The 117,132-nt window shown below is 40.2% G+C and overlaps 14 protein-coding genes and 2 long non-coding RNA genes across 39 annotated transcripts; 8 read left to right on the top strand and 8 right to left on the bottom strand.

The window, feature by feature from the left end:
• Positions 1 to 2,082: 2,082 nt before the first annotated feature.
• On the bottom strand, positions 2,083 to 5,940 carry LOC100121527 (pro-resilin). Its single transcript, XM_001605087.6, has 4 exons — positions 5,395 to 5,940; positions 3,497 to 3,952; positions 2,716 to 3,415; positions 2,083 to 2,627 (listed from the first exon to the last, which is right to left on the bottom strand). The coding sequence occupies exons 1-4, from the start codon at positions 5,468 to 5,470 to the stop codon at positions 2,534 to 2,536; spliced, it is 1,326 nt and encodes a 441-aa protein (XP_001605137.1). The 5' UTR covers positions 5,471 to 5,940; the 3' UTR covers positions 2,083 to 2,533.
• Positions 5,941 to 21,401: 15,461 nt separating this feature from the next.
• On the top strand, positions 21,402 to 30,017 carry LOC116415675 (vesicular acetylcholine transporter). Its single transcript, XM_016988366.2, has 3 exons — positions 21,402 to 21,528; positions 22,984 to 23,184; positions 23,775 to 30,017. The coding sequence occupies exon 3, from the start codon at positions 24,108 to 24,110 to the stop codon at positions 25,872 to 25,874; it is 1,767 nt and encodes a 588-aa protein (XP_016843855.1). The 5' UTR covers positions 21,402 to 21,528; positions 22,984 to 23,184; positions 23,775 to 24,107; the 3' UTR covers positions 25,875 to 30,017.
• Positions 30,018 to 38,360: 8,343 nt separating this feature from the next.
• On the top strand, positions 38,361 to 73,213 carry LOC100121638 (choline O-acetyltransferase). 2 transcript variants are annotated; one of them, XM_008211782.4, is made up of 12 exons: positions 38,361 to 38,721; positions 39,562 to 39,653; positions 45,098 to 45,289; positions 66,515 to 66,687; positions 67,596 to 67,776; positions 68,096 to 68,270; positions 68,349 to 68,578; positions 68,981 to 69,192; positions 69,287 to 69,409; positions 69,630 to 69,831; positions 70,111 to 70,311; positions 70,398 to 73,213. In XM_008211782.4, the coding sequence occupies exons 1-12, from the start codon at positions 38,679 to 38,681 to the stop codon at positions 70,605 to 70,607; spliced, it is 2,034 nt and encodes a 677-aa protein (XP_008210004.1). In that variant the 5' UTR covers positions 38,361 to 38,678; the 3' UTR covers positions 70,608 to 73,213. The 2 variants fall into 2 exon arrangements, with proteins under 2 accessions (XP_008210004.1, XP_001605246.2); XM_001605196.5 differs by having other exon boundaries at positions 38,368 to 38,721; positions 69,630 to 69,810.
• On the bottom strand, positions 47,821 to 54,206 carry LOC103316702. Of its 2 annotated transcripts, none has more exons than XR_004344895.1 (8): positions 54,031 to 54,206; positions 53,813 to 53,936; positions 52,550 to 52,802; positions 52,131 to 52,344; positions 48,460 to 48,494; positions 48,253 to 48,364; positions 48,076 to 48,117; positions 47,821 to 47,968 (listed from the first exon to the last, which is right to left on the bottom strand). It is a non-coding gene; the product is annotated as an uncharacterized LOC103316702 (long non-coding RNA). The 2 variants fall into 2 exon arrangements; XR_004344896.1 differs by having other exon boundaries at positions 53,813 to 53,917; positions 54,031 to 54,118.
• On the bottom strand, positions 54,291 to 56,797 carry LOC116415677 (ankyrin-1-like). Of its 2 annotated transcripts, XM_031930619.1 has the most exons (3): positions 56,705 to 56,797; positions 55,889 to 56,638; positions 54,291 to 55,806 (listed from the first exon to the last, which is right to left on the bottom strand). In XM_031930619.1, the coding sequence occupies exons 2-3, from the start codon at positions 56,622 to 56,624 to the stop codon at positions 54,326 to 54,328; spliced, it is 2,217 nt and encodes a 738-aa protein (XP_031786479.1). In that variant the 5' UTR covers positions 56,625 to 56,638; positions 56,705 to 56,797; the 3' UTR covers positions 54,291 to 54,325. The 2 variants fall into 2 exon arrangements, with proteins under 2 accessions (XP_031786479.1, XP_031786480.1); XM_031930620.1 differs by having other exon boundaries at positions 55,889 to 56,732.
• Positions 60,392 to 62,179, bottom strand: LOC100677993. The gene is made up of 4 exons (XM_031930621.1): positions 61,926 to 62,179; positions 61,311 to 61,867; positions 61,188 to 61,238; positions 60,392 to 61,124 (listed from the first exon to the last, which is right to left on the bottom strand). Exons 2-4 carry the CDS (start codon positions 61,420 to 61,422, stop codon positions 60,943 to 60,945), a joined length of 345 nt encoding a protein of 114 aa, XP_031786481.1. The 5' UTR covers positions 61,423 to 61,867; positions 61,926 to 62,179; the 3' UTR covers positions 60,392 to 60,942.
• LOC116417456 lies at positions 68,449 to 69,727 on the bottom strand. Its single transcript, XR_004227706.1, has 2 exons — positions 69,612 to 69,727; positions 68,449 to 69,452 (listed from the first exon to the last, which is right to left on the bottom strand). It is a non-coding gene; the product is annotated as an uncharacterized LOC116417456 (long non-coding RNA).
• A 208-nt stretch (positions 73,214 to 73,421) lies between the features above and the next one.
• On the top strand, positions 73,422 to 75,618 carry LOC100678018. Its single transcript, XM_003427220.4, has 2 exons — positions 73,422 to 74,135; positions 74,202 to 75,618. The coding sequence occupies exons 1-2, from the start codon at positions 73,722 to 73,724 to the stop codon at positions 74,925 to 74,927; spliced, it is 1,140 nt and encodes a 379-aa protein (XP_003427268.1). The 5' UTR covers positions 73,422 to 73,721; the 3' UTR covers positions 74,928 to 75,618.
• A 385-nt stretch (positions 75,619 to 76,003) lies between these two features.
• On the top strand, positions 76,004 to 79,408 carry LOC100121671 (BTB/POZ domain-containing protein 9). The gene is made up of 11 exons (XM_001605231.6): positions 76,004 to 76,362; positions 76,614 to 76,988; positions 77,074 to 77,226; positions 77,303 to 77,492; positions 77,561 to 77,816; positions 77,896 to 78,028; positions 78,099 to 78,236; positions 78,315 to 78,445; positions 78,584 to 78,712; positions 78,787 to 78,976; positions 79,085 to 79,408. The coding sequence occupies exons 2-11, from the start codon at positions 76,674 to 76,676 to the stop codon at positions 79,301 to 79,303; spliced, it is 1,854 nt and encodes a 617-aa protein (XP_001605281.2). The 5' UTR covers positions 76,004 to 76,362; positions 76,614 to 76,673; the 3' UTR covers positions 79,304 to 79,408.
• A 4,322-nt stretch (positions 79,409 to 83,730) lies between these two features.
• On the top strand, positions 83,731 to 87,343 carry LOC100120788. The gene is made up of 5 exons (XM_032599418.1): positions 83,731 to 84,392; positions 84,551 to 84,854; positions 84,938 to 85,217; positions 85,291 to 85,439; positions 86,851 to 87,343. The coding sequence occupies exons 1-4, from the start codon at positions 84,376 to 84,378 to the stop codon at positions 85,386 to 85,388; spliced, it is 699 nt and encodes a 232-aa protein (XP_032455309.1). The 5' UTR covers positions 83,731 to 84,375; the 3' UTR covers positions 85,389 to 85,439; positions 86,851 to 87,343.
• On the bottom strand, positions 85,427 to 99,812 carry LOC100121704 (mitochondrial 2-oxodicarboxylate carrier). 12 transcript variants are annotated; one of them, XM_032599413.1, is made up of 8 exons: positions 99,637 to 99,812; positions 87,925 to 88,042; positions 86,808 to 87,254; positions 86,560 to 86,666; positions 86,422 to 86,484; positions 86,020 to 86,319; positions 85,784 to 85,926; positions 85,427 to 85,707 (listed from the first exon to the last, which is right to left on the bottom strand). In XM_032599413.1, the coding sequence occupies exons 3-8, from the start codon at positions 86,989 to 86,991 to the stop codon at positions 85,590 to 85,592; spliced, it is 915 nt and encodes a 304-aa protein (XP_032455304.1). In that variant the 5' UTR covers positions 86,992 to 87,254; positions 87,925 to 88,042; positions 99,637 to 99,812; the 3' UTR covers positions 85,427 to 85,589. The 12 variants fall into 12 exon arrangements, with proteins under 12 accessions (XP_032455304.1, XP_032455305.1, XP_032455306.1 ...); XM_032599414.1 differs by lacking the exon at positions 99,637 to 99,812 and adding an exon at positions 98,814 to 99,098; XM_032599415.1 differs by lacking the exon at positions 99,637 to 99,812 and adding an exon at positions 89,958 to 90,030.
• LOC100678150 (ectonucleoside triphosphate diphosphohydrolase 5) lies at positions 88,691 to 92,618 on the top strand. Of its 4 annotated transcripts, none has more exons than XM_032599405.1 (4): positions 88,691 to 88,816; positions 90,209 to 91,450; positions 91,539 to 91,715; positions 91,788 to 92,618. In XM_032599405.1, exons 2-4 carry the CDS (start codon positions 90,284 to 90,286, stop codon positions 91,863 to 91,865), a joined length of 1,422 nt encoding a protein of 473 aa, XP_032455296.1. In that variant the 5' UTR covers positions 88,691 to 88,816; positions 90,209 to 90,283; the 3' UTR covers positions 91,866 to 92,618. The 4 variants fall into 4 exon arrangements, with proteins under 4 accessions (XP_032455296.1, XP_003427269.1, XP_016843880.1 ...); XM_003427221.5 differs by lacking the exon at positions 88,691 to 88,816 and adding an exon at positions 89,277 to 89,750; XM_016988391.2 differs by lacking the exon at positions 88,691 to 88,816 and adding an exon at positions 89,748 to 89,806.
• Positions 93,942 to 97,349, top strand: LOC103316704 (protein angel). Of its 7 annotated transcripts, none has more exons than XM_008211799.4 (7): positions 94,018 to 94,205; positions 94,535 to 94,810; positions 95,221 to 95,521; positions 95,731 to 95,909; positions 95,981 to 96,354; positions 96,424 to 96,670; positions 96,805 to 97,349. In XM_008211799.4, exons 2-7 carry the CDS (start codon positions 94,739 to 94,741, stop codon positions 97,201 to 97,203), a joined length of 1,572 nt encoding a protein of 523 aa, XP_008210021.1. In that variant the 5' UTR covers positions 94,018 to 94,205; positions 94,535 to 94,738; the 3' UTR covers positions 97,204 to 97,349. The 7 variants fall into 7 exon arrangements, with proteins under 7 accessions (XP_008210022.1, XP_008210021.1, XP_008210018.1 ...); XM_008211796.4 differs by having other exon boundaries at positions 94,022 to 94,205; positions 94,535 to 95,071; XM_032599397.1 differs by lacking the exon at positions 94,018 to 94,205 and adding an exon at positions 94,220 to 94,339.
• LOC103316703 (beta-1,3-galactosyltransferase 5) lies at positions 97,141 to 99,134 on the bottom strand. Its single transcript, XM_008211792.4, has one exon. It carries the CDS (start codon positions 98,606 to 98,608, stop codon positions 97,400 to 97,402), a length of 1,209 nt encoding a protein of 402 aa, XP_008210014.1. The 5' UTR covers positions 98,609 to 99,134; the 3' UTR covers positions 97,141 to 97,399.
• On the top strand, positions 99,363 to 104,338 carry LOC100121760. Its single transcript, XM_016988387.3, has 11 exons — positions 99,363 to 99,602; positions 100,211 to 100,305; positions 100,383 to 100,537; positions 100,628 to 100,758; positions 100,827 to 100,962; positions 101,047 to 101,449; positions 101,521 to 102,059; positions 102,156 to 102,528; positions 102,599 to 102,936; positions 103,007 to 103,235; positions 103,310 to 104,338. The coding sequence occupies exons 1-11, from the start codon at positions 99,386 to 99,388 to the stop codon at positions 103,670 to 103,672; spliced, it is 2,979 nt and encodes a 992-aa protein (XP_016843876.1). The 5' UTR covers positions 99,363 to 99,385; the 3' UTR covers positions 103,673 to 104,338.
• LOC100121774 (carbonic anhydrase 2) lies at positions 104,331 to 114,919 on the bottom strand. Its single transcript, XM_001605331.6, has 6 exons — positions 114,354 to 114,919; positions 108,636 to 108,695; positions 107,839 to 108,000; positions 107,392 to 107,639; positions 106,224 to 106,475; positions 104,331 to 105,782 (listed from the first exon to the last, which is right to left on the bottom strand). Exons 1-6 carry the CDS (start codon positions 114,439 to 114,441, stop codon positions 105,540 to 105,542), a joined length of 1,053 nt encoding a protein of 350 aa, XP_001605381.1. The 5' UTR covers positions 114,442 to 114,919; the 3' UTR covers positions 104,331 to 105,539.
• Positions 114,920 to 117,132: the final 2,213 nt, after the last annotated feature.

Raw genomic sequence — 117,132 nt, 5'->3', positions numbered from 1 at the left:
TTTTATCATAGAATCAAGAAGTATAACTCATATTGTGCTTTGTCGATCATTTTCACTTCATTGTTTACGGTTACTATATGGTAGTGTCGATCTCGTTACTAACGACTATAAGTAATAACTGTTGATTATTGAAATATAACGAAAAATGTAATGAAATACAAAGTAATATGAGTCGTCAAGTCATCGAACACACGGATATATATTATAAATCGTTTGTTTATTATTGCCGTTATATAATTGAAAAAGAAGACAAAGTTGCCACTGTACAGATCTATCCAAACCTACAAATAAACTAATATGTGTATATATAAACAAATTCGTATATCACTCGTCGTCCATAATCTGGGGAGTATAATTGTAGCCCAGAGAGATATATATATAATTGAGCTCATCGTTTTATTTATGTCTCTGCAGATAAATGTTTGCGAGTAAGCGATGCAAAAAGTAAGTATTACTTGTATACAATATACGGTGTCATTTCCTTTAGTTGTCACCAATCTCTATTCGAACGACTTATCGGTAATTTTTAGACGATCAAAAGACGCATTCGATACGAAGAAATTAAAAATTTTACTGACATTTTTACTCAATCCGAAGTAAGTATAAGAGATGAGGGATAAAAATTCGTGTAAGAAACAACAAATGTCTTTTAAACAAATTCTCGTAATTGTCGTGGAAATCGATATATCAATTTATATAAATATACAAATTTAAAAAAGCTGTGTAAATCAAATTCTTCAGTGGGCACGACGATGACGAGCTTACGCTCAATCGACGTGCGCGCATTTGTCGTAAATGTATCTTCGAGGAGGAGTTTATGAATGAGACGCTTGATTAATCGTGCTCACCTTTTTTTATCCTACATATATAAACATATCGTGTGTATTGCGCGTCATTTTAGCGTGTAATCTCCAGACGATCAACGCAGAAAACTAAACATATCATGAGAAGTGTGAATTGTTGTTACTATATATAGGATATAAGCTTTGACAAAACAACAAAATATACATATCATATGTCGAGGAGAAACAAAGCAAATACATGAAAGTACGTATATTATTCAAACGGTTAATTTGTTATTCCATCGATTGACTACATTCCTTTCAAATTTATACGCTCGAAAAATCCGATGAACTAGATTCTTCAAAGTCAATCGAACGCCTCGATCTCGAAGTGTTGGCTCTGCTTTGACTATGATTTTGCAGTGTGAAACGCAAAAGATCCGCAATAATAACCGTGTTCGTTCAGTCAATCGGTCAAATAAGCGATTAAGTAATAATTAGAGATGTCCTTATAAAAGTGAATAACGTGAATTTACTGGATTATAAAAGAAATGTTATATCGTATTAATGAAATGTACCATATTATAATATAAATATATATACAAATATAAATATATACATACGACATTATAACTGTATAATTGCGCAAATGAAGTCGAAATATGTTGATTGTCAATGTTAAAAATAAACAGTGTACAAAAAGAATAACTTTAATTTTCTTCATTTTTCCACGCACACTTTAAAAGTTTTATTTAAATTTTTGCTAAAAAAATATGCTAATGCATTTCAAAATTACGGTCTACTCCTTGTTTGCCGGAGAAAATCAAATATAGATTCGCAGGCTATTTTCGTGGTTGTGCAACTGTAGGTTAAATTGCAGGGGTTTACGTGTACAGAGAAGGCAAGAATAGAAAGACTCTACTTGTTTATTCATGAATTCTTGGTAGCTGAGTCAAGTGAATCAATAAATTGCGTAACTAGCCAAGTACTCGCCTTCCTGGGTGTCTAAAACGATAACATTCGCAATTAGGAGCTATTTATAACTTCCTCTCGATGCTGTAGTTAAATTCGTTAAAAAATCTTACTTTTCTTTTATTATTAATAATCCGTTTTACCCAGTACAAGGAGTAACGAGTACTTCGACCTGAAAATAAAATAAGGAACGTTCCCTCGAATTGGTGAGTAAACTATTAATATTTTATTCACTCATGCATGCGTAATAATTGTATCATTCTGTTTGAAAAATGGTTTCTTAGAGTGTGATGGAATGATAGAAAGTGGAAATAATAAGACGAGCGAGTTATAAAAAGGAACATTTTTTTATTTTTTTTTTCGTTTCTTATGTCATTATATTTATCATCGGTACAAAAAGACGCTCTTACATAATAAATAAATTATACACTGAGAAAAAAGCTGATTTAATAATAATAAAGATTCAAAATCCTTAAACTTGAAAAAATTTGTACAAAGCATAGCATTCTTAATAAAAAACGCTAAAATTTAAACTAAAAGGGCAAAATGAATCACTCCCCTTAAAAACCTCCGATACGGCAGCACAGTCATTGCTAACTTTAACAATAGAGAATCTTTACAGACATAAAATAAAAATACGAGTATGCGCGCTATAACCGAAGTAAAAAAAGTCGTTTTTAAAGAAATGATTGATTCTGACCTGCAAACGCAAGTTTTCTTAGATCTTCGGATTAAACGCCTCAATATTCGTGAACTTTGAACTTGGCTTATCTCTTAACTTAATATTGGTAACCTCCGTTGCTGGCATAGCTTTGTCCACCTCCGCTGCTGGGAGCACCGTAGCTCGACGATGGTCGGCTCACTGCGTTCGAGCTTTAGACAAATTGAAATAAAAGTTATAACTTCAAGAACTAAATTCACGCTAAGATTAGAAGATATTGAAAGAAAAACGCATTCTCACCTGCCACCAAAGCTAGGAGCGCCATAGCTGGAAGAAGGGGCGCCACCTCCGAATCCACCGCTGCCTCCGCTGGATGGGGCACCGTAGCTGGATGAAGGAGGTCCGTAGTTGGACGAGGGACGGCTGGGTGCTGGGGCACCGTAGGAAGAGGATGGGGCACCACCTCCGAATCCACCACCGAAGCTGCCGCTGGATGGAGCACCGTAGCTGGAGGATGGACGTCCACCACCGAATCCGCTGCCACCTCCGAATCCAGATCCACCGGAGGATGGAGCACCGTAGTTAGAGGATGGGCGGCTGGGAGCACCGTAGTTCGAAGATGGGCGGCTTGGGGCACCATAGCTGGAGGAGGGACGGCTGGGTGCTGGGGCACCGTAGTTAGACGAGGGACGGCTGGGTGCTGGGGCACCGTAGTTGGACGAGGGACGGCTGGGTGCTGGGGCACCGTAGGAAGAGGATGGAGCACCACCTCCGAATCCACCACCGAAGCTGCCGCTGGAAGGAGCACCGTAGCTGGAGGATGGCCTGCCACCTCCGAATCCGCTACCACCTCCGAATCCAGATCCACCGGATGATGGAGCTCCGTAGTTCGAGGATGGACGGCTTGGGGCACCGTAGTTGGAAGAAGGACGGCTGGGAGCTGGGGCACCGTACGAGGAGGAAGGTGCACCACCTCCGAAGCTTCCGCCGAAGCTGCCACCTACAGATTGTTCGGAGTGTTTAGCAGCATCCATTGAAAGAGATCGATGCAAAAATCGGTAAAAAACCATCGACAACTTACCGCTGCTACCTCCGAAAGATCCACCAGCAGAGGGAGCACCGTAGCTGGACGAAGGAGGTCCGTAGGAGTTAGAGGGGGCGCCACCTCCGAAGGATCCACCAGCTGATGGAGCACCGTAGGACGACGAAGGTGCGTTTCCACCGAAGGATGGAGCTCCGTACGATGAGGAAGGAGCACCACCACCGAAAGATCCACCAAAGCTTCCACCGGAAGAGGGAGCTCCGTAGGAGGACGAGGGGGCGCCACCTCCGAAGGATCCTCCAGTCGAGGGAGCACCGTACGAGGACGATGGAGCACCGCCACCGAAGCTACCGCCGAATCCACCTCCTGAGGAAGGTGCTCCGTAGCTGGACGAGGGGGCGCCACCACCGAAGCCGCCACCGCCGCCACCACCTCCACCAAGATTTGGTGTGCCGTAGCTCGTGGACGGTGGGAGGTAGTTTCCGGAGATCGGGGCTGGAAACAGAAAAACGTTCAAGTAGTACCTCGTCGTATTCATTTTTAAATATTTTATGGACATCCAAATTCTTCACAAAAAGAGAGCATTTACGAAAGCGAAATTATACGGGTCATTTTAAACTAAAATCACACTATTGCAATGCGGTATTTGAGTAGAGATAATCAATCACTTGCACTTTTGCATCTCACGCTGTACATCGCATCCTTACGCTGATGACTTTATATTAAGCACGCAAGCTAATCAAGCATCGAATCCGTCGCTTCACTTTTGTCGATTGCAAATTCACACGCTTTTTATTATTGAAAATAAAAATTGGGAAAACCGTCGAAAACAGCATTAGTTAATTGAGAAGCGGTTGCGAAGCCGGACTAAATTGGAAGAAAAATTATATTCCGAATAATTATGTTAAGCACTTGAACTTTCTACTCCCGATGCTTTTCCTGCCATTAATGACCGCAGTTGTTATCATCAACGCGCGCGCATTGCAACGACTTGCACCGAGTAATATTTCGTACATGCAAAAAAAAAAAAAAGAGGAAGTCCGGGTACTTTGTTTCCGTAATTCTGCAATTTCATCTCGCGTTAGGAGATAATCGATTGACGATGTATTACGACGTTTGCGGTGGGGAAGGAAAATTGTACACCGCATGGAAACACTAATTGAAATAGACTCGCAACATCCCGGCGATGATATTGGGAAATCGAATTAAAACAAGCGGTCTTTAGTTCGGAGGGAAAATTCAAATCTTATATTTCCTATAATTGAGCCCGGCGCACATTGCGACGCTAATTACGCTCTTGTTGAGAGTGAATCTCCCACACTTTCACTGTATATACTCGACGCGACAAAACTCGCGCATACGCACATACGCAACGAGATAGAAAGGCAGTAATTTGCGAACAGGGCGATATTAATTATATTTAACAACCCTGACGCGAATTATTTTTCTTTTTTCACTCCTTTGAATTTTTGCACGTACAGGTGATTATCGATGTAGTAAGGATAGTTGCGAGTCTGAGGTAATAAAGTGAAGGAATTATTTTTCTATTTAGATGGTTACGCTTTTAATTAGTTTTAATGGTATATAGATAAGAACGAATCGGCGCCAATTAATGTTTACAGAAAGCGGGCGCAAATTATTATAAAATTTAATTGGCGTGTATATAATGAGTGAAAAAACACACTTATGTTACAATTTGTAATTTAATATCCTTCGCTATAATTTTGTATTTTATAACGATTTAATATCGAACTTTTCATTGAAAAATTATGACACTAAAATTTGATTTGTAAAAAAACGATGGCTCTGCGCATTCTCAAAATTATTCAATAAAACTGGTAAATTTGTTCTCTCAAAACACACAAGCTCGCTCGAATTCTCCCTAATACCCCTATGATGAAAAGCCAATAGAACTTAATAAACTTGTCAATAATCACCCTCAGCGCGGAAGGCCGGCAGCGCAGTGGCGAGCAGCAGCGCCATCGGCAGCCAACAAGTCTTGAAGCTTCTCATGTTGCTGGTGGCAAGTATCACACTCGAAATAAAAAAAGATTTAATCGCGAGACGAAGGAAAAAAAAAAAAAGAAGTGCACACACTCGCGAACAGCAACGGAGCCGATGTGAGAGCTCGTCGTCGCTTAGCTGCGATTCCGTTTCTAACACGCTTTAAACACGGCGAATCTCGCTTTTATAGCCGTAGCTGCTCTTTCGGAGAAAGTACAAGAGCCGCGCTGTGTATAGGTAGGGAACCATAACAGACGCGAGTGGGGAAACCTCGCGCTATACACTCCTGCAGCGCTCTCGAGCTGGAGAGGAGCGAAAAAGATGCGTCTCTTTTTCTTTCGACTCTCCGTCTACGTATACCGTGTTTATACGCGTGCTGTTGTCTTGTATGCATACGTTGGAGAAGAAGAAAAAAAGGAAAAACGTGTAGACTCGTAGATGGGAGATATAGGCTTATGGATTGTTTTTTTTTTTTTTTTCTTTTGCGAGGAACACGTTTCCTCCTCGTAGAGGTGTATGCGTTTCCGCTCTTATGCCTGCAGGAGCTGCAGTTTATATCTGTTTACTCCGATATGTTTCCGCTGTTATGCCGGCGTTTTGACTTTGCATACGCGGATGTGTAATTGTTTCTGCGATAGATGAGCGATTCGCCGGATGAGTTTAATGTATAGGGATCGGTCTTTTTCCACTTGAAAATTAAAGACTGATTTTTAATAATTCAAACACGCAAACAAATAAATTGCAGATTACGATAGACGTTATTCGCAGTTAAAAAAGTATAAGGTGTTTAAAAATAGATTTAGCGTAGTTACGCCAGTGCATATGAATAGCCTGGGGGCACCTTAGTTAATTGCAATGGAAGAAGAAGGTGCGACACGAAATGGAGTTAGCGACAGAAAAATCCAGAGTTAGACACGCGGATGACGTATATGCTCTCTTCGCGTTTAAGGTCAAAGCTCTAGTGCTGAAACGCGTGGGTGTACTTAAATGAGGTTTTGCAAAATCCATATCTCGTAATTTTTGTTTACTACTGATAAGCAATAACCGCGTGTAATTGGAAAAGTCGCACTGTCAAGATGAATGTACCATAGACAAGCTCTACTCAAGCTTGTAGGTTTAAAAATAATCGGGTATCGATCAAGTTGATCGCAATTGAACTCGATTATCCTCCCCACCATAAACGCTTTTAAAAGGCGCGAGCCTATGCTCTGTACGACCGGGGACAATAACGTATGTATAAACGTGTTATGTCACGGTAATTTCGTTGTAAAAAAAAAAAAAGAAAAGGAGAAAAAAAATTACTCATAGAGGCACGGCCGCGATCGTAAAGTCTGCCATATTTGCGCAGAGTCTGCGGCGGCGCGCACGGTCAAGCGACAAGTGCATGAAATATGATTTTATTTCCACATAACTCGCACGCAACATCGACCTCATCTCTCTCTCTCTCTCTCTCTGTGTCTCTTGGAATGAAAAAAGAAAAAAAAAATGATCTCGGTGGATCGTCTTCTCGAATTATATTATCTTTGCACGCGCGCGCTTATTATTACGCTCTCCGGCGAGCGCGCGGCGAGCTTGACAATAACAGAGCGCGCTTACGAAATCTCATTAGCATGAAAATTCGATTAAATCATCCCGTCGAGCCGCGCGGGCCGCTTATACAATTAGAGCGAATCTTCGCATTTGCGGCCGAAGCGTGTCAAAATATACATGTAACGAGGGGCTCGTCCTTACTCTCAATCCGTTTTCTCGCGTCATCCCTCTGCGTATATTCGTGATGCGCGTCCTTTTCTAGGCCGAGGACGTGTACACGTGCGCGAAAATGAGATGCGAATGGAGAAGGTGTGCAAATATACGCGAAAAAAAAAATGAAAGAAAAAGAAGAAGGAGCGCTGTATGCCCTTGCGATTTACGAGGGGGGAACGTGTCGGCGGGTCGAAAAATGACTTTGCACTTGCGCGAGAGCCGTAAATGGGTTGAGAGAGGATTTCTTCTGATGCAGACGCTGAAGCCGGATGGGATACGCGCTCAGTGATATCCACACGCGCCGGCGGTAAGTTTACGATCTTGCGTTAATCGAAATCCTTTCGTCCGCGGAGTTACGTAAACGGCGGCGGTGATGATGATGATGATGATGAGTCTGATGGAGAAGAACAAACATCTGCGGGCTAGTGGGACGTCGATATTGGTGTAGTGTGCTGTCATCGATATACTGCACTGGAATTTTCACTTTTTTTGGGGAGGGAGAGGAGAGAAATTTTTGATTTATGTATAAGACGAATTGAACATTTCTCCGGTGTCTTTTTTTTTTTTTTTTTTTTGTGAGAGAGTTGAGAAACTTTTGGTTTCTGTATTTTTGGAAATGCGAGTACGATTTTTTGAAGTCGAGCGATGAATTTTCAAAAATGTTTTTTGATTATGCATTATTGGCTTTTCATCCAATAAAGAATATTTTCACGTAAAAATTAATAAATTTTCAATGCCCTATCCTCTACAAGACATCCCATTCAAATCAAAATTACAGGGATTCACCACAACAAAACGGCTTTGGACGTTCCAACTTCCGAAGACAGATGGCGCAAAGCCTTTCTTTCATTTCCCCCTATCGAAATCTGCAAACCCAATGTATACATAGCAGCTTGTCACCCATTCCCAAACCACCTCTCGTTCGGCCTATTCTGCATGGGCCGCCCACGCTATAACTGGAACACGACTTAATTATTTCAAAAATAGTCCATAAAACTTTTGAAACCGAGCATCATCAGCCTTCTATACGCGCATATAGTTCATCGGTTCGCACGCATTCGATCACGTGTGCGATGCGCTGCATGATGAGCGAGATCCGCACAATTCTCTGTCTGTCGGCTCTGATATTGCGGCTCAGTTTCTTCGTCCCGCTTGCCTCACACAGGCCAATAATAAATTGTCGATTTAGCAAGAAAGATGCTGCAGCAGCGCCAAGGCTCTCGTTTAAGCAATCCCTGCAGCAGACGGACTTGTGTGTGTGTGTGTGTGTGTGTGTGGCTTCAATGGATGTTCGATGTCCATTACACGCGCTTCTATCTCGAAAAAAAAAAAAATAAGAACCGACTCTGATTCTTCCTTCACTTTTACCCTCTTGTGTGTACTCGAGTTTCAAAACTGATACAGCATAAATTCCAAGTATGATCCGCGTCGAGATATGGAATACCCGGTGAATCGCTTATTATAATATCAAAACTGAGATCATTTTGCAAACGGTCGGGTGCGTGAAACTTTGAATTATCGGTATAGCTAACTGTACAGGGCTATGGGAACTTGGTTACAATTTAAAAGTTTACGAAATAGCTTCTGCATTATATATATACCGCTTGATAATGATCTTGAAAACGAGCGTAACTGTTCTCTCGTTTATGCGCAGATCGAGTAAGTATTTTGCAAGTGAGAAATGAAAAAATTCGGATATACCAGTGAAATATATACTAATACCACAGACGTATGCAGCGTAGTTACGCCACGAGCGTATTACGAGCAAAACGAAAGCAGTAAAGTTTGAAAATTTGAAATTTCACGCTGTAATCATTCCGATTAATAAGCATAAAGCTCTTAAAAGCTACTGCAAGATAAATCGTACTCGCGTTGATTACATCTCTCTCTCTCTCTCTTTCGTACAGAAACAAAACCGCCACAACTTCATCCGTTGAATATTTCATTATTCACTCGCGTTCAACTCCTTTTTTTTCCTTTAACGACTAATAACCCCGCATAGTTTCTCCGCAATAAAAAGGAGCCACAATGCACTTTATCCTCTCTCTCTTTATTCAAATATTCTCGCTATGGGCTCGTCCGCCGTCGTAAATCGCGATATTTCATCCTCCGCATTTCCCTCTCGAGTCTGGACTATCCAAGGACGGAAGCTTGTCCAGTGTATACTCACCAGGTAATGATCCTTTTCTTTATATTCCCATAGTGAAAGAAGCCCCGGAAGAGCGCGCAGGTGGTCCTCGCGCGATGACATTTCGTAAGAGACGCTAATTACGCCGGAGGTGTGCTAATTAATTCGGATACAGCTGATGCGAGAAGAAGAAGCCTTGGATGTACCAGCTTCTTTGGAGTTTCTCCCTTCGTTTCAGCCTCGATCTCCTCTGTAGGACACGAGTTACGACATAAAAGAGCTGCGCATTCGTATAATAAATTTTGGCTATTATACGCGCGTTTTTTCTCGCTCCAGTATTTTACGAACAAAAGTCACGGAGAGATCCGCTCTCGCGAGCCGTATAAAATGTGGGACGAAATCGCCGCTTGACTAATCGTATAACAGTTCCTCTCACGCGCGCTGCTCCGCATGTGTATTGAATTCGCGGATTTATGCAATCGTCCGGCGCGAAATTCAAATTTTCTTCTCAAGAGGAAAATCACGTCGATGTATTGCGTAAGGAAATTCGCACCGAAAGTGTTACTCCGCAGGCGACACAATGAGCTGCTCGACAAGAGAGAAAATTATGCAAATTAAGCATTTTCACTGGAAGAGCCGTTTCGTTTATTCGTCAACCACATGGCTCTTCCTCGTTCTCTAATTGTTTCCTCGCGAAGAAGCTCTCGTCGCGGTACCACACCCTCGTGTAATCCATTGATTTATCGACTAATCAAAATCGGGAAGAGAAAGAGCGATCATCGGTATTTCAGCGCTGTAGTAGCTCGCGGAAACAAAGAATCGAAAGTGGCGTCAAGGATTGCCTCACTATATAGCCGAGCTACTGCGTTTATGCGGGTCGCGATTGTTATTCTCTGCATTTCTGCGAATCGAGTGTACATTACACTGAAGCGCTTCGCTCGAAGGTAAAGCAGATCGCTTAGAATTACCTTGGCGAAATTGAAATCTTGATTGTGCGCCGCGAGTGTGATGCAGGCGTTTTTTTGGATCATCGGTTTTTCAATCTCGACGCGCCAAATGGGAACGTCGAAAATTGAGCTATTTTATTAGTTCCTTTGTTAGGATTCTTCGAACGAAGATTTGTCAAGTAGAATTTGAATTAGATTTTAAATAATCGTTTAGTTCTCGACGTCCCTTGGAGGAATACACTGGGACGTCGGGGAGAATCGATGGCGGATCGATAATTAATTATTGCAGCAGAGAGAGAGAGAGAGAGAGAGAGAGAGAGAGAGAGAGAGAGAGAGACTCCCCACTCGGCGTATGAGCAGCTATACACGGCGGGTAAACGAGGTGTCGTAACTGTAATTGCATGTGCTGCAGACATCTGCCACATTCACGCGAGTATCTGCAGCTAGATCGACATCATCGCGGGACGATATTTAGATATGACTTCGTCTGCAGAACCAGTGCGATTTTTTTTTAGCGTTCCGCGAACTATGTACGTAATGTAACAATGAAACTTTTAGATAACAACGTGCTTTTAAGAAGTTACGTACAGCAAATAGTGCAACTTCATCAACAAACCTTTTAAACTTATTGCATTAATGTTTTAAGCCGCTTCGTAAATTGTATATATCTACTGTAGCGTGCAAAGTGTGTTTCTTTGCAATAAGTAATAGAAAGTTCTTTACGATACGGTAAAACTCTGTGTATAACTGAATAATGGAGAGAAAAAAAAATTGCCTTATGGGCTTGTCACACGAAGCATCGATCGTGTCTCTCGACTCGGTAATGACTATAATATAATAACTATATCAAAAGAGCCTCTGGATAAACACAATTAAAAAGAAGAGAAACAACGCACGTCAGCGATAAACCAGAGTTAAACTCGTGTAAACAAACGCCAAGGGACTTGAATTACAGCCCAGGCGCTTTTCCACACCTCGAAGCCTTTGAACGCGCGCGTATACATTCGAGAGCTTCAACTCCGACACGTAGGCCCGAGTGACCATCGGAATAGAAAACACAATCCTTTTCTACGACTGCACATAGTCATTGTCTCCGGAGATTCTCCTGACACTTGCGCTCAGCCACACACATATATACACACACACACACACACACACATAATCGCGGCGCGCAATTACCATAGGCTTTCTCTGATCGATCGTGTGCTGATCTTTCCTCGCCGCCACCGAAGTGAAAGTGCCGGAGCTAAACAGACGAGTATAAGCCCGGGAGTGTGTGTATAGAAAATAAAAGTAGCCGCGCGAGCGGTGCATCTTTCTCCGGGAGAGAGAGAGAGAGAGATGCCCTTCGCCTTCAGCGTGGCAGGTTTCTGGGAGAGATGGAGATATACCGGGGATCATTAAAAACGAGACTCGCTCTGCGGATGGATTTTGAAAGCGATGTTCTCGGCCTTGTATAGTTACGTTTATCGCTGTTGAGATTTGAATTTCGCGCCCTTTTTCAAAATTTAATGATAACTATATTCATATACGAAACTAGCCATACACAATGGATTCTTTGATCTCTACCGTCAGTTTAAACGCCCGTGACACACAGACTCGTTGTTTGGCTCCGCCGGCATATCGTATACACTGGCACGACACGAGCCGTAAATCAAAGGTCCCATAAATTTAGCCGCTCGCGGAGGACGTTTTAAGTGAAAATGATCAATGATTCAGATAAAAGTGTATACGCGCAGCATGGAAAGCGAGGAGAAAATCACGTAAGGCTAGTCTCTGCATTTTTCGACGTTACGTGTGGCTGTATCAGAAGTGTTTCAGTTTTTTTATAATTAATCAATATCTACCTCTTAATGGGATACAGATGCTTTGTACAAGCGACGGTTTCGGTTACCGAACGCTGTGATCTCGGATTATAGAAAGTGACACCGAGTCGCGGTCGTTGATTATTGTGATGGACGATTCAATTATCGTCGAAATTTTTGACGAGTAAAATAAAAGCCTTTCAATTCGGTCCTCCTCTAACGAGATGTGACACGCACCGACTAATGGCTTTGCATTAGTAGTTAATTAAAGCGTTTTTAAGGAAAGTCTCAGTATAACAAATCCGTTAAGAAATTGATCATCTTGCGAAAATTTATGTAAAGTCCGGATTTTCTCACGAATTCATTAGCGATACATCGCGTTTGGTAATCGATAACAGGCGTATGCATTTTGCAATTCGGGATTATTTATCTACTCGTTTTAGTGCCTCACTACAGCTCGAATGTTTTATTGCCGCTCGTGTATAATGCAGATATTCACTCAGTCGGTTTAAATCATACCGTTTGAAATCTCATGTTAAAACAAAATACTCGAATATAGTCGTTGTAAGGCAGGAGTCTATACATTGTATAACGAGGCGATTAAGCGCATTCCGCGCAAATTGTCGAGTGTCTTCTTCCTCCCGAGCGTCGATCGCGTGTCGCAAAGCCAATTAAACGCAGCGTTCGGTACTTATTTACATAGGCAAGCTGCAGTGTGTAATAAAGGCCGTTTACAAAGGTCGATACTGAACGATTATATTCATCCGAGATAGAGAAAATCCGCGACAATCGGACGTGCAAAAATTTTATACTCTATTCGGACGGATAAATCACTCGAATTGAATAACGCAGTCCGCTATCGACACCACCTCTTGTTGCGCAAAGAGCCGCATAAATTAAAGGCGGAGCTCTTCAAACGAAGCAAAAGTGTCGCGCGCTCGTCGGAAGAAAGGGATCGAATATATATGTGAAAAAAAAAAAAAAAATTAGAAAGCCGTCGATATTCGCGCACGCGTGTAGCGGTCGTTGAACGGCTGCGACGTCGCTCCGGGCAATATGGCGGATTATGTTTCGGATTTTTCCTCGAAATGTACAATCGAGTTCGGCATACCTGCAAAGAAATAAAACAATTAATTCATGCCTCATAAGTAGCTTATTTCCGTATCGCGGATCGTCGTATTATTATCGGCGGATATAGATTCATCAATAAAAAGCCTCGAGCGTCATCGGGAGCTTCGCTTCCATACACCCCCGCGATTTTTCGATCTCGTAAAAATCGCCATTCGCCAGGACGTTTATACACAGCCCAGAGTATTATACAGAAGGAACCAGGGGACGCGCGCAGCTCCGGAGGAATATTTTTCTCTCCTTTGAAATCAGCCAGATACCGACCGAGAGAGAGAGAGAGACAGAAAGCGGGGGCGTAGCTTTTGGGTCGCGGAGGGCGTGGCTTTGGCCGATCAATAAAACCACCTACTACTCAGCGCGCGCAAGCTCTCTCTCTCTCTCCCTCTCATTCACTCTGCTCTACGTGTGTTAAGCACGGCCGAAAGCTCGAGCGTGCGTATATATAGTACACCAGGGGAATTTCGAGCCCGGCAGAGCAGACGTCGAACTCGCGCCGGTCCTCGCATCGATTTGACCTTTTGTCTCTATTCCGCTCACGTAACTCGCTATCTATAAATGTATATAGAGAATACAACTGCGGATGGATCGCGAGTAGTGGGTGTATAGTATTCGCATGTGTATTTGTGCTTTTTTAACTTGGATGGGACGGAGCGAAGTGCTGATTTCTTGGATATTCGAGGCGAGGATGTGAGAAATTTATTAGCGAATTAGCAGGTCAGATTAATCGGATTGAACGGGCCCACGGCTCGATACGTTATTTAATTCATTTTGACCCGAGGGATCGACGGGAGTAATTTTAGAATCGAGTATATTGTCATTCTCTCTTTGCGAAAGCACTTGGATTGCGAATTTAACGGCCTTGCGATAAGATGTAGTTTTTCGAAAACGTCTCTGTTCCGGAACTATTACAAAATCGACGAGCCGATGCTCCTTCGAAAGTGTGTATACACGTTCGACACAGCAAATACCGTACACACGAAAAAATCCAGTAGTAGTAGTAAATATTGAAGGTACATTAGGCCGACGCGCTGTATATGTAAATCGAGGTGGATGTATGTACAGGTATTTCAACAAGACCTAGAGAGATATGCGTGAAAAAAGGTAATGCGTTACAAAATCACGACAAACAGAAGGTAAAAGTTTTCCACGGCTGCACATTATAGTGATCTCAAAACGTGCAAGTTCGCAAAGGTCCGAAATTGCTGTGTTATTGCACAAGTACCGAATCGTTAAATTTCAGCCGTAAAACCAAATACAAGCAGTGCTACGTTGCGTCGGAGTATAAAACGTCTCTATACACTGTACCAGAACTCGATATCGGTGGAATATTAAAAATACGATTTCCAAGCCGGCGTACACCACCGAACGGAACGGGAACCTTTCGTAAGAGAAGCTGGATTGCGACACCTACGAAGGAGTATATGCTTTAATTCACCGTGTCCGAAATCACTTTCCTTCGGATGTAGAGAAGTGTATAGGTGTGTGTTCGGATGTGAAAAGATGTGCCCGAGGCATCGATTTTCTAATTCGAAAGGGAAATTAATCAGTCTTTTACACGCTTTTCCCGTTTTCGGCATATAATAATGACGCGTCGTTGGCTTGTAAATTGCCGTTTATTGATTTTGCGCGAAATGCGAAGTCGGTTGCGTAAGTTTGTTGACTTTAATATTTTTTTCAAGTGTATTTTTGTTAATCTTAAAACTGATATCGAAGCGTTGCGGCGACTGCAGGAAAATAAAGATGCTAATACGAGAAAGTTATACCCGAATCAATATTCACAATACATGTGCTTTTGATCGGCCATCTAATTCATACACATTTCCAAAAAAAACTCTCTCTTTTAAAAGTTCTCTCTAATATTCCACAACACACCGAGAGCTACACGGGATTTATTTATAAATCGAGACGATGATTCATCTCTCCTATACATGCCTTATTATTTATTTTCTTTTACCTCGGACAAATGAGTTTCACTTAACTCTCTCAAACACACGTAGTCGTACAATTTTTCTCTCTGAGCTTATACGCGACGATCCAACAATTCGTAGCGATTATATATTGAATAAGCCGATGCACACGATCTCGTTACTGAAATGCTAAAATTTTAAAAGCCCAGTCGTTAGACAATAAACACTGACCCGTATAACGTTCGATCGAGAAAAGTGTGGCCGGAGCCAATCTAAAAGTTCGGTGTGTGCGCTGTCACTGCTGAAATATTGAAGACGAACGTTAGCCCCAATTTCGCAATCACGACGAATCTTTTATCTACATCCAAATTTACGGAAAATGAGAAGTATCGAGGTCGTGTACTTATTTTCAAGATGAAGAAAAAACTCCGATGTATCAGCTATATATCGAAGTTTTATCAAAAGCTCGAATTCATTCGCAACTTCAATTATTCATGACCGCCTGCGCCGACTTATATCTCGACGAGAGCCTGTGCGTATGAATATGCATGAATATTCTGCAAGAGGAAGATATTTATACACGTCCGACGGTAATTATTCAACATGAAAACTGCCGACGAATATACACGATGGGTATATTTTCAAAAATTGAAGCTCGACTTAGTTTCGCCGTAAACCAGCTTCGATCCTCGCGCAATTTTCTCCCGCACATAACAGTACTTCCAATCGCATAAATTCGAGGCTACAGTGGAACAAGAAAACAACGCCAGTAGGTAAAAAGAATAAGGTAAAAATAACGATCGATCACACATCCAAGGGGGGGACCAGACCAAATGCTCGCAGCGGCGATAAACACCCAAGTATATAACACACGCTATACGGAGAGAACAGGTAACTTTACGTATAGAGCTGACCATGGCCTGTATCAAATCGATCCGCGGCTGTACACACGTACAGCGCAACCCCCTCCGCGACCTTAACGGTTAAAATGCTGACCTGCTTCTCTGCCGGCGTCTTCGGCCTGCGGGAAAAGAAAGGAATATAGAGACAATGGGACGGGCCCTTTTGTGCGCTGTATTCGTACCGGAGCGAAGACGTTTGAATTTGTTTGAAGCCAGAAAGAAAAATATTGTTACGGCACACACGACACGAGCATTGCATAAAAATAGATGTAATCTTCGTTTTTTTTTTTTGTTTTGTTCGCATCGTGCGCCGGAAAGATGATTGCCAGCTTTGTGTCCGAGTTTATTCAACCGTTCATTAGCTGATTTTTTTTTCCTCTTCTCCTACGCGTCGCTATTACGAAACGATGTAGTTCGAAAGCGAGCGATGAGCGCCGGAAATATCAATTATATATATATACTACACGCACGATCTCTTTCTTTCGTGTCTGATCGATCGTGTCTATCTGAGCTGTAGATCGAGTTACGTAAAGATGAAACGATTTCTTTTAAAAAAATCAGGCATCAGCCAAGGATCGAATCGCAGAAACAACAAAGAAAGGTAAAAGCCCCGCGACGACGACTCATCGCGCTGAAATCTCGATAAAAAAGAAACGTCCTTGAGAGATTTCGCTGAATTTCGCTCATACACATCCATTACCCGCAAACACGGAACTGCGTCGCGCAATTATGCGCATAAAAAGCAGAAGGAGAAAGAAGATTTAAGGTAAGGGCCTAGCGCGCGGCGCGCATTGAATTTTTCGGCTCTCTCTCTCGGCGCTTAAAAACCAGCGCATGCACGCGTGCTATGATTCGAGAGATTCGCTCGCGGATCAACGACGGCGTAACTACTTACGCACTCGAGCGGCATGTTTAACGAGTTACGAAAGTCCCTCGACGCGTATACGGCTCCTCGGACGAGCTCTACATTTTAAGGTATCTCAAACACAGACACACGAGAGCCGATCAATTTAAATGTCAAATTGTTTCTACGTTGCGAGCGGTTGCTTTTATCTTCGGAGAGACGTTGTTGTATTGTAGCTTCGCGCCTACGCGACATGATGTTTCAGAGAATAGGATATGGATAAGCATCGCTGATGAGTTATCGCTTTTGGGAGAAAGTGAATCACACGGAGCTAATCGACCTTATATTATATTCGCGTAACTTTTAACTTTCGGAACGATCGACGTATTTCGCGCGACCTACCCGAAATACACATCGCATACGCACATCGTCCTCGTAATTAGATCAAAACGATATACCCGAACGCGAAGAGAAAGCCTTTTAAACGTGCCAGAGATGTAGCTCGACGTAATTCGTTTAGCTCATTCATACATCTCTTACTCAGCGTCATTGTGTCTAAGAGTGTCGTAAGTGTGCAACGGTATTATGGCTATATTTACCTTCGTTAACTCGACGCGCGCGTGTGTGTATGTACTTATCCTTGTTTTTGTTTACGCGGATTTTGCAACGCCTTTCCTAACGCCTATTATAATTACGATTAATCCGCTCGAAATTATACCGTCTAAATCCGCCGAGATCATCGTTCACCACACTACACGTATTCTTTAATTGCGGCGCATTTAAACGAGCGCGTAATCCATGTGATTATCCTTTTAAAGCGTGTATTCAATCTGCTTCTTACAAGATTCACACGTGAGAAAAAGTTTGCTCGTTAAAATCACGACTATATGTGTGTTTTGTTTAATGAACTCCTGATTAGCGAAAATTCCGTTAGTTTGCAGAATATCACAAAACGCTTTCCAACCTTAACTTGTCATATCCAGCAGCAACGTATACATAATACATGCAGCGGGTGTGTGTCGCTCTGGAGGGTAACGTCCCCCCCGAATATTCCGTCTAATACAATATTCGAGGTAATTACGGTATTTGCGGATCAAACACAGGGCCGCCGCTAGATTTTTCGTTGCATTTCCAATGGACGCAGACGAAGGGAAAACGAGAGGAGCGCGCGCACTACCCTGGGGGCATTTCCAATTCATGGCTAAGGGACGTGTCTGTCTGCGTAGGGGGCCGAGTGTGTGTGTGTGTGGCAAAGTGCATAGGAGCTTGAATAAACAGAGCCCGTTCTTTTGCAAAATTCTTTGTTTTTTTTTGTCTTAGACTGTGTACAAGGGCCGATTGGTATTCACGAGGAGTGCAAGCGGTCGCTTTTTCCGGCTTAGTTGAGAGGCGTCATAAAATAGTGATGAGCTCCAATAAATTCAGTTTTATACAGCCTGAGAGGTATAGTCAGCGGAGCGTTTTCTTCATCGCTAGAAGCTTTTGTGTTGTGGGAAAACAATCGATTTATAGCTGAGTCCGATGAAAAAATATTGTTTTTTCGTTTGATCTATCCGGCAAGGATGAGACGAGGTTTTATGCAAATAGTTATGGTCTATTATTGTTTCAATCAGTTCCAGACAGTTTGACTGACGGGACACGTAATGCGCCACTGCCGAAAAAGAGCGTTACATCACACCGATTCAATATTACAGTATATTATAATTTATGCAGCCGTATCCGTAAAGATAAATCCTATACAACGAGCTGCATAATATATTCGCACACATCAAAGGAGCCAATTCAAAAAGCGATGATGCGCACAATGCAGTCCTATCACACCGCAAAAGTCTATCCCACTCTCGATTAGAGCTGAAAAGAGCGAGACAAGAAAGACACGAGGCTAGAAGCTCGTCGTCATTAATAATGTCGACACCCAGGCTTAGAAACATGTGTCGTCGCTTGGCTCTCGTCGCGCAATCTAATGAGATCATACGCGCGCGCGCGCACCTGCGGCGTCGTTTCGCGATTAGCATATACGTATACACAGACTCTTACGCGAGCGCGTATACGTCTTGGAAATTGCAAGAGCTAGTGGGAACCTGAGGGGAGAAAGAGCGACAATTAGAAGCTACTCTTGTTGGCGCTGAGGATGCGAGTGGGTCGATGCTTTGAAGTGGCGCGAAATTTGAAATTGCTGTTATTAAGTTCGATCTTCGAATTTTGATCTAAAAGAACGTCACTGTACAAGCAGACGCTTCGCAATAAAGAAAAATGTTAAAAGTGAGAGGAACAAGAGCCGAAGATGTACAACGCGTACAAATCGCTTCCTCGAATCACGGAGGCGCGGTTATAAGAACTAGAACATCGCGCGTGGACGCTCGCTTCTGATTTCGCAAAACTCGGTGAAAAGGAGAGCCGCCGCGTGCGCGTCGTTGATTCAACCTCGCGAGAGCGCGGGTGTCTTGCTAAGCAGCGTTTCGACATATTACTTTCAGACAATATACATCGCGCGTATATGGACTTTGCCACTCGAATTGCTCGCCTAGTGTGTATATACATACACCAATTGGCTACGGGATCGTTCCTCCAAATGGACGACGTTCTCGGCTCTCGAATTACCCGGGACCATGTAGCTCACGCTGCAATTAGGCCGTCGCTGCTGCTCTGGGATCAACATTGTGTGTGCGTGTGTGTGTGCCTCTTCTGGTTTCGAAATTGGGATTTTTTTTTCAAGTTCTCACACGTTAAATGTTACCCAAATGTGTATTATGTACACCTGCGAGAGTGTAGTAGAGTCGTCCTTTCTCTCTGATGCCGCACAGGTGTGATATCTGGAGCAGAGGATTTCGCGCACGTATGCGATTGTACGACTTTTGTATTTATAAATACGCGATGCATCATCTACACCCACATTCTTTTACCGCGCATAGAATCCTCAAAAAACAACGTCACCAAGGTCGCTCCAAAAATTCACGCGACGGTCAGCGTATATTGTCCCAGAGGAAACAGTACGAGTGTAAATTATGCATCGCGTCATAATTCTATTTTCAACGCTTCGCCATACGACGTTAGCCGTTATAGGGTTGGGACAAGAGGCAATTTGTTACATGACATGACATTTCTTATCGACCTCAGCGTGATATACAGTGTGTCCGCCAACACTTTCTTTCGTTTTTTTTTTCTTCACCTCCTTTGACGTCACGCGCGGCAAACAATGGCCGCGTCGTCCCCTTAGAACTTTTGCGAAACTTTAAACTGCAGTAAGCTCAATGCTGTGCGTCGCTGCTTCGATCCTCCGAGTGTGTACTCCCTTGCGCGGGAACATCAACGAGGATCGCTGCGGACGACGTTGTGGCCAATCGACCCAAAATTCTATTTCTGGGTGGTACACGAAATAGCGTATAAAGTGTCATCGTCGCTGATTAGACTCCGTGGAAACGGTTGGGCTCTTATGAAAATTAGTCCGAAAATTACAGTGTTCTAATTCACCGGAAAATTAAAGCTATTGACCGTAAAAAGCTTCGCGCGAAACGTACTGAATTTCCTCTAATTCAAGAATATTATTAAATTTTCAATAGCCTTTATACGCGCGTTTATGTTTTTGTGTGTGTACGTGACGCAAATATACAGCTCTTGATAAAAGTCAGCCAGTCAAAGGCTATATGCTTTCGAAAAATTGCAACTAGAGAAAAAGAAGCTTCCCAAAGAAGGCCGTGCTTGCAAGCTCACGTCGCGTCTTTATGCGCTTCCGTCATGCGATTATCCGAACGAGTCATTAATAATACCAGCTGCTCTCTACTACTACTACTACTACTATTCTCTGCCCTATTCGTCGTCGTAAAAATAGTCGTCGAGTTTAATTTTACCCCAGAACAGTCGCGCATGAATGTTTAACCCGGATTCTACCACTATTCACGTACACTTCCTACCCAGTCGATAACCGGCTAAACGTGAATTTTCGGAATTCAATTAAACCCCTCGGCGAAATGCGTCACGTACACAGTGTCTCTCGGCGTACGAGGTGGTCACCACCCTCGGAAGAACAAAAATAAAAAAAAAGCGACACACGCGTCATTGCAACAACGACGCGAAATCCAAGAAAAAAAAATCCATAGCATCTATATATAAAGCACGGGTGCGTCGGTCTAAATTTCGTCGAAAGTTAAAAAAAATCGCATCCGCAGTGCCGTAGCTCGAACAAGCCCCCTACATACGTCAGAGAGAGAGAGAGAGAGAGAGAGAGAGAGAGTCGCGCAGCCGAAAAGCGCAGCCGAGGTCGCGAGTGTACGCATACGTGCTCGCAGCGCGCGCGCAGGTGAGCTATCGACCTGGTGCCAGAAATACCGTGCAGCATCGACCGCGTACCTGGTCTCTCTCTCTCTCTCACTCTAGCGAGTCGAGAGGACCGCCGCCGCCGCTGCCGCGCCCCCACCCCCGCTTCAGAGCTTCACGGATCCTGGGGATGTGCGCGCGCGCGCGCGCGTTAGGGGGTGACTCTCATCCCCCTCTCAAGATAGAGAGAGAGCTGTGGGGGTAGGGGGTGCGGTGGTAGTGGGGAGGCTTCCTGGGGCAGTGGCGGGGAGGACTGCGAGGGCAGACGCTCGAAAGCAACCCCGAAGGTGAGACACACACGTCCAGCCTAAGCGAGACGCCCCTGCTCAACGAGAGCCCTTCGGTCTGCGTGAGTATTATTTTTCTTCATCCCTTGTATTCCGTTGTTATTTTATTCACCGCTGATTATTCTCCGTTCGCTCACTGTGTCGATTCATTTTTTACGTCAATTTTTACCGATTTCTTTCTCGCTTACTCGTCGTCGTTCTCCGGTCAGTGTTTTAGACGGTTTCGCCGATCAACCGGGACGGCTCGTATTATAGCGATGGAAAGGGCTAGAGTCTAGGGGTGAACTGTCGGGATTTCAACGCTCGGAATAACGGCGCTCCTCCGCGAGAAACGAGGACGACGATCGATTTCTTAGCGATCTCGCGCGGCGACTGTTGCCAAGCGCGAGATTTCCAGCGGTGAAAAGCTCGAAAAAGCTCGCTGAGCTCGGCTCTAACAAAGAGAGAAGGAAGAAAAACACACACACACACACAACGGGTATAACAACCGGCCATTAGCTACGCTCCGTGTCTGTCTGTGCGTGTTTGTCGAAGCTTGCACCCCCCAATCTTCGATGTACAAATTCGTACGTATATACCGTGTCTCTCCGCTATATACATTTCTCCTCGTCGCTCTCCTTATCATTTCTATTTTCATTAGCTGTCGGCCCGTTTTTTTTCGCCACTATCTCGCTCATTATCTTACCGTCTCTTGCACACACGCGAATGTAAAAGTTAAGGCGCTCTCAGCCCACTCTGCGTGTGTGTGTGTGTGTGTGTGTGTGTCTAGTGCCACGTATATTTATAGCAGCCAAAGTTCTATATATACGTATACGTGTGTGTATCGTTTCGTATTTTTCGCGAGTTTTTCGACAAGGTCGCGAGGGAGATTCGGATACATCCGTCCCGTGCGAAACGGGAACGTTCGAGCGCGCTTTTTGAATGTTTAATGGAGGCCAGAGTTAAAATCGTCCGGCTCGATCCGTCGCGCGCGCGCAACCGAGATGTCGAGGAGAGAAAATGTTTTCCGATCGATTCGATTCTCTTCTTGTGAAATTTTTTCCTTTGCTCTGCCTCAGACTCGAGATCGTGTGCTAATTACCGCAAGCTCGAGCTCTTTCGCGGCAGTATCGATCGCGCGCGAAATGCGCTTTTCTTACGCTCTTCCTGACGTAGAAGGAAGCGACTACGGGCATTTCGTAATCGAGGATCTAAAAATAGAAGCTCGCGACCTCGTTATAATCCCGATAACGATCGTTTCTTCGAAGAAAATCCGTCGGCGAGCTTTCTCGTTAAAAATTCACAATTCCCCGCCGGAATTAGTCCTGTGACAGTAGTATATAATACACGAGAGAGAAAATGGCGCCAGCTCGCACACGGCGCATGAATGGCCGCCATTTTCTATTTTAGATATCGCTCTCGTACGTTATATGGATCCACACACGTTACCTGCGTTTTCGGCCGATCAATACTCGGAGCTTGATTTCGACTGTTTTGACGAACGTTCGCGTTCGATTTTTTTTTTTTTTTGATTTCAGGCTCGGTAGAGGACTCGACTGAAAAGGTGGAGGGCCCGGGCTCGAGAGACGCAACGGAGTCGGTGAACGACTCGAGGGACGAAGAGCCGCAACCACCGGACGTGGCTGCCACTCTGAGCGGCCTTCTTGCGGGACTTCCAACCCTCGCGGGTCCCCAGCGCCTCGCCACTTCCCTCAGGCAGAAGTTTGTTAACAATTCTGGTGAGTCTTTTTATGCTTTTCTTTTTTCCAACGTTTTACACGCCTGTACATAGCTGTTTTGCGCAAACAATTTGTTTAAAAAACTGGGGGTCCTCCGTACACGTAGAATCGTAAAAGCATACGAGAATTGGTAAGTGCGTAGATTACAAGGGGAGCCCGCATCCGGCACTGCATAATTTAAACTTTGACCTACTCCTCGCTCTCTCATCGATATCTGCGAACGCGCCGATCCGTCGAACAGGATGTCCAAGTAAAATATGCTTTATTATACTCTGAGCAAACTAGTATACTCTCTTTTTTTATTCCTCTCTCCGTTCAATCTGCCATACGCATACATAAGAGTCTGTGTGTGTGTGTGTGTGTGTGTACTCTGATAGTGAAACTTTTGTGTAAAACATATTGTGCAAAAAAAAAAAAAAAACGTTAAGGCAACCGAGGCGGTTGCGCTATTCAGGCCGGGCTAGGGCTCCCCCTTTGATCGAAACTTACTTACGAAAAAAATCGTCGTTGTAGGCATAGTTTCTCCAAACATTCTTCCACGATCGAGAGATAAAAAGCCATGTTTTTTTTTTTATAATCTGCTGTTGTAGGTTTCCCCTGGCTCGGCCTGATGCGCGTCGTCTCGTTCGCTGTAGACACAACACCGAGCAGCAGCAGCGTAACATCGGCCGTCAACTCTGAGCGTCAGCAGCTGCGGGCAATGCTTCTATCGACGAAATTCGCCTCGTCGACATAAGCCACGATGCAGAGCAGACTGAAGCCTTAAAAAAAGAAAACGATCGAAAGTTCAAATTTTCACATACCACTGTGTAGCATCCGCTGGCATGAACCGCGCAGAGCTTTGAAGAAGTCGACATCGAATCTCCGAGAATCTCCGAGGAAGAAGATCAGCGAGGAGCAGTAAGCAACTTCAAGCGATAACCATGTCTTCGATAAAGATACCCGTGTTGAACCTCGAGGTGGGCGAGGTGAAGGAGATCGTCTGGACGAAGCTGCAGGAGCCTGTGGCCCAGCGTAGGCTGATCCTGGTGATCGTGTGCATAGCTCTCCTGCTGGACAACATGCTGTACATGGTGATCGTTCCCATCATCCCCGACTACCTCAAGTACATCGGCGCGTTCGCCGACGAGTCGTTGCCTCCCAACACCACAGCTGCACCGGGTCATCACGGCCAGGACTCGGCCACGGGTGTACTGTTCGCCTCGAAGGCCATCGTTCAGCTGATGGTCAATCCGTTCTCGGGAGCTCTGATCGACAGGATAGGCTACGACATCCCCATGATGATAGGCCTGACGATCATGTTCCTCTCGACGGCCGTCTTCGCCTGCGGCCGCAGCTACGGCGTTCTCTTCTTCGCTCGGAGTCTCCAGGGTGTGGGCTCGGCGTTCGCCGACACCTCCGGACTGGCCATGATCGCCGATCGCTTCACCGAAGAGAACGAACGGTCCAAGGCGCTCGGCATAGCTCTGGCCTTCATCAGCTTCGGATGTCTCGTGGCGCCGCCTTTCGGCGGTGCTCTCTACCAGTTCGCTGGCAAGGAGATGCCTTTCCTCATCCTGGCCTTCGTCAGCCTGGCCGACGGTCTGATGCTGCTCCTGGTGATGAAACCTTTTAAGGAGCAGCTGAAGGAGAGCCGCAAGGAGAGCGGACCGACGATCCCCATCTGGCGGCTGTTCATCGACCCTTACATCGCCGTGTGCGCTGGTGCCCTCATGATGTCGAACGTGGCGCTGGCCTTCCTGGAGCCGACTCTCTCGCTCTGGATGGAGGACAACATAACGCACGACAACTGGAAGATGGGTATGGTCTGGCTTCCCGCTTTCTTCCCCCACGTCTTTGGTGTGGCGATCACGGTGAAGATGGCCAAGAAATATCCGCAGCATCAGTGGCTCATGGCCGCCGGTGGACTGGCCCTCGAGGGCTTCTGCTGCTTCATCATTCCCTTCTCGACCTCGTACACGTTCCTCATGATCCCCATCTGTGGTATCTGCTTCGGCATCGCTCTCATCGACACGGCCCTGCTTCCGACCCTAGGTTACTTGGTGGACGTGAGATACGTGTCGGTCTACGGCAGTATCTACGCCATCGCCGACATCAGCTACAGTCTGGCTTACGCGATCGGTCCGATCATCGCAGGTGGGGTTGTGGAGGCCATCGGCTTTACGGCTCTCAACTTCGGGATAGCCTTCAGTAATCTCCTGTACGCGCCGGTACTCATGTATCTCAGGCACATCTACGACTTCAAGCCGTTCCAGGACGAGGCCAACATCCTCATGCAAGATCCTCCGGACAAGGAGTACCAGACCTACGTGCTTCAGGAGCAGAGACCGGTTTCCGGCGAAGTCGGCAACCACCTCACCTCCCAGACGAGAATGGAGACCAACGTGGACCAGGACGTGGGCCAGAACTATCAGAACTACGGCGATCAGAGTTACGGCTATCAGGGCCAAGCCCAGCCGAACCAGAGCTACGGCTACAACGAGCAGCAAAGCCAACAGGGCTATCAGCAAAGTGTCGGATCTGGTTACGAGATGCAGCAGAACGTACCGCAGCAAGACGCTTACTACGCGCAGTCGGGCTATCAACAGCAACAAAATGTCAGGCCAGGTAATCCTAATCCGTTTAGGAGCGAACCGACGGATCAACGATCTGCTGGAGATAGTAATCCTTTCAGGCAAGGGATGTTTTAAAGTATATGAAGGAACTGAAGACAAAATCGTATAAGTTATTAGAAAGAAAGTAAAAAGAAAAAAATGCAAAATGGTGAAATACTAGTTATGTAATTAAGTTGATATGACTGTGATTGGTTGAAGTTGCAGACTGTTGTCTTCATGGCAGGCTTCCAGTGATGAAGAATTATAAGAGATAAATAATGAATTGTTAACGATGGTAAAACGAACAAAGCTGAGCGGATCGAACGAAGATGCGAGCGACGGCGTGAGAAGATATAACGCAGGCAAGTTTTGAGAAAGAGGGAAAAAAATAATGAAAAAAATAATAGTATAATTATACCGAAGTCAAGCAATTGTGAACTATACCTTCGCTTCCAAAAAAGATCATCGTTAGGGTCGAATACTGATTCATTCTTCATAAATAAATATTGTGTGCTTTTGGCATTTGATCTCACTCTCTCTCTCTCTCTCTCTCTCTCTCTCTCTCTCTCTCTCTCTCTCTCTCTCTCTCTCTCTCTCTCTCTCTCGTGGATCATGACGTATAGTATCTCCTTTTTTTGAAAAGGGAACGACCGGAGAGTCAGATGAAATGTGTGTGCCCGATGAATAAAAAAAAGTGCGATTGTCGTGATTAGTAAGAGATCGAGTAATAAAAAATATACATTATACGAAATAATTGAGTGGATGTCAAGAATAATTGTGTGGCTGTAAGCTCGTTCGTGTTCGTTTTGTGGATCATTGTCGCTCTCCTAATGGGATTTCTAGGTTTCAAAGTCGCGAGTGTATCAGGTACTTATCTTCTGTAGATTACACGATATTTTTTTTCTTCGAAATTTAACAAGATTTTTGTCGTTAGTGAGAAATTAATCGATTGCACACTTCGTATTATTTCAATTTCACCTATATAAGCATTTGCCAAAGTGCAAACGTTCGATTGATATTCAATCATTTTAAACTCTCGAGCTCTAAAACCGAAAAATTCATTAAGAGTTAGTTACTCCAATCAGCACAAAAGTCGCATAAAAAGTCGAGTAGAAAACAGTTTAACTACGACGTAACATTGATATTATAAGGAGTGCATTGCTACTGACCGATTTCATTGACCTGGATCTGAATGTGTACGACATGCAAGTCGTCTCTTAGAAATTATTTATCGCGTTATTTCTTCATTTCAATGACCAAGAATCTCGATTTTTAACATTTTTTTCGGCGTTTGACGACATTAGGAGTTCCACATGATCGCACAATCGAGGAACAAAGATATACTAATGAAAGTGCAAGTCGATTAGTAAAGAAGCGTAATTCTAAGTATAGATGATAAAAAAAACGCGTGATAATATCTGCCGACGGGTTCCACTCAGCAAGGCACCCCGGCGCACAAATCGCGCGTTTATAGCTATTTTAGTTGAAAGTTATTGAATTTTTAGTTGAAATCATTCGTTGCTGAACCAAGATAACATATCAGGAATCGCGTCTCGTGATATCCAAAAAAGTAGATTTTAAGAGGAAAAAAAATATGTTTAGGAAAAAAGTTAGGGAAATACGTAAGCTTGTCTTAGAGGTGGATCGATCAACATCGAGTCGGTGCATTAGTCTCATTCTATCGTACTATATAAAATACAAAGTGTTACAGCTAATCGCATCAAATCAACTGGTTTTCATTATATAATATCAGCGTTGTAACTTTTAGGCATTTTAATGCGGATCAAGTGTTCAACGTGTGCAATTTAATTATATCGTGCCTCTCTGACTCTATATCGTAGGTTAGAGATCACATATAAACAAAAAAAATGAATATATATATACAATATTTATGTATTAAAATCGTTTGTTAGAATGGTTGACTAAACAAAGAAAAAAAAATTTCGAAGTTGATTTTTCTGCCCTAGCACGACTCATTGTAAGCATATCGTAGATATACATGTATAAATATAATGCATATACAATATATCATATACATATTAAAAGAAATATATAGCTGTATTTTTATGAGCGTTCTAAAGCTTTTTCACTGTGGAAAAGGTTCTTAAGAGATAAATGATCAGGGCATATTTTACATGACACGGTATATTGTATCTCTGTGTTCATTTAGAATGCGATTTATTGAGAGCTGGCCTCTGATAATTTAATGATTTATAATTGAATTTATCGATGAGTATTAATAAAGTACCGATTTGTTGAAAGTTTTTGCAAAGCTTGTTTGCATGGATAATTTTATAAAAAACGAAATGAAAGTATATAACTATAACGTCACCATATAATATAGAAGCTTATCAAAATTCCGAAAAGCAAATAAATTCTTGTCCGGCGCATTGGTACTGAGTTGATGATTCGATTTATTGATTAATGCTTCTAACAATTATCAAGAATAAACGAGTGTAAAATTATATAAGAGACTGTAAGTTAAATATAAAATTATATCGATATATATATATATATATATATATATATATATATATATTTGAAGCAATTATAAACACACGAGTGATCATACATGAAAGTTGGCCGATTGAAACATTCCGATCGATCGAACACTAAGTTGTAAGAACCTATGAAAGTAAAACCGAGACCTCTGATAAGATTAATTTTACTTTATATTTGTATATATAACGCCGATGAGTAAATTGATTACCGTCGCATGATATGAAAATTTGAAATTAAATGAAAGCTACATTGGTTAATTCGAAATTTCAACCCCTTTTTATATGAGAAAAATTATAAGTAAACTATTCTGTCGGAGAAACGCGGTAAAAAATGTTTCGCTAAGGAAAAAAAAATTTTTTTTTAACGATATTCTTAAGAAAGCGAACTATAAAGTCGCTTAAAAGCCCTGAATGCTCACCATCATAGTCGCGAAAAATCATAAAAAATTCATCATTTATCGACGAAGCGCGAGCGTTTGGAATATACATTGCAAGGCTAAATAAGCGATGATTGTTCCAGTTTCTTCTATTCTCTTGTAAATAAATAACTTAAAAAATATAAAAAACTGTAAGAATATAAATATATATATATATATTTAGAGAATTATTCTACGTCGCAAATTTTGAATTGGAATCGAAATCTACGATTCGCCTAAAGTGTATTATAGTAATATAATTATGTTTTAATTGTATTGAACCCTAGAACTTACACAAATCGAATAACCAATATTGTAAATAACAATTATCGTAGAATAGAATTTTTTAATTTATTATTCGTTACGTATATAATTCATTAATTAGGTCGTTTTTTTATTAATTATGATCATATTCACACGTTTAGGTTTTAAGTGAAATTTACATTTGCATTAGAATTATGACGTTTTAATTTCAAAGTTTTTTTATCTGAATATGAGGTATTCATAATTTGTAATTTACCAATAGTCATGTAACGTACCTGTTTCCGAGTATAACCTCTTCTCTAAGCGTCTCGCCAGAATAAAAGTTAAAAAAATGTCTTTAAAGATGTATACTATGTTGTGAACTTTGATTTCTAGTAAGTTTGAAATTCTGTACTCGTAAATAAAATGTTTTGGCATGCGTTTTTTTTATTAAAAAAATTGTTAAATACTTCGATGAATCGTCGAGTTCTGTGTTTACTTACAGTAAAAAAAGAAACTTGGCCACGATGGCTATATGTGCAATAGATCCTATACAAGTCGGTGTGAGCAAGACCTAATGTACTATCATATCGGAATTTCTTTTTAGTTTTACGAAAAATATAAAGTTATTGAAAATTTGTGAAAACTAATTCTTAAACCAAATATATCAATTATATACAAGCAAACGCAAACACGCTTAGCCAGTGTTCGAGTCGAATATCCGGAGTATAATTTACAGTTAAATTATCTAGTTATTTACTTAGTTTTAGATGACAGAGGAAAGTAAGTTTTCAAAAGTTGATTTCATTTATAATTATTGAATCACTTTGACTTTAGACCGGCTAATCGATTCCGAAAAAACTGGCTAATGAAAGCTCTAAAACACGCATAATGTATGTATGTATGATAAATAACAATATTGCTTAAACTGAAAAACCAGATGTTGAAGTGTAATTTCGCATGCAACTGATCATATACTAATACGAAAAAAAAAATTATGATTTATCAGTTTATAACATGTATGACGCTGTAACATTGTTGAAACGGTTATTAAATACGTCATTGTTACCGAACTATAACGATTTCTTTCATTGCTCACACACCTCCTTTTCAGAGACAATATACAGCATAATTTCTAGAAGATTGAATTTTTCTCCTCGTTCGACAACATCTGGAAAAAAGAAATTTCCCCGGTAATATTCACGGAGAGAGAGAGAGAGAGAGAGAGAGAGAGAGAGAGAGAGAGAGAGAGAGAGAGAGAGCTAGAGATCCCCGAGTAAAAAATACCACGTCGGTAGAGCAAAGTAAACTCTGGTTGTGTCATGAATTCTACCCTTCGATGGCATAAACCCATCCCCCAATCGTTTGGATCGTTCCCCCCCTCGCGCGTACGCGCGCACAAGCGTTAGCCGTCGCCGACCCTCCATAGGGCTGCGCCCTAATATAAATATTATTACACTTTGATAGGGTTAGGTTGACACTTGTTCGAGTCCTATGGCTAGAGAGCCGTTATATAGGAGAAAGAGAATGTATGCGAGTTAAATACGCTTTGGCGCACATTGTCGTCGTTCCAAGAGCCGTCTTTCGATCTCGAGATGAGAGACGAGGCCACTCGCTTCCTTTTTTTCATTAAGCCACTAGCCGAACGAGTATATGTACATATCGATGAACAATAACTGCGCAGCTCGTTGTTCGCTGCTTTTGTTCCTGCAGCCCTTCACGGTATTATTCGCGTAATTGCATACCTCGCTGGATGGCTTATTTCCATCTCGTCCCATGCTCGTTGCTGACTATGTTTGATGGATTACGTCAAGTGTGGCTCTGTTGACAATATGCGTCCGTTGAGCCACTCTTGTGTTTATGGATTCGGTCTGCAATCCCTTTGGAATTCGACGGTCGAAATTAAATTTTTTAGCTTCGACTGGTCTATGTTTGTTACAAACCGTTTCGTTTGACGGCTGTTATTTACGTAAGTTAATCAACAAAAAATAATAAATTACCAACCAAGAGTCCGGTACGACTTTGATTAAACTAACGCAATTTTACTCCGCCATCGGTCAAGCCTCTCGCCAATCGATAATACCCAAGGTGCGAAGATGAAAAAAGAAGAAAGAATCATAAAAGCTCGTTTGAAGTGGACAGCGTGTGGAAAGTGTCGGAAGCGTAATAGAAAAAAAAAGGAAGCAAAGGCAGGTACATAAAGCGTGCCAAGCGCAAGGCAGGCAAGTATCCGCAGTGTTGAGCCTCTCTCGAAGGGTGGCCGCTCTTGTTGTTGTCTGCCGATGAGGCGAATAATCGGATTTGGAGATTACGAGGCTCTTTGCGCCAACCGCGACACGCGGAACGGCAAAGCGGATCATTGCCAACCTTTGACATTATACGCCGTGTGCACTTATTTTAATGACCATTTGACAAACTGCTAATATTCCAGCTTTTCGCGCTTCCACGAGCTATTGTCACGGCTCTGTTATCCCGCGATTGTAGGTCGTGTGTGTGTGTCTGTGTGTCTGACTGACGAGGATCGATTGTCGCGTTTGAGGGTAGTGGGAAGTCGCGGGGCTTTCTCATTCTGAATTTTGGAAAATTAAACAGTACTTAAGTGAATTATGTCAAGTATACTTCAAAGCTTCTGCGACGACGTCAGGGTATTAATTACTCCGAAGCTCCTGACGTTATTACATCAAACTTTGGAACATCCTATTTGAACAGTTTAAAAACCCAGAATTACGCGAAGCGATCCATCAGGCTAATTAAAATTAACAAACGACGTCCACTTCATATACATCATCCAAAACAGAGGCGTCGAAGCAAGAGTTGAAAATGAAAGTGGACACATGCGGCCGAGCCGATAGAGAGAAGGTAATGAAAACGACGTTGACAAATAAGATTACATTCGGCTTTATGTCCCCTATATACCCGCGTCTTTCATTTCTCTCTACTCTCTCTTACTTTTCGGGCCAAGAACTCGGCAAATTGACCAGGCGCGATTAATTGACGTTATGCCCTTCGAGAGTTTGCCTGTGGAGATTCGAACCGACAGCTTCGGATTTCGCGAGGGTCTCAACACCCGCATCTCATCTCCTTCTTCGACAAGCTAATGCCTACAAATCTGACCGCGAGATATGTCATTGATCCTTTCTTTATCAACTTTTATATTACATCTTCCAACCGAACAAAAAGAATCATCGTAAATTACCTTAACGAGCCCACAGGGGCCCCAGAAAATTTTTTTCACATCCCCGTGTCGATGCTTGCGCATCATCCAGATCCGATGGAATCGATACACAGCCCAGCCCTCGATAATGACTTTTATGAAATACACGCATCGTGATACTCATCGAGCGAAGTATGGCAGCCCCGACGTCGCACACCCACACATACATACACACCTCGAGCCCCTCCTGTATACACACAGAGGCACCTACGAAAGCCCAGAGGCGAATCGCCGTGAATAAATAACTATTTCGTGCCGCGTCTCCATGACGACGACGACGACGACGAGCTGCTGGCGCTGCTCTGCACGAAAAGGATGGATTCGGAGCGCGTCGACTCGAAGGATTTAGCGAGATATCGCGTGACTCGCCGAGGAGAACCTTCAAATCCGTTCACGCGTGTTTCGTATACTTTATTTTCCTTCTGTGTGTATATATCTAAGGCAAGAGAGCTCGTGTATATGGATACAGATGTGTTGCCCCATAAAGACCCTTTCCATAACTAATGCCGAGAGAGACGAGCTATTGCACGAACGCGAACGATATAATGGCCCGTAAAAATCGTCCTCTATTGCTGTGCGCCATTTCGCACGCTATGTGTGTGTGTGTAGACACGCAAGAATAATCAATTTCTTTTCGCTCTTTACGAGCATCTTTCGAAAACCTTGTGTTATTGTAAAAAATCTATCGGCTTGTGAAACGCGAAGCTTGAAAAAACCGTACTTTAATCGGTATGACAAAGGTTGGTTTATTAATTTTTTTTTTCGTAAAAATTTATTCGGTTGTTTACAGTGTGTTAACGTCCGCTTACATAATTATATCGGGTACTTAAAAACTCATAAATCCGGAGGTATAAAAACAGCGCGAGTTTATTATGCTTAAAGCCAAATACAGAACCCACGCTATATCGTAATTACCTCGAATACAACATCCCGTTACGACACGTCTGCTCTCTTCCACCTAGTTTTCCCGCGTAAAAACTGTACGAATTAGCTTCTCGTTTTGTAATTGATCGCTCTTTAATTCGATCCAATTTTCCTCCTCTCTTTTTTTAATACACACGCTTTTATAATTGCGTTACGCACAAACAAAAGTCGTGTAATACCGTCAGCGTGACACTTTACAACCTGCAACTGACCTAAATATTCATCCCACGTATAATAAACGAACAAAACCATCGTCCTTGCGGCGTTGCGACTAGAAACGGCAATTCTCAGCCCTTCTTAAAAACGAGCCACGCGCACGACGTGTAAACCTCGCAGATCAATCATGAGGACATACGTACAGCTAATCCCAAGGCGGGCGGACGCAAACGACGAGGAAAACAAGTGTGCTCGCGTATATACGTGTGGGGGTAATAATGGCTGCACATCCATCGCATGATTTATCAAAACGACACATCTCGCACGTGAGTCTGCTTATCGTCCAACTCGGAGAGAGAGAGAGAGAGAGAGATGTTTTCGGGGCGAAGATGAGGGCGTCTCGCGGAGGTGCGACTTGACAAATTGTCGAGGGGCGCAGATATACGAAACCCCGTTCTGTGTGTGTGTGTGTGAGTTCTTCCATTACGGGATGCTGTGTCTTCGAATTACAGGGGGGAAACGAGATGCTGTGTGAACTGCTTCGTTTTTTGCGTTTTTTTTTTTTCGTAGAGGTGTGCGATGGCATTAAGATCTTATTATTATCATCGTGTATGGGGGTATGGGCGATTTATCGATACTTTGCTGTAGGAGAGCTTTTCGCTCGTATGTGTGCGTACGGGACTGATCGATGGCGAACGATAATTGTAATGCGCGTTAGGGGAGATAGCGTCGATTTCTCTCAGGAGGGTGCGTTATGCTTTTTCCTTATCCCGCTTCAGATCTACGCGTTGCGCGGTAATTTTGTGAGTGTACGCAGGGATGTTTCGATGGAGGTGTTCTTACGGAAAATTTGCTTTTTAATTGTATACTGAGTGGAGTAGGTTACAACAAGGTATCTTGCTTTTTTAAATTTTATAATATTCGTTTAACAATACTTCAATGTTCACCATCGCAAAGCGATAATAATCGATGAGCGTAAAGGACAGTCGCTTGAAAGAAGAAAAGATAATAATAAAATAGAAGGGAATAGAGCGCCACGAGAAATTATAAAACAACAGCATCGAGAGCTTGCTGACGGCTAGTTATAGTACACACAACAGCCGCTCTCTCTCTCTCTCTCTCTCTCTCTCTCTCTTCTCTTGCACGCAAGCTCCGCAGCGTGCTCTATCTGCGCGGTCGGTCTTCTCTCCTCAGCCGCCCGAGGGCAGAGTCTCTTTCTCCACTTACTTCCCTCATTCTTTCTCTCTCTCTCTACCTCAGCCGAGCAGTCGGCTCCATCCCCTTTAGCCATCAGCCTCGTAGTCGTCGTAGTCGTAGTCGGCGGGAACAAACTCGGCATCGTGTAAGGGGTCGAGGAGATAAAATGAGATCGTGTTCTTGGCCGAGGCATAGGAGCCGAAGAAGGAAGGGTCCGGCGCGGAGAGAAAGGAATTGCTACATCGTCCACAAAAGCGGCGAGAATTATCTCGTAAAAAGAATGCAGAGCCTGCGCGGACTGATTGACCTCTACCCGCTACTTTTTCTTCTCTTCGTTTCGATCTTCCCTCGATGATTAATCGGCTTACAAGCTGTATGTGATTCGCGAAGCTTCGGAAATCCCAATTGCCAGGCAATCCCGCCAGTTTAACTCGAGCCTTTGTGCCAATCGACGCTAGACGACAAAAGGACAAACAATGCCCGAGACTGAAAAACTAAAGGAGCAGGAAGTTGCAGCGCGAAACCAGGAGAGAGAGAGAGAGAGAAAAAAAGCTCAAAGGAAGAGTCGGGGGGGAGGGACGAAGAAACGGGAACAAAAGCCAGGCCTGAAGTGGTAGTTGCTAGTGCCATTGTCACCCCTCCCTCTGCAGGCATAGCAGAGCTATATGCGCGAGGGGTAGATCTCGTGCTCGAGGTCACCGCAAAAGGGAGGACTGTGCGTTCAGGCGCGCAGAAACACTCGAGTACAGCCGTTCGCGCTGCCGGAAGTTCATAAATTTGACACTTCCGAGATAGGCTTGCGCGAATCGGATTTGGTGACACAAAGAGACGAGTAGAGCGGCCTATTGTCTGGCTGACTCTCTCTCTCTCTCTATGTGAACCCGGACATGTGAGATGAGTATTTATGAGGACTTTTCCTTCCTCTGCGGTCATTTGCATGAGCTTTATTAACTTTCGTTGCGTTGGCGCTAGGAAGGCGAGTCGCTTTCAATTTTAATTAACCATTTTGTGGCTTGTTGGGATGCTCGTTGATTATTCGACCGCAAATATACGTGAATCTCGTTTGAAAGTTTCTTAATTGATTACGTCATTTTTTTTTTTTTTTAACTCGACGTAAGTAGAAAGCTCACGAAGTATATAAAAAAAAAGTAACGCGTATACGTTTATCAACATATACAAAAAAAAGAGCATAAACTACCGTAATAGCGCATTCATATCGGCCGACGCGAGACAAATTTATCTCCCGGCGAAATCGCTATTCTCATCACGTGCGCGCGCGTGCGAGAGAGAAAGATCCTCCACTCTTTCGTCAGATGCAAGCACAGCCCACCTCTAACAACACGTACACCTCATACATATATACGTCCATACATCCGCGAGTAATTGGAGTCGCGACTATATATATGTATACAGCGTTGCAGAAGAGGTTTCATTAAGACCTGCCTCGGAAGACATCTGCGGAGGAAGAAAAAGGAATCAATCCTTCCCGGGCGAACATTAAAGCGGGAGGGGTGTCCGTAACGACGCGTCGTCAGTTAATCAAGTCATTTCGTTCCTACGGGACCGGAATGGCTATTTGCCGTTTTCCACCACGACGACGAAGACTTCTTATCCCCAGATGTGTGTCTGTATAGGTATATAAGGCTGCTGCTGGAACGTCATCGATTTTCCCACCGGAGAATACGACTTTCCCGCGCTTTCCCTCAAGACTTGCGCGATCCCCTGCAGCTCTCGCGTGCGTCCGAAGGAGCCAATGAGGGAATGTATAGGGACGAGAGTAGCGCGCGTGATGTATGTCCGATGCGGGCAAACTTTGACCTGGCGGAACCTGTCGCCGAAAATCCCTTGAATTCTTTATTGGCGCTGGATTTTCGAATAATGATTTTTCTTGGAGCGAGTTATCCTTGAAAAAATCAAAATATTACGTGGAAACGTTTTTTGTTTATTGTAATTTCCGCACTGGCACAAGTATTAAGGAATTAATGCTTAATATTTGTGCTTCTGCTTCTTAAAATTTGTCCGACGAAATAAAATGTTAATTTAAACTTTTAATCGAAGAAGCTTAATTTTATAATATTTTTTGTATGTCTACTACACGTGCTGAAACTCACCAACACCCACTTCTTGACTGTTAAGCTTGTTTAAATCATTAATAATTACCGAGGTGAAACTTTTAAATTTCACGGACTAATAAACTACGATCGAACGTTCGTTCGTCATCAGTACCCATCGAAATCTGGGCGCATCGCGTCGTCGCTAAGTAAAATCCCTGTGCGAAAATTTCGCCAGCGGGCCAGACGCTCTCATTTGCGCGTCGGAATAAGCCGAAATAAATCATAAATATTAAATGAGGAGGATTCCGAGTCAGGGATTACGAGGGTCGTACGTCGCGGCGGAAATTGTAAAGTCCCCTCCCTCCGCAACACGCGGGCGCAGTTGCCACCGTAGCTTCACGCATATACATATAGATATAGTATGTATACACAGAGAGAGAGAGAGAGAGCCGAGTCTACGCTTCGTCGGAGTCGGGAATTTCAATGACAATACGCCCGACTTGCCATCCGCCTCGATTCTAAATCCAATTGGCGCCCTCGAGAGAGAGAGAGCGAAAAAAAACTTTTTAAATGCCCTCGATGAAAGGAAACATTTATTTATGTTTCGCCGAGCTTCGCAGCCCGGCGCTTATACAAATAAAGGAACCGTGTATAATACATAGGTATGGCTGATGTGTATGTACGCCTCGTCCCCGCGTGTTTACAGAGGATTTTTCGCGGGAGCAAACGTCGGGCATGTGGATTGGCGAGTCGAGTATTTTCATCGACGTTTTTGAATTTCGTTCGATTCGAGCAAGCTTAACGAGTATAGCAAAAAATCAAATTGATCCTACATGGCATCGGGTCCTTTGCTCTCGAGGTAGTTTACTTTCCATCAGTGACAAAGCAGAACGGGCTAATCGAATAGGGAATTGAAGCATCGATCTGCGAGCCGACACACGTATCGCCGGTATCCCCCCTGGGCCAACGGAAATACGCAACTGTGTATATATACACGTCGATGGCAGAAATGCATCGGATTTTCAAGTTATTGATTCACAGACACAATAATAACCAAAATATATAGATTTTAAATTTAAATAGATACGGAATAGAAAAGCTCCGACGAAAATTCAAGTACGAGTCATCTCGTATATATTCCAACGATTTACCCTCGCACCCAGCGACAAGTTACACGCAAAACAAAGGCCGATTTGCGCGTTCGCTCGGATGTAACCTGTCGCCTATAATACATGTATTCGCAAACCACACACACACACGCGCGCGCAGTCGGCGAGAACTGCCCTCCTTTTTATTTTCCTTCCGGCGGCGCACGTGGATAGCGCATTGTGTCGAACAATGCGCTCTCTCGCTCGGCGCACTTCCCTTCGACGTGCCAAATCTCCCCAGGACTCGCGTGCTATATATATATATATATATATATATATAAAGCTCTACCCTCACGAGCCCCCTGTATATACCGGCGGCGCAACGCAACGTATTAAGTCGCGTAATTGAGATTTATTAATATCGAGGCTAGCCGCGCACCGCCTGGCGGTACTGCACTTTTCGCCTCGTCTCTATATACCGCGGAAGCTCGTTAACCGACGCGATGATCCTTACGCTATATATAGCTATATAATAATGGTATGAATGTTGCATGGCGTTTTGCGGTTAGGCGCGATCGACGTATAGAGCGAGAGGCTATATATTGCAGATTTTGTTTATACACACATAGGGAGCCGCGTTCGGACGAGATTAGAGAATTTAGTGTCGTGCGTATAGACAGGCTTTCATTAAAGTTAGCAGGTCGTCGTAGGGCCGGAGTAAACAGCCGTTAATAAAACCAAGAACGATCAGTCATAGCTTAGCATTTAATGAAAGCTTTCTGCTGCTCTGCCGCCGCAGCCCGTAAGCTCGGGCTTATTCCTTAGGCTTAAGCAGATCGTCGTCGAATATTGTGCCAGGGTATCTCTGGTGGCCGTGAAAAATGTTATTGGCAGAGCTGTCCCCAAAGTTAAAGGGAATTTCGTGAAGAAATGCAGAGAGTTGACGTGTAGGAATAGTTTGCTCGGTGTCTCTGGCGACGAAGGTTCTATGCGAGGATTGTTTGTTTACATCAGTGTGTTCCTCAAGCTCGGCCATGTAGCAAGTGTCTGTAAAGTGCCGGTATTTCATATCTCAAAAGTGTTGTACTGTGACCACCAAAAACCGGCATGTACTTCTGCAAAGTCTGCCTCGTTTCCAGCCCCCTGGGAAGTAAGCACACGTCACCTATAGAACACCCACCCACACACACACACACACACACACCTGTACATAAAACTCTCGCAGCGACGACTCTCCTCTCTCCTCCATATCAAACGTCATCAATCATTCAACATGTGTACTTTCCCATAACTTTTAATTCGCCGGCCGTAGGATAAACAGAAAAGTTGCTAATAACATTAGCGAAGCCGAGGGCTGCAGTAGTGCTGAAGAAAAAGAGAGCTCGGCGATTGAAGTCTTTAGCCCGACGAGCTATCTGCAGCAGTGTGTATATATCGGGAATATCAAAGTTAAAGCGGCCAAGTTGCTATCGTTACTGCTGCTATACGAAACTTTCTCCCCCGTGTATATATATATATATATATACATATATATGCAGCAGCCTTATCCCCTACCGCGCGGGTGTAACGAACCCCTTTCGTCGCGGCTCGTAAATTCGCCGGTCGTTAAGACGATTAAAAATCGTAAAAATCCCGTAAAATCGTCGCGCACGTCTCCATCCAATCGGGCGTAATTCAACTTTTCTTTCTTATGTATACATAATTCACGCCGTTACATACATTTAGAAATAAAAAGATTGACAAAGTATAGCAGCCGGGGCAGTATTTCGAGGCGTATAATCGCGAGTTACGCGCTCGCTCATGAATAGTTAAAGCCGTGTATTACACGCGGCCGAAGAAGACGGTATCTCTTATTTACCGTATATATGTGCGGCGATTCCTCCGTATTACACGATGTGTTTACGTTGAAGTAGAGAAGAAAATACTGCGAGGCACAACTTTCCGTGTATGTGTGTATTATACCTATATGTATATTTATTTGCTTTTGCAGAGGGATGGCGAGACTCGGTGCTCGGGACTTCGCGGCGGTTGCTGTCCAGCATAGGCAGTCTCTCAAGGGACAGCTCGTCCTGCCCTTCCACAGTGAGTATTTATCTATAGCTCTATATATGTGTATATAAACAGAGAGAGAGAGAGAGAGAGAGAGAGAGAAGACGGATCGAGCCAATGACGATTTCGTGTGTGTTGTACTGCTGCAACCCGCTCTGGGCTACCTCTAGTCCAATTACGAGATTACTAGCTCTCGCTTTATTTACCCCCCCCCCCCCTATATGTGTTCCTCTGTCTTTTTCTTCCTAATTGATTTACGAGTGTTTGCAAGTTTGTGCATATTTGGATAATAAAGCTGCATATCGGGGCGTCGAACTCGTGATTAAAGTAACGACTCGGTCGGTAAAAATGTTCGCGCAAGTTCGCAGCCGCAGCACTCCGGCTAATAAGCACGATTCCGAGGGAGGCTGTATACGCAGGCAGAAAAGGCAGTTGGACTTCAAAGCGGCCCGAGTGTGTCGCTAACTAAACTCGGTCCATTTCGTGATTAAGAGCAAACTTTCTCCCTACACCGGAATACTGCACACTGCACACGTCCTCTCGATATAAAGCTTGAGACGCGTTACGCATTAGCGTCGATTATCGTCTCGAATCCCGGCGATTTTCAATTATGCAACTCGGAAATCCGCGGGAGCGAAATAGCCTTCCGATCGTTCGTCTTCCGCGCGAGAGAGTAGAGGAAAAAGCGCCGGGGGATAAACGTAGCGTAGCCGCGTTAACCGCATTCGGGGGTGCGAGCGAGCGATGATGAAGTGCGGAACCGGTATTCTATAGTGTGTGTGTGTAGATATATATATATATGTGTGTGTATATATAGAGCTTCAGCGCACGGGAAAATTGCTCGTGTCATAATAGAACGGCAGATGGCACGTGACTCATGCCGAACGACTCTACTTGCCCTCCGGCTCCCTTCGCGTCCGATTCGTAAATAAATTAGCCCTTATCAGCTGGGAGAGAGAGAGCGAGCGTGTGTGTATAGGAGGTAGGCCTGTGCGCGCGCGGGGCGATCGAAGGTGAGCGTATATATAAATGCTCTATACGCTGTATACTGTATGATTTTCTATTTTCCATTCAGGAGCTTTTACGGGGGCGAGCTTGCGACGGATATTATATATCATCGGCGGACTTTCCATTATCAGTCTGTATGTGCAGTGTGTTTGAACGTCGATCAATTTTCATTTTGCGCTTTCTGCAGCCCTCGCGCGCGCGTCACGGAAGGTTTTTGTTAAGCTTCCCCGGACAGAAATTTTTAGGGGTCCTAAATTTCTCGCTCGCCGGTAAAGCAGTTTCGTCGACCGATACCCCTTTATTAGAAAACGCGATAATGCATCCAAAACAACGAAATATAAGCCAAAGGTAAATAATTTTCTCATACCCAGCTTACGGTCGGTAAAGCAGAGCACCCCCCTATTAGAAACAGCAATTATCCGTCCAAAGCAAGCGAAATAACCCCCAAGAACAAAGAAAAGCCAGTACACAGCATCGCTGCAGGCTACGCTCTCTCGGATCGAAAAAAAGCACGCAGCAGCTAGCAGCCGCAGGAACATAAACCGCGTAGTACAGCCGAAGGTAAACGCAGAAAAGCGACGCAGCCCCCGCTTGCGAGTCTATATTTGCCCAGCAGGAAACATTCTGGCAGTGACAGTACAGGCCTCGGGGCGGACTAGCACTACTACAAAGATAGGCCGGGGTGTTACTAATTGGAGGGGCGCCGAGTGGGGGGGGGGGGGGGCAAAACCTTGTTATCTCTTAATTGCTACGACCCTACGCGCTGTTTTGCATTGATGAGAGCGAGCGAGAGAGGAGAAAGAAAAGGGAAAACGCACGCGCGTATATACAATCTTCGGCTGCGATCGCTCGACTTTACGATTATCGCTGGATTCTCTCAAGGATCTCGAGTTCCGCAACGTCCTCTCTTTCATTGTTTTCTCGTGCGGCTTTTTGCATAAGACGCTCTACCGCGTGACGACACTTTTTAGTTTTTAATTAATCAGCCATTACAGAGACGAGGTTTATAAAAACGTATACAAGCCTGTGCTTCGAGTTCGTCGCTCGTTGGGAAAATCGATACGGGAGAGAAGAAACGTACACCGAATATTGACCAGGCCTTAAGAAGTAGGTCGCTGTATAACGACCTAAAAAATAACTCAGGCTGCTAATTAAGCCGGCCACGCGCGTGCGACGAGTTTGTATTATACATTTATAGCTTCGGAATCAAAATAGTCGGGAAGTTCGCAGATTAAAAAGTATGTTTCGGAATTTATAATTATGACGATCTCATCGCACATTTCGAAAGACCGCGTCCACGCCTGCGCGACACGAGTGCACACTTAGCCAGAAAAAGAAACTCGAGTGCCACAAGTTGAGCCCATCGGAATAACGCAAAACACACACACACACACGTGTACAGATAAATCGGCCGATTAGGCACGCGCTACCGGTATGACGGTGACAAAAAAGCGCATTGTTCGTGTAGTTGCGGCAGCATCGTTTCGAATTCAGTAAGTCCGACTTGGCGCGCGTCCGATTGATTATTATCGCGAACCGTCAAACGAGGGTGCTTCAGCCTGCTTATCGACGCGTGTACGCGTGGACACGAGCCAGCACTCGAATATACAGGGGAAAATTGTAGCGTCGCCTCTGTCGTTTTTTTTTTCCTCCTCCTCGAGCCTTCTCTGTCCGTATACACTAATGACCGGATATTATATGTACGAGTGGGAGAATTAATTTCTCGATTACAGTATACTAAATCACGTCCGCTGCGGTTCTATAGACGCCCATGAAGAATTCATAGCACTGGCAAACGGTGTATATAATTTTTTTTTTTTCTTTTTTCTCAATATCGCTGCTATTCTCCCCGAGGAAATCGATGTCGAGCAGCGAAGAATAGTCATTCCAAATAATTTCAATCGCATATCGATCTTCGTGACTGAGCCGTTAATTATTCAAAGAGTACGCGGCGCTTGACGTCAGCCAATCGATAGTGCTCGGAATGTCAGTGTGCGGCGTACAACAATAATATAGCGTAGATTTTTACGCCGAAATCATTACGCTCTGCGTCAGACTCGACTGTATAAAGACGCGCCACTGGCTTTATTTATTCAAACCTGCGGAATTCGGATCACACGCGGGAATTTCGAAAGATTGCAAAATCGTGGCGCTCGAGTCCGAGAAAGAGAGAGAGAGAGAGAGAGAGAGAGAGAGAGAGAGAGAGAAAGTCCCAAGGTCTATACGCGGAGAAAGTATATACACCGCACCTTCTGTCGTCTAACCCTCGTTGAAGAGAGAGAGAGAGAGAGAGAGAGAGAGAGAGAGAGAGAGAGAGAGAGAGAGAGGAAAAAAGAATCCGAAATCCAATCGTCGAAGCAAGGAATTCACATCACGAAGCGAATCTGGGGAAGGAGTCGTAACGAGTTCCATTATCGTACAGGGGCGTCATGAGTCAGTCGGTTCTACACTGCATGCACACTGCGACAGACACTCGTCGATTTTCCAGACGTACATGTGTGTGCTCGTGAGCTATGCTACTACTACCAGTCCACGGTTATATCTTGACTCCCAGGAGCATTGCAGCTCATTGTTATGCACCGCTGCGACGGCGCGCTAACGACTTTGCCGCTGGCCCTAGGCTTAGAGCAAGAGAGACGCCCTCTGTAATCTCACCTCGATCTCTCTCTCTCTCTCTCTCTCTCTTCCCTTTATTTCCCTGTCAATCTATGTACATATTTCCATTCTCTACACCCCAAATGTCTCTCTCTCCTCCTTTTTCTCCGACTCTAAAGAGCTTTGTCTATCTACCTGTCTGTTTGCGGATCTTCATTGCGCTTTAAAACTCCGTCGCGAGTCGTTTTTACGACCTGTCGCTTCTTCTCTTTCTCAAGCCTACTCTCTCGCGGAGACTCGACGTGAATTCTTTATTCGAAACGCGACTGATAAAAATAACGGGTTACGCGAACATCGATATACGTGCAGTGATTAAAGCGTATTCATCGTGGATTATCGCACGGAGTGCAAAAAAAGCTCGAGCTCTCCCCTTTACGCACACGAGCGTCATCGACAAACACGCGGTGCAAACCCAGGCAAATTGGCAAACAACACAGAGAAGCGGAAGGGCGCGTGTCTAGTCGGGCGAAGCAATTACGGATTTTGCGTGAGCGCACTCGCACACGTGCGCTCGTAGACGCTCGAGTGTCTTTGCAGCCTCGACAAAGACGCTCTGGCTGACTTACTCAAGAGAGAGAGTGACCCACGTGTCTCCTGCTCGCGTGGATGATATATATATATATATATATATATATATATATATATATATATGTAGAGGCACGAGAGAGAGAGAGAGAGAGAGAGAGAAAGAAGAAAAGAGCTTGCAGGGGGGCCTCCTAATTGGAGGGCGATTCGCTTACGCGCCTGCAGCACGCGATTTATGGACGGTTTTACAATTCTTTATTTTACATAAGTATAAGCTAGCTGCTTCGTTAATAATTCAGCCGTCTAGTCGCGTATACACTGGCGTTACCTACTTGAGCGGAATACTTTATAGAACTCAGCGAAGCACGATAACGAGCGTCTCTCGATACGAAAAAAGAGCATAAAAAGGCTACACGCACGCGTACATAGACATTCCTTCCCCTTAACTTCGACGCACTTATACAAGCGGTGGCATGTGTTTTCTTTTTCTATAACTCGCTCGCCATGTCCTCGCCCCCCAGTAGCTGCCGTCAACTGTAAAATAAAGAATCAATCGCGTAACGAAGCGTATGGCCGCCTCTCGTCCGAGCGAGCAAGGGGGTATGGCAGAGAGAGAGAGAGAGAGCTCTATATATCCACGCTCGACTGATCTTCATCCCCCTTTTTGCGAGTTCCGATGCGGCGGCTAACAAGGGAGAGAGAAAAGACGATGTGTTTCCGGCGAGCTGCTAATGGACTACCGCAGTAGTGGAGAATTTTTCAGCTCATTTCCAAATTGATGCCAGTGCGAGAAGACCCTCTCTGTATTTAGCAGTGTCAAAGACAGTCCATTGAAATGACCGGTAGCTCGTGATGATGGATACGTGCACACCCCTGTATTTTCTATTTCGCTGGTCACACCATTATCTCACTCTCTCTCTCTCTCTCTCTCTCTCTCTCTCTCGGCAACGACTGCTTATTATATGACTCGATTATTTTCTGGCTGTCGGACTTTATACGACGCGTGCATCCCTGATTTGATTAAAAGTCTGTCCCTCGTTGAAAATCGATGCGGCGCGTTATCTTCAAAGGATGAATTTTTAAAGCCAGACTTTTTTCTCTCTCCTCTGCAGAAAGTATACACTGAAACACGAGGATTCCGCATAAACGTGCGATTAAATTTTGATTGAACGATTGCTGTCGCTACGCTTATACTAGAATATTCATCAGACAGCACGCGATTCAGTCGCAAACAAAACTTTTCAGCCGAGCTATAGCCTCATTTCATATAAACTATATCGTCATTGCAGAGAGACGAGCCTCTACCGAGTCTACCAGTACCGAACCTGGAATGCACGATGCAGAAGTACCTGGCCCAGGTTGAGGCAGTGGCCCCGAACCACCTGGACAGAACTCGCAACTTAGTCAGAGCTTTCCTTGCTGGGCCAGGGCCTAAACTGCAGCAGCGTCTCTTGGAACGAAGGCAGAAGGTCGACAACTGGGTAAGTCGAAGAGAACAATATACATATAGATACGGACATATGGTTCGACTGGATGCTTGACTTTTGAATTACGGCGCGTGGCGCGTATACCGCGCAGTCGTAAAAAGATAAATAACGCTCCGAAGAAGCGGCAAAGGGAGCGTCTAAAGGAAGAGCGAAAGTTTTGCCTGCTGTGCGTGTGTACTTATTAAAAATTCGCCGGGGGAATATGCCTCTGCTCTCTCTCTCTCTCTCTCTCTCTCTCTCTCTCTCTCGAAATAAAGAGACAGCGCCGCAGGGGATTCCCCGGCTAAGTGGCCCAACAGCATTTCGGTTTCAAGCTGCAGGCTGTGATGTCTGCGCGCCCTCCAGAGAGCCGTCCACGACTCCTCCGTGAGCGCGTGTGTGTATGTGTAGTCGCTCGATACGCTGCATCGTACACGAGACTTTCGCTACGCTTTAGATTCACTTATGCATAGATTAATCTAAAAAAAATTCGGGGATTAGAGTTTCTTTTAAAAAATATACAGCTATATGTATATCCCAAAGCTAATCTGATTTTAGATTAAACCTCGAAGTCTCGAGCAAGTGTGCGTACGCATAGTCCTCCGCGAAAACCTATAAAATCCCTGGAAGCCTGCGTACTCCCGACGTTTAAAGGCTTTCACGTGCGCTGCCCTTGTAAAACCACGTCCTTATCGCTCGCGAGCCTCGGGCTCTCCCTCATTTACCGTCTACTTCAATACATATACAGCCCAGAAGTAAGCATAGGCGAAGGAACACGGCACAAAAAAGGAGCATATATTTCGAAGAAAAAAAAACGGAGAGAGAGAGAGAGAGAGAGTCGTATCCCCCGGATTCACGCAATTCCCATGGGATAGGGTCAGGCGGAACGCACCCCTCGCTGCGCTCATAAATAAATAAATAAATGGATTTTCAGGACCACCGGCTGATTCTTACCGTCATCTGTGTGTGTGTGTGTGTGCGTTTTCCGATCGTCAATTTTTTATTGCTTATGGCGCGCTATGAATGTTATAGCCACGCGCGGCTTTTAAACTTTCAGCAGGTGCGAAAGTAGGTTTTTGAGTGTATTATAGTAAGCTTTCGGCTCGAAGATTACAGTTTCATAAGATCACGGGATGAATATTTGATCCGGCTCGAGCGCAAGTGTACACGCTTATACGCGCGTTTCCGCGAGAGAAGAACGAGAAGAAGCGTAGGTATATAAAGAAGTTTATTTTCCAATTCGATTAAGCTCGCCGCGCACTCTCGGCGTCAAAGGCGTCGCGCGAAAAGCCTAATAATTCAAGAAAAGCCCTGGGCGCGACGAAAAAAAAAGGAGGAAAATAGCAAAAGAAACTCGCGGAAGATGAAAGGCGCAGTCTATCGCGAGATTGCTTTTCGCCTTTCACGCGCCCGCCGAGTAAGAGAGGGAAAAAGAACGAGGAGAGTCGCGAAAATGTACTTCCGAATGTGTACCGGCAAATCGAACGCCGCAGCCGCGACGATTGTGCGTTTCGCGGAGACGTCCTTGGGGAATTGCTCTTAAAAGCACGAGAGAGAGAGAGAGAGAGAGAGAGAGGAAAGGGAGACTCGACTCGTTAACCTATGGAGATGTATACGTATATATAGAGGCTGTGTACACACGAGATCGTGACGCGGATGCCGAATTCGCAGGCCTTAAACGATGCAAATTCGGAATTTCGCGAAGGGAGATTCATTGTTTTGCTTGGAGGAAAAAACAGCAACGAGACGAGACAACTCGATAATGTAAATTTCGTTATACTCCAGAACGACCTGGAAAAAAGGGTATGATTTCGTCCCAAAATAGCCGAGCAGGAAGAAGCTCTCTCGACAATCGCTCTTAATTTCGCTGAAAGCTTCGCGCACTGCACTGCTGCAGTCACTTCGTCGAGGCGAATATTCGACGGGTGTGTTAATTCGGCCGCTTGTCGCGCGAATTAACTCGAAAGCCGCGGCAGCGAGCGGCCGACCGGATGAATAATGGAAGTTTGAATGAAATTTTCCAGTTCGCCGCGGGGCATCGCAATATTAGCTTACGCTCTCTGTGCTCTGGCCTCCGCGGGACAGCCCTTGGTCCTTTTGAATCGCAGAAAGAAATTTCAATTTCGCGCAGTCCCTCTGCCCACGCCGTTCGCGTCTCGTGTCGATAAGCGTATATAAACTCGCTTTACTGCGTGTATATACCACCCGTCGTCGAGCTTCATGGCTTTTAATAACTGTAGAAACACCCTTCGTGCATCTATAGCACGATTTTTCGAATCTTTTTCATGGGATCTGCCCCTTGATGGATATTATGAAACTTGCTTTCAAAAATATTGCACTTGCCTTCTTTACTGAGCATCTGGATTACCAAACGGAGAAAAAACTGCTGCCGAAGCAATACTTCCCTTGCGAATAACTTGATTTTTTTTTGCTTTTTTTCTTAATCTTCTCACTGAGTTGAGAGTATGGTACATTATCGGCATAAAAATGTTAAGCATGAAGTGCATGTTTGGGATCACGAATTCCTTCTATATACCGTAGATATATATGATGCTTACTCGATAGAGCAAAGTCGCTGAGCTTTATTTTTTCACTGACAGACTCCGCATTCATTTGCATTATCTTCTCGATTGTTCTGCGATATACTCCCCTTTCTGGGTTGAACCCGGCGACCGCTTCGTAGTCTTTTTAACCCTGTACACAAAATCATAATGCATGAAATTTCGTAAAATATGGCTGAATTCATCTCTGTGTTTGATGTTTATTTTCAGATTCTATGTATGATTTAAAAAATGTATTACCTTTACCATACTCTTCAGTTAATAACGTTGAGTAGTTTTCACCTACAAAAAGTACAACACTTATTTTCATTGAGTTATTGAGCTCCTAAGAAGTTAATGCAGCGTCACAAGTGCAAAAAGTCTGTACATTGATTTCGAGATCTAAGAATAATACATCGTTTTCAGTTATCTATTTACCGAAATTACTCCTGACTGATTTTTTTTATTTGGGTCTGCAGATCTTTCATTAGTTCTTTGAAATTTCCGCCTCAATTTGCTGATTGGCATTTTGGTTTTCCTTCTTTATCTCCTTACCAAAATATAATATATTTTTGACTATTAATTAAATATTACCGAGTAATTGAATGAAGAATAGGGTTCTTTAAAAGTAGATAGTTTTTTTACCTTTAAGAATCCATTATTAGCTTCAGCCATGATAACTGTAAAACAAATAAATAACGATTTAGCAGGCGAATTAAATTGACACATAGATTGAAAGAAAAACAAGAGTAGAAAATTTAAGCTACACCTTAAAAACTGAACCAACCATTTCTACATCTCTTTACTAAACTCAGTACAAGTTTAAAGCTTTCTACGATATTTTCTTTCGTCTTTTGCATAATCCATCGATCAAACTCCCAACCGTATTGTTTAAAAAATTCTACTCCGTCAAACTTTTACCAAACAAATCTTTCCTATCCTATACACTTCCCTCCCGACGACACATAATCTAAAGTCCCTTCCCCACGACTTACTCGAATTTACCTACACACAACATCTAATCTCTCAGTAAACTAGCGGTTCGCGCAAGCTCAACTTCACCTTCTACCCGCCCGAAGAAACTTCATAATGTGTTACTTGTAAAAGTAGTGTAAACTTACTGCCGTACACCGACGGCTTCTCCCTCTCGGAGACGCTGACGGACGCAGTAAAGCCGTCAAGGATAGATCGAGAAATGCACGTAACACACGCGGCAACTTCTCGTTTCCCTCGGCAGTAGCTGTATATACTCTCATGGGGGAAAAAGAAGAAAGTAAAAGTAGCTAATCCCATAACGGAGCTAGAGAGAGAGAGAGAGAGAGAGAGAGAGAGAGAGACGCTGGGATGGCGGCAGGAAAAAGGCGGAAAGGAAGCCTGGCCTGGCTTACTAACTTTTCCCTGATTTTCTATGAAGAAGAAGGAAAAACTGAAAAAAAAAAGATTAACGGTTGCTCTTCCTCTCTTCTCTGACATTTAATTTAGTGGCAAATTATTCCGCGTAAACCAGAGCGCGCAACATCTCTCGTCACGGAAAACTTTACGCGGAATAAACTTTTTCGAGTTTGTTATTGAACCGAAACGTTATTATAATTTTGATACAACGAGAAGCTATCCCCATAGCAACTATAATGAGGCTCCATCGATGCTCCTCAGAGGAACAACACAAGCTACAATTACAACTTAATTCGAGCAATCCCTCGCTAATGTAATTACAAAAGCCGCGACGGAGAGAGAGAGAGCACAAGCCTCTCGATGTGCACAGAGTCGTCGTTCGCGAGCGATTAGCATCGCGCTCGGAGTTTCGACTTTCATCAATCTACGACTCCCCGGGGATTCCCCGGCGCATATAACCAGCCAACCGGTCGGCATCAAACGACGTCTCCTAAGACACAACGCGCCGTGCCTTTGATGTGCGGCTTCGTAGAATCGTATTTGTCCTGACGCCTGACGTATATTATATTCCGTACTTTTTGGACGAGAGGACTTGAAAATCGACAGTCGCGATAATGATAGTATGCATAATTCATGCGCGACTTCGCTCTGATTTTTTCGATATCGAACGATGTATTGTATATGCTTTCATTTTGCATGACGTCGGGGGGAGACTCGAGGCTTACTTTGCGCTGGGTTATTGTTCGAGAGGGTGTGTGTGTGTGTGTGTGTAGGTGTCGGGTTGCGCGATGGGATGATATAGAGCGGGTAACGCGATACTTGAGTCTATGGCAACTCGTCTCTTTGGATTTAGCAATTGGGCGCAAATCGCGTTTCTACATAACTGTGTACTCTATTACAATACAAATTTAAAAGCGTCAATCACACAAAGCTCACTTTTACACGATAGCGACATAAGTCGAATATAAGAAAAGCCGACAAGCAAATATCTCGACTTCTCTCTCCTCAACAATCATATACGCAAACATATCTCGTCAATCCGCACACACATTTCTTGAAATCTCGAATCTCTCTAATCCCATCCCCTCAACCTTCTCCGCGATGTATCTCTCCGCGACAAAGGCGCGCAATAAAACAGCAACGCGTATAAAAAGACGAAAAGCCCAGCACACAGAGGGAGAATTGTCTGCCGACCGCTTGTGTGTGTATACGTGTATAGATATAACGACACACGGGTGCGTGTAATCCCTTGTTGAAACAGTACTAAGCCTCGGGATTTTCCGCGGGATTGCGGCGCGATACGGAAAACAAGCCTCGGCCTTTTTCGTTCTGGCTATTCTTGCACCCCCCCCTCGTCTTTTCTTCAAAGTGTAGAAGGGGTCGAAGAGGGAGAGAAGCGGTGTGCGGGTGACACGAACGACTGGCACGAATCTACGTTGAGACATAAGTACACGTCGCATCGGCCTCTGCTTACGGATTCTCAGACAGGGCCGAGGCAATTAGGGACTTTAAATTACTTTATGATTGTCGAGTAACGATTTTCGTTTCCTCGCAAGCTCCCCCGTTCATCTTGAAAAGCTCTCGATGAGTTTTTCTTTTCAACGCGGAAAGTTTCGCCGACACTTCTCCTCTGTATACTTTAGATGTGAACTGATAGCGAAACACGTTATATATAAGCCATTACACGTGGGAAGAGAAAATCACTCTCTAAACGAGCTAAACAAATTCGGCAAAGCGAGCGGAATAATCGCGGGCCCGTGTAACGTATAAATCCAACGCGCGGACGTATACCCATATATATATATACTTGCTATGAAAGGTACGTAGATGGAAAAAGGCGCGTCTATACATACAGGAAGGGGATGCGAGCGAATGCGGAGGGTGTGCCAAGCTGCAGGGGGGGGGGGAGAGAATCCTCCAGGGGATAGGGAAAAAACGAGCCTGGCCAATTTTCCCCCGGAGACACACACGCACACATGGGATGAACGAGAGAAGAGAGAGGGGCTCGATAAAGGTGAGAGTCCTCGAGAGCGTTCTGGTGTTTTGTCGAAAAACAACGGCGTCTTCGACTCGGAAATGGCTTTGCGCGGATAATTTTGTAACTCGATTGCTAATAGTTCTGACGAGAGATAACAAACCGAGATGATAGATTCTAGCTGTTAGAAGCATTAACGAGCGAAATTAAATTACTCCTATAGTACCCGGGATGTCTTGAGAGATTATTTCACTCAAGAATTAATTAATTAAGTCGAAGCGCGACGCTGCAGCTGCGGAGCCTCGAGGTGATGGATCACTATTGCGATATTGTCTAATACGACGTGTACACTGTCTCCGTTAATTATAACCTTCGCTCTCGCATTCAAATCTGATTGACGCTTACACGATTGTATAATACCACGAGGTAGAGAGAGAGAGAGAGAGAGAGACAGAGCGAAATCAATCCTCTAAAACGAGACGATTAAAAGAAAAGCGCAATTTTCCTCGGCGCGCAGAACTTGAAACCGAGCTCTCCTTATTCCAGCTCTTCGCGCGCGCTCGCGCACTTAAGAGGACAAATATTTATGGTGTCGTGTATACGCCTCGCCTAAAAACAAAGAGCCTCATCCCACGGATCTCTCGCTTTTCTTATACCTACTCTCACTACTCCAAAGGCGAAGCTTCGCTCTCGAGTGGAAAGAAGAAGAAGAGAGAGAGAGAGGCTGTACAAACCCCGCGGGATTAACCTTTAATTCTATCCTCGTGCGAACGCCGGGGATACACCCCGTGCTCTTATCAACTTTCCCTTTTCTTCCTTCAGACGCTCTAGGTACGTGCGCCTCGATGAAGAAGGTGCGAGCGCGAAAAAAAGGAACAGCCGCATGGCAGGATAGAAAGCTTTTTTTGCGATGCCTCTTTTCGACGAAGATATAGATCACACGATCTACCCTGGACGTTTCCGGAATTTTGCAGCAGTAGCAATTCTCCGAACGGATGAATGTCGAATATTTTCTCCCTCCGAATACGACAAGAGCTGCTTTCCGATGCAGAGGAATAAAAGTTGGACGACTAATTCGGAGCGACGTTTTAGCGGGCTGGGAATAGCCGAATTCGTCGGGTGAAAAATGCACTGCGAGTTTCTTTCATATCCGTGAGTGAATCCTAAAATGAAAAAATTGTACGTTTCAGTGTCACGCCTCGGTGATGTTGAAAAAGCGTGAAAAAAGTACAATAACTCAATCGAATCCAAGAGTGACGAGAAACAAAACGACGAGAGTTTTTAAAATAAAGTTACACAGCGGAGACAGCACAGGTAGAGTAGAACAAGAGGCTGATTCGGCCGTGTGCCAGACACACACACACATACACAGAGGGAGAGTGGTCTGGTGCGCAGAATCCTGGTTAACGATTGCAGCCCGCGAGCACAGAGGCTGACGGCGCGCTGCTGCACAGGTGAGGCGAGGTGAGAGAACCAACTGCGATGGATCTGGGTCAGGCCGACCTCAAAGGGGGCGAAAAGCTTCCGGACGAGGACCGCACCGTGTGACCTATCGAGCCTTACGTATTTTAAGCCAGTGCTGCTTGAACGTCGCCGCCGGCCGGCTTCGAGGAAATATTTTCTGTAAAAAAAAAAGAAATATCTCGCTATAAGAGAAACTCGATACACATCACCAAGAGAGCGAGAAACTCGAGCCTCTTCTCGCCTTTTGCTCGTTTCTTCCGTCTGCTGTAGAAACGATCGAATTTCTGACTCTCCCCCCCGCGCGTCTGTGCAGCAAACTCGCAACAACTCTCGTTCCTCGAAAACGCGATTAGAAGACGCCGTTCTCTCGGAAAAGGGAGCGCACGACGTCGAAATAATAATCGCAAGTTCGGAGCAAGTAAACAACGCCGCCGCCGCCGCGCTTTTTCTTCTCTCTCATACACCCAAGGAGGTGATACATGGCTCGAGGCGAAACGAGCATCAGCGTAAGATACACAGAGCGTCGCGCGAGGAGAATTAATTTGAGATTTCGCAAAGCCACCGCCGGCCGGCGAAGGAAGCCCGCGCGAGATTGAACGCGCACGCTTAGTTAATCCCGCGGTTATATCCTATATGTATACAGCACGTGCAGCGATATCGAACTCCTGGATACCGCACTGGCTTCTTCTTCCTCTTATGATAGGTGTACGGGGGAGCCGCCGCCCGATGAAGCCGAGATTCTCGGGGATGTAGGCGTCACTGGGTCAGGAAAATTGAGGGTGTAATTCAGCGAGAGAAGCTTAGGTATAAGTACTTAGATATTGGAGATGGATGCGCGAGCGAAAGATTTGGGATGCAGCGGTGAAAAACGACGCGGTCGCGGTTTCTCGAGTAGCGAAATCCCTTGTGGATTCTGTAGGGTAGAGAGAGAGAGAGAGGCGACTTTGCGTTTATCCTATGCTGCACTTTCGGCTTGTGTAGAGAGACGATCTTTTAAAATCAGGATATCTAGATTCTAGACGCGGTCATGATGTCGCTGATTGATGACGGTTTTTATTAGTAGAGTTTGGTTAGTTTAAGGTTATATTTTTTAGGAACTTTTGTTTTAGCATAATATAAACGTTGAATAGATGAATACTTGATTGTTTATAACAGGAGGTGGCATACCTTTGTTGTCCAAGCCGGGCAGCAAACTTCGAGTCTCCGTGTTTTTCGACTAAGTAACGGCACAAAGAAGACTGCCGCGCGTACTGTCGGTCTGCTCAATGAACCCTAGGGAGTAGTTTGTTCGCTAAGAAGTATAGATTATGCTATATAAACGGTTATAAGCAGATCATGATTAAAGGACGAATTCATTTACTTATATGTCACAACTTTATACTTACCTTTCAGTCTACGCGTTTAGGTCTCGCTAAGTCGCAATAGGTATTAGGTATAGGGTCAGGGGAATGCGAACGAAGACCAATCACATCACGTGATCAGAAACAGTAATGACAACGTGACGATCGTGAAGTTCCTTTTACGTAGGTATAGGTGCAGGTAACATACCTAGATTATAAGGAAGGATTTTTGACGGATATATATAGGATTACGTTAGGACTTACGATTCGAATATGTGAGAAACATATTATTAAAAAATAATAAATGAGTATGACAAATGTTTCGTTCATGTTTATTAATTTAGTCCCTCATTGATTTTATATCATTGTCCACCTCACACTTCATACCTGCAGTATCATATTTCTCGAGTATTTGTCGGAAATCGCAACTCTTATTGGTGATTCGAATTACAGACTTTAAATCATCGTCACTTAGATAACTTAATACTTCTTCTGCACAAAAATCGAGCAATTCTCTTCTCAAAATTAATTTCAATGCTTTTTTGGCAGGTTCCAGAATAGCCTTTCGTTTGTTTCCTTTCTTCAATTGTAATTTGAGCAAATACCCATAAGAAGGAAACTGATCGTCGAAATCATTTAACTTCACTATGTCTAAAAATGATTGATTATTAGAATGAAAAGCCATTCGATTAGCATCAGCAAATAAAATGTCATAAAGCGACGAATAGTTAGTTAGTTTGATCTGCTTCATTTTTTCTATCTCTTTTTCATATTGATGTTGTAAGACAGAATAATATTCTACTTCATGGTAACTTTTACCTTGATCAATTTCTATGAATCTATTCTTTTCACTCACGTAAAATCCAATCGTTTTCAACTTTTTTATATGGCTTAAGAACACTTTGTATACATAAGGTAAACCCATATTAAAGAAATGCCAATATTCTGATAACATTTCTCTCTTTATCACCATAAGCGGCGTTTCGCCTTTTATGTTTTCAATGTTTATGTCAGCCCCTATATCTAATACAGCTTTAATATTTGAAATAGAAGCAAAATATGCGTTATGAAGTGGTGTATCCCCAGTATAGGACTGTCTATTAACATTGCATCCTTTTTCATATAAAATATTTATGAAACGTTGACAGTCATGACCTCCATAATCTTTTAAAAGAATATGAAATGGATTTTCTCCAGTATATATTTTCACACTACTGAGATTTGATACACCTTCTAAAATTATTTCTATGATTTCATTATCCTCAAAGGATATTGCGCATTCAAGAGGAGTCTCATCACCTCTTGTAATATCTACACCATATTGTAAGAGTAGTTTTACTGTTTCAGGATGATGATTCTGTATTGCAAAATGTAAAGGGGTATAACCTTCACATCCTATCCGATCCCAACCATCAGAAACATAATTAATTGAACTATCCACCTCAACATCTTTTTTCAAAAGATATTCAATTAACTCATTGTTGCCTTGGGAACATATGATATGAAAAAAGGATAATCTATTATCGTCAGATAGATTGTCCATATCTTTAAAATTATAAGCTGAATATAGGACTTTGAAAACTCTTTCCTGAAAATCACTTATTGACTCCATATAAAATGCAACATGCAGTGGAGTCATATCCCAATTATTAGTACTATGTATGTCTGCATTATACTTTAGTAATAATTTAACTGTTTCCGCAGATCCACTCCTTGCAGCACAGTGAAGTGGTTTATCAAGTTCATATATACAGCTCTTATAAATGTTTATTTTACAACCATCTCTCATTGCTCCATGTTTTAAATACTTCTCTACAATCCCTGTATAAACCATATATGTATTTATAAAAAATCAATTGAATAGTATTTATTTATAATTTTAATTAATTAACATGTAACATACCTTTATTGCCTTCCAAACAAGCAACGTGAAAATTAATTGGTCCATCAGAGTCCAAATACTGTTTATGCATGAAGAAATTAATCATTGAAGCATTCTGATATTTGTAGTACGATAGATCATATGGACTTGTTCCTTGAGCATCCTTGTATTTACCATCAAAGCGATGTTTCATCAGTAATTGCACAACATCCAAGCAGCAAAATTCTACAGCAAAGTGCAACGGTGTGTATCCAGGCCATAAAGGAGAATCCAAGTTTACTGAAACATCCTTTTTAACACCACTTATCAAAAACCTGTTGACAATATCTGGCTTATCCCTCATACATGCAATGTGCATGTGTGTGAGACCAAACTTATTTGCAGGATTGGCGTATCGCGTTGATTCTAAGTTTTGAAGGAGTAGATCAACGATCGCAGTGTTTCTTGACATAGCTGCTAAATGAAGAGGTGTATCACCTCTTTGGTTCTGGCAAGTAAGTGAAGCTCTCTTTGATAAGAGTGTCTGAATAAGTTTGGTATCCTCAAGCTTCACCGCATAGTGCAAAGGTGTGTTGTCAATTACATCAGATTTACGGTTTACTGTACAGTCTACACCTAACAAGAATAAAGCAACATCTCTTTGTTCGCACTGAAGAGCGACTTTCAATAATTCGTAGTTATTCCAGGAAGCGCTCAAAGCCAGGCCGCAGAAGGCTTTTAACCTGTTTAATTTCTTTACGATCTCTTTATCAACCATTTTGCAGTTGCGATCTGTGAAATAACAGTGCAGATATTTTTACGGCCGTCGTGGGTTTTATTTTACTTTCCTACACCTACCTTAAATCAATTATTCAATTATCAAATGATCTACGTTTAATCGGCACACGAATGGATGCTCACCGCTCCAGTTCAGATATAAACCGGTTATTCGATGTGCGAGCGCGTCGTTGGAGGGGAGGACTGGCGCTGATGTCACTTTTAACAGGTGATCTTATGGGATTCGCTCTCGCTATTGTCAATGGCAGCCGCTCGAACTATTTTGCCTCCATAAGATTTAACGCGGGAAAAAAAACATTTTGGGGGCGCCACAGTCTATATGCTCACAGTAGAGAATATATAGGTATATTTATCGGCATTCGACATTTCGACCGCGACGCTTACTAAATATTGAAAAAACGACATGTTTTAGCGGGAATTTTGCAATTTCTTTTCAATGATTTAGAGCAACCCTTGTATAACTGAATATTTGCAGCCTATATATATGATAAGTATAAGTACTTGAGCCATATGTAAATATATATATATATATATATATATATAGTCAGGTTACGCGCGAACCTTTAAAAAGGACGTTCTAATTCGTTTTGGGTACGTATGCTAACGTTAAAAAAAATTAGCTGCAGATATTGATGTATTCACTTAATTCAGCTTAAACCGAAGCGTAGACACAATTCCATTACGCGCACATTTTATACATATAATATAATCCAAATAAAGGGTGAGAGAATGCATTATATACAGGACATTCAATATCCGACGGTGTGCGATGCTTTTGTTAGACAAGTATAGACAAACAGAATCCGTATACGGTATATGCATATATATATATGGCAGGATACATTTAACCCTCCTGCGAGTTCCCTCATTTTAGTGCTTCTCCGATTACAAACCGGCGCGGATCATATTGAAGCGATGAAATGAGACAATATACACACGACGTAGACAATGCAAAACACTTGATAACGCGCTTATATACCTTAAACGCGCGTGTTTGAAAAACCATAAAAAACTTTTAATTATTACAGGCCCTAAGGGGGTCCCAAAGTCAATCAAAAATTCAAATTTCGCGCCACAAAATAGCAGACGAAAAAAACAATTAAATAAAGCAAAATTACGAAAAATCAAGAGTTAGTTGCCCTCCGTTATGTAATTATATCCATCATCGTTCCAAGTTTCAAGTTATTATAACCGAGAAAACGTTAAAAAATGGCATTTTCGAAGCTTTCTAGATTTCGTGTAATTTTACTTGCATTAATCGTTATAAGTAAATTAATTATTTTTCCTCTGCTATTTTGTGGCGCGAAATTTGAATTTTTAATTGACTTTTGAACCCCCTTAACGAGCTTAACTATTCAAGGAAAAAGCTCTCGCAAGCTTCCCACATGATGATACAGTTGATGCAGGGACAGTAGGCGTTCCGCGTTGATTAAAAAGCTCGTGTATACGGTAAAAGTATAGCGTCGCTCGGATTTCTCGAGTTTAGCGTTACCTCGTTTTTATATATAACACACGCATATACGAAACTTCGCATACATTCCATCAAAGTGTGCGAGAAGACTCGCTGTTATTTTGGGAGAAGAGATAAATACGCCGGAGTGTATACCTGTACGTGTGATACAAAATATCAGAGACGTATACACATGCATCACACGGAATTGAACTGATATGCGCGAGCGACGTGTGCGCGAGCGGCGCGGCAGGTCGATAACGCCGCGTTTGCGCTACTCCGAACACAGGTGTATAACGGCCCGGTTGATGTGTGGACTTTTAAAATTGTGCGTTTTTTTTTTTTTTAAGGGTCCAATATATAATGTGCGATTGTTTATTATTGCGACAATATTATCTTTGAACTTATTATATAGCAAACAAGAAAATAACGTTAAAGATACGCTATTATACATAAGTTTGAAAAATAAAAGCTTCCCGCGCGAAACAGGAGTGCGCTTTAATGAAGCCGCCCTGCATCGGTCGAATATCCCATTACACTCTCGAATCTAAAGTTGAAATTACTCCCAATTAAAGCAACTTGGATGAATCGCAAGAGAAGAAACAAAATATTTTTAAAAAAATTCCAAATCGATAGCATTTGGCTTCGCACACACGCATTCGCTTAGTTCTGTCTGTTGAAATCTCCGTAACTTGACGCTTAGGAGACCCCCTTACCCCAGCCGGCAAATATTAAATATATATGATAAAAAAAAATACTAATCGATGTATTTTTAATTGCACATTACGAATAATCAATTTGTTCTAATTGAACCCCCGTAGTTTTTTCATTAAAAATTAAAAAACAAATGCGCTATATGTACCTTGGAAAAATACCTTTTTCTCAAAAAATATGACGTTTACCGAAATTCTAATGATGTTAAAAAATTGAACCATAGCCATTTTTAATTGAGTCATCGCTAAATATTATAAAATGGCATATATTTATAAAAAAAATAAAAAATCATTTCTGAGTTATTGAGCATGCAACACAACGCCGAACTGCGCATGCGCAAGCCACTCCGAAAATGCGTTTGAGCTTCTCTTGAACATTTTATTTATAAGTTGGTTACTAAATGCATGGATTCTTCACAGTGATTGCCACAGTTAATTTCTCATGAATTTAGAACTTTAATTTATTTCTACAAAACATAGATCAATATTGAAAATCTAATAAAGTGTACCGCAGTTACACGATCGCATATACTGAGAGAGATTAGCTTAAGATTACAAAAAAAAAAAAATGCGCGCAATGATATTTCTAAATATATATGGATGCTTTAAAGTAATTGACAGAGTTTATTTTTCATAGATTTAGGATTGTATTGCATGCCGACAAAATGTAAATAAATAAGCTAAAAAGCTAAAGGTAGCGGTTGCACGATCTTACCGAGAGTTAAGAGATTGCAAAGAAACAAATATTTAGCAACATTTACTAAAAATACGATATAAACATAATATATTTTATTATTCAATTTATATAATTCGGGTGTAAATGATGTACTACATTAAAAATTACTCTGATGAGACTATATATATAGGCCTAATACAATAACCTGAGACATAATAAAAAGTGGACTTTTATAATTAAAACCAATAACATCTAATATTACTAAATGTATGGATTTTTAATCGTAGTACCTAAAGTTCATTTTTCATAGATTTAGAATTTTAATTGAAGTCTATTAAACGTATATAGATAAGTTCTAAAAGCTAATAAAGAATTATGCAGTTACACGATCTGGTGCTGAAAGAAGAGCTCATTACAAATGAATAAATTAGAACTAAATGCGTGGACTATCTATTACTAAATGTATGTATTTTTAATCGTAGTACCTAGAATTCATTTCTCATAGATTTAGAATTTCAATTGAAGTCTATTAAACGTATATAGATAAGTCCTAAAAGCTAATGAAGAATTATGCAGTTACACGATCTGGTGCTGAAAGAAGAGCTCATTACAAATGAATAAATCAGAACTAAATGCGTGGACTATCTATTTTCCAGCTTATATAATTTTGTTTTAATTGATTTAGTATACTACAAATTATTCAGATAATACTATAAGTCCAGTAATCTGCTTCAACTGTTTAGCTACTGAAAATGTTACGCGAATAATTCAAAATTGCATGCAGTTTTTTTTCGTCCACGTATAGAGACAAAAATTATAATTATCTACTTTCTCGCGCGTTATACATATATAAACAATCAATATAGAATTGATTGTTTCTAATAAACAAAATGTACAAAAAAGTCATATCAATATTAAATTTTCATATTTTATTATAATCATTTAAATACATAGCTTTAATAAATTAAAAAGTATTTTTAGCACTCGGTAAATTTCACATTTCTATTTTTCTCATGCGTACAGTATTGTTGGTCCATCTTGACTAAAAGCTTTTTCATACGTTTTCTTAATTTTAGCAGACGTTCAAAATATCGGTTCTGAAATCTCCACGTTCAAGTCTTGCATAAGTACGGCTACTTTTTCGATTGACTTCTTTTTTTCACTTCTGTCTTCATATTCTTTTTCTGTATTGTCGTTATTTACGGAAGTAGTATAATTAAAAATGTAGTCTTTTCCGATTTCGAATTCTTCTTTATTGCCGTGTCAAACATCAACTTTTTCAAGCACTGCAAAATAGAATGTTAGAAGTATAGAAGTACCTTCATAAAATTTTTTTCTACATCACTAAAAAATATTTCATTTTCCAATTCCTCGTGGATCCTAACGTTCTTTGTCTTTAGTACATTAATTATTTCGTTAGTTTTTCTTCTTATTAAATATCTTTGACATTTCAACAAATCTAATAATGAATAATGGCATTTCTTACAGCATCAGCATAGATACTTTCTAAAATTATTGTTTTTGTTTCATGGTTTATTTTGCCAGTTCCAATCATATACTTGTTAAAAGCAACGTTATTACTGGTTTTTATATTTAAAATAACTAATTTTTTAAATAACTGAAGTTGATTATCATTTGTCTCTAAAATAAGAGAAGAAGTTATTTATTTTTACTTTTCTCATAGAATAATCTTGATTAATATACCATCTTTTTGTCGAAAGAACTCTATTACAGGTCCAGATATCTTGTCATTCACTGCAAAATATAATATAATGAAATTTATATGTTATAGTTCAAAATTAAGAAACTCTGTTAATTAATGCTTACTTGATCTTCTATGCTTTTTAATTTTATTTTTATAGCTTCTTGTTGCTTTTACAGATGAACCAGCAGCTTTCTTTGTCTCTTTAATATCAAGAAATTCATCGATACTATTCATTTCTGGTGTGAGAGAACTAAATGCATTATCCGATACCTCATTGCAAATCTGAGATATAATAGAGTTAAGAATATTGATATTAAAATCTGAAGGTGTTCCTTTATCTGCAAATCCATGAAACGGTTCAACTAGGCTATCATCGTCTCCAGTTGATAAATGATTGAAAATTAATTTGTTTACTTCATCACATATCTCATTTCGATTAAACCATTAAGTACTATTTAAAGTTTTCATTATCCATGGTTGAATATCTTTGCATTCTTTAATACTGTATATTTCAATTAATATTTTTTTTCTCGTGTCCAACGAAATTTTGTAACTAGTATCTCTTAAAAAACTCTTTAAGTCGTTCCTTATATCAATTATACTCATAGCTTTACTAAGCTTTTCTTTATAAATAAGCCATTTTTTAGACTAGGGGCATTAATGAATTCTATATTGAAATCTGAAAATATATAATCTTGAAATGTATGCTCAATAAAATAATTTTAGAAATAACTTACTTGTAAAATCTTCCAGAAGCATTCCAAAAAGAAACGAACTTTCTCCTGATATTCTTTTTTCCGTCCATATTTTGGAAAAACTGTGCTACTTAAGTTTTTCAATTGTTCATTAGAAATACTGTTATATGTATTCTCATCAACTAATAAATTATTTTCACGCACAAAACCAAGTAATTTCAAATAAAGATTGTTTTCCCAGTCTATTCCTTGTCTTCGCTTATAAATATTATCCATATCTAGTCTTCTGGTTCAGGCTGCAAAAAAAAAAAATAATAACATTCAATTAATTGCAATCTTAAGTAACTATAAACTCAAAATTTCAAAATTTAGTGATTTTATATTTACAATTTTACTTGTTACAAAAAGTTCAAAGCTTAAGCCTTTATATACAATAACTATTATATTTATTTAATTATAAACAAAACATCACTAATCACCAATCGCGCCAGAACATCCATCCAAGTTTTGAAAACATCATACAGATAAGTTTTTTCACGATTATACGTTAATGTAATTATAATCGTAATATGACCGTAATTGACACTTATAAAATTCAATCATGAATAAAAAATTTTATTTTTTAAAGTAATGTTGAAAATAATATATATCTTATATTATGATTGATATTAATATCCTTGATGAACAAAATTTGTACAGCCCGCGATAATTTATGGCGGCAAGTAAATTTTCGAACAAAAGACTGTCGTCATTTGTTTACTATTTATATTCTAAATATTACTCTTTTGAGTGATCGAAAAAGTATAGGAACAGATAACAGTTCATATACTGTTCTAAGTGAATTTAGTTATGTTTGATTTGGATTATTTGACTATTAATTAAACAATAATTGTGTGCTGGGGTAAGTGGAGGGGGGGTGATAGAGATCGTGTCGCGCGGCAATAAGTCCTCGTCGAATATCCATAGCCATCAATTTCATCGTTGAAGCCGACACGAGTAGTATAAGCGTGTATTGCAATTTCCAATGCGCATAGCTCGATTAGTCCGGTCGTATACATCGGGGAAAAAACTTTCCAATAAGAGAACACGACGCCGCTGCTTATGCCAGACACACACGTGTCGAAATCGCTGCGCGAGAAGACATAAGCGTGTGTGTGCGAGCTTCGATCGGCGTAAAGAACGATTATTTTGAAAAATGCATATATGTATATCGAAGGGCATCGGCGTCATCGATCATATTCGTTCCTTTTTTTTTGCGAAGTATATAATATAAAGAAGCTCGCACGCGAAGCGTCAAGCTCTCACGCAAGAAGAGACTTCAATTCCCATCGGCTCTTTTTGCCGCTGCTCCTCTTTGTGTATCTGTGTGTGTGTGTGTGTACTCCCTCCTCCCACTCCTCTATTAGGGATATTTACGAGGAAAATCGTTTCTCGATCGTATATATACATATATATAGGTGTATGTCTGATTAGTCGAGCATGTGGAAATTCTGATGGATCGTCGTGAATTCGAGGATTTCTTATATGCTTGGACGAAAATAACGTTATCTTTCATCCGACGTGTGTGTATGCGCGGAAACTTTATAACAACAAAACCCGAGACTGATGCAGTTAGCGTTTGGTATAGCATCTATCTCTATACAGGTATAGGTAGGTTTTACATCGATTGAAAGCCTTCAATGATTTATGAACTTCCCCTTAATTATCTTAATTGCGCTCGAAGAAGAAGAAGAAGAATTTTTCCCGCGGAAAAGTCTCGGGTAACGTATAATTGCGGCTCGAATTCAATACAATGCGATGCGGAGAGAGAGAAAAAAAAAGCGAAAAAAATTCAGGCGCATTACAATAACACGCTACAAAGAAAAATCGTAATAACAATAATAATACATAAGCAGCGGTGCAAAAAAAAAAAAAAAAAAAAAAAGCGCTAAAGAAACACACAGCCCGTGTGATATAGGCCTCTGTCGAGTGGAATATCTGAAGTGATGACGGAGTATACACGAGAGCGACGTCTCTGAAGTGGAAAAGTCGAGAGAGTAAGAAAGCGAACCTTATTCGAGTCCCATCGCGCAATGCGCTGCGATAATCGTCAGCAGGTAGAGACAACGTTGTTTACACGACGCTGTACACGTGCTGCATCAGCCTCTTGCGCAATATAGTTTCTGCGATTCCGATACACGTAATTCCTTTTTGAATACGGTATATTCTAACGCACGATTCGGACAAAATTAAAAGAACAAAAAAACTTGTATACATATACGCATACGTGTCTGCGCAGAGAAATCGACGCATCATCGGTGTACACACACGCACACGTGCGCTTCTACGTATCGAGAGTATAATTAATTGCCGCGGTGGCGTGTGCAGGAGAGAGAGAGAGAGGGTGCGCGGCTGGGATAATCGAATAACTTGTCAAGGATTCGGTTACCCGTGTGTGTGTGTGTGTGCGTGTGTGTGCTTACGTGTTCGGGGGGTATATATGCCGTTCGTTAGCTTCTTTACTGTGTGCGGAGAGGGTTGCGAAGCGGCGATGTCACCTGTGACACGGAAATACGTAATGTCCAACCATGGCTTTCCGAGTGATCAATAAATTGAAAACAACGATTTTTTAATCTAAACCTCCATCCGATCCAGCTCTCACACATATACACTGACGGAAATGCGCCCTTTTGAAGCAAAAGAAAGCCTGGTAGAAAATTGATATCCCTATTTCTGGTCAAAATTTTTTTTAAATAAATTATACTTCTATCGGAAATTCCTTTCAGAAATTCTGTCCAGAATTAGGGTCGATTTTCCACCGGGGAAATAATCTTGAATATGCTGTAAAAAGGAGAAATCGTTTTCGAATCACGATATTCCTCATCGTTAAAATGTGTTCTCATTCTGCCTCAAACATTTTACATAAAAATGGGTATTTCTCTATAGGATATAGAAGTTTCTCTATAGTAATAATAAAACCAAACAAAACTCCACACACATAAAAAGAAAATTGAAACCGTAGCACACCTTTCCAACTTCAAAGTATCATCGAGCCAGACTATCTATACACACACGCACACACACACAAAGTTTCACAAGCGCGCAAACAAAGTGGGATTTTTGTTGCAAGACTCGCCGGGACGGATAAATCAAAGCCGCGGCAAAAACGCAGCTGCGAGAGAACATAAGTAAGCCGAGAGCCGAGAGAGAGAGGGGGGGGGGAAACGAGGCAGTGTGTTCTTTCAAAAGTTCTTAATCTATATAACGTGAGAAAAGTCTCGCCGACGCTCGCTCGCGAAAATAAGTAAAAGAAGAAGTAGAAGAAGAAGAAGCGAGCTATACCCACACAGAAGACTCGGCTGCACGTGTATACGCTATATATATATATATATATATATATAGTTGGTGTGACTCGTCGCGCGATTTTGCAACTTTTAGCTCTCTGTAGCGCGCAGCTAGTATAGTAGGCCTATTCGATGCATTTTACGCTCCTCTCTAGGCTCCTCGAGCCGAGCGCTGCAAATCGTGTACTAATCATAATTGCTTCGTTTCAAGGAGATTATTTCTCAAGTCGCCTCGCGGACTATCGTAACCACTTCTCGCTATGATCATTGAAAATATACTCCAGCTTCTTCCTCTACATAATACCTCGTCTCGTTTTTACACTGACGCGTCGCTTCTTTTCGCAAACTCGACAGAGCAGTATATACTAGTCCAACGGAAAAACTTGACGAGCTACAAGTATTTGCATTCAGAACAGCTTTTTCGAGTCGAAGCACACACACACATAACTTGTGTATAAGTTAATGAACCCGCGCGAGTGAGTTGCGCGCGTGTGTGTGTCTATATATATATATATATATATATATATAGAATATAATTACTCGCAAACGCGCAGATTATCGGGCGCTACGAAACACATATCACACCCCGCGCTGACAATAATAATACAGTCGCCGCTCTGGGACGATAATTGAGCGCATGAAAGATTCAAGCACAAACCGCATTATCCACTATACTAGCGCGAGACAGGGCGAATTAATATAGCATCGACAGAGTAAAATATCGACTCGACTTCTATACACCTTCGCTTATGCAGCCGGAAAAAGAACTTCCGCGCCCGATTCATATACGAACTAAGGCACGGCGGAGCACACATATAACCCCCTCGTGGCCCAGATATAAGTGCGCTTTTAAACGCAGGCTATAATATGAAACGCGCCGCGCTAGTGTGTACTGTTCGAGCTTTTTTTACACGACGCTCTATATACGACTCCTTTGGATGAATTTTACCTCCTGATGGGACGATCACGAAAATCGCTTTGTTTTAAGCTATATGCGCGCAAGCGTTTTTCGAAGCGGCTTATGCGCGGCGCGCGACTGACGCGTCATTAAACTCGGATTAACGGGCGCTCTCGCTTGTGCGCCGCGCAGCTCTCTCGGCGTACATCGTGATCTTTCAATTTGCCGGTAATTGAAAACCGAAATCGCATGTTTGCGCGCGAGAGCCTCGCTCTCGTGTATATAAATTGCGCTTGTGCGTTGCTTCGATGGGAATTCAAATTTCCCGCCGAAAAGTGATGCAACGACTTTCGAACCATTCGCGTCGCATATTTATATTTAGTTAACGGCAATAATAACGATGTGCGCAGGCAACGGACTGGTGGCTGAAAGACATGTATCTGACGGTTCCTCTCGGGCTTCCGATCAACAGCAACCCTGGCCTAGCAGCGAAACCCAAACAATTTTCCAGCCAGCGAGACGCTGCCGTCTTCCTCGCGCGCTATCTCACCGAGCTCCTCAATTACCAGGAGGTTCTCGACAGGTATGAAACTTAATTAGCTCTCGCGGCCCTTTTGTTCGCTTCTTTTTCGCTTAATTAATGACCTCGAAACTTTTTGTCGCCGCGCGTCGTTCGAAAGTTAATCTTATTTCCGCTGAAATTTATTAATTCAACTCTCAGATTTGACTCGACGTTGTTCAGGGCGTGTACGATGTAATATGCGTGTCATTATTAATGTTCCGTAAGTACTCGGGCGACTTTTTCTCGTGTAACTACGAACTTTTACGTGGCAGTTATTGCGGGGCTAATGCATTATTCAAGCGAGTGTTTTTATAGAATCTTATACCGTACACAAAGAATAATTATACGGTTAAAGTTTGCGATCAAACGTAAATATTTTCATTCAGCTTCTTTAAATAACGGACTACAGAGGAGCTTTGTACCTCGCGTAAACGTAACATAACGTAAAATAACGATTTCCTTCGAGCAATTTACTTTACAAGACTCGCCGGATATCGCGGATGCTTTGAGCTACTCTTCACAGAGAGTAGCAGCAGCACTGGCTTTATGCTGCTGGGGCTTTCTATAGATTCTCGGCGCAAGACGGATTTCCGTCAGAGGCAGGGTAGGCTAAGGAACGCATAGAATTGAATCGCGAGCACTTACGCGGTTTCTTTTTATCCAGTAATAGACTGAAGGAAGTAGGAAGAAAAATCAATATGGAATTTATTTCGCTACGCGGGCAATTTATTCCCGCTGCATCTATAGCGAGCGCCTTAGTGTATTAATAGTGCGTATTAATAGCCCCGCTCGCGATTACGTATCGTCGTTGCAGCGCGGATACAAGGGAATATATACGTATATCGATCAGCTTTTTATATATTGTCCCATTAAAGTCGTATACAAAGGACAATTAATGTTTATTTATATAATCCCCGAGGGCATTTCAGCTCTGAGCTAGAAGTGGAGCGGGTTAAGTCGAAGGATGGAAAGAGGATGCAACCACTTTGCATGGCACAACACTATCAGATGTTCCGTCTCTACCGAAGACCTGGACAGATAATGGACGAACACGTGCATTTGAACAGAGCCACTTCCGGAGATCACATAATCGTCGCTCATCACAATCAAGTGAGCTCTTTCGTTCGGATAATTATCGTATTTGTTTGAGGTGTACATTTTCGAAAAGATCTTTCGCGCAGTGCCTACTGCGGCCTGCAGAGCGCGACACCGAGCATGAGAGCTTTGCGAAGGGGTAACGCCTACGATTCGAATGCCGGAAAGCTCGATATTAATTATTCCGATATACCGTAATTATCAATCATAATCACGATTATTGCTATCACGAGACAAGAGTCGGGCGTAAATATTAATTCTCGATACAATACGATCGACCTCTCTAATTATAAGTATACACAGAACGATGCATTTAAATTCGATGACTCCACAGTTTTATAGCGTACCCGTTAGAGCCTCGGACAGAGGCCGAATAACCGAATCCGAGCTGGTCGAGCAATTTTTGAAGATCATGGAAGTGCCGGCCGATGCTAAAACACTGCCTGTCGGGATACTGACAACCGCGAAGAGACCCGTCTGGGCCAATGCCAGAGAGGAGCTTCTGAAAAGTAAGCACGTTTCATTTTACGAAAAGAAAAGAAAATTCAAAATCGTCCCTACAAAGCGCAATACCCTCACACTCGCAGACGAGAACAACCGTCACAACGTCGAGCTGATCGAGCGCTGCCTGTGTCTGGTCTGCATCGACGACGACGTACTGCCGACGACGTTCAACAACCCTATGCGCAAGGAGGACCGCTGGTTGGGAGAGCGAGACTACGCCAACGTGCTCCATCACATGATACACGGCGGTGGCTCGAGACACGTCGGGGCCAACCGCTGGTTCGACAAGACCGTCCAGCTCATCCTCGGGAAGGTGTGTATTAGTCGTCGTAGTGATCTCTGAAAAAATTTTAATTAAAATCAATTCAATTTGCACATATACAAAAAGAGCGCGCGTCTCCGCGTACAAATCGCCGTGTTTTATTACTTTCTCCGATGCGCGCGAGAATAGCGCGTAAAGTTAAGCAAGTGCTCGCAGAGACGGCGGACTCGCGACGATGCGGTTATCGGTGTCAGGGACTGCACGGTCACATTAGACACAAAGCCGAGCGCGTTATTTACGAAACGTCCCGGCGATCATATCCCCCGCGAGTTAGCCCGTAATGAGGTACTTAATGAACTCGGCGGTTACGAGAGGGAGAGAGAGAGAGAGAGACGGTAGGCGATCGCCTTTCTACATTATAGACTCTGACGTTACACACGTATACGTATACAGGACGGTCTGTGGGGACTATCGTACGAGCACTCGGCTGGAGAGGCACCGGCGATATTCAGGATCTTCGAAGAGCTGACGGATAAGGTAGACGCTATGCCGCCGCCGGACGAGAGCAGCGTCTCCTCGCATTTGCCGGCTCCGGAAAAGCTTGAGTGGTCCTTGTCGGAGCAGAGCCGCAATGATATACGAGAGGCTATGACGTCTTTCGATGCGTAAGTGTATAGTTGATGCGTTTATTCGTTCATCGATAGATTAGGGAGATTGTGCGCTGCGATGGGGTTGCTGAGGCGAAGTGTTTGGTTTCAGGCTTGTGGAAGACTTGGACTTGTGCATCTTGCGCTTCGAGGATTATTCCAAGGAGTTCATCAAGAGCTGCAATATCAGTCCTGATGTGTACATCCAGTTGGCACTGCAGTTGACATACTTTCGGTGAGTTTTCTTAACGAGTTTCCTAATAAATTTGCAGACGACCCTATAAGTTTAAATCAAAGCTCTTTTTATCTCCTTCAATTTATTCAAATTTCGCGCCACAGTATAGCAGACAAAAATAGTTATTTCCCTCCCTTATGCAATCACCAATGATTTGCATAGTCACTTTAACTTTTTTTTAATTAAAAAATGAAATACTGACTAAAATCGTTGGTTCAAGGCTCCACGGACACCTGGTGGCCACGTACGAGAGCGCCGGCATACGTCGATTCGCCAAGGGTCGCGTGGACGTGATCAGAGCGGCCAGTCCCGAGGCTCTCGGTTGGGTGAAGGCGATGTGCCAGGGCGACCCTGAGACTCACGCACCGTCTGGCAACGCGCAAGAGGAAGGCATCAAAAGAGTTCAGTTCACCATTTACAGTGTAACTGAATCAAACATTCGATTTTGTCGTCTAGTAGACATTTTTTTACATGCTTTTTTTTATTGCGCATCAGCTCGTCGTACTATATATTCTTTGCCTCTCTCCATATTACAGCTTATTTTTACAAAGCTTCGAACGCGATGTGTAGAGCTTTTTGCCGACTCTAGCGGGAAACGCGCGTAAAATGTTGACATTTTTTGTATACCATTTGCATATTATATGATAATATCTCCTAGTGCTTGCCGACTTAATTCGAGCAGAAACGCTCGTTCCTTTCAGAAACAGAGAATCAAGGAACTGTTCGATTTGGCGGTTCAGCGACAGACCAAGGAAATGACGGACAACATAACCGGCCACGGAATCGATAACCACTTGATGGGCTTCCGTTACGCTGCCGAAGAATCCGGCGAACCTACTCCGGAGATCTTCAACGACGAAGCTTACAAAATCACTCAACACTTTGCCTTGTCGACGTCCCAGGTATCATCTGAAAAAAATTTTTTATACTAACATTGGCATATAATTGAAAAAAATTGGATAACAGTGAGTGTATACGTTATCTGCAGATAACGACCAAGAACGACACTATCGGCGGTTACGGTCCTGTCGTACCGGACGGCTACGGTTGCGGCTACAACGTCAGGAAGAACGGCTTTATATTTTCCTGCTCGGCGTTCCACAGCGACGAGAACACCAGTGCCATGAAGTTCGCCCAGACTTTGAAGAGGAGCCTGCAGGACATGGCTTCGATGCTGAAAGACACGAAGCAAGCTTAATTTTTCAATTATGGTCTAACGATATGTGATGAGATGCGAATCTACGAAATTACGATAACGAATTTTTCCAGAGTTGATTATATGACACAGAGATATAGGCATATTTATGAAGAGAAAGAAAAACCAAAGATTTCGGAACGCGCTGGTCTACGCGTCGGAATTATTATTTTAGAGGGAAAAATTAAAGTAGAGCTTTAATTTGAAAGTATATGAGAACAAAACAGATGAAAGTAATATATTGAAAGTATATGATGAAACGCGAGTGATATACAAAAATGAAAGTATTTATCGTATGTTTTAAGGGAGAGAAAAAAGTTTTAGCAGAGAGATGTCACTATATATCTATATACACACACACACACAATATTATTATTCTATATATATATGCGAGACGACGGATTGATCGACTACGCGATTTTATTTACACACACGGGAACAGATAAGCATATCGATCGGTCGTCGCTCGAAACGTTGCAAAGATTACAAAGCGCCACAGAACAACAAAGTATAATATTAATATATGACTATTAACAAATAACGATGATATATTGTTTATATAGCAAAAGTAGCACGTAATGAGACAGACACTCGTAAAAACGTATATACTACATTATTATGATTTAGAGCGGCTGTTGACGTATAGATTTGTTCGTCGTTAACTATACGCGTGTATGGTAGGCAATACGCAAGAAACTAAACTATCGTATACTTGTACATCTTCGACGAATCTCAGCACACGCGTCGCGGTGTGCTCGACCGTTTGTATTCCCAGTGACTCGCATCTGCGAAGAAAAAGAAAAAGCTTCGGATAACGATTGAAAGTACTTATAAAATATTGACGATTTTACCATATATACCTGACGAAAAATGTTCTCGTCGAGCACACCGACGGCTGCGTATTCGGATTCGTCATAACATAATAGGTACAACGTAGCCAGTCGCAACACTTTTCTATAGACTGGCGCCCGCACAGTAACTCTTGTCCAATTCTTAGGTAGGTCTCTAATTCGAGCTCGTGAGTCTTCTCTCTCGCTGTGCTCTTGTTTGTATCTATCTCTCTGAGGCGCTTGAAAAAAGAAGATTTACGAAGAAATCCGTTAGCCATTAGTTGATCTACAACACAGAAGCAAGTAAAAACATCGTTATTTTCTATATGCACAATATGATTAAAAAAAAAAAACATAAATGTTGGTGAATTTTATCGATGTAAGTAGAAGGTGCTTTAGCTCAATGATATGGGAAGGAGTTTCCTATGTGTATATCCTAGTCGCAAATTGATTGATTGTTAAGGTAGCCAAATGTTAGATTGACATCGATGTTATACATTTAAACTCATTTGTCGGCCTCTCAAGCTTTACGTATATGTATTGTAGTTATATTCAAGAGACAAATCATCGTTGACCTATTTTTCGTTAATTGTCTATTTTTTTATATGTAAATATATGGAGCTCTAATTTCACTGTTATACGACGAAGTTTAATATTTTAAATTTACGTTTATAAGTATTATTAAATAGCGCGAAAATTGTTACAGCTTTTCTTGAAGAGGCGCAGCGCGAGGCCTTCTATATATATTTTGATGTAATTTATATTACGAATGTAATCTTCCAAGTACCTGATATCTTCTTTTTATTGTCATTAACGCGTAGTTTCATTTTTTTTTAATCGATTTCCTGAAAGAAATACTCGTTAGTTTTATTTATACACAACATACAAACTCGTTGAATGTTGCAAATCACACTTAAGTGTTAAATAATGCTCAGGTAATTAATGAGCCGTAATCGTGTTCATAAAGTGCACAAGTTGTTGATGTACAATTATGCACTACGTGCTTATACACACTTAAGAAAAACGATTGAAAAAATGTAGCAGTAATGCAATGAATTATAACTTAATGTACGCATTTTATGTTCGATGTTAACAGCTGTTAATAGACTAATTTTACCGCATTTGTTAAATGTTACATAAATATAATATATATTTCTGTTGAAAATCGACATTTATATGTTCTATGTTGCTATAAAAAACTGTTGATCATCTTTTATTTTTTACGTGTTACCGAATCACACGCTTCTTATTATTCTATGTGTTTATGAAAAAATTTGAAACAAAAATTAAATCGATCTTTCGACGTGAATATATTTTTCGACGCTTGATTATTATACGCTCCTGGCTGCACTCAAGCGATTAATGATAATAACGAAAAAAATATGCAAAAACAAGTGAAGCATACTATTTTTGAAAAAAAAACAGAAGCGAACCATTAAACGAATCTAGTCATAAATATAAGAAACTATAAACAAACGCATACGTGATCGCACTCAAGCGACCAAGAATGTCACACGCATATCACGCGAGAGCCAATAAAAGTTGTGTAGAAAAAATAACTAAATGTTTAACGAATATTTGAGTTAATGCGTATATGCATAAGAGAAAATATATCAACAATATAGAGGAGAGAGTTATTATGCAATCGACTATAAACGTCGATATAAATAAGGATATTAAAAAACACTTTATAGGCACTGTTATAGATAATACTTCAAAAGCTGAAAAATGTATATTCGATTGTGCTGAGAAAAATAAAATGAAATTATCTGATTTATACATGAGTATTGTAATTCGTATCTCCCGCTCCTGCACTTCGACTTTTTTCAAACGAAAGTGAGTATTTCATTGGATAATAGTGAAATCGCACCGCAGCGACAGTTAATCAGGCTGGCAAACGCGCAGGCGCAAACTTGTCCGAACGCGCAGTCTCGGGGATTTAAATTTCCCAACTGATGGCACATGGTTTGCAAGACTCTCACTTCAAAAGAGCCGCATTGTCGAGTCGACCAGCCGAGGGGTGTGAGTGCGAATCACTGAAAGAGGGATTTACCCGAAAGCGTCGTCTGCTAGTATCTGCGGCAAAGCTGACGTGTCCTCTCATCCGTCAGCGGTATCGCGTCGAGCTGACACATTCCACGCGCGAAGTCGTGCCGAGAGTCAATTGTTGTTGTAGTTGGAACGTTCGAGCGCTGTTGCATCAGATAATTGTTATCGCTACGCTATACTGTACGAGTGAATGAAGTGAAATTCTGGATAATAGAATTTGGAGTGTAATTTTAGAACGATGGAGAAAAATCCTGTATCCTTCCTGCAGGAGTACACAATGCAGAGAATGAAAGTGATTCCTGAATACACAATTATTTCCCAAACCACCGGAACTCACATCAACTCTTTCAATATGAGAGTTAGCTTCAATGGATGCAGTGCGGATGGAGTTGGTTCCAGTAAGAAAGAGGCCAAATTGAACGCTGCCATGAAAATGATTAATATGCTGAACATACAGCAGCCTCGGTCTTCCTTTTCTTCGCAGATTCATAATAAAAGCTCTAGCAGTATCAGCTCTATTGTTAATATTGCTAGTAATAGTAGTAATAATAATAATAATAATAATAATAACAACAGTAGCCCTCTAAAGCTGCTATCGAGTCCGAGCCAGTCACCAGTAAGTCCTGGCATCAACTATGTTGGCAAATTACAGGTTGGTATCCGTTATATTAATATTTGTAATGAAATGAATAGTGAGAATAAACGTTATTTTTCTTAGGAATTTGCTGCTCTTCAAATAAATGGATTTCTACCGGAATACAAGCTAACAGGTGAATCTGGCCCACCGCATAATCCAGAATTTACTTTTGTCTGCAAATATCAAGGAAAATCAGTAGAAGCAAAAGGAAGCTCGAAAAAAGAAGCCAAGGCACTAGCTGCTCAAAGAATGTATGAGACTGTAGCTAAAGATGTGACAAAGTTGCAAGTTGTGGTACCAGAGACCCAAGTACAGAGTTATATTGAGACTATAAATGAAGGATTAGAGCAGGTGAAAATTTTTGAAACTAATAAGAAATTGATGGAACAATCTGTGAAAAAAGCTAAGTTAAATTATCCAAAATTGACTACCACAGTTCAAAGTACAACTATATATCCAAATGAGACTATTAGTAACTATCACAATCTGATAAAGAAGTCAATGTCAATGAGAGATCGTGAATTTGTAATAGATAAACTTCATGATATAATGGAAGCATGTAAAAGTTGCTTGTTTTTGGGTGACAGAGGTACTAATCCTATGATTCTACTTAAAACAACTTTAAGTTCTGTAAACGTAAAAGTGAAAGAAGTAGAATTCCAAACCAAAAGTAATAATTCCATTTATAGCATGATACTGGAAACACAGCCAGTCATTCATGAAATAGCATGTGGAAAAACTCGCAAAGAAGCTGAAGTGACAACTATATTTTTAATAGCAAAAACTCTTACTATAATGTTGCTTTGAAAAGCAATTCTGCAAAACAGTTGTTTCTTACTTAAAATTGAAAAAAATGTGATATTAACAGGTTCATGCTAATTCATAAAATTATTCTTAGGCCAAAGAACTTTTTCTAAATTCCCATGTTGAATAAAATCAATGATTAACATTTTATTATTCTGGATTTTGGCGTGAACCTGTTAAGAAAAGTTTGGAATTAATAGTTTAAAGTAGTATAAGATTAGGTTACTACTAAATAAAGGTTTACATTTCTTAAGCTTATATTGAATGAATATTATCAAATCAGTCTTCTAACTAAGATGAGATTAAAATATTTTGATAAAGTTTATGTTTGAGATAAAAAGTAATGGAGTATAAACAAAAAATTTTGTTTTACTGTGACAGCTACTACTAGTAGAAACACTATTATTATGTCATCAATTGTTTCAAAGTTAATGCGACTATACAGTTTAGACATGGAAGTTGATTTTTGTATGTATTTACGTTTTTTTATTGATGCGGTCTGCACTTATACATCAAAGTTCATTCTTGGTCCATGTTTTTATAAATAACTGTACATTATATTACAGTTAAATTTTTGTATATTTTTAGAATAAAAAGTATATACGTGTTAAAAATCTCTCAAAATTTTTACCATATCACCCAAAAACTAAATTAATCATTCGTCTAATAAAGAATCAACCCTTGAACTCATAAACAATATTTACCTAACCTATAATGTTTTTGCTTATTATTGAAACATCACAGTAAGTTGAACAAAACTTACACTCCAAGTCCGAGTAATTGTGACAATCAGTAAAACCTACCTAAAAGCGATCACATACTAAATGACACGCTGTAACTTGGTTTTGCGCTAAAGAAAATAATAATCTTTGATAATTATCAAAATCAAAACAAGTGTCCTCTCTATTTACACCATCTACGCCTGCAATGTCTCATGGCCGGCTGCCACCTGCAGCGTCGCATAATAATATTTACATCAGGTCCGTCCCCCACTGACAATGCGCAAATGCAAGCGAAAAGGACGGAGATAAGTCGAATCGTGGAAAACGTACACACCAGTATTTTTATAATGATGATGAGCGTAGCTATAAGTAGTTTGCGGAAGAGAAGGGGAAGCTAGCTGCAGCGGGACCACCGCGACGACGACGTGATTCGCATTGTGTCGGCTGTGCAAAAGGAGGCAAAATTATATCGAACATGTATAATTAGCTCCATAAAAAGTAATAGCCACGAGTACTTATAAGTGCGAAGTGTTATTGAATCGCGAAAGTCTTTGGCGAGGACATCATGTCAGCTGACAGAGTTCGTCGATTGCGAAGGTAATGAGGGACATCTTTGGAATTTTTCATCAGGGTATTGTCGTTCGGCTGCTAGTAACAGCCCAGACATATTCCTCGGATTATTTTTGCAAAAGAAAGGCTGCACCGTTAGGACACAGGTAAGCTGTATAGCTCAAGAATAGCATGATCGTGAAATAGAGTGCGATAGTTAGGTTACGTGTCGTTCGCTTACATATCAGACAGTGTTTATAACCGCGACTCTGAAATAGCTGCTGTAAATGTAATGACGATTCGCGTCTGATTGTCTATTTCTTGTTACTACTCTTAAAACGATCATCTACAAGTCTGCAACTTTTGCAATAAGTACTATCAATAGTCATAATTAACTCACTTACATCTGTCTTTACAGGGTGAAAGTACTTATACATTGATGACAAAGTCTACGGTCTCGTAAATAAAGTTTCGAAAAATGAGCGCGCATCATCGTTTGAATCCATCCTTAGGTGAAATTGAACACACAAGTTTTTTATCAGAAGACATTGGAGCATTATATCTGTCAGATGATTATTCGGATGTAACGCTAATAGTCAGTGGGCAGAGATTCAATGGTCACAAAGTTATACTAGCAGCGAGAAGTCAATATTTCCGTGCACTGCTTTTTGGTGGTTTGCGCGAATCCACCCAGAGTGAAATTGAATTGAAGGAACCCACATTACCAGCTTTTAAAGGATTGTTAAAATATATTTACACTGGTCATATGTCTTTGGCAAACCAACGAGAAGAGGCAAGTGTTTTCGTACTATGATTATTTTTGAATTGATAATCTGATCTCACACAGTATGTATAATGTCTTGTATCAAATTTTACAGGTCATTTTGGACATTTTAGGACTAGCTCATCAGTATGGTTTTGTGGAACTAGAAGCTGCTATCTCTGATTATTTGAAAGAAATTCTTAATATAAAAAATGTCTGCATTATATTTGATGCTGCTCGACTGTATCGTCTTGAGTTCTTGATGAAGGTAATTATTTCATAAATAATGGAATATGCTAATTATAAATTTAATTATTACTTATCCAGCCATTTTCCTTACATAGGTGTGTTATGAATTCATGGACAAACATGCCCTGGAAATCATTCAACACGAAACCTTCTTCCAACTGAGTTCTGGTGCACTAAATGATCTGCTAGCAAGAGATTCCTTCTATGCATCAGAAATCGACATTTTCTTAGCGGTTGAGTCATGGGTTAAAGCAAATCCTGGGGTCGACGCTGATATAGTCTTACGTAAGTTGTCTTTGTTTTAAAATATTAAAAGCTTTGAGGTATAAATTTTACCAATATTTATTTTACAGAACAAGTAAGACTGAGCTTGATATCAGTCTCGGATCTGCTGAATGTAGTAAGACCAACTTCCTTAGTATCTCCAGAAGCTATATTAGATGCTATTGCAGCAAACACACAAACAAGGAATTTACATCTAAATCATCGGGGACTTCTACTGGTAGATGAAAATGTTGCTCATATGCGCCACAAAGCCCAAGTTTTGCAAGGAGAAATGAAAAATTATCTTTTGGATGGTGATACCGAAAATTATGATATGGAACGAGGGTAAATTACTTTAATGTTATGGCAATGCTACTGTTACTGAATTTTTTGATAAAAAATATGTTTAATTAAATAATTTCAGATATACAAGACATACGATAAGTGATTCTGCAGACAGCTGCATAATTGTAAAACTTGGTACTCAATGCATAATAAATCACATGAAAATGTTGTTGTGGGATCGAGACGGACGTTCATACTCATATTACATTGAAGTGAATATTTTCATGTTTCATATGAAAAAATAAAGTAATTTTATTTTACTAACGATATGTTCATGCTCAGGTATCAATGGATGAAAAAGATTGGGTTAGAGTTATTGACCATTCTCAATACTTCTGTAGAAGCTGGCAATATTTGTACTTTGAACCACAAGCAGTCTTATACATTCGTATTGTTGGAACTAATAATACTGTAAATAAAGTAAGTATAAATGCATTAATAAATGAAAATGAATTGATCAATAGATCTCTATATAACGAATTATCATTTTTCAAACAGGTATTTCATGTTGTAAGCTTTGAAGCCTATTACACACATCATAATGAAAAGTTATTGAATGGTTTAATTGTACCTTCTCAAAATGTAGCAACAATGGAGCGTAGTGCTTGCGTGACCGAAGGTGTGAGCAGGTAAAAATGCTTTTCAAAGTCAAATAACTACTCTAACTTGAAAACTCTTCCTTACTTTAGACGTCGTTCTAAGATCAATTAAATAAATGCTTTTCTTTGTAATGTTTTATGAAAATAATTATAATATTTCGATTTCAGATCGCGCAATACTTTATTAAATGGAGATTGGCAAAATTACGATTGGGACAGAGGATACACATGCCATCAACTTAATTCTGGGTGTATTCAAATACAGCTGGGACAACCTTATATGATTGATTCCATGAGGTAATTATTTTTTTTTTGTATGGCCAACTTCAACCAATCTAAGATCTGAAGTTTAAAAATTAATCTTTTTTCAGACTTCTATTGTGGGATTGTGATCAAAGATCTTATTGTTACTATATCAAAGTTTCCGATAACTTAAAAAATTGGGAACTAGTCGTTGATAAAACAAGAGAAGCTTGTCGTTCATGGCAAACTCTGCGTTTTAGCCCGCCTCGACCTACTGTATTTATAAAAATAGTTGGAACACACAATACTGCTAATGAGGTAAAGATACATTTTTTAAAGAAATGACTGTGTATTAAAAATTATAGAACTCAGTTTTTCAATATCACTTTAATTTATGTAACTACTAATATACATTATAACTTACAGGTATTCCATTGTGTTCATTTTGAATGTCCTGCTCAAATAAATGAAATCAAATCTCCAAACTCTCAACGAATAAAAGAATTACCAAGCAATGAAGATTTCGAACAACCCCCGCCGCCACCGCCTCTGCCTCCACCTCCGCCAGAAACAGCTACTGAAGCTGTGAATATTGATCAAGAAGATAATGCTTCTGTGGATGGATACGGTATCGAAGAAGGTTAGCGCTTATTATGTGAACCTAAAATCTATGTTTCATCAAATTAACTGCACTGAAATACTTGTTCATTTTTAAAGGAACGTAAAGTTTTCTTTGCAAATATTCAAATCCAGTTGAAATATGATATAAGGCTTTAAAATTACTATATCTGAATAGTTTTGTAAAAAAAAAATGAGTCTGTCTCAAATCTCATTATAGTGAGTGAATATGTGTATATATATATATATATATATATATATATATATATATATATATATATATATATATATATATATATATATATATATATATATATATATTATATATATATATATATATATATATATATATATATATATATATATATATATATATATATATATATATATTATATATATATATATATATATATATATATATATATATATATATGCGTGTGTGTGTGTATATTCTATAAGTAAAAAAGATACAAACAACTTATTTTTGTAATGCTTTATATCAGAAACATTCAAACAAAACATAATTGTGATATTGGTATCTTTATTTAAGAACAAATTATACATAATGTTTTAATGATTCAAAGTAGAATTTGTAAACAGGTCAGTTTTCTGTATGAGAGTGATATTTTTTCTCGCGTTATTATTATAAAATTGGAAATTAAATTGCAAGCATGAAATCTTAAAACACATCCAATATAGTTTACAAATCGTGTAAAAAACTTCTGGATGTCTAAGTTTTTTACAAAATTGTTAATTTGTAGACCGTTAACTATTATGATGTTAAATAATTTAGTTGAGATTATTTTTTCCAGTTAAACAATTTATTTGCGAATAATGATTTTAATTACAAGAATCTTTAATGAAACAATATTAGTAAATAATAATATACATACATATAGTTTCTTAATGTTGCTTAAAATACTTTGTAAATATTTGCTCATACTAGTGTAAATAATTGTTTATTTTTCGCAAAGTACAAATAGTTATTTTAAAAAGAAAAAAAAACTACACAAAGTATTAGTGTTAGTACTAATAAAACTAATTTGTATTCTTGGTATGTTTTCAGAAGTTAATTATTTTGATAAATTCATTCTTGAAGCATGTTACATTTATTAAAATATGCATTTTGAACAATGAGAACTTCAATTTCAAAATTCATAGATAAGCAAACTAAGTAAAAACTAACTAAAAAGTAAAAAAACTTTGTTTGAATTTTATGGATTTAGGAACATACTTAAAAAAAGTATACAGTGCATTGTAAACGTAAAATTTTTCAAGCAATTTCGTAACACAAAAGACGTACAATAATAAACAAAAAATACAAGTATTTTCAAATATGTGCTTTATCAAATATGCAGTAAATCAACGAATTTTATAGTTGAGAAATACAACTTTTTGTATTATGAAGCGCATACTTTTCTTCATACCTATGTAATGTTTATTTTTCTAGTCTTTGCTATATTTATATAAAAACTAAATTTATTGTATTACATATTACACGAAGAAAGAATATAGGTGTAACTGTTTAAAGCTGCTCTACTTATAATGTTAATAAAATGTATAACAATAATTTTAGATTTTCATATTTTTGTGCTCAAATATCCCATTCAAACATTATTACATATTTAGATATTGTTCTATTAAATTGAAGGAATAAAATAGTTCATTTACTTATTTTGTCTGGTAGAAAATTTCCTTTTCAAAACGGTGTTAGTATCAAACCTGGCTCAATAAAATAGCCTTATTTTAGACTTGTCGTATACTTCGTAATGTTCTAATATGTCTACTTCGTCCTTCTCATCAATAATATTTACCAAATCTTGGTTACTCAAGTGAGACAAAATCATCTCGAAAGCCACGTCGTTTGGATCGGCGAATCTCAGAATGTCGCTCAACACCACTGCTGCTTTCTCCACGAGCATTCGACGCTCAAGATCTCTGCTAATCTTCGCTTCCATCAACCCCTTGTACATTGGAAACAGGACCTTTATTTCTTTAAATACCTTAACCAGCTCCTTATTCTTAGCATAAATCTTCAGCATTTTCTCGTCGGCGAGGAGGAGATCCAAAAAGGACACTTTGGTATCGCCTATATTGGTCTCGCGCATCGCCCTTACCTCATGGGAGAAAAAAGTATACTAGTATGGTGTATCGTGAGATACGAGAGACTGGGAGAGAAAAAAAGAGACATATAAATATGCAATATAGCGTGTCTCATCTGAGACGAGACACAAAGAGCTTCGGATATGCGCCGATCACCCTTCCCTGTGCTCAAAACTTCTGCCCGAGTTGCCTTTGCGGCACAGTCGATCATGATCTTCTTATATTATTATATGACCTTATTTTGTTGGTTTTACAAACCAACTATGACTATAAGACTATGTCGGGCATAGTAATAATATCTATCATGCAGTTTTTATTTACAAATGTTATTTAGTCATGGAGTAAGTTACCGACTGTTCATTCAGTTATTACTACGCGAGCGACTTCAGTTAGATTTACTTAATAGCTGTTACTGAACAATTTAGGTTGCATTTACTTAAATTTTGAGTAAGCGCAACGTTTTATTTTTCTCCGTGTAATTCATGCTAAATACTAAGGAATACTTAGTGATTACCGTATGACTTCTGTTTTGGCACCAGAGCATCTTAGTCTAGGCGCTGAGCACTTTTCGTCGGACTTAAATGGCCAGTAGATCACCCAGGTCTTTTCTATGTATTTTTGCCCCCTGAACACGAATTTCGAGGGTGGAATGCCCAAAAGTGGTCAGGTAATTTGTTATTAATAAATTAATTGTTAATATTCAACAAAATTATGTTATTTACCAAAAACTTCAACCTAAAGACAGTTTTTAGATTTTTTATATGATTCTAAATCGAAAATGTTCTTATAAGTTTTTCTGAAAAAGGCTTTGTTTTCGAGTAAAAGAGTACTGAAATCCGGTCGAAATCGCGATTTTTTTCTCAATTTTATTAATCTTGATCAATTTTTACTCAAAAACAAAGCCTTTTTCGAAAAAACTTGTAGGAATATTTTCGATTTAGAATCATATAAAGAATCTAAAAAAATGTTTTCTGGGATGAAATAACATAATTTTGTTGAATATTAACAATTAATTTGTTAATAACAAATTACCTGACCACTTTGGGGCATTCCACCCTCGAAATTCGTGTTCAGGAGGCAAAAATACATAGAAATAACCTTGGTGATCTACTGGCCATTTAAGTTCGACAAAAAGTGCTCAGTGCCTAGACTATCTGCTGCGAAATTTCATTTAAAACATAATAATAGGGAACAGACATGGTTCTGCTATATACATATAAATACTTATATACAGTAGAAAATAGCATAAAAATACGTTATGTATCAATTTTTTTGCTGATTTAATACCTCTAGGCCCTAAAATGGTTAATTAAAAATTCTTATGTTTGAGTAGTTTTTAAAACGGCAACTCCAATGTGGCAGCTCAAAGGATAAAGACCTAACCTAACATACGGGCATTTGAGTACATAAATTCAGTCATCATGAATCTATTTTGATTTTGAAGCATTATCTCTCATCTTTATTATGATTTTGGAGAAAACAATAAGGTTATTTTATGTATTAAAATTTAGATGCGTTTATACATCCATATATATTTTCATCCTTTGCGCCGCCATATTGATCACGTAAGCTCTCAATCGTTTAAACGTATCATTAGGAAACCGTTAGGTCTTTATCCTTTGAGCCGCCATATTGGAGAGCTGCCGTTTTAAAAACTACTTAAACAGTAGTAGTAACAGTAGTAACGCCGTGCTCCCATTCGCTCGGTGCAGCTGAAGAGGGGAAGGTTGGTACTGATATTGTTTTAACATGTGATCTTATGGACGTTGGAATTTATAATTGATGATTGGTCGCCAGGTACAATAATTCATGCTAAAGGCAGATACTTATCATCTGAATAAGCTATGTGTATTTAGTTTGAACTTGAACTGATCGGAGGATTATTATCTGGCATTTTTCTAATGATCATAATTTTTTGCTTTAAATATTTCTCTTTTAGCAAAATAATTATGATCGAAGATTAATTTACAATAATTTCTTAAAATTTTTGGCCACTACTTTTTAAGTACAAGAATACACGGATATGTCATGAGATATAATAGATTATAAGGTTCTATATATACGTTTTTACCCTCTTGATTACGAACACGCCACGAATCAAATTTTCAGAGCATCTTTTCCTTTTGGAATTAATCTCGCATACTTTATAAGTGGGAAATTCTGAATAAATACGCACTTGGACTCGTTCAAGTTCGAGCCAAATATTTTGCCTTCTGCTACTGTGCCACTTGGAATCAACATGCTGTTTTGATTTTCATACATAATTTTTCGGATAGTAAGTATTTATAAGTTCTGGTGCATAATCGGTATTGTATTTCAATTTCAAGTATCGAAATCTTCTTCTGTAATCTTCTTGACTTTGCGTATTGTTTGCTATGCGCGGCCAACTTTGCAACCTAATGCGACCTAGTGGAGTGGGGTATTCACGACTGGGCTGCGTTCGATTCTATGTTCCAGAAACGAATTTAAAATTTGTATTCGGTTTCGATTTTTCGGTCCAATATTCTCGTCTCTTTGTTTGGTGTCACTTTGCGCCGACTTGCATTGACACTTTGACAGATCAAATTTGAAGTTTGAAAGTTCGAAGATTGCCGTGGAGTAGAAGAGGGCGTCCATATATAGGTGCCTGCAGCAGCGACGATCGCAAGTCGTTTTCTTCCCTTTCCCGCGGGTTGGCTGGAGACGTTGGCTGCCATCTTGGATTTCGTTGTTCATCTTTTCGTGTGACACTGAAAACATAATCATAACCATGAATTTGTAATCATTATTTTGTGTTTGATGGGCTTACATTTTTTTAAATCAAGCTATTCCATTGTTTGAGGCCATACTTGAACACTAAAATACTCATTGCAACTATAAGAATACGTGATTTTATATCTATGTTTTCAATATGTGACAGTTTATTAAGTGACAAAAACATACTTCGTTGAGTTAACAATCCATTATCTAAGGATTCCTATAAATATCTTCACTGTAGTACTGAGCCGAAATGACGTATGGAGTCTAAAAAAAAGTTTGTATTTCAAGATAAAATATTATTAGTTTTAACTTAGAGGTTAGAAATATATTTGTACAATACTTCTTCAAATATTAATACCTAGTCTCTGTATTTTTATGTGTAGTATAAATTCTTCACTTTATTTAATTGATTCCGATATCGTTTGTTAACAGGTTCAATAAAAACAGGTATTGGAAGAGAAAATACCAACCACGAAATGCTTCGACAAGTACTACTGTGAAAAAGCCAGTACCAAACAAAGATGAAGGCTCTAATCAGAGTGAAGATTCTGAAGAATACGTCTTAAAACAACGATTACCTGAAAATGGGTGGTTTCCAGATTTTGATTCATCATCCTCATCGAGCGATGTTGAATCCTTAACCACAGTATCAAGTTCTGTGTCAATATCGGATGCCAAGAAGAAGATCACCAAGGAAACAAAGTCTGATGAGAATTGGTTTGACAGAGAACTTGATGTATGTTTTTTCAATTTTTTTATTTCACAAATCTTATATTGATTGTATAATCATGCTTCATCATCATCATTGCCTTTTTCCAGAATGTACAATTCAATTCCAACGTACCTGATACAAAACAATGCAAAAGTATAAAAGAAAGTGAAATTAAGCTCAAATTGTCTTCCTCAGATAGTATTGAAAAGGAACATAGAAACTCAAGCTATAAATTGAAAAGTGAAATCATAAAGAAAAGTTTGCAAGAAGCAAAAAAGGATTCTAAGAAAACTAGTGATAATGAAGAAGACGAACTAGAATTTTTGTTGTCGCTCACTGAACCTGTCCATACTGGTCCAATCATTTTAAAGAATAATCTTGAAAATGGTAAACATTTTTCCATCTATTATAACTAAATTGACAAATTTATCTTCTAATTCATTCAATGTTTCACATGTAGAGAGAAGACTTGCTCTTACAAACAATAGCAGTGCTAACGATAAACCAGTCAAATCTATAGACTTAGAGAAGTGGCTGGATTCTGTTCTTGATGATTGATACATCAGCTGTGCTGGCGTGAATAAAAAAATGGAATATTCTCTTTTGATTGTAAGTATATTGATTTCTTTACAAGTATATACATTTTTAATATATATATATATGGTATTGAATTCTATGGTAAAAAAGTAGATAACAGTTTATATAAATTTTATAAAAAATTAAGATTGCATGTAAATCTTCATATTTTATACAAAAATATCAGTCCAATACTGACACAAGATATTCATGCATATAATCATAAACCACAAGCATAATAGCACCTCCTGGACCTAGCCTAATTACTTTAGGCAAGAGACCCTTGTACAAAGCCTTGAACCTTAAAAAAAAACGATATGCATTAACGATTATTACTCATGCCTTTTTGGTTTCATGTTGAAAGTTATCTTCATTACCCTTCTGCCTTGTAAACAATTCCTATAGTTTTTAAAGTTCCCTTGTATTTGTGACCTTCTGGACCTTGAATTCGGCTCTTTGCAACATCAAAAGGAATGTTTAGGCAGGATGCAACACTTCCAGAAAAGAATCCTATGCCTACCTATATTTTAACATTAAAATTTTATGTGAAAAAATTCTATAAAGTAAATTTTATAGTCTTTATTCTAATTAAAAGTCTATCAATTGTAATTACTTTCGTTAAAAATTCTTTTATCGGATCTTTGTTTGGTGGGATATATGTTTTAACTGAATGATAAAATCCAAAGTAAAAGCCATTAAAAATCCCATTCCTCATAAGAGTTGCTGTGAGGCCTTTATTCAATCCGTTGAGGCCTAACCCTTGCTTTTGAATAATTTCCTTTGTAATAGCAAATGTTGATGGGCTTTCTTTCATGTGTTTACGATTCGATTGTAATTTCACTTTAACCACTTCAAAAGGATTCACTAAAAGTGATTCTGTAAATCCAGCACACAATCCAGCGCATGAAAATGTCTAGAAGTATGTTGCATAAAGTCAGCGTTTTCCAAATCTTATGCTTAATTTTCTCGGAGAATAATAAAAACGACAAGTGAGTCTCTTTTGAATAGAACTTACCAATGGTGTTGGTGCACTGGCACCAAATAGGAAAAATTGTTTGTATTGTTCAAATGTAAAAAACTAAAATTAAAAAAAAAATATTAAGGTTGTCTTGTGCATGTATATGTTATATTTATAAGAGCAATAGTAACTCACCTTCACTGCACGTTTCGGTGTTTCTACTAAAATTGGTGGCACTATGCCTTTCCAGTAAGCAAAAAATCCTTCAGTCCTATACATTTTTTTCAAACAATCCCAAATACCTAACAAATAATTTTCTGACTTAGTCTTTGTTTCACATTAATCGTAAAAGCTACTTAGAGAACTTAATAAAATGTTAGTCAAGTAGACTAAAACTATTTTACTTTGTTTGTTCTTTTTAAATAATTAGAATTGAGCCAAACCTGTATAATACGTAGGATCTGATTGTTTCGTTTTCACTTGCAGTTGCAAACGTGTCTTCACTAAATCCATTGGATGCATTATGCACACCTCTACAAAACCAGCAGATCCACCAGATCCAATTTGTATAACAGCTTCTTTTGTCCAACTCCGCTTCTTTGGAGCTATTGTCCCTTGATTGGCCATAATTGTTGAAAATATCTACTTTAAATAATGTAAAAATCAAAGCTCTGATCACAATTCTTGTAGTCCTGTTAAATGATGTTTCGTCAATTATTAAATGCATTGACCATATGTCTTTTGTAATATATACACATTTATAGAAATCCTATTCAAAAATAATCCATATCAAGAATACTTTCTATTTATAAACTTTGTATATGCTTCTAATAGAACTTGACCATATTTTTGAGGTAGATTTGAAGGTTGAAGCAAACGGTTTCTGGAATCTGTAATAGAAAGATATATTTTGTAATTTGTTGTTTTATTGTAATAGAATATCGTATATCAATACAGAGTTAAATATATCTAACAAAAACGACTTGTACTTTATTTCAAATTTTTTACACCGAAAAATATCAATTCTTCACGTACTTCAATATACTAATTCGTAATGATTTTTTTTTATTCAACAAATAGCTACTAATCAGTACAACGCACGCTTTTTTAATTCCACTGTAATCTGTACGAATATTGATATCATACATGTTATAACCTCTTACTTTTTTTTATGTAACGTTCTAAGTATTATCACTGTACCATACCTACTTATGTGATATGCGTTATTTAAAAAATCACCATTTTTGTGATATTTCATGAATACAAAATCAGTACAAAATCAAAACTAAATAACTTTTAAAGTAAATCATCCACGCATTTGCTACTTATAATGCACGCTTATGGCGCTTTATTAATAACAATTAACATAGCATGGCACAAAGTAAACAAATATGCAAACATTTTGATGTATTCGAAAACTCACCGGGAAGCCGTTCAAATCAAATGTCAAAAATTCTAATATATTGTTTAAAATTAGTTACCGAGCGAACAGCGAGTGTTCACATGGTACTCGTAACCGTGTCATACTTTATCTTAGCGCAATTGATAACAGGGACCTACAGTTATATAGTTGCTCTTTGAGACGATGCTCGACGAGCAGAGATGAATTACGATTGCGTCATGTATATGTCTCATCGAAGCGGAATGTTCGTGTAGGATTGATGTGTCGAGCTTGCAACTGAAACAAAAAGGCTGCGTTAATGAAGCATTAAACTTTCAATTTTTTAATTAATTTTATTATTAGATTTTAAAAGGCTGTACAATTTATTGTTCCGTTAGTGTATCGTACTGATATCAGATAAGATTGGTATAATCGCGAAAATATACAATTATGTTGTATAGATTAACTGCAGCTTGTTCTCGTGAAAATAAAAAATAGCGTGAACTTTGCGCTGATAAGTACGGAGGAATTCGCTATAATTCAAAACTTTTTCAGTTTTCGATCGGCGGCTTTGGACTTTTGAAAGGTTATCCATTTTACCGAAATTATTATTTAAACCTACTGTCTAAAAAATATCGCATTTAGATCAAATAAACCGTCATTAACTCATTTAACCTGCGCATTATAAAAAGAAAATTATAAACTGGATAAAAAAAACCGTACATTATCGACGGCCTTAATACAATCGTAAAAATAATTGCTACTAAATCGTTCATCATCGTTAACTCGTCACTTAGTTAACAAGTGCGTAATTTTTAAAATCGCACCTGAACGAGCGAAATCTCACACCTGACAATCAGCGCGTATGCATTATCTGCATTCAGGGAAACGTCCCGAAAAGGAAAAATTCGCGCCGCTGCCTCTCAGGTCGATTATATTTGCAGATTATATTCTGCATCAGCCGCGAGATAAGCAGCTACGAATACTCAAGACTGTACTCGCGCGAAAGAGCTTACGCAAGCGGAATAAGTAACTCATTGAGGCAAATCACTCGGAACGCGCGTGTATTAAGTATGTATGTGTATGTGTAAGAGTATTGTAGAAATGTATATAGTTATAGTTGAGAGACGCGGAGGGCCTTGAAAAGCCTACTTACACTCGATGCCAAGGCTGTTTATCAATCAACGCGTCACGCGATGACAAAGGGGAGTTTGAGAGTTGTTATGCAATTTTCGGACTGTTATGCCATTGTAAATGTGCATTATTTTTGGTGGATGAGGGCTTTCCAATTGAAAAATCGTTTTAAAACGTCATACTAAGTTGCGCGAATTATTATAATTATGTAAAAATCTTCGAAATTCACCCACACTTCGGATCGATCGATAACTCAAAAACATTATCAACCAGTTGCACAACGTCGTTTTGTCAATTAACGTTCAATTAATAAAAATCCTCTCAACCACGCTTGTCATCGTGACAAGTGCTTTTGTGCGGTAATCTTGAAAACCATACTATATATACGCCTTATACATAGACGTACAGCCGACAACAGATCTAGTACACATTCATCGGAAATCTCTCTAAATTTAGTGAACACGTGGCCGCTGCACAGTAACCCTCGTTGTTGTTTCACCGTTAACGGAAATACCGAGTCATTTCTCCGTATACCGCACATCACAGGCCTGATTCTCCCACTCTCCCACCACCCAGTGGCCTTAGATCAGTATAGGCAAAGAGCGCGCGTTTGTTTGGCGTCCGCTAAAGAAGACGCGCACCAAGAAAAAGAGAGAGAAAAAGAGCTGAATCGCGAGCGATAAGTGTGTATAACATGCTCTTACGCGAGATTGCGCGCTTATCATCGAGAAGTTAGTATAGCTGCTCTCGCGGAGTGTGTCCGTGTTTTAGTCGTCGTCGTCAGCTGCTATATTACTCTCCGCGATCGGTATAATCGCTCGGCGGCTGCAGACAGAGAGAACGCAGTAACATGGGCGCGAGACAGAGACAGGTGAGCGAGAGAGAGAGAGAGAGCACACTTACTTATAAATCGAGCGTATATACTTTGTAGGTATTTGTTTTTAGACACTTATCTTTATGCCGTTCGTAAACAGAGCCGGTGAGCGCGTGTTCTCCTTTCGTTTTCTCTTTTGCAGAGACGGTTCGCGCACGGAATAGTACCTGCCATCGGTTTTGCGAGTGCAGATTATGTACATACCTGCTCTTTTTTTTTACGCGGAAAAAATATACACTTGACGAGTTGTTATTAGAGCCGAGCGCGCGGATTTTCCTCGACAGATGTCGAAGGCGCTTTTGGAGATTTGAATGAGCTCGTCGCCAATGGACGATTCCAATGTTAGGATATTATAGTCTTGAAACGCTCTTATGATTCGATTGCGATAGATTAGATTGATAATTTGTGGACGATTTGTAATTTATACTGATTATTGTCATTGTTGTATTTGACAGGTGAGCAAAGGCCAGGGGGCTAAGGATCACACCAACACCTATGTGAAGGACACCAGCGGCGAAAGATCATCACGGATGTTGAGACGGCAGTGTTGGTCTAAAAGGAAATATCTGACGATAGCTGGGGTTCTAGCTGTTTTATTTTTAATCTACATCGGTTTGGCCAACGATGTTAAACCTCTTCGACTTGGAAGCAAGGCCATCGACAACTTGGCTATCTCGCTGAACTTGCACAAGCCTTTCTATGTTGTCATTATTGACGCTGGATCAACTGCAAGCAGAGTGATTGCCTTCACATTCCATGTTTCCGTTGTGAATGGACAACTGATTTTAGACGATGAACTTTTCTACGAGACAAAACCTGGACTAAGCTCCTATGCCAAGAATCCAAAGGATGTGAAACAGTCATTGGATATTTTACTGCAGAAAGCCAAAGGTAAAATACCGAAGTTGGAATGGTCTCGAACTCCATTGAGCATGAGAGCCACTGCTGGTTTGAGACTTCTGCCTGGTCACAGAGCTCAAGACATACTGGAGGAATGCAAGAAAGTGTTCAACAACTCTGGTTTCAAAGTCTCAGAGGATTCCGTCGCCATCATGGAAGGTTCTGACGAAGGTATTTTCGCTTGGTTTACTGCCAATTTCCTACTCGAGCGATTCCCGAAATCGGGTAGCAGTGCAGAGTATGCAACCAATACTGTTGCTGCATTGGATCTTGGCGGGGGTTCTACTCAAGTGACTTATGCCATAACTCCGACCATGATGGAGAAACAGGCAGAAGAGCTAGCTGCCCATGAAAAAAATTTGTATAATATCAATGCCTTTGATAGAAATATAAGTGTATTTACACAAAGCTTCCTGGGAATGGGACTGATGGCAGCCAGAAAAGAAATCCTCATGCATGCTGACAATTATAAAAATGACAGCAAAAAGCCGGACTTCACTGCATCGTCTTCTGGACTGATTGAATTACGTGCAGAATGCATCAATCCTATCATTTCTGGTGTGGAGTGGAACTATGGTGGAAAGAATTATCTAGTTAAAGGGCCGCTTAATGGCTCGCATAAAATTATTAAAACACAAAACTTTGCTGGTACTGATGAAGACAGGCCAATAGTTCGATTTTCTACCTGCCTTGATATTATTAAAAAAGTAGTGAATGCTGCAATTCCACATGATCTTCCTAATCTTGAAGAGCATGAAATTTATGCTTTCTCATACTACTTTGAAAGGGCTACCGAAGTGAGTTACTATTAATTATTATCATAGTACAAAACAAAGCACACTCATTGCAACGTTATTAATCATTTCTTCTATTTTTTGTATGTAGGTTGGACTTATAGATCCCTTTGCAGGAGGCGTGATTACGATTGAATCGCTCTACAAAGCTGCACTTGAAACCTGTGAATATCCCAACACGGATCAACCTTTCATGTGCTTGGATTTGTCATTTATTTACACCTTGCTCCACGATGGCTTTGGTTTGGATACTAAAACGAAAATCTTTGTAAGCAGCGCAGTTTAAAAATAAGTTTTTGATTTAAAATTACAATCTTTACATAAGAAATTACTTTTACAGCTCCGAAAGAAAGTTAATGGTCACGAGATGAGTTGGGCATTAGGTGCAGCTTTTAACGTTCTGCAGAAGGAATCGTGATATTTTAATCATTAACTAAAATGATACAGTTTGGGTGTGTACTGTGTCGAATTTGACTTACAATCATATGCACACCTTTGTGATATTTCTCACTTCGAAGCGCGGATTCGTTCCGATTATTAAAAAAGCTTTTATTGATCAATATAGACTCAATATTAATATCTTTGTAAGATGTGCTTTTATGAAAGTTGACCCTTTTTGAACTATTGTTATTCTTACTAGTTTATTGAATCAATGTCAAAATTATGATAACTTGTTGTATGTATTCAAAATTATATAGCTATTTATAAATTTTAAAATGTTTACGTAATGTATATGTAAAATAGCCAAGTAAAAAAGTATTTATTTATTTTTAAGGATAACAGAAAATATCTGCAATTTGATAAAGATATTTTTACAGTGTCTTAAATAAATATCTCGATAATTCAAATCAACATTCTAATGCACAAACAGTATATAGATTTGTAAACACATCGCTGACCTCTACAGTGCCTTTTCTGAAAACGATTATCAATTCTATTTAATATACCACGAATCATAGACTACAATTTTTATGAACAAAAAAGCTGTAATACACTGAATATTATATTCAATACGTACAATGTGTCAATAATATATCTTGTAAGGCGTGGAAACCGTCAATACAGTATTTATATCAATGTAAATAAGTTGAGAATATAAAGTCTAATCAAAAAAATTATACAGTTAAAGAGCAATACCTAAGTGTTATCCAATAAAAATTTTCTATGGTAATTTGCGACTTTTGTACTTAGTCTTTAAGGGCTTCAAAAATCGCTGATAATAATTTATAGAACGTTTATGATACGGAAAATGATTTCGAAACGCTTACTGCTATTTAAAGTCAAAATTTAAATCCAGATATATTAAATAAATAAATTAAATATCATTTACATCAATTACCATTTCAAGCCTACAAAAAAATGTATTAATAAACGTGTTTAAGAGTATAAAAACTTGTTATCGACTGTAGACGGGAGTCTACAATGTTTCAGTATGTTTAAGGCTTCAGACTGTATGACAAGAAAAGCCGTCTGTCATCGTTCATATACAACTCTGTTATGAATATACCAGATAAGATTGTACGCATGCATGCTAATTGATCATTTGATTTTAGTCCTTAAGCATAATATCTTCCACTTTAACAAAGTTGTATATGTCCGCCATTCATTACAAACCCAGATAAATATTAATGTTAATTATTTGCAATTATTCTTAACAGCGATTAAATCAGATCAAAATTATTTTAGAATAGGATTCGAATTTATTGCGATTTTAACATAGTTAATAAAATAACACACTTTAATGCAGCAAAGTATAACGTCAATTATAATTTTTATAATTTTTATATTTATAATAGAAATACGAGCGGAATTTTCTGAAAATGCATACTTAAATTTTTATTACAGGTAATAAAAGAAAGATAAAAGACGACGAAAGCTTACTCGCATTAGTCGCCGATTTATCAAAGAAATAAAAGAGAATATTTATATATCAAAAATGTAAAAAAAGAATTGAACTTCCATTTCAAGCTTATTATTAACCACTTATCGAACGAACATGCGAGTCATACGCTCAAGAATTTCTTTCAATTTATTTACTCTATTAATTGACAGAAAGTATAACTACAAAGATAACTGCAAATAATAATAAATACTTTGTATATAACATTATAAACTTCTTTGTCAACTTAATTAGCAGCAAAAAGTCTGATATTACCTATAAACTAGAGGACATTTTTTTATTAACATACAATGAATGCAGGAACAAAGTGATTATTTTCATCCGGATAAATTATTACGATTAATAAACGTATGTAAAATCGATCATCCTTCAACAAAAGTAGCAAAATCAGATAATCCACCTAAGCGCGCATTATCGACCGAGAAAATGGAAAAAATTGAAATCCACGATTTTTGCACAATCAGCGCTACCACTTTTCGTTTTTCGATCCGTGCGCGCGGCGGGATCACACTATATTAATATATAGGTATCCCGTCGCCGTCGCGTTATCTTTTTTATCGTTAAAAACGAACGTCTGCTGCTTCGTCTTACGCACGTCCGCGCGTACCGAGAATCACGTATATATAGGTATATAGGTGTGTAGGATTCCCGGAACGAGTCACAACAAAAGAAGCTCGACTGTCGCGACCGCGAGAAACGTGTGCATGTGCGCGCGATAGCACGTATGTCGTATATATGTATTATACACGCAGAGGTTGCACCTATATACAAAGTCCGAGTGTACAGTACGAAGTTCGAGTGATGCGAGATCAGCCGTAGCCGCAGTATCAGTGTAGATAGAGCCTATATGTAACATCGGTAAGTTATACACAACTCACGCGCGCAACTATAGCTCTGCGTATGTCTGTATTTCGACCACATTCTGGTAGTATAAGTGTCGCGAGTCAGTTAAGAGCTAAACGCAGACACGGTCGCATCGGAGCCTCGAAAGTGTAATAGTACTCTTGACTCTCTTTCTCTCTACTTGCGGGAGGGGGTTTATCTCTCGTACACTTTTCTATTACATTTGGAGCATTTCGTGCGCGTGTTATTCTGATATCAAACTCTCTGCAGTATAAAGTGAGAGAGAAGGAGAGAGATGGATAGAGGCATGTTGATATATCTCATGTGTATGTAACGTGTTGCAGTGGACGAGAAAGAGAGCTGCTTCGACGGTCCCGCCGCCTCTGACTTAGCCTTCTTTTTCTTTAATCGAGAGCACAGACACTCTGCGCGCGATATGTGCTAATTTGGATTTCATCAGTTCCTTATTTGCTTCATCCTTGATTAGGCCGATTTCGTGTGTATGTTAGTGTGTCTCGAAGCAACTCTCTCCGGACAAGCAGTCTCAAATGTGGAGCCGAGGCTATTATGTCAAAACAGAAACCACTGCCCTCATGCTCGTTTCGCTCTTGTACTTTCCTGTGAGTGCACTTCAATCAGTTCAGTCTGCGCAGAAAGAAAGAGAGGAATAACAGAGACACGCGCCTGATCTAGCTTCGATTCGAACAGACAGCTCAGGACACTGATAAATAATAAGTATTGCTGCTGCTTGTACAGTATACCAGAACCGATTCGAATAAATGAATCGGACCACCAGATTTTTGGCACCGGCCTCACTAGCAATAAGTGCCTATTGTCCAAAGGCCCTTGTCCAGGCAATTGTACCACATCGCCACCTTAATGTAGGCTCGGTCTTTCTCTTTTTCTTTCATTTTCTTTTTTTTTTTTCATCTTTTTTTTCTTGCTTTAATTCATACTTTTTGTTTTCTTCATTTCATGCTTACTCATATCAGTCACATGACTTTCTGACCATTGCAACATTTTATTTCAGACTCTTGCAAAAGCATCATTTCTCTCCCAGAAATCTTCTCTCGAAAGCTGTCCAAAACAATCCTACATGGATAAGTTGGATTGCAAACTCTCAAGTGAGACTTCGGACATTGCAGCAATGAATGATAAAGAGGATATCAGCTGTGCTCTACAGAGGATGCATGTCAGTGAAACTATGTCTGAGAACATAAACAGCCTAGATATCAATCTCAACTCTGATGGGGTGGACTCAATAGAGAGAAGATCTTCAATAGACAGAAGCAAATACAAAGAAATGAGAACATGGAAAAAAATTGGAAAAGGTATGCACTGTCTAAAAATAAACTATAACTGTTGGAATTTTATCTTGCATGGGTTAATGACCATAAGAGGAAAACTAGATAAGTAGTAATATCATATAATGAAATTTTAATGTCTCATTTTTATGGAGTTATGGTGTTATCTATTCAAAGCTCATATGACTTGACATTTCCACCATCCAATTATTGATTTTTAAAACTTTGTGTTTCAGAAAATAAAACTATAAATCCTGAAGAATCATTTACCTTCAAACTACTTTCATTCAATATACTAGCTCAAGATTTGCTAGAAACTCATGCATATTTATACAGAGATCACAATAGACAAGCTTTACCTTGGGAAAAAAGAAAACCACTTTTGGTACAAGAAATACTGGAATCAGAAGCTCATGTATGTACGCGATTTCTCGCCATATATATTAAAGAATTTGTCGCTCATTCAATCGCGAATTATATCTGCAGGTGGTGTGTCTTCAGGAAATGCAAGAAGAGCATTTAAGAGACTTTTTGCTTCCATTTCAAGAGAATGGGTTCACCTACTTGTATAAAAAACGCACTAACGATAAAAAAGATGGTTTACTTCTTATGTACAGAGAGGACATTTTTAATTTAATAGAATTTTCTAAGCTTGAACTGTACCAGACAGGTGTTCCATTACTCTGCCGTGACAACGTTGCTCTAATTGCCAAATTTTCTTTGAAAGAGAGTCCGGAAACGAAATTTGTCATTGCAACCACTCATTTACTTTTTAACCCAAGACGCAACGACGTTAGATTAGGCCAAGTGCAGCTACTTTTTGCAGAAATAGAACGAATATCTTTTGTCGAAAATACCTCGTGAGTATTCTTTTGACCATGTTTATCAAAATTTTTCAAGATCCGTGTCAAATAACGTTGATTTAACAGTATAGGTCCACGGTACCTTCCTATTGTGCTATCTGGTGATTTCAATCTTGAGCCCTATAGTGGAGTGTACAAATTCATTACTGACGGTTCAATAGAATTTGTAGGCAAAGGAAGAAATCTAGAACGATGTGATTACCGTTGCTTGACGAATTCTTTAATACCTCCACATTTATACGTAACGGATGAGTGCCAACATTTTAACGTATTGTCAAAAAGATTGTCTGGCAAAGGCAGCGGCAAAGTTATGGTAAGATATTCAGCAAATCAGTATATACTTGTCAAAAAATTCCTTTAGAGAAGCATAGTTTAACTTTGGTATAGACGTTAGAATAATTTAAATTTTACTCCAAGACTAATCATAATAAATTTTCGTGCTTTCAGTTGAGAAACACCGAGAGAGAAGAAAACTTACAGGGCAACGACAGTCCGACATCTAATTCGGAAGTGACAGATTTAGTTGACTTAGAGTCAACAACGTACCAAAAAGTAGAAATATCAGATGGTCATTATGTTACATTTTCCTCCGGATTATTAACGCACCCGTTTCAATTCAAGAGCGTGTATGGTCATACGGATAGCAAAGGGAAAAGTGAAGCGACTACATTTCAAAATCGATGGATAACGGTAGATTATATATTCTACAGTAAGATGCAGCCACTAGAATCGTACAGGTTACCAACAGCAGAGGAGTGTAAAGTATTTTTTCCTACAATACCAAACTCGGTTGTGGGAAGTGACCATTTATGTCTTGGGGCTAGTTTCCTGTTGAAAAAGAGATAAATTATAACTTGAAAATATAATTTTATCTCTTTGTTTACCTTGCTGTATATACAAATTAAGCTATGACAGAAAATACTTGCGGTCATGTAATTTTATTATTATAACATATTTTTTCAATAAAGTACAAAAAGTACAAAAAACGTGTATAAATATATTATCTCATTTCTTATATCTAGTAATACTTGATAACATTTTTCTAAGACATTGCACTTGAAAGTAGATTTTCCACTTGAGCATTGCCAATGCCAAGTTCAGAATGCTCAAAATTTTTATAATCTAAAATGCAAGTATCCTTTAGGAGCTGCTCTTTTGGTCGGTCTACACAGTTATAACTATAGTAACAGTCTTCGCTATACTTTTTGAAAATTGACAATAGATTTGGGTCCCCTCCATCCGGACCAACGAGAAAGTCACACTTATACTTTAAATAATTTTTCTTATCTTCCAGGCAACATTTCAAAAATCTATAATCTGAAGTAAAATATTCTTTGACGTTTTCTATGTTATAGATTTTGGCCTCTTCTCTTAGGATACCGGTAACAAATAAATCATCTATCCAGAAATACTTGGAATGCTGTCTGCTTTGATAAACCAGCTTTAACGCTGTCAGCATATCGGTCACGTAAAACCAGCCAGAGAGGAAAGAAGGATAGACATTTTCTGAAAACTCTTCTTTAGTCACAAACCACTTGTTGGCTTGGTTCCTAATCGGTGTCATGTGATCCAAAACGTAGCCCATCAGAAAATCTGGCTTAGTATTCGAACTAGTCCTATTGTGTATCAGCGACAGTACCTCGTACAAATTGACAATAATATCATCGTCCATCTTCATGATATATGAATAACTGCCGCTGCACTTGTCCACAGCCCACTGGAGACCCATCAAGTGCTTGTACGTCAAATTTTTGTAAGCCTCTACAAAATTGCCTTGAATAATATCTTTAAATCTCTGCGCTTCATTCTCAATGGCAGGCTGAGTGACACCCGTCTTCACCTGAGCTTTCTCATCCAGCGTACCAAGCAGAAATATCCTCCGCACTCCGAGTCTTCTTAATTCTTCGTTCGTGTAGGCATGTCTCAAGGCACTTCTCTTGGAAACGTCACCGGCGTAGGAAGTGATTATCCAGACAGCTTTGATCTTTCTACCCTCGTCCTCCAGGTCCTCGTAATCTTCGGTCGAGTAATTGCACTTGGTATCGATGAGGTATTGAAACGTTTGGAGATTAAGTATCTTCATGGGATTGGCACTGAACGTCAGTCTTTCGTTCTCGCGATTTTTAATTCTCTCGGCGAAAGATCGCGAGTCGCTCTCATCGCCGTCGCTTAAATTCGTGAAAATTATCAGCAACAACAGCACAAAACACGTCAGCAGAAGTAAGACGCACAGCATGCACTTGATCGCCATAATAAGAATCAATCGACTCGACGACACCTACACTAAGTTCGTTTTTTGGAGCGTTTCTTATTTTCATGTTATTACACACAGCACAGGATTAGATGTTATTTATATATATATAATAGATCGTGTACGAGCTCGTTGCGTTAATCAAAGGTACGGCGGCAAAAGGAGCAACAAAAAGCCAAGAGATATATAATTAAAGGCCGTTTACCAAGGAAAACACTGTAGCGCAGCAGTCTCAAGCGCCAGCTGTCTTTTGTAAAAGTCAACGTCTCTCTCTCTCTCTCTCTCTCTCTCTCTCTCTTTCTCGGTTCTCCGGAGTCCCAGCTCCCTCTCTTCCCTCTCTCGAACTTGATATCCTATACACAGCACACAAAACGGATAAAAAAGGGTTTGTATCGGGTATCTTTCCTTCTCCAGCGGTCAATCCCGAAAAAACGTAAAGAAGAAAAAAACGGCGAGTCCGAAACTGTAGAGCAGCTGCAGACTCGCAGTATACTCAAGAGTGGACACGGCGTTCACCGCCGCGCAGTGAACAGTGATTATATACATCGCTCTTTATCTCTCGCGCATAAGTTGTAGGTCGTCGGCTCTCTCCGCCAATCGTAAACATCCCCCATTGTTTTAGTTCGCCGCCGGGAATATTTCTGTTAGTAAATAGCGAGAGGGTGTACTCATATACACACAAAATACACACCTAATATAATCGCGAGTGCGCGCGCAGAGCGTCGCACGTGTATATACAAGCATATATAGTTATAGAGAGCGGAGCAAGTGCCTCTGATGCACATGCGAGGGAGAAGGAGAGAGACAGCTTTGGCGGCGGCTGAGCTGTGTGTTCTGCAGCAGCAGCGAGGAGGAGGAGAAGGACCACCGAGTGCGGTTTTTAATACGAGCGCGCACGGACGAGGCGCTTGGAAAATGCAGGAGATTTGCGAAAATCTGCGCAGAGCCGTCGAGCATGGGCGCACCGATATCGTCCGGTCGATTCTCGAAGCATGTGAGTTTTCTTTATGTTTTAATTACTTACTTACCCGGCTGATCGAGTTTTTTTCTATTGTCGAGGAGGTTCGGCTGATGACGATGGTGATGTCGAAATTTCCACGTTGGCGTGGCCTTGCGTGGGCGACGCGATAATTAACCTATAAGCACTCGCGATGTTTTCTCTGAATTTTTTGTAAACAACGAGGGATTATGATCGCTGCTTTCATTTTTTGCGAGCTGGAATTTAACGAGTTGAACAAAACGGTGTAAAGTATGAGTCATTGATGGGTTTGACAGCTGATACCCTGCCACCGCTACTGTTACTTACGTCATTTATTTCGGAGTTTGTTTGACATTTTCACTGAGATTTTCTTCAAAGTAAAAATGGTTAGACAACTGTTTTAGAAAAAAAAAAAACGAAGAAGAATCGATATAACGAGTTAATTTGTTGATAGTTTTGAGGCCAGGTTTGGTTGGGTCGGTACATTTTATTAGCCGGTATAAACGGGCTGCACTCAAAGTGTCAACAAAGCCGCTCTCGTCGTAAAATACTGCAAGTTACGAGCTTTTAGCGATTTAAATATTGTAAGCGATGTCGTTAAATTTTGATCACTTCTTTTCCAGGTGAAGATAACGAAGTGGGAGATGGCATAACAAAAGACAAAATCTTGAATGGAGCTATTTTTGAAGAAGGAACGCCACTTTTGTACGCAGCTGCAGTGAGTAGACCTTATCGGCTTGGATAATTACTGCATTTGTTGCAACAGTTGATGTAACTTTCTCTAAAATGTTACAGCACAATCAAGTTGACTTGATCCGAACTCTCTTAAACTGTGGAGCAGACCCTGCTGCGACTGATATTCAGGGCCGTAATGCATTGGATGTTGCTGTGAATGACAGGGTTAGGCAGATATACATCGAAGAATTACTCAGAGCCACTGCAGCATCCGAGTAAGAGAGTTTTTGCTTATTCTTTATCAAACATCGGTTAAGGCTTTATGTAATGTCATACAAATAATTATGAAATTTTGATCAATCTAGGATTGACAGGGTTGAGCAAATATTATTGGCTGGCATTGACGTGAATGCTTGGGATTCAGAAGCCAGTAGAAATACCCCTTTACATTGGGCTGCTTGTTATGGCAATAAAGAGATAGTGCAATTTTTAACAGGTATGTGTAAGCACGTTATAAATTTTGTTCTACTGACATTAAGATACTAAAAGTGCAAATTTAAATAGATAAAGGTGCCAATGTAAATGCTGAAAATGGTTGTGGCGCAACACCACTGCATGAAGCTGTAAATCGTGGTGAAATTGAAATTTGTCAAATTTTGTTGAGAAATGGAGCAAATCCTCTAGTTCAAGCTGTTAAGGGGTAAATATTAACTCAGTCATAGCCTAAATTATAAATTAGTACACGATTCATGTTTTTAATTTGCCTTTTGTTTTTCTATCACAGAACTTTTGCAGGAAAGTCGGCCTATGATCTTTCGAGGAATAATAGTTTGCTACAGTGTTTAATAGAAAAATTCATTGGAGATATGCCGTCAAAGGAGGGAGAAAATGCGCATTCTCCTCTAGAAGTTCTGGAAGATACAAATTTTTCTCCTAAAAATATAGTTGAGACACATCAGCCTCTTTCAGCTGATTCGATAAAATCATTGGAAAACAGTTTTGAAGTTCTTACATCTATAGGAGATTCAAGAGAGTCTGGTACAGACAGTCCATTGCGAACAAGACGTTCTGTTGCAAATAGCGGCATTTACGAGCTCATTTGGCCTGAACCTAAATCCATAATTGAACTCGGACATGTTTCACCGCCTTTTGCTGTTGGCAAGGAACTTTTAATCTCCATTATACAGGTAAGATAATGCTCTTTGCAAAATTTTATATAATACAATTAGCAAGTGTTCGAAAAAATTCTCTTTTTCAGGGTGGCGAATCTATACATAAAATCTTGGATGTTTGGGAGATCAGTAGGACGCATCTATTAGAATTAGGCTGTGATGTAAAAATAGGAGAAGTGCAGCCAGGATCTGGCAGAGTGACTTGTGATAAGAGAATCGAATGTATAGTCAACCCAAAACTGTTTAACGTTGCTGAAGGATATCAATTGCATATTTCGCAAAATTCAATTAAAGTTAGTGCTGGAAGTTTGGCTGGCTTGCATTATGCGGTTTGCACGTTTGTGCAAATTTTACGATTGAGCAAAAATCGTTCGAGCAATGCGGAAATTTGTGAGATCGAAGCAGTATTAATCAAAGACGAACCGAGATTCGGTCACAGAGGTATACTTTTGGATATTTCTTTGAGAGGGCGGGCACCTACACTGGATTATTTATTGCACGCGATCGATGTTTGGTCTTCCTTCAAACTGTCGCATTTGCATCTATATTCTCGACTGACTCCGAGTTGTGACTGGCAACTTTGTTACTCTAGATCGGAAATGGTTACACTTGATAGATATTGCAGGTAGCATTATTTTTCTTTGATTTAATGAAATAATTTATAACTCAACATGTAATGACATTAAAAATATATATATATATATATTTTTTTTTATTTTAGAGATAGACACTTAGAATTAGTGCCAGCACTGGATGTGGATTCCAATGTGAGTCTGCGTCATTTATCACAAATGTGGCCACTTTTTCAAGAATTACTGGCTACATTTCCAAGTCTGAATTATGTGCATATAGGGCCTAGATTAGCCAGCTTACTAGTACAACCAAGTAATCTTGATTGTTCACTGTCTGTAGATGAGACTATAGAAACAGACATGTCCGAAGTACTTGAATCTTATTCGAGTCTTCAACAACTTTGGCACATCCTCAATTTAAGTTTTGATACTACAGTATTATTGTGTTCAAATGGTTTGCATACTAAGGCAGAGTTTCGGAGTATACCTAATAACGTGATACTTGTCGAATACGGTTTTCAGGTACGTAACGCAATACTTTTTTTATTAAACTTTATTGGACAATAAATTAATTGGCAACATCATTTTGTAGGCGGATTACGAATTTTCTGGCTGGACCGAAGCCTTTAGAGTCGCCGGAGCGAATGTTCTGCCTAGTTCAGGTACAGCAAGCTATAATAGTTTAGCTGGTTGTCCTGCTTCGACTTACGCCAATACGAAGAATGCCGTGAGAACGGCTCAAGAACAGGACTCGATTGGTATTGTAGTAGCTCACTGGTCAGGAAGTCATCATCTGACATCTCACACATTTGCTTGGGTTGGATATCTGATAGCTGCTGGCCTATCGTGGAATCCAAGTACAAACATCGACGTTGAACCATCTATAGATTTCTACGATATTCGCGAATCAAGCGGAATCACCAACAAAAAGTAAATACGCGATGAATGTAGCGGCTGTAAATCAAGCAATCGAGTTATTAAATTCTAACTTTTTTTACAGATCCATAGCTAGATTGCTCGATACACACGTATTCCGCGATCTGGAATACAAAATTGGAAGTGCAATTCTAGAACTCGGACGAGTCGATACATTAGTCCTAACGTTGAGTAAAAATCAAGGAATTAATGATCTTCAACAGATACCGGATAATCGCGGTTCCACTCTCTACAGATTGTTGACAGATCCCGATAATGTAAACCTGGAGTTTCTGTCCACGGATTTATTTATGGTATGTGTTTAAGCATCTCAATTTTTTATACTAATAGTGCAATAAACATCGATTGCAATTTATTCCATTTTCAGAAAGCGACTAAGCAAATCAAAAGGGTATCTCATGCTTTGTATGAAGCTAATCCAACGTCAAAGTTTGCTTCTATGGAGATTCAAGAACTTCAGCTGACGGCAGATCTGATGTTGACTGCGTGTAAAATAGGTAGGACTCTTATTGGCGTCGGTATTAATCCTAACAGCAACATGGGATTGGCTGTAATAAATTTAGGCATAAGTAATTTACCTCCGACTTTCCGCACTGACATAGCCAACAAAATGCTGGCACACATCGAACAATACAAAGGCGCGTGGCTTCAAAGACACCTGCCGCAAGGACTTCAGAGCTCCTTGCTTATTTTGACCAGTGCTTTGCACAGATTTGTGCCTGAATCGTAAATCTGCCATTGTGATAATTGTTGCTGCTTATTGTAATAAGACAAAGTAAGTAGCTGCAATAGAGCCATCCTTTGTTGCATTTGTTGTTGAAAGCGTTAAATGCCGAGGCGATTGTTATATACAATTAAAATTATCGAATTGCGATGTTGAAGTTTCTTGACTACTGAACGTCATTAGATGTAATGCTAGGATGCAGTACTATTTATACACAGTAACTGAATTTTGACTAAATTTACAAAAAGCTATAATCAATGACTCTGCTGTGTATATTATGTCCAGTAACTAAATATGTACATACTATAAATTGTACATACGCAAAAAGACTATAATTATTACGAATTATGTAATGCATATAACGATGAACACTTAAAATATATGTATGTTATATAAGAGAAAAAAGTATTGTTAAACTGTTAGAACAATGAGAGTGATTCAAAATTTAATGATATAAGAATTTTGACAAATATTTTGAGCATTTATATACATTTTCATATAACCACACTGTACTTTATACAGAAATATTTATCAGAATAAATTATTATCAATTTTTGTCTTAAATTTGAAATCAAATGTCATTCTTCACCAATCGGTTTTGTACTTTTACACTTTGGAATACGTTGTGTAAAACACGCGGTATGTTTTAATAAAAAGCAATTTGTTCATGAATGTATGTTTTATACTTTATTTCACAAAAAATATATACTATAAAAATACATCTGTATACAGATATAGCTAAAATTTTAGTCACGGTGGGTACGTACAATTTGTTAGTTTTTGTTTACTAACTTTATTAGCGCCCGCGTGAACTTCAAAATATTTGCTTGAGAATACACTTTCTAGTAAAGTATTTCATCATTACCTACCTACAATTTTTATAATTAAATAGACAAGGATAGAATTTTTTTAATTACACATGCGGAATCGAATGCTTTACAATTTTACAATGAGACATAAAGCAGCAAATAACGTTTTTAAAAATCAAACGTAATTTGTTAAATGGGTAGTAACTACGACGTGATCGTCGTGAAATAGCTCAATAATCGTAATACGTATATGATGAACAAAAGTAAAAAGATCCATAAAACATGGAAATAAATGAAGTTTTGTTTAATTGTTGAATGAGTATTATATACACGTGCAGTGGGTTTTCGGATAACTAATGAAAATTCGTAAAAAATAGAGAAAAAGGGATTTCATGTTGTTGAGAGAATGTAAAATTTGAGTGGCAAATACGCGTGAATCATTTGAATAAAATTTGATGCGTTTGCATATATTACAAGTGTTCTATTACGATAAAAAAATTCGTTAAAAATCGTTATCGCAGTTTAAATAAACGACAGATGCGATATGACCATAAATACGTCAATAAATTAAAATCGTGTGTGTTGATTGATTGAAAATTGATGTATACTATTCGTATAAAATTTGATGTTTCAATTGTCCCAAAGTGTAAACAAACTATTGAAGAACTTCTTTTCAGCTTTCGATTAGGGCGATGAAAAATGTAAACGTTATCCAACCCACGTCGATTTCAACTATATACTTTGATTAAATCGTATAAATTAAAGTAAACTAAACTGAGAATTATTCGTAGCCTAAGCTACGCAGTACAAAGCGCTGTACTAATAAACCGATGTTATATCACATCAACAAACACTGCCTGACTCTGACATAATGTGTTCGACTGTACATACACCGGCTACAGGCCATAAAGTGTACAGAGTGTTTTCTTGTTACGATTGACACGTGTTCAAACACATCCGTCCAGATTCGTTGAATCTGTCGCTAAAGTTTCAGAAGACCCGCGCCGGTCTCGATAATTAAAATTAAAAAGTCGCATTAATTAAAAATAATGATAGCGACGCGTTCACCGCGCGTTGTAGGCGGAAAGTATCAAAAACACGTAGGCAAGGGCTGCGTACTCGGGAGAACTCGCGGACGACGGCTGCTGTTCGTCCGCCAGAATCTCGTTGGTTTTTTCGCTGATTTCGCCGGTTAATCGCTTCGGCGAATTGTGAAGCACCAAACGGTCGGCCAGAGGCTGTACCGGCCGGAAATTGTGCGTCAGCTTCTGTCCCTCCGAACTGGTGATGTCCCGGAACGCTGCTATCTGCGAATTATTCGTGAGCGGGATATTAAGTGCAATTTAATTTTGTCCGATTATCATCGCTGATGCGATTAACAACGAGGAGATCGATCATTTTTATTCGGTTGTAAACTGAAATTACAGAGGGACGGAATGAATATTTAAAAAAAAGTGACGCAAAAAATAGAAAGTGGACGTTCGTATATAAATTATCTTTAAACGCGCCGGTAATAATACAAACTTCTAATAAAATATTGTGCATACTTTACTTTCTACTCTAGAATCTCGCAAAAAATTGCAGTTACTTAACGATTCGGTAAAAAAGTCCGAAAGAGCCTTACGCGTGCAATGCTCCTTGCCGTTACAAAATACGTCTGTCTATCGACATACCTTCTAGCCGTGGTACTATTTATTTATATTATTATGTTTTTTGAAATTTTTTTCAATTATCACAAACAAACTCACCTGAGCATGTGACAAAAACAGCGGATGCTTAAAGTCGATCCAGGTGACGACTTCGGAACAAGGCGGCGTCGTCAACGAGCCGTTGTAGGTGAAATAGTTTTGCATTCGATCGTCCGGTGGACCAGCCGGATCCAAAAGGTTTTCCAGTCGCAGACTGTCCTTCAGTCGGATTTCCGAGCCGACCTTCTCGATCTTGGGCAGAGCTTCGACGAGATCGTCGAACATAGGATTGGCTTTGTTGTCGGCCTCAGCCTGTGCGATGGAAGAGAGAGAGAGAGAGAGAGAAAAGTTGAGCAATTTTTGATTTTGACCCACTTGAACAAGAAAAAGGCGCTGTTTGCTCATAGCGTTTGCGGTGTGACTTTCCTTACGCTATATCCGGATCATCGTAAAAAATCTAAATTTAGCCAAAACTACGCGCAATCCTACTTTACCTCCGAAATTAAGTGCCAGAGCTATAGACAAAGACTCTCGGACGTCGGCGGCAATCGTCAAAGTTAGCACCGCGCGCGAGGCGCCAGGAAGAAATGCCAAACGGTTATAATTACTATATCCGTATCTACAAACGTGTCTGCACAGTAGCTCATCGTGTGCGATACGCATCGCATAAAAAAAAAAAAAAAAAAAAAAAAAAAAGAAATCGGCGAGTCTCAAGTGCGAGTCATAGATATGCATGCCATGTGCAGCTGCGGACTTTATCTTCCGCGCTATAGAGAAGCTCGTATAAGCAACGCTTCCGCCTGGGGTTGTTAACGTTAGCCGCGAGAGTATAATCCGAGATAGTTTAACGAGAGTCTGTTTTCACTCGTCTGCTCGGCTTTCAAGGACACTTGTTCGACTTGCAGAAATCTATCGATTATTTCAGCCGAATTCAAACGAATTATTATAAACTCATAAACGATGCCAGAGGGCAGCGACTGACTTTACGAGCCGGCGTTAATTTTTTGATCACCGCCGCCGGCGCATAAGCTCGAGTAATGAAGGCAGTAAGGAAGTGCAGCTGCTACTCGATTACGAGAACGGCACAGCAGCTGTACTCGCTGTTTATTCGATTACGATTTCGCTGACGTGTGTCTAAGAGTGTATACGCGCGACTTGGAAACAATGACGTTTGTTAGATAGCTCGAGGGCTGAAAAATCCTATAATTTATGAAAATTCAAGTCGAACCTCGAAGAAGAACGCCAGCACCGCCAGTCCATCCCTGTAGGCCACAGCCCCGTTCATGGATCCGTAATCGTCCTTGTAGAACACGGCGTGAAGTTCCATGGCGAACGAGTGATTGTTTATCAGATCTTCGGAACCTTCCCTGTCGTTCTCGCCCCAGTGGAAGTGGAGCTGCTCGAACACGTAGGTTCCGTTCAGTGGTCCCCCGGACATGTAAGCCTTTTCGCTGTCTTTCGAGGCGTGAAGCAGAGCTGAAGTTTTTTTTTTTTTTTTTTAAAAGGAAAAATAACGTACATCTCGTGGAAAAGGTAGACGCTCCAGTTTTTTTTTTATCTGAAAGCGCGCGAGTTTCGAAATGGGAAAACAAGGCGCTCGTAAAAGTTAATCTCTCATCTTAGGATATAAGCATATGCATAAACGCCAAGTATTAAGATAAAAGCGCATACATACCCGTGTGTCCATTGTTGACCAAATAGACTTTTCTTGGCAGGTCCAATCCGGAAAAGAGCAGCGGCGGCAAATTCGTGTCCCTCACGTCGTGCTCCAAGATGTTTATGGGCGACTGGTGCTTGCCGAAGCAAGTGTCGTAGTCTTCCGCCCAGTGAGCTGGACCTGTGTCAAGATCAACGATTTTTATTTTTCATCTTCGTTAAAAAATTTTTCGAACGTATACATTTACAGCAAAAACGGATAAAAACGCCAATAAAACCGACGACGTCAGACACGTACGTGCTCTAATCACATTACGCATACGACTTCCTGCATTTTTGCAATAACGCTACTCGCTACATTGTATACTTAGCGCAATTTGCGATTCTCTCGATCCATCGCAGAAAGCCTCGATTGCAGCTTTTTCATTATCAATTGACACCGATCAACGAAAAAATAAAATGTCGTGTGCGATATCGCCCCCGAACATCGGAGCTACTCTCGTCGCAATGACAGACGTCCAATATCGTCCTCGATTTTTATCTTTTTTTTTTCTCGTATAATTGCAGTCCGATGATAAGGAAAATGCGTTGCGGTGTATTACACTCGAATTTTGCATTGTTACTGCAAAATTGACGTTGCGTAAGCTATATAGCAGCTTGCATAACACTACGACTGGGAATCGTTAGAGGATCTACTTTCGGATTGATATACAGCCTTGTGTGTCCTAATTAAATTACGCGATGAGATTCCAGTCATGCACGCACGCGAAGGAAGTAGTAAAAGAACCGTAAATAATTACGTGTACGTGGACTCACCGTGTGGGCCGCTGTATCCGAAATCGATGTGTCCTTTGGCAGCGGCGTCGGCTGGTGCGCCTGTAAACGGATAAAAAATTACGTCCTTAGAGAGCGACGACAGTTTATCCCCGAAATCTAAAATGGGTTTCATCAATCAAGAGGCAGATTACAAGCTATCTCAAGACGATCGTATATAATCAGTCGCTTAAACGTGCCATATCCGGTGCTCGCGAGAAACCATGGCAGTAGGTAACGACCTCTCGGGAGTTGTTAACCTCTATAGGGTCGTCTCTCGTCAACTCGGATCTTTATCTCGACGCAACCATCTCGCATACGTTTCCGTCGAGTTTTTCACTAGAAATCGAATTCGCACTACGTGTAACGTCTATAACGAAGGCTGACTGCGGCGAGAATAAGCCGACCGGCGTCATTGACTGCTACTGTGTGTGCCATACCGATCGTCACGCTTTCCACGCCGGTGTACACTGCATCACGTACCTACGAACTCCGCAAAGTGTACGTGATGTCGAAAGCGCGAGTTTCTGCGCTCGCGGTTCCTTGTGTTCTTTTTTTTTTACTATATGCGCGACGTCGAGCGAAGAAAGACGACCGGTGCGTGACGCTTTGCGGCGAATCGGAGATCGGTATGTTCTTCTGAATAAAACATCCGGGGTAATTGGCGATTATGAGCGAATAGACGAGTGTGTGTGTGTGTGTGTGTGTGTTTGGACGCGGGAAATTTGAAACGTATACGAGATCGGTATGCAAAAATCGGCAAGAAATTAACCTAGATTCGTGGGGCCGTTAGCATTATTATGCAAGGCTGACTTTTGCTGCTGCTAGAATTCATATCGCGGATCCTCGCGAAATCTCGACTCGGTGTGGACATATCCCTGGCATTCTTTATATGGCCGATGCCAATTAGAGCTCGGGTACGTGCACATATACGCGTGATATGATGGAGCTTTGTGTAACGACGTTTATTTGCACGTGCTGTATCTTGGTTTAGAGAGTTTAATAGTGTGTGGAAGGGACGTGTCCTTCGGATTCATAAAGGACACTTTGTGTGGTTGTATTGTGCGCAGGCTTTTTATTTATATTGTCAGATCGTCTTTGTCGCTGTAATAATCCTTTTTTCGCAGCGAATATTATTTTCTTCAATGAAAATTCCAAAGGTTGACTACGTTTATCCTAAAATAGATTCGTAACAATCGTAGATTAACTAACTTTAACGATGATCCATGACTTCCGAGAAATGTTTTATAATTTCCTGTTTTGACCACCGAGACCACACCATTTCAGTCTTGGCGCGAATACAGCCCACGTATCGAGTGCTAAATTGAATGTTTGGAAATGCGAACCTTTTTTGTGGTGTAATAATAAAAAATTGACTGTTTTTAAATTTGGACATTAGTATAATAGTGTGCGGTTTACACAATGCAATCACAGCTATAATGTCTGCATTGGATAAGAATTTTGAAAAGAAGAATTTCAAGATTGATACTCGAATAATTGGCTGAATATCGTAGACTCGCAAAAGTTGAATGAAATTGTATAAGGAAAATTGATGCTCAATGATGTCTTCGTTGATTTTTGCCTTATCAGACAATATTTGACAAAAAAAGTTCTCTTTCTAAACTTTTACATCGACGGATAAAAAACTTAAACAATCGCAATTCCTAACTGGACTACTATATCGATATTAAAAAAAAAAAAATACAATATAGGAGCATAGCGAATTCAACGCACATACTTTTACTCCATATAGGTTTTCTAATCATGCAACGAGAATACAAAAAAGCTACAATTTCACGGCTTAACCGACAAAATGTTTACAAAATCTTGGAATCCAGACACTGGCGTCGTTTTTGCGAGAAATTTCACAAAGATGGAAAAAGCTGGTAAAAACAACGACTTCCTGATAAACCCATTGTTTAGCGCGCAAAAAGATCATAGCGAAGTTCGGCCTTAAGTAGGTTTACGCGGCGACAGGAAAGCAAAGCACTATCGCGGCATTATTCGCTTTTATTTCAACAAAACCCATGAATCCTTATTGTTTAAAAACAACAACAACAATATTATGCGGTTGTTCATCAAGTTCGAATCGTCCTCGACTATAGATAGATATAATATTTATGACTAATAAAAAGAAAGTTCAAGTCCGTATAACAATAATCATTCGAAATTTGCTTCCGATATCCGTCGCGCTTGACGTTTTTACACTGGAAATAAATTATTTTCCTATTGTGTCCTGACACCCGTAGTTGGTGCTGGTGTTTTTTTTTTTTAAATATTAAAATTAACGAAGTAATTTTCCCGCGAGACAGCCGATTCGTTTTTAATGCTCGTGTTTTCAAAGATTGTTTGTTATAACCAAGCGAGGGAAACGTAAAAGTAGTTTATCTATTCTATTAGCGAGTGATTTGCGACGAAGACTGCAATAATGTCGAAATCTTAACGTTTTAACACAGCTCGTATCGGTGCAAACTTAAGAGAAAAAAGGTGAGTAGAAAGATGTTCAAAATTTTTCAATTAATCAACAAATAAAAAAATTAGTATGAAATAAATTAGAAATATAAGTTTAACTTCTTAATTGATATACTATTGTAGAGAAATAAACATTATGTACAATACTAGTTATGGTTGGGTAGGGAGAAATGTACCGAAAGCTAATTTTGCAGATAAGTAAAAATATCAGGTAAAGTTGCCGAAAGTTAAAATTACCGTTAAAAAATGCCAAAAACTGAGATTTACTTAAAATTAATTAAAAGTTTCTTTCTTCACCGGTCAACATTCACGTTTCGTCATTTTTACCCGTCGTGACTAATTTTTCGGCACTTTTGAAAATCGAATATTTTAACCGTTTTGACACTTTCATCTTCGGTAAGATTCAGCCGTTGTTGCCTCTATAGGAAGCCTTATAAATAGGCTTAGTAAATAAATAAATAATAATGCAATACACACTGACATTTGAAATTTCCAAGTAAAAGCTTCTCAGCTCGTAAACGCATACGCAGAAACCCATGAGCCCTCTGCACTCGATCATCGAATCCCGTAAGAGCTTCTCATTGCAACACACATCCACGACAAGCACAGCCGTAAAAAAATAAGTAAGTACACGAGAAAGGAAAAAATATCGGAACAAAAGAATTCTCGGATGAGGATAAACCGGCGTAAATCGGTCCGCTGAAGGCGGCAATAAAATGCCGCACTTGTAATATACGCGTCTCTGCCAAGATATATACAACAGACCTGGGCATGCAGTTAACACACACGGATATAATACGCATACCGGATCCGCTGCCAAAACAGCGAAACGATCTTGAGAGTTTTCCATCGGTCGCGCAACCGGCGCATAAATCATTCCCCGAGCTATGTATCGCGTATAAGTTGAGCTTCCGTTTCGAGCTATTCGCGGCAGCGCTTGTTGAGTCTAATTGGAGCTTTTCGTGCGCTTTCTTTTTCCCCGGAGTCGTTGCAGCAGCGTGTGCCAGTGCACTTGCCCCTTGACCGGTTTGTTATTGGCGCCGCTGCTACAATTGACTCGCGCTTAGTCATGAGGCAATTAGCGCCGTTAAGAAGTTGATCGACCGATGAAAGTTTATGTCGACGATTGTAAACAATAAGCGAACGATCGTTTCTGTTGTGGAACTTTTTTCGCAGCGAGTCATTTCACTCGCGCGAGTTGGCAAATTATCAATTTTTAGTTTATATAGTGTGTCATTACAATTGGCCCACTTATTTTGGCCGCGCGTTGTCTGAATTTTTGTTTTTTTAATTTAAAAAAATTAACTAGTTTCGACATCCAAATCGATGAGTCAATGACTTTTTACGCAGCTCTCGCATATGAAAATTCAATTAACCCGTCGACGCAGTAAAAACGCAGTGCAGTCGTGAAATTTCCAACGATAATCGCTTTGTTAAATATTGAATGAGATGCGATGATCGTCGGAGGATCTTTTCATTCCCGAGTAAACTCGACCAATATATACCGATAAATGTCATCAAAAAATTAACACAATTTGGAAAACGTATTACGAACACTCGAGCACCTGTTTGATTACGCGTTAACATTGATCAATGCTCTTAATCGTACCCTCGACTCATTACCATTAATTAGTGCTATAAAAGTCATCTTATCGAATATGGAGCAATTTTTATAGCTTCGAAAATAGATCATCCTTATACGTCTATATTCGCAAATTAATATCCCGTATATCGATGCCTCAAGTGCCGAACACGTGTGTGTATAATGCGCGTTGTGCTATCGAATTTCAAAGGCAGACGCCGTTTTGAATCGAATCCAAAATTGTATCGACCACAGCCAATATACGTCCCTTATGCAATGCTTATTATAGTCGAAAGCGTTACATTCCTCAATTGCAGATATATATATATATATAGTTAGGTGCGGCAGCTGACGGCTTAAACGTGTGAATAAACGAATTGCCCACATTTCTATTCGTTAAAGTGTGAAACAGATTCACTTTGAACAATGCGGTAATGAAGTCAGTATGTGTGCTATCGTCGGATCTGCAGGAATTTAGCGTTGACTACTGGCTTCTTTAAGGTCAGTGTCATTATTTCGATAAGGATTATCTGATTATTGTTTTGCTTCGCGGAATATCGTCGTTAGTTTACTATCTGTAAACTACTGCATATTATTCTAGTTCTGTAAGTATACGTAATTATATACCTTCGCTTATCCGTTTATCATTATTTAGTTTTGGCAAAAAAGCGAAGAAATTGAATAAAAGTGACAAACACGCGGAGAATCAAAATTTGTCAAAATATATTTGCGCAGTGCTTATCGTTTCATATAAAAAAAAAAAAATGTCACCGTATCAATAGGCTTACGTAAGAGTAAGGAGGGAATATAAAAAACTGTCAACACCGAGCTTTTTTCAGATTTAATATTAGGTTACGACGGCTAAGCGCAGCCGAAGCTATTGTAACGGGAAGCAACTATCGCTATCAGATCGTCGTACGCAGAAGAGCCGGCGTCATTCGTAAACACATTAACATTTCATATAAAGTGCATAAACCGATTTCACAGAAAACGAGATCGATCGGTTCAGCTGGTGACTTTCGATTTTCGATTGTTTCTTGATATGCGTTACAGTTTCTCACGTCCAAGGGGATGATGCAGCTGCATTGATAAAAGCTTCCACTCGGCTGACTTTTCACTTTCACGAACAATATAGAACAGTGTGTACGATTAAGAGAAAGACCAGTAGAAATTCCTGGACGACTTATCGGTACGTGTAAAATCGGATGAACTTATCGTCGGAGAAACGATCCCACGATTCATAATACAGCGTTGGAGCGTCTGTAACAAAGGTCGGGAGAATCGGTACCGATTTTCACTACGGCTTATTGCAGCGAATTTTCACTTCGGAGTGATTTCTCTCGCGCTGCACCGTACCTTCTCCTACTTACACACTTACGTCACTTATGGCTTTGCGCGGATAGTTACGGCTTAGAAACGTCTTGTACGCTTTTGTGAGCGAAACTAAACTACAAGTGTAGCGCGGTGATATTTGCGTTAAATATGATAACGAGAGCTTTTTAACGAAAAATTTTGTTTAAGTGTAAATATTTCTGTACCGTGTATACTGCTATTTTTTATATATTTTGGAAACAATCTCACTCAGCGATGGCACATCTAACACAACGACCGACTCATCGATAACGAACAAAAAAGTACAGATTCATAATAACAGCAACATTACTCACCATAGGACAAAAGAGCCAAGATGACAAGAGGGCTAATCGTGAGCAGATTAGAAACAGCGCTGGGCCGATAAGTCTCCGGGTGAATCATGACTGCTATACAGTACTCGTACTGGCGCACTTGTTACAACACAAAATTACCGATTTTTCCTCCCGAAAAAAATCGGCAAGCCACTTTTAGAGACTAGTACGAAGTATAATCGCGTACTACAGAGAAGACAATATATCGGCGCAGGACCGGCTATACAACTATACTACTGCAGCAGCGGCAACAGCAGAGAGAAAGACAAGCGCGTTGGAAAGAGGGGGAGAGTATAAGGAGCGCGAGCCGGTCGGACGTCGAGGCGAGACTGACGCTCGGCTACGGACGAACCGACCATTTTAAATACCTAGACGGCATGTGTGCCTGTATGCGTGTGTATGTAGAGGGAAGAAGGATGTCTCGCGACTCGTATAAACTGTATATATAGAGGATCTCTGGCTCGCAGCACCACCCGATTATTATATACACTGCTAGTTGGCGCACCCTCTTACTCGATATGTATAGGCGTAGAATATAAACGCACGATGCGCTAAACGAAGAGACGATACGCTGGTGGTGGTATGCGTTTATTATGCCGTATTCGGGGAAAATGTTTGCCGATCGATTTGGCACTCGATAAGTGAGGATGGAATAGTTGGGTTGTACGCTGTGTACCGAGGAAAATTTATAGTTTGTCATTTGAGAAATTTCTATGATGTGATCGGTATACTCCGTACCGATTTCTCAAAGTGTGTTAAGCAATAACGATTTTTAGATCGGGATCGAGAGCTCCTTCAAGTTCATGGAATCGTATGAGGCCAATATACGAATGACAAAGTCCAAACACGAGTGAGTAATATACGAGTATCATATCTGTATCTGAAAAATCGAGAAATCGATGTGTTATAATGGGCCGCTTATCAGTTATAACTTCAGCGCTGATTAGAAATGAAACTTATAGCCGATGGTCATCGTCATAATGTACACAGTTGAATAAGGAGAAATTCTCGTAACCTTCGATTTTCAATTATACGCGAGAGCTTGCAATGAGAGACAATAAAATTAGAGAACTTATTGCCAGTGACAAGAATGTATAATGTATAGACGTACGTGAAAATAGGTTTAACCCTGAGTATATAATATTGCGCATTCGACTTGCTCACCCTGAATCGTTACGAAAAATCGTCGGCTTCAATTTTTTTTTTAACGATTTTCATTCCCTATAGAGACGACGTCTATAGACTCACGCGTACAGTAGCAGTTATGTAGCTATACCTGTTCGTGTTTCGATATAATGACTTTCGCGATTCCGCGAGAGCCGGCACCGACGAGACTCCGGTTTTTCTCTCTTTCGCCATTTAATGGGATATGCCGGATTGTGGAATCTCACTCTTACCTTCTCTATACTGTGTCTATAAGTTGACGGAAAACGGTGAAATTATCATAAATAAAAAATGCGTCGAAGCGATGTGACGTTCTTTTTTTTTCAAATCGCGGAGTGTACGTGATCTTCGTCATTGTTTCGAGGCATGCAAAGGTTATTATTATTATTGCACAACTCTCGGAACAACAAAATCTATACAAAATTGATGGCTTATGTATTCGCATTATGTGATTATTGAAGTGTATTGAAATGTTATCTTATCGAGAGCAACGGAGTTTTACGGATTATTCAATAACAAACGAGAGACTTACCCCGGTGTGTGAACTTTTGAACGTTTAATTCCCGCCAATCTCACTTTAAGCTCGACAAAGTAATCAATTATAAAAGCGGAAAATCCGTGTAATACTATACAGTGCTTCATATTCACCGCGGGGATCTTTTCGATTTTCATCGCGCGTCATCGTTGCCAGTGATTTTTTTCGCAATTAACAATAAAAATTTGAATAGTTATACAACCAGCGACTCGATAATCAACTTGATATTCAACTAAAAGTCAAAGTCACACAAAAAGAAATTGTGCGTTTTATTATAGAATAAAATCTTCTTAACGTACATAGTCACTTGAATAATGGATCCATGCATGCGATAATTCATCTCACTTTGGGATGTACAAGTCGACGGGCACATTGTTTCCGAGGAAATAAATAATTTTTTTTTTCGAACGCAGTCATTTGACTGACTCGAGATTTGAATGGATGACCGCCGGGGAAAATTCAAGTGCACAAGGATGGGAATAAGACCGATGATTATTTTATACAATCAAGTACACACTGATGCGGAAGTCCGTTGTTGCTCTTCCTGCGACTATGTGTCGCGATGATGGATTTGAATTTTATAGAAACGATCTTTGGCGAATTTTCTGAAGAAGAGTCTGTTGCATCTGCGGCACACATCCGTGTGTGCTCGTAGTTTTTGAGATGAGAGAATCAATAAAACTGTACACACTAGTCTCGGGTGTTCTCCACATTGACATTCAAAGTTCAATGAAGAAGTGTATATAGCTGCAATAACGTCTGTTTTTAGAGGCGTCGCGTGTGGGACAACAGCTTTTTCAATGAGTGCAGTATTGTGTTTATGTCGGCTTATCGCGTGAGGCATAATTTTAGGAATGCAGTATCGTGGATGGTTATCGATTTGGCCATAAGTGTTGAAACTTCGTGATTGTAAATGTATATGACTTATTCTTGATTATCGAGATGTGCGATAGTGTTTGAAACGAAAAATTTCCGCGATGATAAGTTTAAATATTCTCAATTATATCAGCTGCGAGTTACATAAAATCGAAAAAAAAAATTGTTTAGTCTCACCGAAAAGTG

The sequence above is a fragment of the Nasonia vitripennis genome, chromosome 4 (assembly GCF_009193385.2).
Source record: "Nasonia vitripennis strain AsymCx chromosome 4, Nvit_psr_1.1, whole genome shotgun sequence".
Lineage (NCBI taxonomy): Eukaryota > Metazoa > Arthropoda > Insecta > Hymenoptera > Pteromalidae > Nasonia > Nasonia vitripennis.
This window is presented reverse-complemented; position numbering and strand designations above follow the sequence as displayed.

Coding starts and splice junctions, on each gene's coding strand:
- LOC100121638 (XM_008211782.4), top strand. CDS start 38,679: ATGTACTTCTGCAAAGTCTGCCTCGTTTCCAGCCCCCTGGGAA. Junction 38,722..39,561: donor CGTTTCCAGCCCCCTGGGAA/GTAAGCACACGT, acceptor TTGCTTTTGCAG/AGGGATGGCGAGACTCGGTG. Junction 45,290..66,514: donor GGCAGAAGGTCGACAACTGG/GTAAGTCGAAGA, acceptor CGATGTGCGCAG/GCAACGGACTGGTGGCTGAA.
- LOC103316704 (XM_008211796.4), top strand. CDS start 94,970: ATGAATCGGACCACCAGATTTTTGGCACCGGCCTCACTAGCAATAAGT. Junction 95,522..95,730: donor ATGGAAAAAAATTGGAAAAG/GTATGCACTGTC, acceptor TTTGTGTTTCAG/AAAATAAAACTATAAATCCT. Junction 96,355..96,423: donor TCTTTTGTCGAAAATACCTC/GTGAGTATTCTT, acceptor TTGATTTAACAG/TATAGGTCCACGGTACCTTC.
- LOC103316703 (XM_008211792.4), bottom strand. CDS start 98,608: ATGGCGATCAAGTGCATGCTGTGCGTCTTACTTCTGCTGACGTGTTTT.
- LOC116415675 (XM_016988366.2), top strand. CDS start 24,108: ATGTCTTCGATAAAGATACCCGTGTTGAACCTCGAGGTGGGCGAGGTG.
- LOC100121527 (XM_001605087.6), bottom strand. CDS start 5,470: ATGAGAAGCTTCAAGACTTGTTGGCTGCCGATGGCGCTGCTGCTCGCC. Junction 3,953..5,394: donor GCCGGCCTTCCGCGCTGAGG/GTGATTATTGAC, acceptor TTCTGTTTCCAG/CCCCGATCTCCGGAAACTAC. Junction 3,416..3,496: donor ATCTTTCGGAGGTAGCAGCG/GTAAGTTGTCGA, acceptor AACAATCTGTAG/GTGGCAGCTTCGGCGGAAGC.
- LOC100120788 (XM_032599418.1), top strand. Junction 84,855..84,937: donor GGTTTGACAGAGAACTTGAT/GTATGTTTTTTC, acceptor GCCTTTTTCCAG/AATGTACAATTCAATTCCAA. Junction 85,218..85,290: donor AAAGAATAATCTTGAAAATG/GTAAACATTTTT, acceptor TTTCACATGTAG/AGAGAAGACTTGCTCTTACA.
- LOC100677993 (XM_031930621.1), bottom strand. CDS start 61,422: ATGAATAGTATCGATGAATTTCTTGATATTAAAGAGACAAAGAAAGCT. Junction 61,239..61,310: donor TAAAAAGCATAGAAGATCAA/GTAAGCATTAAT, acceptor TATATTTTGCAG/TGAATGACAAGATATCTGGA. Junction 61,125..61,187: donor GTTCTTTCGACAAAAAGATG/GTATATTAATCA, acceptor CTCTTATTTTAG/AGACAAATGATAATCAACTT.
- LOC116415677 (XM_031930619.1), bottom strand. CDS start 56,624: ATGGTTGATAAAGAGATCGTAAAGAAATTAAACAGGTTAAAAGCCTTC. Junction 55,807..55,888: donor TTGTTTGGAAGGCAATAAAG/GTATGTTACATG, acceptor TGGTTTATACAG/GGATTGTAGAGAAGTATTTA.
- LOC100121671 (XM_001605231.6), top strand. CDS start 76,674: ATGAGCGCGCATCATCGTTTGAATCCATCCTTAGGTGAAATTGAACAC. Junction 77,817..77,895: donor AATTATGATATGGAACGAGG/GTAAATTACTTT, acceptor AAATAATTTCAG/ATATACAAGACATACGATAA. Junction 78,977..79,084: donor CACACAATACTGCTAATGAG/GTAAAGATACAT, acceptor TATAACTTACAG/GTATTCCATTGTGTTCATTT.
- LOC100678018 (XM_003427220.4), top strand. CDS start 73,722: ATGGAGAAAAATCCTGTATCCTTCCTGCAGGAGTACACAATGCAGAGA. Junction 74,136..74,201: donor ACTATGTTGGCAAATTACAG/GTTGGTATCCGT, acceptor TATTTTTCTTAG/GAATTTGCTGCTCTTCAAAT.
- LOC100121774 (XM_001605331.6), bottom strand. CDS start 114,441: ATGATTCACCCGGAGACTTATCGGCCCAGCGCTGTTTCTAATCTGCTC. Junction 108,001..108,635: donor CGGATACAGCGGCCCACACG/GTGAGTCCACGT, acceptor ATCTTGACACAG/GTCCAGCTCACTGGGCGGAA. Junction 105,783..106,223: donor TGTTTTTGTCACATGCTCAG/GTGAGTTTGTTT, acceptor AATAATTCGCAG/ATAGCAGCGTTCCGGGACAT.
- LOC100121760 (XM_016988387.3), top strand. CDS start 99,386: ATGCACATGCGAGGGAGAAGGAGAGAGACAGCTTTGGCGGCGGCTGAG. Junction 99,603..100,210: donor CCGGTCGATTCTCGAAGCAT/GTGAGTTTTCTT, acceptor CTTCTTTTCCAG/GTGAAGATAACGAAGTGGGA. Junction 102,937..103,006: donor AGCGGAATCACCAACAAAAA/GTAAATACGCGA, acceptor CTTTTTTTACAG/ATCCATAGCTAGATTGCTCG.
- LOC100678150 (XM_008211785.4), top strand. CDS start 90,065: ATGAGCTCGTCGCCAATGGACGATTCCAAT. Junction 90,095..90,208: donor CGCCAATGGACGATTCCAAT/GTTAGGATATTA, acceptor TGTATTTGACAG/GTGAGCAAAGGCCAGGGGGC. Junction 91,451..91,538: donor ACTTTGAAAGGGCTACCGAA/GTGAGTTACTAT, acceptor TTTTGTATGTAG/GTTGGACTTATAGATCCCTT.
- LOC100121704 (XM_032599413.1), bottom strand. CDS start 86,991: ATGGCCAATCAAGGGACAATAGCTCCAAAGAAGCGGAGTTGGACAAAA. Junction 86,320..86,421: donor CCAGTGCACCAACACCATTG/GTAAGTTCTATT, acceptor ACATACTTCTAG/ACATTTTCATGCGCTGGATT. Junction 85,927..86,019: donor TAAAAGAATTTTTAACGAAA/GTAATTACAATT, acceptor GTTAAAATATAG/GTAGGCATAGGATTCTTTTC.